The sequence below is a fragment of the Sorex fumeus genome, unplaced genomic scaffold (assembly GCF_029834395.1).
Source record: "Sorex fumeus unplaced genomic scaffold, SorFum_2.1 ptg000058l, whole genome shotgun sequence".
NCBI classification, from domain to species: Eukaryota; Metazoa; Chordata; class Mammalia; order Eulipotyphla; family Soricidae; genus Sorex; species Sorex fumeus.
Genome location: NW_026606115.1, coordinates 22389627 through 22533805, shown reverse-complemented (window position 1 = coordinate 22533805; position 144179 = coordinate 22389627).

Here is a 144179-nt window from a genome sequence, read left to right as displayed (position 1 = left end):
GTTGTAATGACCCGCTCTTCATTTCTGATTCAGTTTATTAGGGTTTTCTTCTCCCTTTCTTTGTTAGTTTTGCTAGAGACTTCTCGATATTCTTTATTTTCTCGAAGAACCAGCTCTTGGTTTCATTAATCTTTCAAATTATTTTTTGGGTTTCCATCTGGTTAATCTCTGCTCTGAGTTTTATTATTTCCTTCTTCCTGTTTGGGTTGGGCTCCTTTTGTTGGTCCTTCTCCAAGCTCTTGAGCTGTGAGATTAGGTTACTTATGTGGGCTCACTCCTCCTTCCTGAGGAATGCTTGTAGAGCTATAAACTTTCCTCTTAACACAGCTTTTGCTGTGTCCCATAAGGTTTGGTAACTCATGTCCTCATATTCATTCATTTCTAGGAATCTTTTGATTTCCTCTTTGATTTGCTTTCTAAGCCACTAGTTGCTCAATACCGCACTGTTTAATTTCCAGCTGTTTTATTTAGTATTCTGTTACTGTGTGTGATTTACTTCTAATTTCAGCACATTATGGTCTGAGAATATTGTTGCTACAATCTCTATCTTCTTAATTTTATGGAGTTATGTTTCGTGGTTCAGCATGTGGTCTATCTTGAACAATGTTCCATGCATGCTTGAGAAGAATGTGTATTTAGCTTTTTGAGGATGAAGTGTCCGGTATATATCTACTAAGTCCGTTTCTTCCATTTATTTCCTCAGATGAAGTATGTTCTGGCTAAGCTTGAGTCTGGTTGATCTATGAAGAGGAGATAAAGCGGTGTTAAAGTCTCCCACTAGTATTCTGTGGCTATCAATGTTTATTGCCAAGTCTATGAGTAGTTTTTTTAAGTACTATGCTGGTCCCTCATTAGGTGCATATACATTTTGTATTGTAAGTTCTTCCTGTTGTACAGAACCCTTGATCAATAAGAAATGGTCTTCACTGTCTCTTGTGACTTTCTTCACTCTGAAATCAATGTGGTCTGATATTAGGATGGCTACCACAGCTTTTTTATGGGAGCTGTTTGCCTGTAGGATTGTTTTCAAGCCTTTGACTCTGAGCCTGTGTTTGCTTTGACTACTGAGGTGTATTTCTTTCAGGCATCAGAATGTTGGGTTCAATATTCTAATCCATCCTTCCACCCTGTGTCTTTCAATTGGTGCGTTTAGCCCATTGAAGTTTAAAGAGATTATTGTTATGGTTTTTCCCCCATTTTTCTGTTGAAATTTGGTGTGTTTGAGGGGTCTGTTTTGTCTCAAAGTAGCCCATTTAGTTGTACTTGTAACCATGGTTTTGAGTCTATGAAGTTCCTGAGCTTTTGTTTGTCTGTGAAACTGTGTGTTGTTCCTTCTGTTTTGAATGTGAGTCTCGCTGGGTAAAGTATTTTTTGTGAGGCGTTTATTTCATTGAGTTTTTTTTCACTATATCCCACCGCTGTTTTCGGGCCATGAGGGTTTTATCAGAAAAATCATCTGTGAATCTTAAGGATCCTTCCTCCTTTGTAGGAAATTTCTTTCTTTGATCTTGCTGCTTTCAGAATTTTGTCTCTATCGAATGTTTTGGTCATTTTGATCAGGATGTGTCTTGGGGTATTTTTATTCAGATTTCTTCTGTCTGGTACCCTTTGTGCCTCCTGAATGTGGTCACATGTTTTCTTCAGTTCTGTAAACGTCATAGCAATGATGTATTTGTCAGTTTCTTTTTCATCAGGGCTTTCTTCCTGTCCCTCTGGGACTCCAATAATTTTTATGTTACCCCTCTTGGCTTCATCATAATCTTCTCTTGCCATCTGTTACAGATTTGTGAATCTCTTCTCCATTTTCTGCTGTTTTCTGGAGAGTCTCTGGACTTCATCTTCGAGCTCACTGATTCTGTTCTCAGCAGTTGTTACTCTTCTGCTGAGGCCTTCCACTGAGTTTTTCAATTCGCCTACCAGTTTTTTCAGGTCTGATATTTCTCTTTTTTTGTTTTCCTCATTTCTACCTTCAAATCCTCTTGCCTTTTATTGGCATTGCTTTCCCTTGTTTCTTTTAGCTCCCTAAGCATCCTCAGTAGCTCCCCTCTGAATTCCTTGTAAGAGAGGTTGTCAAGCACTTCATTACGGTTGGTGTCTTCTGGGCTAGACTCTTCACTAAGAAAGCGTGGTGGGCTTTTGCGTTGCTTTACCGTTGTGACCAGTGTGGTTTAGACCTTCACACTCACTGCTACTATTGTGTTTGATATGTAGAGTAAATTTAAATGGGCTTAATGAATTATTGGCAAATGTGTTTCTGCTGATGAAGCTAAGCTAGTGAAAGTTCCATCTTAGAGGGTAACTTATGGTTCCTATGGGATATGTAGTGGGAGAATACTTTGCGGCCGCATTAGAAATCGCAGCTCCGGGAAGGGGCCCTTGCTCCAGGTGGGTACGTGTTTGAATGAGGAGAGAGTACCAGGAGCGCTTCAGGTTTGTTTCTGCTTGGTGTGCCTCAAATCCTGTCCCCCGCAGACCAAGAGTGAAAACCGGCTGTTCTTAGGGGGGATCGACTTAGCTTCTCAGGCCCTGGAAGTGCCCTTGCACCAGGCGAGTACCTGTTTGAATGAGACAGCAAAAACCTTGAAAGGGAGTTAACAGCACCCTGATTTCACCTTTCACTACTCTAATTCTGAACCATATGACCAAGAAATTTACTCTTCCTACTTCACACTGAAGACAGCAATAGTCTTTTAGAAATCTAATACCTAGGGTATCCCTTGCTGCCTCTAGTGGCTGAATCACTACAGCATCCTCACAGGAGTGAAGTACAAAATTCACCCCAGAAAACCACATACAAAATGGGGAAACTGTATAAAAACTCACTGAACCCAAGGGTTAAAGAATATTCTAGCAGCACCAGCTAGATCTATAACCTCTCAGATAAATGCCTTAGGGACACTATGATGTGTTTTTTAATGAGCTAAGAAACAAATGTACACGTACAAGAAAGCATAAGGGCAGATGTAAGAAAACTGTAATCAGAAGTGACAGAACTGAAGAGTAGGTGAAATATAAGGTCTAACCGACAAAGTGACAATAGCTGAGGAAAAATTTCAGTGAGCCCCATAATGGAATGCAGTTAACCTCTACAAATCAACTGTAAATTGAAGACAGACTGAAAAAATGAACAGCAAACTAGAGAAGTAGGACTGAATGAAAAAAAAAGGATAATATAAGAACCATTGTTATCATTGAGGAACAGAAAGGAAAAACCGGTGAAGAACCACTAATCAAAGAAATGTTCCAATAGATGATTTCTTTGCATATAAATGTCTTCCCTTTCTTAGAGCTGTATAGCAGCCCAATGTGTATATATACCACAACTTCTTTTCTTTTCTTTTCTTTTCTTTTCTTTTCTTTTCTTTCTTTTCTAGAAATATTTATTTGTTATTTTCATTGAATCACTGTAAGATACAGTTACAAAGATTCCACGATCGGGTTTCAGTCATAGAATGTTCCAATACCCATCTCTTCACCAGTGTACATTTTGGACCATGAATATCCCCCATATCCCTCCTGTCCCCTCCTACACAGCCTGCCACTATAGCAGGTAACTCTATCTACCCTTTTTGAAATTATGATTTGCAATACAGATACTGATGTACCATAATGTTTGGTCCTTTATCCATGTTCAGCACACATCTCCCATTCAGAGCTATTTCTTTCAACCATCATTGTCATAATGATCCCTTCTCTATCCCAACTGTCCTCTTTTCCAGCCCTTAAGGCAGTCATCCAAACATGGGTCATTCTTCATGGCCACTATTTCTACTGTCCTTGGGTGTTAGTCTCCTACTACGGTTTTTTTTAATATATATCCCAGAAATAAATGCAGTCATTCTATGTCTGTACCCCTCCTTCTGACTTATTTCAGTCAGCATGATACTCTCCATATCCATCCATTTATAAATAAATTTCATTATTTCTTTTTTCCTAACCGCTATATAGTATTCCATTGTGTAGATGCATCATAGTTTCTTTAACCAGTAATCTTTTCTCAGGCACTCAGTTTATTTCCAGTTTCTGTCTATTGTGAACAGTGCTGCATGAACACACAAGTTCATATGTCATTTCTACTGTGTGTTTTTGCTCATTGGGGAATATTTCCAGAAGTGGTATTGCTGGGTCATATAGAAGCTCAATTTCTAGTTTTTTGAGGAATGCTCATATTATTTTCCAAAAAGACTGGACCAATGGACATCCCCACCAATGAGTGAGAGTCCCTTTCTCCCTACATCTGCCCAAGCTCTGGTTGTTCTTATTCATTATATTTTTTAAAAAATTAAATTTTATTTTCATAAAGCTGTCCACAATAATTGTTTACATTCACTATTTCTTTTTTTTTTATTAGTGAAACACCATGAGGTACAGTTGTAGATTCACAAATCCCTGTGCTTGGATCTCGGTCATACCACGATCAAACACCCATCCCTCCACCAGTGCCCATTTTCCACCACCAGGATAATATCCCTCCCCGCCATCCTCCCATTCCCCCATCCCCCCCTGCCACTGTGGCAGGGCATTCCCCCCTGTTCTCTCTCTCCTCCTGGGCGCTGTGATCAGCCAAAGAGGCATTGAGTTACAGTCACTATTTCAACACTAATCCCACCACCATTACACCTTCCCACCACCATTATTTTGAATTTTCCCACAACCATCCAAGCCTGCCCTATAGGCAGATGCTAAATAATTTTTGGTGTCCAGAGGCATCTCTGTGGTATGCTGCTCTCTCCCAAGATTAATTTGTGAGTCTCTGAATCATGGCCATTAATGCGCTTATAGGATCCCCAGAGGCAATAGGTTAGTCTCACTGCCAGGAAACTGGAAGGGTGGGGAGATGGGGGAGGTTGCCCATCCCCAACTCTGTGAAGCCTGAGTTTTCAGCCATTGGTACTGCATACCTGGGTTTTTAAGTGAATTAATTCTCATGTATGTGGAGTTGGGATGAGCTTGTGAAGGTCAGACATGAGCGTGGTGGCAATTGGGTTCTGGAAGTTTGCTGCTACTGAGATTCATCTGGGCGGGTGGAAGGACACACTTGTCCCACTCAGAGGTGCTCTGGTAAAATCAGCCTGATGTGGTGTGGGGAGACATCTTTGAGGCGTGATTCTTTTCTGAGATTCATTAGTGAGTCTCTGATTTTGATATCTTTAGAGATTTATTTATGGGTCTCTGAAGAAAGGCTGATAAATGAGCTTGTATAGCTGAGCCAGAGGTGGTTTGTGAGTGTGACTTCCACATACCTAACTTTTCGCTGTTTAATTTCTCAGGAAACTTTGTACCAAGTGTTGGGGTCCAGCCAGAGGCATAGTGACAATTTTGGGGGTATCAGGAAGCCTGAAGTCACCATCAGGCTGAGGATGCACTCACCCTACATGTAAGATTGACATGCTGGGTGGCACAGTTCCCCTGTTTTTACTATTTTTGATGTTTGTGAGTCTCTGTGGTGTAAGGTGATATCTCATCATTGTTTGATTTGCATCTCCCAGATAAAGTGCCTTTAGGCCTTCTTCTTCTTCTCCTCCCCCTACTCCTCCTCCTCCCCCTCCCTGCCCCCCGCCCTCTCCCTCTCCCCCATTGTGTTTCTTCTTCTTCTTCTTCTTCTTCTTCTTCTTCTTCTTCTTCTTCTTCTTCTTCTTCTTCTTCTTCTTCTTCTTCTTCTTCTTCTTTTCTTCTTCTTCTTCCTCCTCCTCCTGCAAAATAAAATAACTTATTCTTGAACAAGGTCTACCTGTCATGCTTTTTTTAAATTTAAATCACCCAGATATATGGTTACAAAGTTTTCATGATTGAGTTTCAATCATAAAATGATCTTCTTTCAGGAAGTTTCTGCTCATTTCTACTCCCCATTTTTTCATGCAGTTGCATATTTTTTCCTTATAAAATTCTATCAGTGTCTTATATATCTTGGATGTTAAGCCCTTATATAATGAGTATTGGATAAATATTTTTCCCATTCTCTGGGCTGTCTCTGTATCCTGGTCTCCATTTCTTTTGAGGTGCAGAAGCTTCTTAGTTAAATTTAGTCCAATTTGTTTATCTTTGCTTCCAGTTGCTTGGTCAGTAGTGATTCATCTTTAAAGAAGCCTTTAGCATCAATATCACAAAGGTTTCTGCATACAATTTCCTTCATGTGACTTATGGATTTAGGTCTGATATTGAGGTATTTTATCCATTTTAATCTGACTTTTGTGCCTGGGTTTAGAGAGAGGTTTGAATTTATGTTTTAGGTGTAGCTGTCCAGTTCTCCCAGCACCACTTGTTGAAGAGGCTTTCCTTGATCTACTTCATAATTCTTGTTCCTTTGTCAAAGATTAAGTGATTATATATTTGAGATTCGGTGTACTTATATTTAATCTACTCCATTGGTATGCAGGTCTGTCTCTATTCCAATACCATGCTATTTTAATTACCACTGCTTTGTAGTACAGTTTGAAGTTGGGAAAGGTAATGCCTCCCATCTTTTTTTCCTAAATACTGCTTTAGCTATTTGTGGGAGTATACCACAAATTCTTGATTCATTTATGTGTGATTGGGCATTTGATTGTCTCTAAATTTTGGCTCCTTTACTAAGTGTGGCAATTAACATAGGAGAGTACAGAATCTGAGTCAATAAATAAATACATAAATAAATAAGTGATAGTACAGGGTCGTACGGTGATTTGCCTTGCATGTGTCCAATACCAGTTTGATCCCCAGTGCCTCAAATGATCCCTTTAGCTTTCCAGGAATTATTTCAGAGTGAATTACAAGAGTATGCCCTGAGCACAGCTGGATGTGACCAAAAAATAAAAAATAATAAATGAATAGACAAAAGATCTTCCCAGAATTGAAGGATACATGTACCCATATCTAAGAGTCCTGAAATTTCCCAACTTCCAAAGTAAAAAAATCCAAGACATACTGTAATCAAAATGAAGAAAGCTGAAGACAGAGACAGATATTGAAAGCAGCAAAACCAAAGAAGCAACTCATATATGAAGGAAATCACTGCAGATTTATCAAATGAGATTCTCAAGGCTAGATAATAATGGGAGAATATAGCCCAAAAAACCGCTGAATGTAATGAATACCTCACCAAGAGTATTTTAATCATCTTGATTTTCATTACAATTCGAAGGAATAATATAAATTTCACATAACAAGCAGCATCATTAGAACATCATATTCTTAAAACAAGTTTTACAAAAAGCAGTCAAAAAGTGTCTCTAAAAAGCAAGACAAATCCCCAATCATGAATAACTCCTACAAAATAGAGACAATAAATTAAAAAAAATAATAAAAAACAAAATAGAGACAATAAATTCTTTAAAATCAATAGCCTCATCCAACGGCAATGGATGTAACTCACCATTAAAAGAAACACAAAGTGAAAGATGGATCAGAGGCTCAAGGTCATAGACTGGAAATAGTTTTAAGACAAACAATGCCCTTAAAAAGTATGGGATGACCATAAATGTATCAGTCAATATAGACTTTAAATTAAAAAATAAATCATAAAGGACACGGATAATCATTTCTTACTTATTATGGGATAATTACATAAACAACTCACAGCCCTAAATATATATATATATATATATATATATATATATATATATATATATATGCTTAGGTTTATTTGACATTCACCAAATAAACGGGCTGGAACAATAGAACAGCGGGTAGGGCGTTTGCCTTGCAAGCGGCCAACATGGTCAACCTGAGTTCAATTCCTTCGCTCCGCTCAGAGAGCCCTACAAGCTACTGAGAGTATCTTGCTTACACAGTAAAAGACTGGCAAGCTACCCGTGATGTATTTGATATGCCAAACACAGTAACAATTGTCACAATGGAGATGTTACTGGACTCGCTCGAGCAAACCAATAAACAATAGGAGGACAGTGACAGTGACCAAATAAGCATATATTTGGTATATAATTTTAAGTCGTTCAGGGTCTTGATGAAGAAATCTGACCATCTTGTAGGTGGGTGGCCACTCGATCTTTTGACATTCGTGGAATCCAGTCGGTAACGGCTCTAGTTACCAACGGCTCCAGTGGTCATCTCCAAATCTCAATACATGCCCAGCCCATCTGATTTTTGAAATCTTTGCAAACAAGACAAAGTCCCTGATTCTTGACCATCGATGGAGGTTGGAACCTCAGATTCTTTCTCTCATTTGAGTGAAGCGTGATACTCCAAGCATAGCTCTTTCGATTCCTCTTTGGGAGACCCGAATAGCATTCTCATCCTATTTCCATAAGGCCCAGGTCTCTGAGGCATATGTTAATGCAGGAAGAACAGTGGAATCGAAGAGATGTGCCCAGAGCCGGAGGTTCTTCGTCAAGACCCTGAAGGATCGGCTTAAGGCTCTTCATGTTCCTAGAACGAGCAGATGCCATTGTGCTACACTAGCACACGACAGGGACGAATGGAGACCTTTCTGGCACCTGCTTGAGCAAATTGATGAGTAACGGGATGTCAATTGATCAAATGATATTGTCACAGGCTGGCAAAACCTGGTAAGCTCCCTGTGGCATATTCGATATGCCCATAACAGTAACAAGTCTCACAATGGAGACGTTACTGGTGCCCGCTTGAGCAAATAGATGAACAATGGGAGGACAGTTCTACAGTGCTGTTTTTAAATACCAGAGTATTTAAAACAGCTACTAACAAATATAAAATAAGATATTGTCAGTAGTACAATAATTGTTGGATTCTTTAACATTCTTTTTTTTACCAATGGTTATATCATATATGAACAAACTCAATATAGAAAAAATGACACTGAAGAAAGGAATATAAGACATGAACTCAGAAGAAATGTATAGGACACTTCAAACACTGAAAGTGAAGTATAAATTCGTCTCCAGTGCACCTGGAAAATTCTCCAAGACAGAACATATTCTAGTGCATAAAACGTATCTAAAAAAAATCAAGAAGATAGAAATTATATAAACTATCCTCTGAGACCATACAGTTTTGAAAATGGAGATGAATTGAACTGGGGAAAATAAAAAACTTGATAGCACAGTGGGTAGGGAGTTTGCCTTGCATGTGGCCGACCCGGGTTCAATTCCTCTGTCCCTCTTGGAGAGCCCGGCAAGCTACTGAGAGTATTCCACTCACATGGCAAAACCTGGTAAGCTCCCTGTGGCATATTCAATATGCCCAAAACAGTAACAAGTCTCACAATGGAGACGTTACTGGTGCCCGCTCGAGCAAATAGATGAACAATGGGAGGACAGTGACAGTGACAATAATGTCGCATGGCCGCGAATGCAGCCGCCCACTTCCGGGAGCTGGGTTTTATAGTCTTTGAGTCTTGGCCATTGATGGGATTACACAGCGCCAGAGGGCCAGTTGGTGGGTGTGACCCCTGCCTACTGGAAGATGGAAGATCTGGGTGGAGGATGCTCAGCCCTGATCCAAGCAGGCTTGGAGATCTCAGCCCCGGGACTCGCATGCCTTTGTTCCTCTGCCTGTACCTTCGTGCGTGTGGAGAGTGGTCTCAGCATGGTGGTGGCTGTTTCTGGGGGTCTTCAGCTGCCGGAGTCCTGGTTGAGGCGGGAAGGGAAACTCAACCTGCTCCCCTCCAAGGGGCCCCGGTGAGGACAGCCAGGTGTGGGGGCAGGAGACTCTGTGCTGTTCTCTTCTGGGAGCTGGGTTTTTTAGTCTTTGAGTCTTGGCCGTTGATGGGATTCCACGGAGCCAGGGGGCCAGTTGGTGGGTGTGACCCCTGCCTACTGGAATATGGAGGATCTGGATGGAGGATGCTCAGCCCCGATCCGAGCAGGCTTGGAGATCTCAGCCCCAGAACCCGTATGCCTTTGTTTCTATGTAATACTCTGTTGAGTTTTACTCACCTCAATTCAACACATGATAGATAAGAAATAAAACAATATATGAGAAGTAAGATATGGTGGGTTTACTTCTTGTAAGTGGTGGTGAAGGCAGGCCCATGCACTCTGGGTGCAGGCAGGACATGGGGGTGGCGTTCAGTGGAGCGGGGACAACCTCCCCAAGCTCTTCCAGGATGACAAACGACAGGCAGACTCCCTGGCATCTTCCCATCTCTCCCTTTACAGCACAGTCATAGTTGTTCTTACAGTCGTAGCCCCAGTCATCAGAGTTCCATCATCCTAGTCTCCTGGAGGACCTCAAAGTCTCCAAAGTCTCAATTTTCCTCCTTCTCTTCTATTCATTGTTGTGTTCTCTTTCTTCTTCCTTTGTGCTCTGCTTCTATGTGTGCCACTGTGCTCTTTTCTGTCTGTCTCTCCAGTCTCTGACTCTCTTCTCTGTAGTCTCTCCTCAGGTATCAGTCTCTCCAGTCTCGGTAGTCTGTCCTTATCTAACTTCCTGTCCTCTACTTCTAACCTTGGAATTGTGCTTTTTTTTAAGTCCTCTGTCTGTCCTTGCCTTTGTCCTCTCTCTCACTCTGTCTCCTGCTTTCTAGTCGACTGCCACTGTCTTCTTCATTCTATGGTCTCTTCATCTTCTGACCTCTTCTAACCCTGTGACCGTGGTGACCGTAATCTCGTAATCTTCTGGCTTCTCCCAACCTTCTAATTACAGTAAATTTGCATATGACAAAACAAATACTCGAAGGCTATGGAAGAACAAATATTTGAAGGCAACAGAATCAGATAACTGGGATTTAATAGGAAGTTTATCACTGTAGAGAATATAGGCAGGATAGGATGGGGATAGTAAGGCAGTGAGATGTGGTGGAGGGAAACTGACATTCTGGTGGAGGGTGTGTTGTTGAAATTTTTTGCATGAAACCTTGCCACTACTAATACTATAATTAACAATGCCTAAAATAAATTAAAACAAACACAAAATAACCCCAAACAAAAAAAAGTATTTGCACTCATATGTTCACTGCAGCAGTGCTCACAATAGCTAAGGTTTGGAAATATCACAAGTACCCAAGACAGATAAGTTGATAAAGAAATCATGTTATATATACATAATAATGCAATAATATTCATCTGTAAGAAAAAAGGAAATCCTGCATTATGCTGAAATTTGGCCTGGAGCGATAGCACAGCCGTCGGGCGTTTGCCTTGCATGCAGCCAACATGGCTGACCCGAGTTCGATTTCTCCGCCCCTCTCGGAGAGCCTGGCAAGTTACTGAGAGTATCTTGCCCACACAGCAGAGCCTGGCAAGCTACCCGTGATGTATTCGATATGCCAAACACAGTAACAACAAAGTCTCCAATGGACACGTTACTGGGCCCGCTGGAGCAAATCAATGAATAACGGGAGGACAGTGACATTGACATGCTGAAATTTAGATGGAACTGGAAGGTGGCATGCTTAGTAAAGAGAGTCAAAGTTAGAAGTACAAATACCAAGTGTTCTTTCTCATTTTTGGATTATAAAGAACCATAATAGGTGAGTGAACAATGACCAATTATAACTGACTCTGAGAGTCTGCTAGCAGAGCTGAGTTTTCTAGGTCGTGGTGGTGGATGGTATAGAGGGATAAAGGGTGATCTAGAGAGATAGTGGATGTGGAATTTTGACATGGTGATGGAGATGGATAGCAACATATACCTGAGACATTAACATTGATGTTTTGTAGAAACAAATAAGTACATGGCTGTTTAGGTAGTATCCTGCAGCAGCTTGTTTAATGACCTCCATAACATGTATTTAGGTTCTCTAGGGTTAGTAGGAAGATGATATGAGAGCGTAGTTAATTGGTGTCTCTATTTCTAGTTTGTCTTATTTCTTCTTGACTCTAAAGTGAAATTATTTCAATTCCATTTTTTTTTTGTTTGGGGGGCACACTCCTGGCTCAAGCAACACTCCTGACAGGCCTTAGGAGATCATATGTGGTGTAAGTAATTGAACCTGGGTCAGTTGCATGCAAGGCAATCACCCTACCCACTGTACTATTGCTTCAGTGAAGGTGAACCTATTTTAAATTTCAGTTGAGGACTGCAGTTCAAATGACCGCACTCATTCCTCACGTTCCAAGGCAGGTGAGGAGCTGAAAGTATGAAGAAGAGGAAGGGCAATGTGTTTGTTGAGAACAGGCAGAGAAGGATTATAATGTGGTCCATCAAGGAACACATCTCCTGAGTTTCCTTCTTATATTCCCCTGTTTCCCCAGCTCCCATCTCGTTCCTCAGAGCCCCTACCCTCCCACTTTGACTTTACCTTGACCTTCTTTCTTTGTCACAGGGGAACTTTAAACAGCAGTTCATAAGGAGAGGGCAAATTAAGCTGCAATTCAAGCAATCAGTCTTCCTTGACATACCCCCCACCACACCCCACACACCTATCTTTGAATATTTAGAAGAAAAGGATAAAATAATAAAGCTTTGAGCTTTAAATATTTTTATGTAATTTGGCTGCTAAAGGAAAAAGAAAGTCATTATTTTTAGTTTGTCATATTTGTCTCACCAGGGTAAAGCAAACCATCTTTCTTAAACGGGTCCAGAGATTAAGCCCAGCACAGCTGTCAAAGAAGCTTAGGGAAAACTAAGATAATAGTATTTATGTGCTGATCTATCTCTCTGGATGCTCTTCCCCCATCTCTCAAGACTGCAAGTCAATTGTCACTTATTTAGACAAGCATTCCCAGTAGTGGCCCTACCCTGTGAGGATTACAGTCTCCTACTACTTGTTTTCAAAGAACTTTGTAGTTCTTTTGTATCATCTGCAACAGTTCTGATTTTTTCCTTACTGGTACTAGTTTTTGAAAGTTTTACATTAAAGCTTAAAAAGACGGGGATTTTCCATATGACCTTGGGGATCCTCAGTGTTAGTGTAAAATCTGGTATACATTAGGTGCTCCGCAATGGTTTACTGAATATCTTGATGAGTCATCAAACAATATAGAGCATATGGAAGTAGAGTGTGTTATACACTTTCCTGTGAAGAGAAGCAATGTAACATTTGAGTGCCATTTTGCAGTCAGACTACTTGGGTTAACAATGGTGAAATCACTCAAGTTCTCTATCTCAGCTTCTTTATGTGTGAAATTTTGACCTTTATCATAGTGCTATTGTAAAGATTAAGTGAGTTGATTTCACATAAACATATGGTTGACATAAATCTTATACTAAGCATAAGCTATTATTTCATTAAAGCCCTTGCTTCCGACTCTAAGAAGTTGTGTACAGTTTCTCTTTTTTTTTTAAAGGACATGACTTTTGACACTAGTGGCAGAGATATTTCACTGAATTTTGGTTTATTATTAGATATATTCCTTACTTACTCCACTTTATTTCATCAATTATTTGATTTGATGTTGCCAATCATTTAATGAAGGTGTGTTTTGAAAATCCTGCCTTGTGAATAATTCTGGAGGACAACTTAACACGAGGACAAAGAATATATCCAGCAGCTACATAAGATGCAAAGTGGCAAAATGAAATAAGCATCTTGTGCATTTAACATTAATATGACAGGAAAATAGGAGGGATGTAGGATAACACTGTTTTATCCTTCCTCAGGTAGCTTAGGTTTATCAGGTCACACCCATCCCAGTGCTCCTGAGTCACTCCCATTCCTCTGTTTTTCTATAAAATCTTCTCCCCAGCCAGTTAAAGACCTTTTCTCCCTAATCAGATTCTGTTAGCTTGTAAGATCAGATCCTTCTAAAGACACCGAACTTGTATTCTAAGTTATGTTTTTTGAATAGTTTACCTTAAAGCAATGTTCTTTCGGTATGGACACAGGAAGACAGTTAATATTATGCTTTGTAACTTGGGAGTTGATTGACTTCAAATATTTTTTACTCCTGGGCATCTGCTTTCTTGACTCAGTTGCCCTTAGTTCCTAGCACCCCAAAAGCAGGGTCCCAATGAGGGACTGAATGGACCCAGGGCAAGCTGTGAGCTACACTGGCATCGAAATGGGCCAGGCCAAAGCGCCATGATACTCAACTATAAGTTGAGGGCATGATCATGGACAAATGCTGTCATGATCCAAAAGTAAGTAACGACGAGACTAGGACCCTGCTGGAGCTAGGAAGAATAACCTGGCCTGAGGACTGCGGAATGTATAGTGAGATTTCCTCAGGAAGTTCCAACCTGTATGTTTATATCTCTTACTGTGCTCATACAGAATGACATTGCTAGAAATATTAGAAGTAGATTTACTACAACTATTTAAGTAGATTACTAGCTGAGGAAAAAAAAACACACCCTCATTGGGATCCCACCCTTGAGCAGATCTCCTAGTAATCTGGAGTATTCTATTCAGATGAGAGTTTATCCTTGAGTTAATCTCCTGGAGGAGTGGTCTTACCTCTCTGTTGATTTGTTGATGTTCAACCCACCTTTGTGTCACCACCCTAAATGATTGTTATATATATTAAGATTGTAAGATTGGAGGTCTTCGGGCTGCTGGAGCTCTGGTCGGGGCAGGGAGGGAAATTCAACCCGCCCCCCTCTGAGGGGCCCTGGTGAGGAAGCCAGGTGCGGGGGCAGGAAACTCTGCACTGTTCTCTTCTGGGAGCTGGGTTTTATAGTCTCTGGTTCTTGGCCTTTGATGGAATTCCACGGCCCCAGGGGGCCATTGGTGGGTGTGACCCCTGCCCACTGGAAGATGGAGGATCTGGGTGGAGGATGCTCAGCCCCAATCCGAGCAGGCTTGGAGATATCAGCCCCGAGATCTCCGGCAGCCCAAGACCTCCAGAACCAGCCACAACCATGCTGAGACCACTCTCTGCACTCATGAAGGTACCAGCAGAGGAACAAAAGCAAGCTGGTCTCGGGGCTGAGATCTCCAAGCCTGCTTGGATCGGGGCTGAGCATCCTCCAACCAGATCCTCCATCTTCCAGTAGGCAGGGGTCACACCCACCAACTGGCCCCCTAGTGCCGTGGAATCCCATCAACGACCAAGACCCAGAGACTATAAAATCCAACTCCCAGAAGCGCGTGGCCTCATTTGCGGCTGCGCAACATCTTATTATCTCATTCTTACTTTGGACAAACTGGCAGGCTACTGAATGTAACCTGCTCACCTGGCAGAGTCTGGCAAACTCCCCGTGGCATACCCAATATGCCAAATACCAGTAACAATGATGTGTCTCATTCTCCTAATCCTGAAAGAGCCTTGAATATGGCACTTTTTAAAATCTCAGGGCTAGGACAAAGGAGATGTTATTGGGGCCTGCTTGAGGCAATTGATGAACAACAGGATGATCGTGATCGTGATCATGATCATAAGATTGGAAGGAGCTTGGGCTCCAGAGATCCAGAGTCAGAACCAGAAGGAGAAAGGGTTCCAGATTTGGGCCCAGGAGAGAAGGAGGCAGAAGAGAGACAGGAGTGAAGAGGATTGGAATAAACTACAATTGATATCAACCAGCCTGGCCCTCGTTTCTTCCTTCATCTGCCCTTGGCCAAGAGCCGTCCTGATCCAGGCCACACATAGCGGCTCAAGAGCACTGAACGTGGGCAGTGAGATAGAGCCATCCAGATAGCCCACGAACACACAACCTTCAGCGTGCTAAGATTTTACAGCTGGCATGCCTGGGTGGTGCATTTAACATTAATATGACAGGAAAATAGGAGGACCATCAGCTATTATTTACTCTTCAGTTCACCTGTGAGATATTTTGGCTGTTACAAGACTGCCTCACAGTCAGGTAAGACTTATAGTCAAGTATGTTTACTATTGAATTAGTCAATCAAAAGGAGCTGAATAAAACCATGGGTCTGCCATTTTTTTGGCATGGAGATTTTATGCTTATGATTACTAAGCTTTGAAACAAAGTAATGATAAGAAGTACTATGGCTTGTATTTGTTTTTAGTTTGGAGCCACACTTGGATATCCTTGGAGTTTATTCCTGTTTCTGTGCTCAGGAATCACTCCTGGTGGGACTCCAGGGACTATCTATAGTTTCAGGAATCAAACCTGTGTGGATATACTCGAGGCAAGTATCTTACCTGCTTTACTGTCTGACCCCTGGTATACCTTCTAATCCCTCCACCATTGGCTACTGTGGTGACATTCCATCCATGAATTCTACAAATTTTTTAAACTGATGATGAAAAGACTCATTTTTTTTATGCTCATGTGGGATCCAGAGATATTAAGGTAAAGATTTCGTTTCTGCTTCCAGTGATTGGGGAAGTTTTGTTTTATATTTGAGGAGAATCCTGCTGTTTTAAGCTCAGGTTCTGGAATGTGACAACCTGGGTTTGAATGTCATCAGGATCTGAGACACTGGACAAACTTCCTAACCTCTTTCTTCCTGTTCTTGTTTTTATTTTTTTAACTTTATTAATTTTTATTAAACAAAATATTTTAATTGAATCACCATGAGATAGTTACAAAGATTCCGTGATTGTGTTCCAGTTATAAAATGATTGGACACACATCCCTGTACCAATGCACATTTCCACCACTAATGGCCCCAGTTTCACTCCCACCACTCCCACCTCATTCCAATCCCTGCCTCTGTGGCATACACTTTCCTTCTTACTCTTTCACTACTTTGGGGCATTATGATTTGCAATACAGATACTGAGAGGCCATCATGTATGGTCTTTAGTCTACTTTCATCACATATCTCCCATCCCCAGAGATCCCTCCAACCATCATTGACTTGGTGATCCCTTCTTTATCCGAACTGCCTTTTGCCCCAGCTCTTAAAGCAGGCTTCCAAACCATGGAGCAATTCTTCTTTCCCTTGTCTCTATACTGTCCTTGGGTGTTAGTCTCTTATTATATTATTTTATTCCACAAATGAATGCAGTCTTTCTGTCTGTCCCTCCCTTCCTGACTCATTTCACTTAGCGTGATACTCTCCATGCCCACCCACTTACAAACAAATTCCATGACTTCATCTATCCTAACAGCTGCATGTATTCCATTATGTAGATGTACCAAAGTTCCTTTGACCAGTTGTCTGTTCTCAGGCACTCGGCTTATTTCCAGATTCTAGCTATTGTGAACAGTGCTGCAATGAACATACAGATGCAGGTGTCATTCCTACTATGCCTTTTTGCACCCTTGGGATATATTCCCAGAAGCGGTATTGTTGGGTCATAGGGAAGCTCAATTTCTAGTGTTTTGAGAAATGCCCATATTTTTTGTCCAAAAAGGCTGGAATAGTTGGCATTCTGCCAACAATGAAAGAGAGTCCCTTTCTCCCCACATAGAGACAGTGCTGGATGTTCTTGTTCTTTATGATATGTGTGAGTCTCTTTGTTGTGAGATGATATCTTCTTGTTGTTTTGATTTGCATCTCCCTGATGATTAGCGATGTAGAGCATTTTTTCATTTGTCTTTTGGCCATTTTCATTTTTAAGTCGTTTCTGTTCATTTTTTCTCCCCATTTTTTGATGGGCTTGGAGGTTTTTCCTTCTTATAATTCTACCAGTGTCTTGTATGGTGTTCCTGTTTATAAAGGCAGAATCTTCCCAGTCTTTGTTTGTGGTCCACTCCCAGGAGTGTTAAGGGATCACTCCTGGCAGAACTGGGCAAACTATATGCGTTGCTGGTAATCAATACATGGTGCTGTAAACTCCATGCAAGGTAAGCTCCCTGCTGCAGCACTATCACTCCAGCCCTAGACTCTTCTCTTCAAGGCACTTGTGAAAATTAATAAAGCATTAGTGCGCTGCATCATTGTAGAGTAATTGAAAAACTGGTGCTCTGAAAGATTAAGCCAGTTGTCCCGGATCACACAACCGCTAAGTAGTATAGCCTCATCTCTTTCTCACTGTACAGGGAAGAAGGAAAGAGTGAATTGAGAAAGTGAACAGTTCTCAATACCTAGAGTGGTGATGTTCCTTCGTGTCTAACAACTTGTAGTATACTTTAACAAAACTAAAACAAATTCCCTAGTTCATCAGTGGAGTTATGATGAAAGGCAAGGATTTGGGTCAGATGACTGATTCCAAATCCCAATTTTGTCACTAAGTAGTGTGTGAGCTGGGGTTTGGTTATCATAAGGAAACTCATGATCCTGTTTTGGATAATCAGTTTGGTACTAATTTCTCCCCTCACTTAAGATAAACAAATGAGATCATGTAGGCAATGGTAATATGTAAATTCTAAAGTCCTAGAGGAGTGTGTAGTGAGGTCACATATGGTTCTTTTATTTTTTTCCTACCGCTTTCCTCTCTCCATGATGATCTGAAATTGCTGGCATCTGCTCCACAGAGGAAGCATGCTTGGAATAGCCTGAGTATTTACAGAGGATATTGGCAGAATATGAGTTGTGAAACGTAATGGTCTGCTCCAGATCATCCTATTGAGTCCCTCAATCTCATGAACACTAAATTTACTCTCACTGACTTTTTAATAGGCTTTTCAGTGCTTATGAGTTCATGTGGTGCCAGGATCAAACTCAGGGCCTTGCATATGTGAGGTAAAGGTAAAGCCTTTATTACTTAAGCTATCTCCCAAACCTACTCTCCCCCTTTTTACTTATGATGTGTCCCTTAGGTTTATGTTTTGAACACTTGGGAATAAGCCATACAATGGGTTCTTTTTATTCTTATTCAGAATAACCCTGCAAGGTTCATAGCCACTCCCATTGTCAAGTATGCATGCAGCAGGAGAGTAACTTTCTCAGAATGAATAGACTTTTCTAAACCAATAAAGGAAGTTCACGATCAGGATCATGTTCATCCTGTTGTTCGTCAATTGTCTTGAGCAGGCACCAGTAACGTCTCCTTCTACCTAGCCCTGAGATTTTAAAAGAGTCATTTCAATGCTCTTTCAGTATTAGGAGGATGAGACCCATAATTGTTATTGGCATTTGGCATATTAAGTACGACACGGGAAGTTTGCCAGACTCTGCCGTGCGGGCAGGATACTTTTTGTAGCCTGCCAGGTTCTCCAAAGGAAAGATAATAAGATGTCGCACGACTGCAAATGTGGCCGCGCGCTTCGGGGAGCTGGATTTTATAGTCTCTGCGTCTTGGCTGTTGATGGGATCAACCTGGACTTGGCGGCAGCTGGTGGATGTGATGCCTACCTACGCGAAGATGGGGAGTCTGGGTGGAGAAGGCCCAGTCCCAATCCGAGTAGGCTTGGAGACCTCAGTCCCAGGACTCGCATGCCTGGGTTCCTCTGCCAGTTCTTTCATGCATGAGGCTCGTCTGGACGTGTGGAGAGTGGTCCCAGCATGGCCGTGGCTGGCTTCAGAAGTCCTCAGCTGGTGGGGCTCTGCTCGGGGTGGGGAGGGGGAGAGAAACTCAACCCTCCCCCTTCCAAGGGACCCCGGTGAGGACAGCCAGGCGCGGGAGCAGGAGACTCTGCACTGTTCTCCTCCGGGAGCTGTGTTGTATAGTTTCTGCGTCTTGGCCATTGATGGGACCAACCTGGCGCTGGCGGCAGCTGATGGGTGTAAAGTCTACCTACTGGAAAGTGGAGGGTCTGGTTGGAGAAGGCCCAGTTCCAATCGGAGTAGGCTTGGAGACTTCAGTCCCAGGACTCGCATGCCTGGGTTCCTCTGCCAGTTCTTTCATGCATGAGGCCCGTCCGGACGTGTGGAGAGTGGTCCCAGCATGGTCTTGGCTGGCTCCGGAGGTCCTCAGCTGCTGGGGCTCTGCTCAGGGTGGGGAGGGGGGAGAGATACTCAACCCTCCCCCCTCCAAGGGGCCACGGTGAGGACAGCCAGGCGTTGGGGCAGGAGACTCTAAGGAAGTTAGAAGTTATAAATAATGGTGCTGCTCTTTTCAAGCATGAGAAGATTGTTTTATGTGGGTAGAGTGCCTCCAGTAAGTTAGTGAGTAGTGGAAAAAATAGTTGGAGTCTACCCTCCAAAAGTTTGTACTCATATTGAGCTCAAATATGACCTAAGGACAACTAAACAAGTCAATCTGAGATGTTTTAACCTACATGCTTTAAAGGTTCCTTCTGTCACTCATTGTGGAATCTTAGGCAGTTTACTTCATTTCTCTTCTTTAGTGTCTGCATCTATCAAGGAGGGACCATGAGTATGTTGCTAGAGGACTGCTGTAAGGATTGAATGATTTAGTAAATGTACATTTTTTCTCATGCCTGTAAAGTAAATGCTAACAATCAGTTAATGTTAACTATAATTACTATGAATGCACTCAGTGCTAGTCACAGTGAGAAAGAAACCAGCCCTTGTACGTCTTATACTCTAAGGGCTTAAACTTAAAATGAGAGACTATAGAAACAGAAACCACTCAAACTTATGAGGAAGATCAGAAAATTTGAAATTAGTTCAATGATACTTGCTCACTTGTGGTTTCACTGAATTCTCCTTCCTTTCTATTCCCTCCAATCAAAATTGGTGTCTTTATCAGGGACCAGGGCATCCTTTTAACTGCAAAGATGCCAATTTTACTTTTGTTTTCCCATTCCTGAGGAGAGGAAGAATAGAAAAGGAGAAAGAATAAACACCAGCTGGGATGAGAATATGGAGAAAAGACAGGTTTCCTTTTTTTGATCCTTAAAAAAATGTAGGATAGTGTTCTTACTGTGGTGGGGAGAAAATATATGTTCTTGGTGTGGAGAAGCTGTTTAGAAGAATCGTGCAGGCTCTTTTACTGAGGCATGGCTTCTAATTAACTTATGTCAGGCAATAATATAGCCCCAGACAGTTATTTACTTGCACCAAAAACTGCAGACTCCAGAGGCATGTGTCAAAACAATTAATAACACCACCAGAAATAAATAATCTCCCTCTAACACCGCTAGCTGTAGGGACGCCTGCTTCTTGGGAGAACTTATTGTGTAATGTGCTTGCACCTAGAACAATTGAACGAGTTCATTCTGAGAAGATTTGAACTAATCTGCAGACACACTCCAGAGTTTATTGAAGATTCGTGAAAAATGTCTTTTCATAGCACTTACTATCAATTTCCCATCCAGGTGTGACACTCTGTAAAGCTAAATATTTGCTTCTAAGTGTTCTATGCACAACTGTGCATTCTTGAATAATTAAAACTTTTTTGTGGAGAAGGGTTTTGTTCCATACTCTTCAGTTCTTGAGTGTTACTTCCAAACTCTGTCTTTGGGACTTGCTCCTGGTAATGCTGTAGGTACAATGCGGTGCTGAGGATCAAAACTGGTGTTAGTTGTATGCAAGGCAAATACTTTAACCTCTGCACTATTTCTCTGGCCCCTAACATAATTTTATTCTTCCTTTACTAAGCTAAAATATTCTCTTTGGAGATGAGGTATCTTATAATACTATGTAATCTGAATTACAACTGAAATCAAGGAATATTAATTTAGCTTTCAGGGAATTCTTTGCCATTATAATTTTGGAGAATTAGGAAGGTATTTTACAATAAACAATATAGATAATTTGAACTTGACCTCTCCAGATCACATGATTCTCTTGCAATCATAAGAAATTAGGCAAAAATCTGAATACTGGATTTTAATCTTCTAGAGAATTTTTTTATTTTTGCTATTTGAGTCATATCCAGCGATGCACAGGGGTTACTCTTGGCTCATGCACTCAAGAATTACTTCTGGAGGTGCACAGGGTACCAAATGAGATGCTGGGAATCAAACCCAGGTCGGCTGCGTGCAAGGCAAATACCCTACCCGCTGTGCCATTGCTCCAGCTCCTCTTCTAGAGAATTCTTTAATCTTCATTTCTTCCCCCAAAGATACTCGGAAGACTGGATGTTGTGGAGTCGGGACTATAACTGTCAGACTGTATGGAGTCAATGTTTGCTTGTGAATTTGTTTCTGTAATATGTTAAATAACTCTGTGTGTGTGTTTGGGCCACATCTACAAGTGCTCAGAAGATTACTTCTGACAGTGCTCAGAGGGAACCTATGAGGTATTGGGAATGGAATCTGTGTGACTGTGTGAAGAAACAAGTCTTAAACCCTATACAGTCTATCCTGCTCCTGCTAAAGAACTTTTGGAATTTGAAGAGCAAAAAAATATTGTGTTTGAGATCCCATGGCCAAATTCAATATCCTTATAGAATTTAAACAAGAAGTCACAGTTATCTAGATTAAAAACTCTATATTGAGTAGTCCCCAGAAAGTTCCTATTATCTGCAGAGTGATACTCACCAAGAAAGGTAATATGTATTCATTTCGTGTTTTGCCTTTCATTGCAGATGAAAGCAGCAACAGGATTACAACCTTGAAACTACTGGACATTTAATTGAACTTTACCTGGTGTTGTAACATTTTGTTTCTCAGGAAAATTCAGTTGCTATTAACAGAGAGGTAGTTATCGTGGTTAAATATACTCTCATTCCAGAAGAGTACTGGGGGAGCTTTTTAATATTTATGTGACAATAATTGATCTCATACCACTGTCAAGTACCGCTAAAGACTTATCAGCTTGCTGTTTCAGCACCATATGTTGTATCCAAGATGCACTCCATGTGTCCTTCCTGTGCCTTGGGGAGAGAACATTTGCAGTGGATCAGAATAGAAAATGGTATAAGCTTCAAAAGTTCCTTGCTTTTAGATTTCTCCTCAATGACTGGATATGCAAGTTATGACTCCAAAGCAGTAATATAATCTCCCCAAACCCTTATTAAACGAATTTCTTTAATTATTCCCCTCCCCAAGTATGGACAAAGGAAGGTGTAACCCAATTAAAAGTGTATCCTCATAAATTTACCTCGTATTGTATATAACTTATTTTAAATAGGCCATTCTGTGAATTCTGAAAACTCGCCCACAATTAAAATGCTAACATCTATACCATTTGGTTTTTCTTAATGAGCCATGTGCTGATTTTGCTTGTCTTACTTCAGCAATAATAAAGTTTAGCACATACATACCATAAATCTTCCAAGAACCTAAGGAGTGAGCTTAAAAATTACTTGAGCTGAATTTTCACTAGGAATTTGTAAGTATGAGTGAGTTCTCAGGGAAATGATAATTTAACTGCTTGAAGTTGTGAGGCAAACTGCCTCTGAGAATCTTTGTGGATGTCGCGGAGATTAAAGCATTAATGAAGCATCCCATAGCCATAAACACAAGAAGACTGCAGCTCTTCCTTTTCATTGAACTGGGACTGTCACTACTCTTGGATTCTTGTGTTGTGTCTGAAGAGTCATAATTCCTGTGAACAAGGTCAAATAAAACAAGCATGTTAAGTTACTATAATACTTTTTCAATATTGAGTAAATAATCATTGTGGGTGATAAGGAACCAACATTCCCCATACATACATTATTTATGGAATGAAATATCACTTGATAACTTGACATCCTGTTACTCATTGATTTGCTCAAGCGGGCACTAGTAACATCTCCATTAATCCCTGTCATGTGCTAGTGTAGCCGAATGGCGTCTGCTCGCTCCAGGAACACGAAGAGCCACAAACCGATCATTCAGGGTCTTGACGAAGAAATCTGACCATCTCGTAGGTGGGCGATCACATGATCTTTTGACGTTCCGTGGAATCCAGTCGGTAATGGCTCTAGTCCAGTGGTCATCTCCAAATCGCATTACGTGTCCAGCCCATCTAATCTTTGATGGCTTGGCAAATGAGACAGTGTCCCTGATTCTTGACCATCAACAGAGATCAGAACTCCGGATTCTTTCTCTCACTTGAGTGAAGCGTGATACTCCAAGCATAGCTCTTTCGATTTCTCTTTGGGACATTCGAATAATGTTCTCATCCTGTTTTCGTAGGGCCCAGGTCTCTGAGGCGTATGTTAATGCAGGAAGAACAGTGGAATCGAACAGATGTGCTTGGAGTGAAATATATAATATACTCAACTCTATGTATAAAAATATCTAAATATAGCAAATGCTTTTAAAAATTGGATATGCTAACCACATTAGATGTATTGTTTAAAAATCCATGTGCTATATTTTACTGGATGTATAATGTACTTTTCTGTTTGTTCATTTTTTTTGTTTGTGTTGGGAGGAAGGTGGAGAGGAGGTGGTTTTCTAAGCTATGTAAAGGAATGTGCACAGTATGAACATTTAACCATTTTTCAGAACTAAAAATGAGTTCCTGATGTAAAATTTTCATGTATACTCTTCAAAGAATTACAACAATAAGTTTAATTTGATTGTGAAGGGCCTGCAGTCAGTGGTAACTGCATAATTCTTCTTTTATAGCACTATCACTATCACTATCACTCCGTTGTTCATTGATTCGCTCGAGTGGGCCCAGAAACGTCTCCATTCAACCCTGTCACATGCTACTGTAGCCCAATGACATATTGGGGGCTTCTTTAGGGTCAGGGGAATGAGGATCATTCATTATTATTGTTTTTGACATATTGAGTATGCCACCGTTAGCTTGTCAGGCTCTGCCATGCGAGCAGGATAATCTCAGTAGCTTGCTGGGTGATCCAAGAGGGATGGAGGCTTTTGCGGCAGCCTTTAATCACCTTTACAGGTGTTCCTATACAGGCATATAGGCAGGTATGATATTCTCAGTAGCCTGCCGGGTTCTCTGAGAGTGAGAACTAGAGAATAAGAGGTTGTGTACCCGGAGCTTGTTTTTAGAGTCTCAGGATCCTGGCCGTTCATGGGGTTACACGGCAGTTTTTGGGTGTAACTGTCTAGCTACTGGAAGGTTGGGGAGCTGGGTGAAGGAGGCCCAGTCCCGAACCGAGCAGGCTTGGAGATCTCAGACCCCGGTCCCGCATACCTGGGTTCCTCTGCTGGTTCCTCATCCAAGCGTGTGGAAAGTGGTCTCAGCATGGCTTTGCCTGAGTCCCGGAGGTCATCAGCTGTCAGGGCTCTGCTCATATCGGAGAGAGAAACTCAAACTGCCTTCTTTCAAGGGGCCCCGGTGAGGACAGCCAGGCATGGGGGCAGGAGACTCTGCCTTGTTCTCTTCTGGGAGCTTGGTTTTAGAGTCTCTGGATCCTGGCCATTGATGGGGTTACACTGCAGTTGGTGGGTGTTACTGTCTAGCTACTGGAAGGTGGAGGAGCTGGGTGGAGGAGGCCCAGTCCTGAACCGAGCAGTCTTGTAGATCTCAGCCCCGGTCCCGCACACACCTGGGTTCCTCTGCCGGTTCCTTGTCCAAGAGTTTGGAGAGTGGTCTCAACATGGCTTTGGCCGGGTATAAGGACTTTTATAAGAACTTTAAAAAATTAATTTAATTTTTATTAAAGTATTGTGATTTGGAAAGGTATTTGTAGTTAAATTTCAGGCATACAATGTAACTTCTTAGACAACTTTCCAAGCACTATACCATTAGCACTATCCTCCCATTCTTCATCGATTTGCTCGTGTGGGCACCAGTAACATCTCACAACAAATTGTGAGACTTGTTGTTACTGTGTTTGGCATATCGAATACGTCACAGGTGCTTGCCAGACTTTGCTGTGAGGGCAAGATACTCTCAGTAGCTTCTCAGATTCTCTGAGAGGGGCAGAGGAATCGAACCTGGGTCGGCCGCATGCAAGGCAAACGCCCTACCCGCTGTGCTATTGCAAGCCCAAATTAAAAAAAAAAAACACTCCCCTACCCTCACCCCTCAAAAAATACCTTTCCAACTATCCCAGTTTCCATGTCTGGATTAGCTTTGTGAATCGATGGCCACAAGACCGTGAGCCAAGCACTGACAGGGCTTGACCCAGGGGCCACTGGCAGGGGACACAGAGACATAGTCCACAGGTTCCCAAGCCCAGAGCCCGATGGCCAGATTCAGAGAAGCCTGTCTGCCTCTCCGGACGCATGTCCACATCCACGCTGGCCTCACGGGCCCACACCCAGAGGCCAATAATTCCATCAAGGCAACTCAAGTCAGCACAATTCATCTCAACCTATGTTTGGTTATCACTCACTCCACTGTCTAAGCACATACACGATGATATGAGCAATTTTAACAGATTCCCACTAATATCACTGGAAACCCAAAGAGACCAACCCAGGGCCATGAGTTCCAGAGCAGGTTGCTGCTTCCTGGGAACTAAAGTGAAGCTCTGGAAGCTAACAGCAGGTTGGATGACAGCTTCGGAGGGAAAGGTCTGATTCTCAAAAGGCATCAAAAGGAAAGTTTTAAATAAAGCTATAATTTGCTTCATAGACGAGAAATACGAGAAAATTCTAAATAGATTTGGTTATCTTATTGCCAACAGATCTAAAATTCAGAAGAGATCTAAATTTCATTGACAGATACTTCACAAATATGTATAGTTGAAAAATATATAAATTAGGTGTAATAATTCTTTTTATCTTTTTTGGCTTTGGCGGGGTCTCACACCCAGCAATGCTCAGGAGTTACTCCTGGCTCTGCACTCAGGAATTACTCCTGGCAGTGCTCAGGGGAACATATCCAAATTGTTGGAAAATCCAGTCTACAGGTTTAGTTTCATAGTCTTAAGTAAATTATGTTGTAGAACTCAGCTGAATTTTTTTGTTTTCTTGATTTTATTATGGATATGTTTTCTTATAATTTAAGAAAACAAAATTTAAATCTACCATTAATTATTATATTTCATTTTTGTCTAAGAATTTTACTTTCTATTATCTGATCTGGTCCTTATAATACTTCTGGGATTGGAGCATATCATTGTCTGTACAGATAAGGAAATTTAGTGATGCTTGGCTGGTACTTGGGCTTTGATATTTTTCTATTTCAAATTAGCACATTTATAACTTGAGTCTGGAGCAACTTATTTTATTTTAATTAAATTTTTTTGTTCTTTTTGAGCCATACCTGGCAGTACTCTGGGATTACTCCTAGTTCTTTGTTCAGAGATCACTCCTGTAGAGACTCTGGAAACCATATATGGTGTTGTGGATCAAATTCAGGTCAGCTTCATGCAAGTGCACTACAGCTGTACTGTCTCTCCAACCCTGCTGCTTACTTTAATATATTCTGCCAATTTACTACTCATTTTCTTTCTTTTTTTAAAAAGTTTTTCATGAAGTTACAAAATTATTTATGATTGGATTTTATGTATACAACGTTTCAACTTCCGTTCCCTTCACCAGTGTCCACTTCCCTCCACCAGTGGTCCCAACCCCCATTTGCTTCCCAACCACCATTCTGCTTGTACCAGAGGCACTTTATTATATATATTATATATAATGCATATATTGTATATATATACATATATAACGACCCCCCCAGGGTTTACAGGACTGTTTCTCATAGGGTTTCATGTGTAACACTTTACCACCATTCAGCACCTTCTCCTTGTTGATTACTTTCCTCTACCACAGACATACAGACATTGCCCCTTCCCTGCCCTCTCCACCAGCCCCCCTAAAGTAACATGTTTCCTACTGAATTCATGTGTTCTTTGCTTCCATTGTCTGTCTTTGGGTATCATTATTCTTTTTATGTTTGTTTACATTTTGTGTATAAGAGAGATCATTCTGTATCAATCCCTCACTCTCTGACTAACTTCACTCAGCATGCTAGTCCCCAGGTTCCTCCATGTAGTAGCAAATTTCATGACATTATCTTCTCTTGTGGTCAAATAAGAGACTTGGGTCAAATAACGCCCTAACTGACCCAAATTGAGTCAAATAATAAGAGAACTAGGTCAAATAAGAGAACTGGGTGAAATAACAGCCTACCCACTCCATAGCACAGTGGGTAGGTTGTTTCTTGCATGCGGTCGACCAAATTTTGATTTCTACCTCCCTCTCGGCAAGCTACCGAGAGTATCCCGCCCGCAAGATCCCCATGGCATATTCGGTATGCCAAAAATGGTAACAACAAGCCTCACAATGGAGACGTTACTGGTGAGTGCTCGAGCAAATCATTGAACAATGGGAGGACAGTGCTACAGCGCTATAGATAAATATTATTACATTGTGTGTATGTAACTCAGTTTCTTTTTCCAGTTATCTAGCCTTGGGATCTTGGGTTGTTTCCAGATTTTGGCTAATATGGGTAGTGCTACAAGGAATATAGGGATGCAAATGTTTTTTTTCCGTTTTGTTTTTGAGTCCTTTGGGTATATTCCAAAGAAGTGAAGTCACTAGGTCAAGTGGAAGCTCAATTCCTAGACTTTTTAGGAATGCTCATACTGTTTTCCAGAAATGCTGAACCAGTCGACTTTCCCACCAATTATGAATGAGTTCTATTTTCCCTGCATCAATGCCAGAACAATTGTTCTTTTTGACATGTGTCAATAGTCTCTGTGGTATGAGATGATATCTCATCATTGTTTTGATATGTTTCTTCTTGATGCTTAATGGGGCAGTCTAGTTTTATATGCCTTTTGACTTGTCACTCATTTTCAACCCACCGCTGCTGCTTTCTATCTTCTACCTGGTCAGTAAGGCTTACTAATTTTCTGAATAACTTTGTGTAGAAATTTCTCTGACTAGGTTCCCTTTGTCTAGAAAGATGCAAACCCATTACAATTTATAATCGCAGGTAGGGCGTTTGCCTTGCACGTGGCTGACCTGACCAACTGGAATTCGATTCCTCCTCCCCTCTCAGATAGCCCAGCAAGCTACCGAGAGTATCCTTCCCACATGGCAAAAGCCTGGCAAGCTACCCGTGATGTATTCGATATGCCAAACACAGTAACAAGTCTCACAATGTTACTGGGCCCACTCGAGCAAATCTATGAACAACGGGAGGACAGTGCTACAGTGCTACAATTTCATTCTTAAAATGTCCTGGATTTAAACAAAGTCAGGATCCAGGGTTAATAACTCTAAATAAGAGAGTAGGGTACGAGTTTCTTTCAAGAGTTCATAATGTGGAAATGCGGATATAAATGTGACCACCTAAACCAGAAATCATATAATGTCTATATGGGGCCACATATTTTGGAACTCTTGTAGGCCATAGAATTTTCATTGCAATTACTTACATATGGGAGCAGCATAAGACAGTCACCATTGCTTATAGTAAGTGAATGGGCATTGGTAGATTCTAAGATAACTATTTCTCTACATTTAAATTTGAACTTCATAAATTCTTGTGTGTTATGAAATATTCTTATTTTCTTTACTTCAGTCATCAAAAATCTGTTCTCAGTTTATGGATTGTACAAGTTCAGTCCATTATGAGAAACAGACTCGTTTCTGATGTTCCAATCACTCTCAACAGAACAAACATCTCTGAATGAAGAAATTATGTGTACCTAGATCAAGAAGTTAACATGATGAATGACCTGGTACCTGAGTTGCACAGGAGGAAGAGAGTGGCTTGGAATGCCTTCAAAAGCATTGAAGAAATAGCTAAGATGACGAAGAACCTCCAGTTCTGGGCACAATTTCTTTGACTCCACCATTCCTCCTCCATTAACATACACCTCAGAGACCTGGGCCCTATGAAAACAGGATGAGAACACTATTCGCTTCTCCCAAAGAGGAATCGAAAGAGCTATGCTTGGAGTATCATGCTTCACTCAAGTGAGAGAAAGAATTCGGAGTTCCGACCTCTGTCAACGATTGAGAATCAGGGACGCTGTCTCGTTTGCCAAGGTATCAAAAATCAGATGGACTGGACACATAATGCGATTTGGAGATGACTTCTTGACTAGAGTCATTACTGACTGGATTCCACAGGATGTCAAAAGATCTTGTGGCCTCCCACCTATGAGATAGTCAGACTTCTTTGTCAAGACCCTGAACGATCGGTTTGAGACTCTTCATGTTCCTGGAGCGAGCAGACGCCATTGGGCTACACTAGCACGCGACAGGGATGAATGGAGACGTTACTGGCGCCCACTTGAGCAAATCTATGAGTAACGTGATGTGAAGTGATCAAATGAGCAAGTGAGTAAGTATTGTACTTGAATACGGGATTAATTAATCTCAATTTTTTGTTTGTTTTTTTTTTTGAGGTCACATCTGACAATGTTCAGAGAGTTTACTCCTGACTCTGTACTCAGGAATTACTCCTGCTGATGCTCAAGGAGCTAGAAGCCAAACCTGAGCTGGGAATATGCCAGACATGCATCTTTAATGCTATACTAACTCCTGGCCTACATCTAATTTTTTCCGACATAAACTACATTTAAGTAATAATTATATTCCTGCTTTGAGAACTAAACAGATAAATGAACTGCTAACACTATTGGAAACTACCATCTGAACTACAGGTTTATAATAATTCTTATTTAAACAGGTAAATAGAAATATTACCAGCTGCATTATTATGGGCTAGAGCGATAGCACAGTGGGTAGGGCGCTTGCCTTGCACGCGGCCATCCCAGGTTTGATTCCTCCGCCCCTCTCGGAGAGCCCAGGAAGCTACCAAGAGTATTCCGGCTGTATAGCAGAGCCCGGCCAGCTCCTCGTGGCATATTCGATATGCCAAAAACAGTAACAAGTCTCACAATGGAGACGTTACTGGTGCCCGCTCGAGCAAATCAATGAGCAATGGGCGGACAGTGCAGTGCTACAGTGCTACGAATTCGGAGGCAAGTGGATTTGACATAGGGATATACTTTTCTAACCATGTCCTTCACCAGCACTTTTCTTTTTAAGTATTTTTAATTGAATCATCATGAAGTACACAGTTACTAAGTTGTTCATAACTGATAAACTAGCACTTTTCAGCTCTGTATATCAGTGGAACTTGGGGGAGCTTTTAAAATTATACCAATGCTGGGATCCGTCTTCTGAGGTTCTAACTCAATAGGTCTAGTGTTATGCTTAGCCATTGGTAATTTTTAAAAACTCACATGTGATTTTACCTTGTAACCATGTTTGATATCTATAGGTCTAAACTTGTGTTTCTAACTCTGGGTTTAACCAGATCATTTGTAAATCATGGAATAATGGACTCTTTTTCTTTTTTCTTTTCCTTTTTTTTTTTTTTGGTGTTTGGGCCACACCAGACCCAGGGATTACTCCTGGGTCTGTACTTAGGGATTATTCCTAGTGATCCCTGGATGACAATATGGGATGCTGGGGATTGAAACAGAGTCAGCTGCATGCTATGCAAATGATCTGCCCGCTATACTATTACTCCAGCTTCTGGAACTATGGACTCTTAAGGGTCACAACATGCTCCATGGGAGAAAGCTGACATTTAAAATAGTTTTCTGCATAAGTTTTAAATGGTGCTTAACTTACACTCTAAGTATAAAAAGCAAAGATTGTATGAATTGTTTAAAACAAAACTAATGAAACAAATTTTATTTCCAATTAATATATGCCTATGACTTCTAGAATCTAGCCATCTGATAACTGTGGTTGCCTCTGTAAAGGGGGCTAAAATGGCAGAATCGATTGTAGGACCAAGAGGTTTTTTATTTTGGGCCAGTTTTGTTTAATACTAAGCTCTGTACTATCTATTTGATGTTAGACAAATTATTCTGTATTTCTCTGTCGCATTTTTCTCACTGGAGCAGTAGCAATATCGATTTCACAGTGTATATTTGTAATTTACAGAAATTAAACACAGGTGAAGAATTTAGAGCTAATTCTGGCATTGAGTAAATGTTAAATACATATTATACATAATCATTAAAATGAATTGGAAATAGAAAGTATAATATTGGTAGTGAGCAATTTGTTTTACCTTCATATAATTTAAATGAATAACTAGAGTTTATGAACATATTGTTTATGACCCATCAGGTGTTCTCACCATCTGAGAAAGAATCTCTGACTCCCTGTAGATGTATCTATCACTTAAAAATATCCGTCTGGAAATTTCAATATTCATCCTAACTGGGCATAATTCTCTGTCTATATGAGTGAAATGATGTTTTCATTCATTTTCAAATAAAAATTATGCTTCTCTCACAGATATAGTGCAGATTTAGTTTCCAAAGAAATAGGAATAACAGAATGGGAGTTTATATTATTAAAATACTCCAAGACTAACACTGTCTTGCTGCATAGAAACAGCTTTAGAAAAAGATAAATTTATCAATTATAAAGGAATACTGAAACATAGCACCTTTTAATAATATCATAGGTAGACTTAAATTACAGAATCCTGAGAGATAGTATAGATGGTAGGATACATGCCTTGCACATGACCGATCTGGGTTTGATCCCTGGCACCCAATATGGTTCCTTGAGACCTGCCATAAGTGATTCCTGAATGTGAAATGATTCATGAGTGCAGGGCCAGAAGTAAGCCTGGAACACTCCTTGGTAAGTCCCCCAAACTAAACAAAAGTATGAATTTCCAGCACTAAAAATATTACTCTTCAGTACCACCCTCGAGAACATCATGCGAGGACTGGAATGGAAAGGAATAGGAGTGAAGATAGATGGTCGGCAACTACACCACATCTGCTTTGTTGATGACATTGTTTTAATAACACCAAACATCAACCAAGCGGCACAAATGCTGGCCGACTTTGACCATGAGTGTGGAAAGGTAGGACTGCAGCTGAATCTTACGAAGACAGTGTTTATGAGAAACAGCCTCGTTCCTGATGCCCCATTCGCTTTCAACGGAACCACCATCTCCGAATGCAACAGCTATGTGTACCTAGGTCGAGAAGTCAACATGACAAATGACCTGGCACCCGAGCTGCGCCGGAGGAAGAGAGCGGCTTGGAACGTCTTCAAGAACGTCGAAGAAATAGCTAAGAGAATGAGAACCTCCAGCTCCAGGCACATCTCTTTGATTCCACTGTTCTTCCTGCATTAACATATGCCTCAGAGACCTGGGCCATATGCAAACAGGATGAGAACGCTATCCAGGTCTCCCAAAGAAGAATTGAAAGAGCTATGCTTGGAATATCACGTTTCACTAAAATGAGAGAAAGAATCCGGAGTTCTGACATCTGTCGACGATCAAGAATCAGGGAAGCTGTCTCGTTTGCCAATGTGTCAAAAATCAGATGGGCTGGTCACGTAATGAGATTTAAAGGCAACCGTTGGACTAGAGCTGTTACTGACTGGATTCCACGGGATGGCAAAGACCGCGTGGCTGCCCACCTACCAGATGGTCAGACTTCTTCATCAAGATCATGAACGATCAGTTTGAGTCTCTTCATGTTCCCAGAGCGAACAGATGCCATTGGGCTACACTAGCACGCGACAGGGACAAATGGAGACGTTACTGGCGCCCGCTCGAGCAAATCGGGAAGTTAAGTGATTAAGTGAAAAATATTACCATATGTCAGAAATGATTTAAAAGAATGAGAAATGAATAAGACTATCTTTGACTCCCTTTTCATAAGCAGAATATTTGCCTTCTAAATTTGACCCATTTCAATGAAGATTAATGAATTTATATTTTTTAGAATGGTGGCAGAAACTAGAAATTTGTTTGGTGCTGGTGATAACTTGATTTGAAAGGGAATAAAGTTGGTTTGAAATGACATACCAATATATAATTTTAATAGCCTATGTGAAAATGTCTTAAATTGAGAGTACAGAATTGTTGGTCTGTCCAATTAAGGAAATAGGTTTATCAGAGAATTCATAGCAGATAAATGATGTCTTGTGTTTTAGTGATAAAGTATTACAGTATTGGAAAACCTGGCTTTTGGTCCCTTCTGTCACTGACTCTGGATTCATTAGCTAACCTCTTGGGGACTCATTTTCTCTGCTATAGATTGATAAGACTTTTTGAGTTTAAAGGTCTCTTTAGTCTTAATATCCCAATAATTGTTAATGCCATTGTCCAGAGTCATGGAGTTATGTCTGGTGTCTTACTTTGAAGCAACCATTTATGCTAGTGCTGAGGAAAGAAAGCACTTTGACGTTCTCTCAAGAGTTTCCAAAGCCAAATTGATTTTGAGATGTCAGTTTTTATTAAAATGTCATCCCTAGATTGACTTTTTATAAAAATAAAACAAAGTCCCTTTGATACATCTCTGGATTATTCATTGATGATAAGCCTTGGTAATGTTTTCTGATAAGAAAGCACATTGGACCTTTTTATGGGCTTTAATAACTTCAACAGAGCAGCTCGATCAGTTTCTACAGAAGATAAACATGAAGGTTAAAAAAAGGAAGTCTCTATTTTCCCTTTCAGCTGGTGAGAGTGGCTTCACTTTAGTTGTCATGAACCTACATTCTAAACATTGCTGTAACTCCTGGAACTCCATTTTAGACTTGGAGACCACATAGGTTAAGAACCCCTCTCCCTGAACAAACTGGATAAGGATGGGGGGAATGCTTAGCTGTCCTGATTTGGCTATGCTGACTCTAGTCTAAGGAAACTGAGGAAGTTCAGCATCCCCTGGGGCCCTGCTTTTTACTCAGGATTGCCATTTTGTTCTGATATGCTCCACGGCCACACATTTCTTTTTTTTTTCCTTTTTTTTCCCTTTATTTTATTTTATTATTTTAAAGTTGTAGATTTACAATTTTTTGTGCTTTGGTTTCAATTATACAATGATCAGATACCCATCCCTCCACCAGTGCCCATTTTCCACCACCATGGATAATATCCCTCCCACCCCCATCCCCCCATCCCCCCTGTCTCTGTGGCAGGGCAATCCCCTGTGTTCTCTCTCTCCTTTTGGGTGTTGTGGTCTGCAAAAGAGGCATTGAGGGGCACACATTTCTTTACCTCTCTATTACTTACCATAAACACACAAAGACATCCTAACTGTAGGACATAATCACATAAAAATATAAAAGAAACAACTCCAGACCGCAAAAGTCACAATGGTAAAGCAAGACAACTCCACAAGGCTGTGAGTGAGGATGCTAGCCTGGAAACACAAACAGTAATAAGAGCTACATAAACTCACTGATAAGAAATTTTGAGAGCTATTGTTCAGGAGTATAAGAAGCTCAAAGAAACAAGGGAACAGTATACCAATAAAGTAATGTTAGAGCATAAATGAAAATACTACAAATAGAAAAAAATCTGAAAAGCTTAGTAGGTGAAATGAAAGATTCACCGGAAGACCTCAGCTCCAGAGTAACAGCTGCTGAGGATAGATTCAGTGAGCTCCAAGATGAGGTGAAGAAATTCTCCAGTATTCAACAGAAGGGCTGGAGCGATAGCACAGTGGGTAGGGCGTTCGCCTTACAAGCGGCCAACATGGCCTACCCGAGTTCGATTCCTCCGCCCCTCTCGGAGAGCCCGGCAAGCTACCGAGAGTATTCGATATGCCAGACACAGTAACAACAAAGTCTCCAATGGAGACGTTACTGGGCCCGCTCGAGCAAATCGACGATCAACGGGAGGGCCTTTACCTTTACCTATTCAACAGAAGATAGAAATTAAACATAGAATGGAAAAAAGATCTTTGGGATGGATTCAAGAGAAACAATATAAGAATCATCATGGTTCATAGGAGCAGGAAGACAACCTTGATGAAGAAGCAGCAGTCAAAAACATTATTGCTGAGAAGTACCCAGAGCTGAAGAATGCATGCATCCAGATCCAGAGGCCAGAGGACTACCAGATAAAAAAGATAAATGAAATACTCCAAGATAAATCCTATTCAGAATGAGGAAAACCATAGATAGAGATACAATACTGAAAGCAGCGAAATCAAACAAAGAAATTATATACAAAGAAGCGTCCTTAAGATTTATAGCAGACTTATCAAACAAAATATCTCCAGGCTCGAAGACAGTGGTAGTAGTGGAAAAAAAACAATGAAATGTGTCACCAAGAAAACTTTACCCAGCTAGACTCAATTTAAGATTTGAAGGAACAATACACAATTTCACAGATAAACAACAATTTAGGAACTTCATGGAATGAAAAGTATCATTGCAAGAAGAATTAAATGGACTGCTTTAAGACAAGACAAACCCCACAAACATGTTAAAATCCTGCAGAAAGAGGTACAAAAATCTATGATAATAATCTGTCTTAATATCGATGGGCTAAATATACCAAATAAGTGTCAAAGAGTAGCAGAATGGATTAGGAAATTGAATCCAACACTCTGCTGCCTGCAAGAAACACATTTGAATAATCACAGCAAACAGACTCAGTGTCATAGGTTGAAAGACAATTCTTAAAACCCCTCAAAAGGACAATTATTAAACCACCTTCAAAAAGGCCTTGGTGGCCATGTTTATATCAGATGACATAGTCTTGGGGCTAAAAAGATTATAAGAGACAATGAAGGTCATTTCTTAATGATCAAGAAATATGTGCACCAGGAAGAACTCAGACTCCTAAACGTATATGCACCTGATGAGGGAACAGCAAAATACTTAAAACAACTGTTAATAGACTCAAGGAAAGACATTGATAGCAATACATAGTAGTTAGAAATTTCAACACTGCTCTGTTACCTCTTGATTGATCAACTAGACCAAAACTCAGCAAGAAAATATTTTATTTGAGAGAAGAAATGAAAGAGAGGGGCCTAGTAAATATAGATAGATAGATAGATGATAGATGATAGATAGATGATAGATAGATAGATAGATAGATAGATAGATAGATAGACAGATAGACATATAGACTTTCATCACTTAAAAGCTGAATCCATATTCTTCTCCAATGTGCATGGGACATTCTTCATGAGAGACCATATGCTGGACACAAAAATACTTCCACAAAGTCAAGAGCATAGAAATCATGAAACTATCTTCTCAGACATTGAGGAACTAAAAGTAGAAGTTAATCACAAACAGAACTAAAGAAACAACTCAATCACTCAAAAATTGAATAGCTGGTTGATGAGCAACCAGTGGGTCAGAGAGAATGTTAAAGAGGAAACTAGGGGCTGGAGTAATAGCACAGTGGGTAGGGCGTTTGCCTTGCACGTGGCTGACCTGGGTTTGATTCCCAGCATCCCATATGGTCCCTCGAGCACTGCCAGGAGTACTTTCTGAGTGCAGAGCCAGGAGTAACCCCTGAGCATCACTGGGTTTGACCCAAAAAGCAAAGAAAAACAAGAGGAAACTAAAAGATTCATGGAAACAAATGAGAATGAGGACACTACCTACCAGAAAGTGTGAGATACAGCGAAAACTTTAAAGAGTGAAATTCATTGTTATGCAAGCAACCATCAAGAAGGAAGAAAGGGCCCACACAATTAACTTGACTACACAACTTAAGAAACTGGAAAATGACTAACAAAAGGGGAACAGAGTAAGCAGGAGGAAGGAAATAATAGGAAGACAGGAAGTTAATCAACTAGAATCCCCAAGAAGCAATCTGAAAGATTAATGAAATCAAGAGGTGGTTCTTCAAAAAAAATAAACAAGATGAATAAATCACTAGCAATCTTCAAAAAGAAAGAGATAAAAAACTAATAAAGTGAAATAGAAACGAAAGAGAGGATGTCACAACAAATACCACAAAAATTCAAAGGACCATCAGGAATTACATTAAGAGTCTTTAAGCATCAAATAAGAGAACCTGGAAGAAATGCACAAATTTCTGGACTCCAATAAATTCCCCAAGACTGAACCAAGTATGATTTGGAATACTTTAGCAGACCTGTCATTACTGACAACATTGAAATGGTAATCAAAAGTCTTCTCCAAAACAAAACACCAGGCCTGGATGGATTCACTAGTCAATTCTTTCAAATCTTTAAAGAGGACCTACTGCCAATCCTTTTCAGGCTCTTCCAGGAAATTGAAGAAACAAAATATGTAACTTAAAAGGTCTTAAATATACAGACAGCCCCCACCAGCCTAAGTGAGAATGCAAGATGTTCATCTTATTTTAGCAACACAAGGGGATCTGAAATTAAAAAGACATCTCTGGGAAACAAATGGGAATCCTCTGATACATTCCTTTGATAAGAAAATAAAAGATTCAGAGATTTAATTCCTTTGATAAGACAACTCAATTTCCCTATAATAGCTCAACTCAAGGAGTTGGTGTTTAATTTAACCCTTAAGAGTAAACTTTTCTAGGTTTCTGTCTTTGGGTATGAGCATATTTATTCAATCTTTTCAAGATTTAAGTATTAAATTTGAGTATTGAAGAAACTGAAAATAACGGCCAACACAGAGACCTGCTGTTATTGCTTCTACGTCAAGATGACAAATGTGTTTGCCCTAATTATATACATTACCGATGGAATTCTCAAAGGAAACTCATCTTGGCAGGTAAGGGTAAGGGACTTGGTTTTGTCACAACCATCCTATGTTTGATCCTTGGATTCACATATTGTCTTCCCAGCATTTTCAAAAGTGATATCTGAGCACAGACCCAGGACTAAGCACAGCTGATTATGGACTCAAAAATAAAAATAAATAGATTATTAAAGAAATAAAATTGATTTGGTATTTAATTTGTATACTGGGCAATATTATCTGAAAGAAGTCATAGAGTCATTAACTAAGCAGAATTTCTCCCCATAGGTGTGATAGTGATTCTCTTTAATCATAATGAGAAGAGTTGTCTATGGCACTGTACTAATATTTGTTGGCATTCTCTGTTAAGACCCTGTGGTTTTTATTCAGCATATGTCTAATTAAACAAATGCCAGATATTTGCTTGCCTTGACTAAGTAAAATATTTTATACCTTAAAACTTTCAAGTAATTCTGTGAATTGTGAAAGGAAGGCTAATGAGTAAGTTAGCAAAATAGTAATAATTAATTTAGAGAGGAATAAAAGAAATAAATATGACTTTATTTTATTTAGTGTATCTGTATCCTTATTTTATTTTGCTCTTTGTTCTGTTTTAGTATGGGTAGATAATAATATCTCTATTTTACAAACTAGAACAGTAATAAGTGATTTTCCCAAGGGAAGTAAATTATTGACAGGTAAAACACTAATCCTAGCTTTAGTTTTCAGACTCTAGTGCTTAATAGAGTGATTATAGCTATGATCTTATAAAATCTTTATGTCAAAATTCACAATGACATACTATGGCTTGGAAGAGGGTAGTGGGAATTGTCTCCCATGGTGTAAATAATAAGAGGGTACATTGTAGAGATTTCAAAGAATTCAACTCCAAGTCAGTTTGTTTTTTTATTATCATGATGCTTTGGCAACTCTAAACTATATCAATAATTAAATAATTTTCCATTCTAGAATAAACCACTTCCACCACTCCCTTCTGGGAGGCAAGACTCCTTAGGCTGCCCATTCAGTGTCAGAGATCATATTTAAGACCAGAAAGGAAAATAGGAATCCAGTCAGCAGTCTTTAGGCTGGAAAACCATTCATAAGGACACTGAATTAAATTAGCAAATGCTTATTAAACAATTTTTCCTTGCTCAGCACTGGTCTTAAAAACTTGAGGAAAATGGTTGTCAGGAATGATCTCCGCTCTAAGGAATTCAGTTACTTTTAGAGACAAGGACTGTGTTGAAGAAAATGCTGATTACCTGACACAATTACCAACTAAGATTGTGAGATTGTGAATTATACAGTGCTTAAGAGCTGATGTATTTGTTCAGAATTTAGGTCATGAATTGGGTTTAAATCCTTTCACTACCATTCTAGCTCTATGAGATTGGACAGTTGATTCACTATGTCTGTGTATTGTTTTTCTCACTTGAAAAAGTGATAGTGATTTACTGAGTATTGACGATTATTATAAAAATACTTAACAGAATCTAGTTATTATTAATTTATCAAACATTTAATGAGCATACAGTTTATTAAATCAAACATTTAGTGATCATACAGTTTTACTAAGTACTGAGCTAAAGGGAAGTAAATGGCTTTTAATAAATGAATGTTACACATTGTCAACAATAATTGTAAAACAGTATAGTTTAATATCTTAGATCATAGGCTCTTATACCAGATCACCTAAAATCAAATTAAATCTTTGTCATTTTCCATTGGTGTTCTTAAGAAGGTTCATTTATCTCTTTGTGTTTCATTTGACTTGTGTGTACAATAGTGGTAGTAATAGTACTTGTCTATTTGAATTGTGAGTAATAAGTGAAATAAAAATGAATTCATAGGCTATTTTAACAGCATAAACAAAAGACAAGTCAAATGAATTAAAGACCTTAATATCATGCTTAAATCAATAGATTATATTCAGGAAAATATACTTAGAATACTTCATTACATTGAAGTTAGTATTTTAAATGATTGAATACTATTGGCCAAACAAGCAGAAATGAAGATAAAGAAGTGAAACCACATCTAGCTAAAAGAAACCTGTATGTGTAGAGGAGTGTTGTTGAAAGGGGAGGGCATTTGAGATTTTGGAGGAGGGAGGTAGGTACAAGGGTGATGTCCATGTTGTTGGAAATAGGTACAGGAGAAACAATAACAAATTTGTAAATTATATTGCTTCAATCAACAAAAAATTTAAAACAGGGGGTATGGTGCTGCCAGAAGGTCAATCTGTACCTGTGAGGCAAGTGCATCAGCAGCCTGATGACACAGTCAGACTTTCAGATGCCCCAAAATTGCTGCTGCGCCTTTGCCCAGACCCCAAAAACTTGGGGCAAAGTTTACCAAGAAAGTAAATGGCCAAAAGTCAGGTATGTGGGAGACACACCCACAAACCACCTCCAGCTCAGCTATATAATTGGAGGCATGGCCTCTCTGGTTCCTGATTGAACTGCTTAACGGCCATAATCCCAGAGACTCAGAAACGAATCTTGGAACCCAAAGGCTATTGGTAGAAATGCGTCCTGTTCCTGCAGTAGGTTACTGGTGCTGGGCCACTCCAGGTGGGAATAGGTTTCGTGCCTTGGCCTGGTACTCCTGGCGGCCTGATGACGGCCATCCTCCAGAGGCCACTGGACAGTCAGGTTTGGGCCTGCAGTGACGAGACACACGGGGCCTCACCACATGGGGGTGGAGCCGACTCTTTCTCCCCATCCCAACGAGACCCCAAGTCGCCGCCTACAAAAGGCCTCTCTGGCTCCTGATCAAGCTGATTAATGGCCATGATCCCAGAGACTCAGAAACAAATCTCAAAACCCAGCACCTTTTGGCAGAAATGCATCTGGACCACATACATTGTGGCCACCGCCTCAGAGCTTATTGGAAAGCCAGGTATGAGCCAGCAGTGACGGGGCAACTTCCATCTCATGGGAAGGGGGACAGTACCGGCTCGTCTTTCATGCCCTACCAAGGTCACGAGTTGCCCCACACAAGCGGATCTCTGGCACGGCCATGGCTTCAGAGGCAAAAGGACTTAGTCCAGAGCCCAGCAGCTTGTGGCAGAAAAGTTAATGGACCATCCGTTAAACTACATTGCCATGACTCCCTGGGAGGGAAAGGGTGTTGCTCCCTTCCACCTTTTTCCCCCCTGGCAGTAAGGTGGCTGCTGCCTCAGAGCTTATAGGAAAGCCGGGCATGAGCCGGCAGTGACGGGGCAACTGCAGTCTCGTGGGAAGGGGGGTGGTACTGGTTCATCCTTCATGCCCTACCGAGGTCACGAGTCTCCCCACATGAGCGGCTCTCCAGCACAGCCATAACACCAGACATGCAGAAACCAATATCGTAATTATCTGGCTCTTTGCAGAAATCCCAAATCGTGGCTGTGTGACATTATATGATTCTCATAACCAGTTATAGAAAACAAAGTATTTCACAATGCCTTTTCAGCAATTCTGATTGTTTGGGGCTAAATTCTAAACAATAATGGTGCATCTTTTGTAGAAATAATGAATGTAATCAATGTAGAGAAGACTTAAGTAGAAATCAACTGCCTCACAGGCATTGGGAGGAGAGGGAGGGGGGGTATATTGGAGTTCTTGGTGGTGAAAAATGAGTACTGGTGAAGGGAAAGGTGTTTGATCATTGTATGACCGAGACTTAAACCTGAAAGCTTAGTAACTTTTCCCACAGTGATTTAATAAATAAATGTAAGAAGAAAAATAAATAAATAAACAAAATTATGAAAAAAACGTAAGGTGGAGTTCATGCCCAATTCAATCAGCTAATCAGTGACTGAATAAATAGTAGTACTTCTACATTAAAAAAATTCAAAACAAAAAATCCTTAAGAAGCACCTGAATGGTAAAGGAAGCAATTATTAGAATAAAAAGACACCCAGAGACTGGGACGAATATTTGCTACCACTTATCTAATAAAGGTTTTATATCTAAGATATATAAAGCACTGGTAGAACTTTACAAGAAATAATCATACCAGGGCCTGAGAGATAAATAGTACAGTGTGTGTGGTGCTTGACATTCACATGTCTGATCAGAGTTTAATCCTAAGCATCCCATATGGTCCCTGGAGTGCTTCAGAGACAGAAGTCAGCCCTGAGCACAATCTTGTAAGTCCCCCACTTTCCCCTCAAAGAAATAAATAACCCAGTAAAAATTGGGTGAAGAGATGAATGAACACTTCCTCAAAGAAGACATCTAGGTGGCCAAAGGTACATGAAAAATGCTCTGCAACAGTTATGAGGGAGATGAAAATCAAAGAGTTAGATATCATCTCACACCTGTGATATGCTATGATTCTGAAATGTAGCACAAAGATCAAAAACAACCAGTTGATAGAAAGAAAAGATATAGATATAAAGAAAAGGGAACTCTAATTCACTGCTGACTGTTTCTGAGTTTTTCAAAAATAATATGGACATTCTCAAAAAATTAGAATTGAGCTTCTATATGACCAAGAAATATCAGTTGTGGGCATCTAACTCAAGGAACCCACAACTATATTCGGAAAGGATATTTGCACTCCTATGTTCATTGCAGCATTGTTCAAAGTAGCCAAAATATGGAAATCACATAGGTATCTAAGAACAGGTGGCTGAATAAAGAAACTATGTCTATATACACAATGAAATACTACCAGCCTTAAGAGAAGATGAAATCATGAACTTTGTTGCTATATGGATGGATCTGTAGAGTATCATTCTGAGTGAAGTGATTCAGACATAGATGGTCAGACATAGAATTATCTCTCTGATATGCAGGATATAAAGAAACATATATGGTAATAATGAAAACCCAAAGGTAACAGAAACTGAGAAATGGTAGAAAAATCACCAAAAGAGAGGGTATGGGAGAGCAAACTGGGACGATAATGGAAGGAAGCAGACTCTGTGGTGGAGATGTGGTGCTGGAATGTTTTATGCATGAAGCTCTACATTAATAGCTTTGTAAAATGTGGTGTCTAAAATAAAATTTATTTTATTTCACAGACACGGACACGGTCCTCCTGTTGTTCATCGATTTGCTCCAGCGGGCCCAGTAACGTCTCCATCATGAGATTTGTTGTTACTGGGTTTGGCATATCGAATATGTCACGGGGAGCTTGCCAGGCTCTGCTGTGCAGGCGAGATACTCTCGGTAGCTTGCCAGGCTCTCCGAGAGGGGCGGAGGAATCAAACTCGGGTCGGCCATGTTGGCCGCTTGTAAGGCAAACGTCCTACCACTGTGCTATCACTCAGAAAGTAGTGAGTGGTTGCAAGGTCAACCTAAAGTCAACCTGCAGCAAACTATAAACTGAACTCCTGGATTTTATTTCAATAAAATAATATTTTATTCACTTATTTTTTTGTTTTTTGGGGAGCCACATTCGGGTCCAAACAGGAGTTACTCCTGTTTTTAAGTTCAGGAATCACTCCTAGTGGGCTTGGGGGACCATATAGGATGCCAGGGATAGAACCCAGGTCAACAGCATGCAAGAAAAGTGCCCTACATGCTGTACTCAGGTCCCAAAATAAAATTTAAAAATATATGCTAAGTACCTAGAATAAAATACACAATTAGTCTAAGGGCTTACATTGTTATAATGATTTGTTCTTTCACCAGCACTAGTATAAATATCTATTTTATAGTTTGTATAGTTTCCTAAATTTGTTATGTAAATGGTAAAGTTTCTTAAATATTTTTGTAAATGTTTGAACCTTGAGGTGATATTTACTTCACACTACCTACACTTTACTTACAACTAAACCTTGATTAGTCAATATAGAGAATTATGCACAGCTTTATTTTCTAGTTAATTAACCAAGGGTTGATTATAATACTTTATTGATTTCAATCCTTGTGGATGGAAATCTTTCTAAAATCTCAGTAGCCACTGTTAAGCTTTAGTAAATATAGTGACTTTCTCCAAGTTACTATAGATGCAGAAGGTCCTGCAATGGCAAGGTAATTAATCTCATTTTAAGTAGTCTGACTGCATTGAACATAGTGATCATGGTATCAGTAGATATCTTTCTATTCTCCTGTTTATACTTTGTCAAGGACTGATCCTCCCAGGATGGGAGAAGCATGCTGAAAGTAGACTATAGACCAAACATGATTGTCACCCATTTCCTCTTTTGAAAACCACAACACCCAATAAGAGAGAGAGAACAAAAGGGAATGCCCTGCCACAGAGGCAGGGTGGGATGGGGGGGATGGGGGTGGGAGGGATACTGGGACCCATGGTGGTGGAAAATGGGCACTGGTGGAGGGATGGGTATTTGATCATTGTATAATTGAAACACAAGCACAAAAATTTGTAAGTCTACAACTGTACCTCATGATGTCTCACTAATAAAAATTAAAATAAAGGAGAAGGGTGAGAAAAAAATAGTGCGAGTCCAAGTTGATAGCTTTGAAAGTTTTCTTATTGCTAAGGAGGAGAAACTCAGATGAAGATTGTTCTTCTAAAGGTAAGGACTGAATATCCCTTTCTTCAACTACTAGTACTGGTCGGTGGAGGCATAAAATGACTTTTTGGCAAAGGGTGAGAGTCTTTGGGGTCAGCTACAGTAATAGCATAAACAAGATCCTGCACAGGCAAAATGTATCTCATTAATGGTTCAGAATAAACATTTCTTTCTTTCTTCTTTCCTTTCTTTCAGGATTAAAGTATATTAGTTTTATTGATAGATTTAAAAAATTAAATATTAAAGATGTATAGTTTATTTTGAAAATGCAAGTATGAAAGTTTATAATTATAAACATGGTTATAATTATAGATGATAACTGGCACTGGTATTGTCTATAATTATCTTACCTATCTGTTTTCAACTATTGACTGAAATATTTATGTAACTGTCCCCTAACTGAAACATCTCAATTTTATTTTGAACTGTTTCTTTCTTTTCTTAATTTAAAAAAATTAACTGAATCCTTGTGAGAGATCTTATTTTACTTGAAATCATCAGTATTTAGTGGTTTATATTTTATCTCATCCTGGTTTTGTAATTTATGAAATATTTTGTTGTCTATTTACCATAGAAAAGATCAATAACACCACTGTGATAGTTCATTGTTAGTGTCAAGTGATAATCACTTTACACAGGGAATGTGCTCATCATGTATCTTGGTTAGTTCAGTGTACTTTTCTTAGTTATTAAATATTAAATAAAGGACAGTGTATTTTTCTTAGGTATTAAATATTAAATAAAGTCCAAGGCGTACTTGGACTCTTCATGGAGGGAAGAGGATTGTTCCAAGGCACTCAACATGCTTCGGGCTACCTGAAGTTCTCCTTTGGGTAGGGATGTTATAGTTAATCTTTAACTCAAATATTCTTAGTCCCAGTCACAGACTAAAGTTGCATGGAAGAGAGGTCACTTAGGAAGCTAACTATCCATGTGGAGGGCTTTGTGGAGTTTCAAATTGGGATATAAGGATTGACATTTTTCTTACTTAGGGTAAAATGAGTTAAGCCTATCTTGGAAATCCTTACATTATAGTTTATTTCACTATGGATGAAAGCCTTATCAAAGAGGAAATTCTATTTGTTTTGTGGCGCCACCCATTCTGTTTTGTTCTGGAGGGTAGGGAATGGAGCAACCATGCCTTTGACTATTCCATGTAATGTCTAAGAATTGAAACAGTGTCTACATGTAGTTCTGTTTCTAATATTTGCAGGATAAAAAGTTAGCAATGATAGACCTAGTTTGCAAGCTTCACAGCTCTGTCACTTCAATGTTTTTCTCTGGCTCCCTACTATTACTACTACTGGTTCACTTTCTGAACCATCTGTGTTCTCATACACAAGCATGTGTAGCTACCAGTCTGTACTCCCAAGCTGAATGCAACATTTTCCCATTCCAAACATCTTCCCCTGAGTCATTCAACAGCCTAGACATATGACCACATGTAGCAGTTTCTGCCCTTAGCAAGATGCACTGGGAAAGAGGACTGCACAAACCTCTAGAACTAGTTTCATGTTGTATGGGTAGATAAATTAATGTTCTATTTATGTAGATATTAGTCAATAAGTATGACGTCTAGACTACAAATAGGCATGCCTCTTGGCTCCATGAACTTCTTATTTTATGTACATAGATACCTCTGGAGGAGAGACAAAATGAATTCTTTTACAGGACGGGTCTGGAACGATGGACCTAAGGCCTTTCTAAACTCAGTACTCTTAGTCCAATATGTTTATATATATAATGGAATCAGCTTACTCAATGGCTGAATAAATAGCAGTCCTCCTACATTATAAAAAAATTGGGGGACTGGAGCGATAGCATAGTGGGTAGGGCATTTGCCTTGCACGTGACCAACTCGGGTTCAGTTTTCAGCATCCCATATGGTACCCTGAGCACCGCCAGGAGTGATTCCTGAGAGCAAAGCCAGGGGTAACCCCTGTGCATCGCTGGGTGTGACCCAAAAAGCTAAAAAAATAAAATAAAATTTTAAAATTTCACAGCAGCACTTTGAGTGCCTTGTTGTTGTCATTCCCATTTCACAATTTAGTACACTGAGGTGAAAGACATTATGCTCATTAAGCTGTAAGTGGAAAAGTAAGTATATAAGCCAGAGATCTGTTTGAATCCAAACCATGATCTGATTTCAACCCTAACCTCCTGGTAGTTTTCTCCTTCATTTAAGCCATAGCATTAACAATGAACTCTTCCCCACTTAATATTTAGAGGCCATCTGCATTTGGTGAATTATTTTTGTGTGTATAATCCTCTGTGTTGCTCTAGGAGCATACAGAGTAAAAAGAGTTGTCAATAAAATGAAAACCAGGTAGGGTGCTTGCCTTGCATGCGATCACCTAGAGTTTGATCTTTGACACCCCATGTAGTCTCTTACTTGCCACCAGGAGTTATCTGAACAAAGAGCCAGTAGTATACACTGAGCAACTCTAGAGTGGCCCCAAAACAAAAAATAAAAAAGAATATGAGAAACAGATCTGAAAGATTTAATAAGACTCAGGATTCTGAAAGAGAAATCCTTGAACAAACTTATAAAGGACAAGAGAGATATCATTTAGCAGACCATTTGGTGTGGGGTTTGGTATGATGTCTAGAAAATTACAGATTCTCAGTGCATATTTGTTGAAGAAACTTGTTAGGTAAGACATTTCTTCTCAATGACAGAGAAATGGATTTAAGCTAATCTTTAGTCTCTGTAGCTAGAAAAGGATGCCTTCTGCCACTGGCCAGGGTCCACCTAAACGGAAAGGAAGGGTACTATTGAGAAAGGGCTGTATAGGTTCAGGAATTGGGTTTCAATCTCAATTCTGTCACTCTCTAGCTCTTTGACCTTGAAAATTTACTTCAAATCCTAAGTTCCAATTTTGACTTATGTCAAGTGGAAACCATAAACATATTCATTCACCTCCTGGGTTTGTTAAGAGAATCAAAGGGCCAGAGAGATGCTACAGAGATTAAGACACTCAACTTCCAGTCGACCCTAGTTCGATGGTCCTGGGAGCAGTCAGAAATTATTATTGAACACAAAACCAGAATTAATTCCTGAACACATCCAGGTGTGGCTGAATCCCTCCCTAAAGGAAAAGGAAAATAATTAGATGAAGGTAGGTAGCACTGAGCTTGACATAAGGCAGGTTCTCAAAAACTGTGACTATTATGATTTAAAATATAGTGTAGAAACTTTATGCATCCAAACAATCTTGAAAAACCATTTTCTTATATCCCTTTCCAAAACTGTAGATGCATTTAGAATACATAGGATATAGTTCACCTTTCAGAAAATAGATAAATGCATAATGCCTGACTTAATTTTTTAAATTTATTTTTATTAAAACACTGTGATTTACAAAGCTGTTCATTGTACACTTATTTCAACTCTACAATGTTCCTTCACTAATCACACCACCGGTGTGCCCTTTCTTCCACCAAAATCCCCAGGATCCCTTCCATACCCCAACCTACACCCTCAGCAGGCATATAACAAATTTACTTCATATTGTTTGATGCGCCAAAACCTAAGAGAACGGCAAATGAAATTATCAAAAAGTCAATAAAAATCAATTTGTGATGACTGACTGTTATGTGATTTAAGCTACATAAATAGATTCAAATTGTTTAATCACTGTCACTGTCCTTCCGTTGTTCATCGATTTGCTCGAGTGGGCCCAGTAATGTCTCCATTGTGAGACTTTGTTGTTACTGTGTTTGGCATATCGAATATGTCACGGGTAGCTTGCCAGGCTTTGCAGTGCGGGAGAGATACTCTGGGTAGCTTGCCGGGCTCTACGAGGGGGGTGAGGAATAGAACTCAGGTCGGCCATGTTGGCCAGTTGCAAGGCAAATGCTATACTGCTGTGCTATCGCTCCAGCCCAAATTGTTTAATACAATGTGCAAATTTACATTTAAATAAATAAATTTTTGAAGGAAATGTCTATCTTTTAAATGTATCTTTTAAATGTCTATCTTTTAAATGTAATCAGAAACTTTGCTTTCTGATTATTTATTTTTTGGTACTTTACAAAGGTATATTTGTAAATATATTTATAATTTTTTATTTAAAGAACTATGATTTACAAATCTACTGATAATTGGGTTAAATGCATACAATATTTTAACACCAATCCCACCACTAGTGTCAACTTTCCTCCACCAGTGTTCCCATGCTCCCTTCTGACACTTCCCTGATTTAATTTTGATGAAAAACTTTACACTTTTAAAGTTCTAAGTTTTATTTGCCATAAAAATTACAAGAGAAACAGAAAAATGTTAAATTGAAATTGAAATGTCAGCTAGGTACGGGATAAATTCTCATTGTTATCCTAAATTTAAGGATTTGTTTTTGTATTTGTTTTATTTATTTACTCATTTTTGCAGAGCTGGATATCAAACCCAGGATTTTACACATGTGAGGCAACAGTTCTATCAGTGAGTTACATTCATAGACACGCTCTTTTTTCATATATAAAAAACTCACTTTGGAAAATGACAGGTTCTTATGCAGTTTAACCTGAACACTTTATTTCATATATTAAATCAACAAGATTTGAAAGTAGATCTTGGATTATTGATTACATCTCAGTAAAATATGGAGGGTCTATATCTACTCTCTAAGCTACTTTGAGGGAAGCAACAAACTAAATCACTTATTGAAGTCTTAAATGTACATTACTGACAAGCACTAAACCACTGATCTGACATAATTTCTGTCATTAATACTGTCAGTGAACTATAATACCTTCTGAATTTACATCGTAGTGAATGATTTTCATTCTTTGCTACAGGGCACAACACTTAATCAGTAGATTCACATTCAGAATTCACATCCACTGACAATGCTGACATTCATTGATTGACATAGAATTTGACAATGTCAGGAAAAGTCGTATATGACATACTCACAAAATGCTTAATTTTTATAACAAGTTATTTAATTCTCACAAGAGGAAACTGAATCAATGAAAGGCAATACTTACTTGAATTCACGCAAGAAATAGCTGAGATTCAAACCAGGCATCTGGCTGTAAAATTTAGGTTCTTAACCTACTACACTAAGTAACTTGCCAAAAAATAGGTTAAAAAGAATTTTCCTAAATACCGTATTAATTAGATTTACTTATAGTCTCCCATCCAGTGGGTAGGATATTTAGGGTATTTGCCTTGCACGCAACTGACCCAGGTCTGATTCTTCCGTCCCTCTTGGAGAGCCCAGCAAGCTACCAAGAGTATCCTGCCTGCACAGCAGAGCAGGGCAAGCTCCCCGTGGATATTTGATATCCCAAAAACAGTAGCAACAAGTCTCACAATGGAGACATTACTGGAGCCCACTCGAGCAAATCGATGAATAACGGAATGATAGTGCTACCTATATCTCAGATACTAGTATAACCTGGGCTTTCCAGAAATGTGAACTGAAAAATTACTATCTTTGCTCAGAAACCTAGCCAATAGACTTAAGAGTCCTACAGTTTGGTGGTTACTAGCAGAGTATGAAAGCCCAATAGTTTGGAAGCTAGAATCTGAGGGAAAGACTAAATAGCATCCTCTTCTTTGTCCAGATTCTGAAACTACTGAATTATAAAATGGATGGAGTATAAAACACTGTCTTTGTTCCTAAAACAATCTAACTTGTAGGAGAGCTATACCTGAAGGCCAAAAGATTGCTAGCTGAATTTCAGAGTTAGATTGATATAATCATTCCAACTGCAAGGAGCACTGAACTATCTGAGATGTATCTTTCAAAGGCTATACCTTCAGTAGTGAACTTGTAGCCTGGACCAAAAAGTGCTCTCGAATGGCACGCAGGTTGGTTTTTGGAGTAAAGGAGTCAAGTCAAACTGGTTTTGTTTATTCACCCTTTTTAACCATCCAGGTAAGATCATTTCTGACAGGCAAAAGAATATAAAGGAAGTAAAGAAAGATAAAAAACATTTAGGGAAATGCTCTTCTGGAACATAGGGATGGGGAGGAATGGTCTACAGTAACACTGGGCAAAAATCCATGGTACAATGTTTTGAGATTTTTACTGAGCGTTCTTTTCTGCTATGAACAAACATGATGGGTGGGTGTGTAGGTTTTGGATATATCTTTCTCTGTTGTGTTTCTATTAGGGAGTCATTTTGTAACCACTAAAATCACCAAAGTCAGAAGTATCAAGGACATCTAGAAGGCAGTGCTATCACCAACAGTTATCATCCCCCACCTAGGACCATGGGAAAAACTGAAATAGAATTCCAATTAATCGGCCCTGCTCCAGGCCATGACAATGCTCCGGGTTGCCACCCTCAAACACCTCCTCTGGCTTCTGACCAACCATGAACCCAGAGGCACACATACCAATCTCGGAACCCAGGGGCTTCTGGCAGTAATCCCTCTAGGTTTATTACTAAAATATCAGAAATCCAAATTAGTGTGGCCACTATTGTGGCCACGCGACATCATATGCTCTTCATAATCACAGCGGTAGGGCGTTCGCCTTACAAGCGGCCAACATGACCGACCCGAGTTCGATTCCTCCGCCCCTCTCAGAGAGCCTGGCAAGCTACCAAGAGTATTCGATATGCCAAACACAGTAACAACAAAGTCTCCAATGGAGATGTTACTTCATAATCAGCAATAGAAAACTAAATTTTCTAATGATGTCATTGTGGCAGGTCTGAATGATGGGGAAAATTCCAAATAAGAATGTTGGGTCTTTTGTTGTAATAATGAATTTGATCAACGTAGAGAGAGAGAGAGAGTAAAGTGGAAATCTGCCACACAGGCGGGAGGTGGGTGGGAGAGGAGTATACTGGAGTTCTTGGTGGTGGAAAATGTGCACTGGTAAAGGGACGGGTGTTTGTTCATTGTATGACTGAACGAGACTTGAACTGAAAGGCTTTGTGACTGTTCTCATGGTGATTCAATAAATAAATAAATAAATAAATAAATAAATCCAATTACTGAAGTCTATGAGGCAACTAAAGAGCACCCAGTGTTGGGGATCAGCTTAGTATTCAAGGTCTCCTTCTTGCATCCCCAGAAAAATATTTTTTCTGTTCAATCTGGAAACAGGGTCTGTAGAAATAGTATTGTGTTTAAGTCTTCTGGTAGAACTTTATAAGAAAAAAAAACTAACCCTATCAGAAAATGGGGAGAAGAAATGAACAGAATCTTCTTCAAAGAAGTAATACAAATGAAGAAATGCAAAAGAATTGAACAAATGACCAAAAGGTACATGAAAAAATGTTGTACATTATTAATCATCACATAGATGCAAATCAAAACAAGAATGAGATATTATCTTATACCACAGAGACTGCTACACATCAAAAAGAACAACCAGTGTTGGTGGCAAATGTGGGAAGAAAGGGAGTCTCATTCATTGTTGGTGGGAATACCAACTGGTCAAGGCCTTTTGCTGTTTTTTATTGAATCACTGTGAGATGCAGTTACATAGTTTTCGTGTTTGAGTTGCAGTCATACAATTATTGAACACCCATCCCTCCACAAGTTCACATTTTACACCATCAGTGTCTCTCCCTGCCTCTATGGCAGACAATTTTCCCCATACTCTCTCTCTTTCTCTATTTTTAGACATTATGGTTTGCAATACAGATAGTGAGAAGCTATCATATTTGGTCCTTTATCTACTTTCAGCACACATCTCCCACAACGAACAATTCCCCCAAACATCATTGACTTAGTGATTCCTTTTCTATTCCAGCTGCTTTCTCCTGTACCTATGAGACCGGCTTCCAACTATGGAGCAATCTTCCTGGCCCTTGTGTCTACTGTCCTTGGGTGTCAGTCTCATATTATGTTATTTTATATTCCACAAATGAGTGAAGTCATTCTGTCTGTCCCTCTTTTTCTTTCTTTCTTTTTTTGCTTTTTGGGTCACACCTGGCAATGCACAGGGGTTACTCCTGGCTCTGCGCTCAGGAATTACACCTGGAGGTGCTCAGGGGACCATATGGGATGCTGGGAATCGAACCCGTGTTGGCCAGGTGCAACGCAAGTGCCCTACCTGCTGTGCTATTGCTCCCGCCCCTGTCCGTCTTTTTCTGATTCATTTCACATAACATAATACTCTTTATGACCATTCACTTATGAGCAAATCTCATCACTTAATCTTTCCTAACAGCTGCATAGTATTCCATTGTGTAGATGTATCAAAGTTTCTTTAACCAGTAATCTGTTCTTGGGCACCAGGCTTGTTTCGAGATTCTGGCTATTGTGAACAGTGCTGCAATAGACATACAGATGAAGATGTCATTTCTACTGTGTTTTTTTACACTCTCAGGATATATTCCCAGAAGTGGTATTGCTGGGTCATATAGAAGCTCAATTTCTAGGTTTTTATGGAATACATCCTTCAAAATACTAGAAATTGATCTTCCATATGACCCAGAAATACTACATCAGAGAATATACCCAGAGTCACAAAAACACAGCAGAAATGCTATCTGCAATTCTCTGTTCATTGCAGCACTGTTCACAATAGCCAGAATCTGTAGAAAATCTGAGTTCCTGTGAATAGATGACTGGTTTTAAAAATGTGGTACCTCTAAACAATGCAGACACAAGGTAAAATGAAGTCATGAAACTTGTTTATAAATTGATGAATGTGGAAACTATCATGCTGACTGAAATGAGTCAGAAGAGAGACAGACATAAAATGATTGCTATCTTTTGTCGGACACAGAAAACATAGTATGAGACTAATACCCAAGAAACCCTGAAACATGGGCCAAGAGGATTGGTCCATGATTTAGAAGTCAACCTTAAGTCCTGGGAGTGAAGGCAGTAGAAATAGAGAAAAAATCACTATGATAATGATAGTTGGAAATGATCACTCTGGATAACTGCATGCTGAATTTAGGTAACGGAACAAACATTGTAACTACTTAGTATCTGTATTGAAAACAATATTGCCCAAAAGGAGGAGGATAAAGAGAGGGAGGAGAGATAGGGGAGTGAAAAGAAAAGTTCTTGCTATAGGGGCAGGTTGGGGTGGCAGGTGGTGGGAGGAAAATTGGGGTCATTGGTTGTGGAAAATGTACACCAGTAGAGGGATGGGTATCAGAACATCATCACTTGTATCACTTGTATCACTTGTCATCCCGTTGCTCATCGATTTGCTCAAGTGGGTGCTAGTAACATCTCTACTCATCCCTGTCACATGCTAGTGTAGCACAATGGCATCTGCTCACTCCAGGAACATGAAGAGCATCAAACCATTCATTCAGTGTCCTGACGAATAAGTCCGACCATCTCATAGGTGGGTGGCCAGGCATTCTTTTCACGTCCGGTGGAATCCAGTTGGTAAGGCTCTTGAAGGCATTCTATGCTGCTCTCTTCCTCCTGCACAGTTCTGCTGCCAAGTCGTTCGTCATGTTGAGTTCTCAACCCAGGTACAAAAAACTGCTGCTTTTGGAGATGTTCATTCTTTTAAGAGAAAATGGAACATCAGGAACCCGTTCATTTCTCATGAACATTGTCTTGGTGAGATTCAGCAGCAGTCCAACCTTACATTCAAAGTTGGCCAGAATTCATTCCACTTCGCTAATGTTTGATGTTATTAGAGAGATATCATAAGTGAAGCAGAGGTGGTGTAGTTGCTGACTGTTTGTCTTCACTCCCATTCCTTCCCATTCCAGTGTTTTCGCATGATGTTCTTGAGGGCACTGAAGAGATTTGGTGAAATGGTATTGCCTTGCCGAACCCTTCTGTTAACGTTGATGATTACTTCCTTGCAGAATGGTGAGATGAGATCCTGGTGGTGAATCTGTAATACATCTCATGGAGGATCCTGATGTACTGAGTTTGAATGCCCTGTTTGACTAGGGCTTCTATGTCCGCGTCAGTCTCAACAAAATCAAAGGCTTTCTATAAATTGATGAACATTATACAGAGCGACATCTGGAACTCTGGTGAAACCTCAATGATCTTGGTCACCATGTGGATATGGTTTATCATGCCAAATCCTTTTCAGAACCTGGCTTGATCACATGGTTGTCCTTCATATAGTGTTCAGCCAATCCTATTCAGGATGACTCAAGTGAACAACTTGTAGATGATGGACAGCAGGTAGATAGGGCGTTAGTTGCTGATGTTGTGGATGTCTCCCTTCTTGTACAATAGTACAGTCTTGCTGGTTGTCAACTGTGATGGAACCTTGCATTCAGACAGGTAGAATGTGAAGAGCCAAGCCAGTGTATTGAAGAGTACTGGAGGCAGATTCTTCAGGTGTTCGGGTCTGACCTTGTCTGGATCAGGTGCTGTACGCTTCTTTACTGATGAAATGTCATGTTGGATTTCTGAAGGAAGAATGCTGGGAATGACATATCTATCCTGCAGAATTTGGTATGTGGACAGGTGGACATGACTATCAAACAGATCCGAGTAGAAGTCATGGATAACCTTCTCCATTGCCCTTCTGGAAGATATGATAGATCAATTAGGATGTTGGAAGGCTGTCATCTTGGTCTTGTAGTTGGCGAAGGACAGGCAAGCGTTGCAAATACTTTACCCGGCTTCTGCCTCATCAACCAAAACTGCTGCTCTTCTCTCTTTGAGGTCTTCCTTTATCGCTTCTCTGCACAGCTTTGTGAGCTCGGAAGTTAACTTGTGATTGCCTGAGGCTCGTGCCAAACCACATTGGCGAATGAGCTCAAGAGTTTCCATAGACAGGCATCTTTTTGTGGCTTTCCCACTCTTGGCTTTCCTTACACAGTCATGTAGGTGCTGAACCAGTTGATTGTATTCGTCATCAATGTTGTCAATGACAGCATCTTCCCATATAACTGCAATAGTGCCAAACATCTCCCAGTAGGTGATCGTTCTGGGAGTTCTCTTCTTGAACTATGCAGCCCTTTATCCCCACTCCGTGAAGTAGAATATCACATGAAGGAGATGGTGGTCTTATCCTGCTTGTAATTTTAGGACAACATTGACATCGGTCAGGCAAAACCAACAATTGAATTTGCTGTGGTCAATTTTGTTGTGGACCTGTCCACCAGGAGACTCCCATGTCCAAAGTTTAGGTTCGGCCTTCTGGAACTGCAAATTACCATGGATGCTTTTGGTCGAAGTGATGAACTCAGACAGTCTCTCACACTATTTGTTCCATTCTAGGACATGGGTCCTGATGTAGAGTTTTTCGGGTGCCCATCTTGGTCCTATCTTGGCATTAAAATCACCGGCAGTGACCTTGTAGAAGGTGTAGTCTTCAAAGAACGTCTCCAGCTCCATGTAGAATTTTTAAATTTCTTCTTTGTTGTAGTTGGATATTGGTGCATAGATGATGAAGATAGAAATTGCTGGCAATTAGCCACATCTATTCAAACGTAAGTGCACCTGCCTGCGTCTCTGGGCAGCACCTGTTTGTTCACTCTTCGCCAATTGGCACCCTTGCCACTCCCCACCATGATGAAGCAGTAAATCATCAAGGGTGTTGACTGAAAACCAATCATGAACAGCTTTGTAACTATGTATCTCACAGTTATTCAACAATTAAGGAAAGGCATTTATGTGCCTTGCATATGGCTGACCCTAATTTTATTTCTGACACTATGTGATCTTCTGAGCATCAATGAGTAAACCCTATAGGCCAAAATACCTCCCGGTGTGGTCCTGGAGGTTCTAGAGCACTGCTATTATTACAGATAATCCCTGGTAATTTAGGATCCAAGCGGCACTGCATCTTTAAACCCTAGCATGGAACTGCAAGTTTGTTGGCCTTGCCTCCTGAGCACTGCTTGCGAAGCTCTCCCCTCTAAAAACATTAGAAACCAAATGAGAATGAATATATGTGTGATCCAAACATGAGACACAGTAAAAAGAAACACTTGGAGTGAAGTTCATAGAATTTATTTTTAATTCAAGAAACAGGAAACAATTTAATACATTTTATGTCTTATCTTAAGAAATTGGAAAAGAAATCCAAAGTCCATAGGAGGAAGAAAACAATCAAAACTATTGTGATATGAACAATATGGAAATAAAGATCAATGAAATAAAGAGCTAGTTCTTTGAAAGAACATACATAATGGACAAGAACTCTATCTAGCTATTACTCCATAACTTAGAGGCCAGCCGGGTATTCTAGGGGAAAGGACAATTCAGATAGAAAGGGCAACACCAAGTGGAGGGTGTTTGGAGGATCCTCCCAGGAGGGGAGATGCAGGTTGAAAGTAGACTGGACTGAACGTGTTCACCACTCAATGCCTCTTTTGCTGATCACAACACCCAAAAGGAGAGAGAGAACAAGGGGGAATGCCCTGCCACAGTGGCAGGGGTGGATGGGGGGATGGGGGGAGGGATATTATCCTGGTGGTGGAAAATGGACACTGGTGGAGGGATGGGTATTTGATCGTGGTATGACCGAGATCCAAGCACAAAAATTTGTAAATCTACAACTGTACCTCATGGTGTTTCACTAATAAAAAAAAAAAAGAACTCTATCTAGCTGAACTTCAGAACAGGTTTCTGAAAAATAAAAGAGAAAACCTTATAGTAACAGAAATGAAAAAGCAGAAATAACATAGGAATAATAAAATTTTAACAATAGAAGAACCTAGAATAAATAGATATAATTTTACAATTACACAACTTTTCAAGGCTCATTCAGAAGACATAGAACATCCAAAGAGTTCAGTTATAAACATGAGTATTGAAACAGTAATCAAAAGTTTCCCTGGAAACATTATCCCAGGACCAGATGGCTTTACTTTACTAGAGAATTATATAACATTTTTAAAGATAAAATAGTCTTCTCAAGACTAATAACAAATGAAGAAATATGAATATAAAAATTTTTCTATGAGGGTAGCATTATTTGAAAACAAAAAAATAGAAAGAAACATTATAAAAACAAAACTAAAGGCTAGAATCCCTTATTAATATGCAAGCATATTCAAAAAGTCTTATTGAATACAATTCAATTTTTTTAAATGAATAATATATTAAAAAAAGTGGAATTTATTAAGGGATGCAAGGAAGGTTTCGCCTGCATAATGTAATATCCTAAAGCTAGAAAAATTAATATCAATAGATCCAGAGAAAACTGTTGACATGATTCAGTATCCATTTATTATAAAAATACATGAATATGGGAACAAAAATTATATACCTCAGTGGAGTAAAGACCATATACAAGAAACCTACAGCTAGCATCATACTAAATGATGAAAGTGGAAAGGTTTTTCTCTAAGATGAGACACAAGATATGGATAGCAACTCTTATGATACTAGTCAACATCATATCATCATATCATCATATTTGAAGTCCTAGTTGTAGCACTCAGACAATAAAAAGAAATAACTATCCAATAGTCAAGTGGTAGGCTATAAATTCAATACTAAAAATAAGACCTATAAGACACACAACAATGAACCAAAAGATAAGGAAAAAGTCCCATCTCTAACTGCATCCAAAAGAAATCAAGTATGTAAACATCAGCTGAACAAAAGTGGTGGGAGACTTAAACATAGAAAACTACAAGTCAGTGTTAAAATAGATAGAAAGCATAAATTAATTGAAAAAAAGTTCCATGTTCATGAATTGCAGAGTTAATGTTAATGTTAAAATGACTATCCTACTCAAATACTATCAGTGCTATTCAAATACTGTAGCACTGTCCTTTTGTTGTTCATAGATTTGCTCGAGCAGGCCCAGTAACATCTCCATTGTGAGACTTATTGTTACTGTGTTTGGAATATTGAATACGTCACGGGTAGAGTCAGTACGATCCATATCAAAATCCCAATGACATTATTCAATGACCTAGAATAAACATTATTAAAATTTGCGCAAAACCATAGTATCTCCAAATAAAGCAATCCTTTGGGAAAAGAATATAGGAGGCATCAGATTCACTAACTTTGTAAAACTACGGAGTGATAGCACAGCGGTAGGGCATTTGCCTTGTACGCAGCCAAATGGCCGACCTGAGTTCGATTCCTCCGCCCCTCTCGGAGAGCCCGGCAAGCTACCTAGAGTATCTCGCCTGCACGGCAGAGCCTGGCAAGCTCCCCGTGACGGATTCGATATGCCAAACACAGTAACAACAAAGTCTCCAATGGAGACGTTACTGGGCCCACTCGAGCAAATCGATGATCAACGGGAGGGCCTTTACTTTTACTTTTACTGTACTGTAAAACTACTGCAGTCAAAACTGTGTTGTATTGTAATAAATTAAAACACTCAGACCAATAGAATAGAATAAACTGTCTAGAAATAAACTTTAAGATAAATGTAGAGTTAATTTACAGTCGATTTGCTCGAGCGGGCCCAGTAACGTCTCCATTGCAGACTTTGTTGTTGTGTTTGGCATATCGAATGCTCTCGGTAGCTTGCCGTGCTCTCTCGAGAGGGGCGGAGGAATCGAACTCGGGTCGGCCATGTTGGCCGCTTGTAAGGCAAACGCCCTACCCGCTGTGAAGAAGAGATACAGCAGTGAGTCCCGGAAGACACCACAGCACTGGAGATCTCTCCAGGCCCCATACAGGGCCAATTTCACCTGGGCACCCCAGATGGAGCAGGTGTGCTCTCCCCGCCTACTTCAGATGGAATTCTGGTGACCAAGAGCTTCCACAAGCAAGGCCCAGGGATGCAGGTTCCAGGATTAAATCTCGGGGCTGTGTGGTAACAGAGAAACCGGGCTGTCCTCCCTGGCTCCCCACCTACTCAGAGGCCTGGCTGTCACGCCCACAATCTGCCTCCAGGCAACATCTCAGGGCACCAACAGCCCTGATCCAGAGATTCCCAATTGAATTCCAAAATGGATTAGTGTCCTACAGAGCTGTCTCTGGAACCCACCCATTTACAATCTAGAATTCCAGAAGTGCGTCCACTTTTGGGGCCTCATGAGCTATCATGATATTTAAACTGAGCAATGGGAAATAAATTATCTAGCATCTGCCCCTGGGAGGTAGGCTTGAATGGTAGTGGGAAAATTCTAGCAAAATATGATGCCCAAAAGTAGAGAGAGAGTATTAGGGAAATTGTCTGCCATAGAGGCAGGGGGAGGATTGGAATGGGGATGGGGGGATACTGGGGACATTGGTGGTAGAAAATATGCACTGGTGGAGGAATGGGTGTTCAATCATTATATGGCTGTATCTCAAACATGAAACCTTTGTAACTCCATCTTATGTTGATTCAGTAAAAAAAAATACAGCAAAGAAGCCAAGGGTATAAAATAGAGAAAAGGAAGTATCTTCAACATACAGTGTTGGAAAAATTGAGTGGAGCCATATGTGAAAACATAAAACAAGAATGCTCTCTTACATGATACTCAATAGATCATGCAAAATGGATTGAAGATTTGAATGTGAGACTTGAAACCATAAAAAATTGTAGAAAATAGCCTAAATATTCCATAATATTGGCTTCTATTATGTGCTTCAGGAATTCAACTCTTTGACAAGGAAAATATTTAAAAATTTACATATCAAATTACACCAAACTAAAAAACTACTGCACTGTGAAAGAAATTGTCACTAAAGTTAAAAGGAACCCTGATGAATGCAATTAAATATTGTTATACCATGTATTAGACAAATAAGTAATATCCAAGATTGTGTAAAGAACTCAGATCATTTAACAATCCAAAACAAAAAATCCAATTATATGGTCATAATAGTTAGACAGACTTTTCTCCAGATATGAAATGCAAAGTGATATCTAAAAGACATATGAGAATGTTCTTAGCATCACTGATTATCACGAAAATGAAAATAGAAACAATGAGGTATCATTTCATATCAATGAGAATGGACATATCACAAAGCCAAGAAAAAATAATTCTTGGTGATAATGTGAAGACTAAGGAACTCTCATTCACTGTTGATAGTAAGGTAAAATGATTCAACCTTTATGGAAAAAATTTATGGAGATTCTTCAAAATATTAAAAATAAATATAACATGTGGCACCACAGTTACTGTCCTTGGTACCAATCTAAAGAATAAAACACACTATTTGAAAGCTTATATTTACACCTATGTTCACAATAGCATTGTTTACAATAAGCTACATTTAGGAACAACTCATAAGCCCAATAATGAATGATGGATGAAAAGTGATGTGAAGTACACGTATAATGGAATGTTACTTAAGTATAAAAAAGGATGAATTTTTGCCTTTTTCTGCAATTGAATGCAACTGGAGTGGGTCATACTAAGCTGAATATGTCAGAAGGAGAAAGACAAATGTTATATCATCTAAGTTGTATGTGGTATCTAGTGCAGGAAGGCAATTGAATAATGGTCAACAAAAACATTCACTTTTACACTGATGACATAATTTGTATTACTAAGAGCACAAAGAGAGTTGGCTAAAAAGTCCAGTGGACTCTGACAGAATATTGGCAATGTGACTAGTCCTCCTAGCCCCTGTATTCCCTAGCTGTGGATATTAGTCTTCTAATATATATTTTAGAAGTTTTATATAAATAAAATATGAATGAGTGCAGCAATTCTATATCTGTACCTCTCCCTCTGGCTAATTTCACTCAGCATGATAATCTACATGTCTAGCCATTTATAGGCAAATTTCATGACTTAGTTTTTCCTAGAAGCTGCACGGTATTCCATTGTGTAGATGTGTCATAGTTTCATTATCCATTCATCTGTTCTCAGGCACTCAGGATATTTCCAGATTCTGGCTATCGTTAATAGTGCTGCAAGGGACATAGGAGTGAAGATGGTGTTTCTGATGTGTGTTTTTGGGTCCCCAGGGTATATTCCCAGAAGTGGTATTGCTGGGTTAAATGGGAGCTCGATTTCTAGTTTTGTGGGGGATATTTATATTGTTTTCAAAAATACTGGACCAATTAGCATTCTCACCAGCAGTTAAGGAGAGTCCCCTTCCCCCACATCCACACCAACACAGGTTGCTTTCTTTCTTTTGGATGTGTGTCAGTATCTTTGTTCTGAGATGATATCTCATTGTTGTTTTGATTTTCATCTCCCTATTGATTAGTGATGAAGAGTGTTTTTCCATGTACCTTTTGGCCATTCAAATTTCTTCTTTGAGAAAGTTTCTGTTTATTTCATTGCCCCATTTTCAATGGGCTTGGATTGTTTTTTCTTGTAGAGTTCAACCGTGCCTTGTATATCTTTGATACTAACCCCTTCTCATAAAGTTATGAGGTGAATAATCTTTCCAATTCCACAGGCTGTCATTGAATATTGTTAACTTTTTTTGAGGTTCATAATCTTCTTAGTTTAATGTAGTCCCATTTGTTTATTTGCTTCCACTTGCTTGATCAGTGGCATTTCATCTTGGAAAATACCCTTAGTTTCAATATTGTGGAGTGTTTTCTCTACATTTTCTACCATGTCCTTATAATCTGGTCTGATGGTGAGGTCCTTAATCCAGTTTGATCTGCCTTTTGGGGCATGGTTTTAGATAGAGGTCTGAGCCCAATGTAGCCATCCAGTTCTGCCTACACCACTTGTTAAAGAGGCTTTCCTTGCTCCACTTCATATTTCTCACTCCCTTATCAAAGATTAAATGATTATATATTTGAGGGAGTGTGTCAGAATAATCAACACGATTCCATTGGTCTGCAGGTATGTCTTTATTCCAGTACCATTCCATTTTAATGACTACCACTTTGTAGTACAGTTTGAAGTTTGGGAAGGTAATGTGTCCTATCTTTTTTCCAAGAATTGCATTAGTATTAGTCCGGGTTTATTGTTCCATATGAATTTCAGGAGTATTTGATCAATTTCTTTGGTTGGAATAAACATCAAGTACGTGAGGGGTGGAGGGTAGGTAAAAGAGAGATGGGACCAGTAATCCTGCTGCTCATAGATTTGCTCAAGCGGGTGCCAGTAATGTCTCCATCCGTCCCTGTTGCATGCTAGTGTAGCACAATGGCTTTTGCTCGCTCCAGGAACACGAAGGGCATCAAACCATTCATTCAGGGTCTTGACGAAGAAGTCCGACCATCTTGTAGGTGGGCGGCCAGGCATTCTTTTCTCGTCCCGTGGAATCCAGTTGGTAATGGCTCTAGTTCAGTGGTCGTCTCCAAATCACATTACGTGTCCGGTCCATCTGATTTTTGATGCCTTGGCAAATGAGGCAGCGTCCCTGATCCTCCATCGTCAACAGAGGTCGGAAGTCCGGACCCTTCTCTCACTTGAGTGAAGCATGATACTTCAAGCATAGCTCTTTCAATTCCTTTTTGGGAGACCCAAATAGCGTTCTCATCCTTTTTCATGGGGCCCAGGTCTCTGAGGCATACGTTAGTGCAGGAAGAATGGTGGAGTTGAAAAGAGGTTCTGGCAGCTGGAGGTTCTTCATCCTCTTAACAATTTCTTTTATGCTATTGAAGGCGTTCCACTCTGCTCTCTTCCTCCTGCGCAGTTCTGGTGCCAAGTCGTTCGTCATGTTGAGTTTTTGACCCAACTTGAGTTGAGAATTCAACTCAACAGTATATAATAATACCTGGAAATAATTACACTTGGACAAGAACTGAGTTTTAAAAGTAGGTAAAGTTATATTCCTAATAGCCTTTCAGTATCTGTTTTGCAAACTACAGTGCTGAGAGAGAGAGAGAGAGAGAAAGAGAGAGAGGAAAAGTAGAGGCAGGCTAGGAGATGAGGGGGTTGGGATGGTGTTGATGGTAGGGAAACTGGGGACAGTGCTGGTGGGAAATGTACAGGTGTGAAGTGATGGATGTTGGTCCACTTTATGTCTGAAACCTAATCAGGAACAGCTTTGTAAGGGTCTATCTCACAGTTATTCAATTAAAAATAAATTTAAAATAAATACGCAAATAAAAACTGTCATAAAAATAAAAAATAATATTGACAATTTTGCGGTGGACATGGTGTGATAATGTTATTTCAATAAAAAGCAAATTAAATAGAAAGAGAAATGTCTTTTCTGTGTACCTGTAGAGTATGCAGTGTGAATGAGTTAAGAACTATTTTAAACATTTCCAGTTGATGCATCTACTTTCTACACCTACCCAAATACCCTGTCATATTTTTAAGTAGGCAAAGTTTATTTCCTTATCCTTACAGCATCTAATATATTCAGGCTACCATCTGCTTGTTCAAATATGCAACTTTTCTGCTTTTCTGGGACTGCCTTTTCCAGGATGCAGTCTGTCTCTATTACTACTGGATGATTGTGGATGTTGTCCTAGTTGCTACTAAACAGCCTACAATGTATGGGCCATGCCTCCAACACCAAAGGAGTTTTTTTTGGCTTAATATGTCAATATTTCCACCTGTAAGTAACTGCTTTATGTCTTCATTTCTCAAATTGCTATCATAGGACAATTTGTCCTGTTTTGCATCCTAATTATAGTGTATAACCTAGTTGAAAATTATAACTTCTTAGAGTACTAATTTTACTATAAGACTTGGGAACAACTGTTGAAGCTTCAAAACAAAGAGTGAATACAAAACTTTTGAATATGCAACTTTAAGTGTTTTTCTAAAAATATATATTTTGTCAGTATTTTCATGAGAATTAAAATATTATTGTAGACCATTTATAATATGTTTTTCATTGAGGTAAAATAAAGAACATAAAATTTACCATTTGGCTATTTTAATTAAACAGTCCAACAGCATTAACTGCATTCACATTTTGAATATTTAACCATCATCAATGTCCTTCTCCAGAACTCTTCATCTTTCCTAGTGTCTCTAATCATTAAATACTAACTATTCCTAAGTCTTTACTTGATCCTAGCCCCAGGAAACAACCATTCTACATTATAAATTCGCTTATTTGAGGTATAATAGAAAATTAATTATACAATGCATGTCCTTTGTGCCTCGTATCACTCACTTAGCATAACGCTCTCGAGGCTCATCCACATTGCAACGTGTGTTGGTGTTTCTCCCCTTTTAAAGACTGAATAATATACCACTCTGTGAATATTAAAAATATTAATTTTTAAATTTACCCATCAATATGTTAGTGGGTATTTGATTTGCTTCAACCTTTTTCTGTCATTAATAAAGCTGATATGACCCAGGGTGTAGAAATATCTATTTGAGTCTCTGTTGTCAATTACTGGATTTACACAGAAGTGGAATACTTATATTATACATAAATTTAAATTTTATATATAATATGCACAATAAAGTTTTGCCTAATTATTTTAGAATCTACAATACTATTTTTCCACAGTGGAAGCACCACCTTATACTCCCACCAACAATGTGCAAGGACTCCCACATGCATGTCAACAATTTTTATTGTATATCTTTAACATTTATCTAAATGGTTATGAGTAATCACTTTTTCATAGTTTTGACTTAAATGTCCCTAAAGATTTCTTGACGTTATGGATATTTTCATATGACTATTGCCCATTTTATATATATTCATATATAGCTATGTATATGTAATATAGATATGTTTAAATACAGAAATACCCTTGTGTTACTACTGCCTACAGTTTTCAGTATGTAATATGTTGCACATATTTATAGGCTGTGCAGGTCTCAAACAGTCTAATTTGGAAAGATATACATGCACATCTACAAACACTCTGAATTGAAGAGATATATATGCACATCTTTTACATTAGTTGTAGCATTATTTACAGTAACAAAGACCTAAAACATTGGAGGCCCTGAAACATGAGCAGATAAAGAGTTGGTATATATACACAATGGAATACTGCTTAGCACTGTAGCACTGTCCTCCCGTTGTTCATCAATTTGCTCGAGCAGGCCCAGAAACGTCTCCATTGTGAGACTTGTTGTACTGTGTTTGGCATATCGAATACATCACGGGTAGCTTGTCAGGCTTTGCCAGGCAGGCGAGATACTCTTGATAGCTTACCGGGCTCTCCGAGGGGCGGAGGAATCAAACTTGGGTCGGCCAGGTCGGCCTCATGCAAGGCAAACGCCCTACGTGCTGTGCTATCGCTCCAGCCCGCAGAGTACTGCTTAGCTGTAAGAAAAGATGAAATATTTTGTTTTCTTTGTAACTTCGATGAAACTGAGTGTGTAACGCTAAGCTAAATAAGTCAGAATGAGAAAAACTTAATTATCTAAAAGCTAAATAAACAATGTCCAAGGAAATAAAACCTTAGACTCTGACTACATAATTTGCAAAGGTACCCTTTTTTTGTAGAAATGTCTACTCAAGTCTTTTGCTAATTTTTAATCTGGGTTGTTTGACTTTTGGTTGTTGTTGAGTCTATAAAGATATAACCAGCCTTTGAAATACAATCATTCTCGGTCTGCTGTTCATTCTATGTGTGTTACAAGAGCTCAGAAACATACTGGATCTCTCATTTCTGTTATTATCTAAGGTAAGTGAAATCCTATGGAGGACTACGGAGACATTAGGACCTTGCTCTCAGTCTTAGATCATCTGATGATGAAATTCAAACTAATTATTTAAGATTAATAATCGTACTAATAAATGACCTTTCAATTTATAAATAAATTTTAAAGTATGGTTCCTGGAAAAGACTGCCTTAATTTAAAGAAATGAGTTTCAGTTGGTGGAATTTTTGGTACCAAGAGAAATTGAACTTTGTATAGGGAAACTTTGTTTTTACTCTCCACACCATTTAGGCAGCTTTTCACATAATTTATTTTATTTTCACACATTGTATGCCTTTTTTATTTGCCACTATTTGCTTCTATATGTAATAGAAGCAAAGCTAATTATATTTGCATTTATGTTGGAGAGTGGTTGGTTTTTTCAAAATAAGCTTGAGGGTATGTTTTAAACTTAATTTCTGGCTTAATTTTCCTTAATAACAGGATAAAAACTACGCAATGTGATGTTATGCTGCAATTTGTTTTATGTGTTTGAAATCACACATAGAAGCTGAAGAGGTTTGGACTGTAAAATTGTGTTTCCACAGCTCAGAGACCTATTCTCACCAAAAAAATGTTGAATTCTGTGCATAGAAATAAGAATTGCTATAATTTTTAAGGGATGGATATATGACTCATTCACACAAATGATGCTTATTTTTCTTGAGAGAATTAATCATAATTAAAATTTCTTCACTGGTTACTATGCCTCACGTATTGTATGGCTTATTTATTGATTTTTAAGTCCCCCATTCTAATATTTATCTCATATCATATGGCTTGGAATTCTACTTCTAGAGTGTTCACAAGGATCACTCTAGTGTGTCTTCTCCCAAAGCAGATTATAACAGTATGCATACTTCTAGCTAGGTTAAAAGGATGCTAATGAGGTGTGCTAATATTTTTGTGTTCTCGGTGTATATCATACATGCTACATTTAAACACTGATAAATGGCTGGGGTGATTTATAAGATATCATAAAGTGACTTCAGTGCTGTGCAATCACCACATAATGGGCATGGATAAACCTAAAAGATATAGAGTCATTACTCAAACCAGGGACTTGGCTTTCTCTGCGTACATGCCCCTGGCATCCTCTAGGACTCTGGGACGCTCACAAACCCTGAACCTTCTCCTGTCCATCCCCAACGCTGTGCCCTGTCTTCTTCCTCCCCCAGGTTGTAACCCCCCAACACACACCAGGTACCCGCAAGGGGCATGGCCTCTTCCAAAGTGGGCGTGAGCTCTATAGAAGTGGGCGTGGCCTAATTTGGGCCACAGGTAGTTTACACATATACAGAAATCTCGTGTAACATTACAGTCTCCATACCGACACAACAACATGAAGAAACAACGCAAATCCCCACCACGAGGGGAGGACGATGAAAAGAGTCCAGAAGCCTCAGTAGGTGCTACTCACCTACGGGACCTCTCTGAGTAAGAATTCAGATATGAAGCCATGAAGATGTTCAATGAACTCAATGAAACAGTCAGAAAGATGTCCAGTAAATTAAAGGAGGACATGAGAGAAACAATCGACAAAATACAGGAAGAAATAAGAGCAGAAATTGGAAAGCTACACACAGAAATGTCACGAATTAAAGATTCCGTAGATGAAATAAAAAACTCAGTCTTTGTCCTCAAGAGTAGAATGGCCACAGATGAAGACAGAATCAGTGAACTGGAAGATCAGCAGCACGAAGCCTACAGGCAACAACAAACAATGGTAAGAGACCTGAAAATAGCTCTAGAACGAATCAGAGTCCTAGGAGATGATTCCAAGAGGAACAACATTAGAATCATTGGAGTATCAGAAGGTCAGGGAAACAGTCCAAATGAAAAAGCCACGGTTAAATAAATCATTGCTGAAAAGTTCCCAGAGCTGGACAATGCAGCCATTCAGATTCAAGGAGCCCGAAGGGTGCTAACTAAAAGAGACCCTAACAAAAACACTCCAAGACATATCATAGTTAGAATCATGGATGCTGAGGATAGAGACAGAATACTGCAATTGGCAAAGTGAAAGAAGGAAATCACATACAAAAGAGCACCCCTTAGATTCACAGCAGACCTATCAGAGGAACCCTCCGAGCCTGAAAGCAATGGTGGGATATAGTGAAAAAACTCACTGAGATTAATGCTTCACCAAAAATACTCTATCCAGCTAAACTCTCACTCAAACTCAAATGAATGGTACACTACTTTGTGGATAAACAGCAGCTCAGGAACATCATAGACTCAAAACCAAATCTATAAGAAGGGATAAAGGAGCGACTATAAGACAAGACAAACCCTACAAGCATAACAAACCCTTACAGAAAGGTGACACAAAACCCCATAACAATAATCTCTCTCAACGTCAACGGTCTAAATTCACCAAGTAAGAGACACAGAGTGGCAAAATGGATGCAGAGACAGAATCCAACATTCTGCTGCCTACAAGAAACTCATCTCAACAGTCAGAGCAAACACAGACTCAAAGTTAAAGGATGGAAAACAATCTTGCAAGCAAACAGCTCCCTCAAAAAAGCTGGGGTGGCCATACTAGCATCCAACAACATAAATTTCAGGTTGAAAAAGATTAGAAGGGACAGCGAATGCCACTATCAAGGGATACATACAACAGGAAGAAATCACACTTTTAAATGTTTAAGCACCTAATCAGGGAACAGCTAAATATTTATAACAGCTGCTAACAGATATTAAGGAGAACATTGCTAGCAACATAATAGTAGCCAGAGACTTCATCATTGCCTTATCACCTCTGGATAGATCAACAAGAACAAAACTCAGCAAGGAAACATTGGCTTTGAATGAAGAAATAGAAGAGAAGGGTCTTATAGACCTATACAGGGCTTTACACCCCAAAAAGAAAGAATACACATTCTTCTCCTATACGCACGGAACATTTTCCAAAGTAGACCATGTGCTAGGCCACAAAACTTACCTCAACAGAATCAGGAAGATAGAAATAGTATCAACAATCTTTTCAGACCACAATGCACTGAGAATATAAGTGAATCACACACACACACGGAGAACCAAATAAAACACCTGGAAACTAAACAACTCACTGCTGAACAACGAGTGGGTCAGGAAGGAAGTCAAGGACGAAATCAAAAGGTACCTGGAAACAAATGAGAATGAAGACAACGAGCTACCAGAACTTATGGAATGCAGCAAAAGCTGTATTAAGGGGAAAATGTATAGCCCTACAAGCATCTCTCAGCACGGAAGAAAGGATGCACATAAACAACCTGACTTCACAGCTCAAGATCTTAGAAAAGGATAAACAGAAGGAGCCCAAATTGGGCAGAAGGAAAGAGATCATAAAACTTAGAGCAGAAATCAACGACATGGAAACCAAAGAAATAATCCGAAAGATTAATGAAACCAAGATCTGGTTCTTCGAGAAAATAAACAAGATAGATAAACCACTAGCAAGACTGACAAAGAAAGAGAGAGAGAGCCCTAATAAACTAAATCAAAATGAGAAGGGGATATCACAACAGAAACCAAAGATATTCAAAAGATGATCAGAGAATACTTTGAAAGTCTATATGCCATGAAACAGGAGAACCTAGAAGAAATGGATAAATTCCCGGATTCCTATAATCTTCCAAGGTTGAATCAAGAAGATGTAGAGTACCTGAATATTCCTATTAACATCACGGAAATTGAAACTGTAATCAAAAGTCTTCCCCAAAACAAAAGCCCAGGTTCAGATTGATTCACTAGTGAATTTTTCCAAACATTTAAAGAGGACCTATTGCTAGTTCTTTTCAAGCTTTTCCAGGAAATTGAAGAAACAGAAACTCTCCCAAATAGTTTATATGAAGCCCATATCTCTCTAAAACCAAAAGGAAACAAAGAAACCACAAGAAAAGAAAACTACAGGCCATAACCATGGTGAACATGGATGTGAAGATTCTCAACAAAATACTAGCAAATAGATTCAACAACTCATCAAAAAGATCATACACCATGACCAAGTGGGATTCATCCCAGGAATGCAAGGATGGTTTAACATTCTCAGAAATCAATCAACATAATCCATCATAGCAACAAAAGTAAAGATAAAAACCATAAAATCCAATCAATAGATGCAGAGAAAACATTTGACAAGATCCAGCACCCATTTATGATGAAAACTCTCGCCGAAATGGGTATAGAAAGGACTTCGATATAGTTAAAGCCATCTAGCACAAGCCTACAGCAATCATCATCCTCAATGGGAAAAAACTGAGAGCCTTCCCTCTAAGATCAGGGACAAGACAAGTTGCCCACTCTCTCCACTGCTGTTCAATATAGTACTGGAGGTACTTGCAATAGCGGTTAGGAAAGAAAAAGATATTAAGGGCATTCAGGCAGGAAAGGAAGAAACAAAGAACTCACTATTCGCTGATGTTATGATACTATTCTTAGAGAACCCTAAAATCTCTACCAAGAAACTCCTAGAAACAATGAACTTGAATAGTAAAGTTGCAGGCTATAAAATCAATGCCCCCAAATCCATGGCTTTCCTATATGCAAATAATGACAGAGAACAAAGTGACATGAAAAAACTATCCCATTCACAGTTGTGCCCCAGAAAATCAAGTACCTAGGAATCAGTTTAACTAAGGAAGTAAAAGACCTGTATAAAGAAAATTATAAAACGCTACTTCAGGAAATAAAATAGGACATGAGAAAATGGAAAGATATCCCCTGCTCATGGATTGGGAGAATTAACATTGTCAAAATGGCAATATTCCCCAAAGCATTGTACAAATTCAATGTGATCCCTATTAAAATACTCATGACATTCATCAAATAAATGGAGCAAACACTCCTGAAATTCATACAGAAGAATAAGCCCCTACGAATCGTAAAGAAATTCTTGGGAAAAAGAAAATGGGAGGAATCAACCTCCCTAACTTCAACCTCTACTACAAAGCAGTAATAATTAAAACAGCATGGTACTGGAACAAAGGCAGAACTTCAGACCAGTGGAACAGGATTGAATATACTGACATCTCCCCCCGAATATATTATCATCTAATCTTTGATAAAGGAGCAAGAAAAATGAAGTGGAGCACAGAAAGCCTCTTTAACAAATTGTGCTGGCAAAATTGGATGGCGACATGCAAAATAACTAAGTTCATATCTCTACCTAACACCATGGACAAAAGTAAGATCAAAATGGGTTAAAGACCTCAGTATCTGACAGGAATCTATAAGGTACAATGAAGACAAGGTTTGCAAAACCCTCCATGACATTGAAGTTAATGGTATCTTCAAAGATTTCACACCACTGGTCAGCAAGAGAACGCAAAAATAGATAAGTGCGACTATCTTAAACTAAGAAGCTTCTGCACCCCAAAAGAAACAGTGTTCAAAATACAAAGACAGTCTACAGAATGGGAAAGGATATTCGCCCTGTACACATCCGACAAGGGGTTGATATCAAGGATATACAAAGTAATGGTTGAACTCCACAAGAAGAAAACATTCAACCCCATCAAAAAATGGGTCGACAAAATGAACAGAAACTTTCTCAAAGAAGAAATCCAAATGGTTAAAAGGCACATGAGAAAATGCTCTACATCATAAATCATCAGGAAGATACAGATCAAAACTACAATAAGATATCATCTCACACCACAGAAACTGGCCCAAATCCAAAAGAACAAAAGCAACCTGTGTTGGTGTGAATGTGGTGAGAAAGGGACCCTCCTTCACTGCTGGTGGGAATGCTGACTGGTTCGACCCTTTTGGATACCAGTATGGATGATTCTCCAAAAATTAGAAATTGAGCTCCCATTTGACCCAGCAATACCACTCCTGGGAATATATCCCAAAGAGGTAAAAAAGTACAGTTGAAATGACATATGTACTTCTATGTTCATTGCTGCATTGTTCAGAACAGCCAAAATCTGGAAAAACTTGAGTGTCTTTGAACAGATGACTGGTAAAGAAATTTTGGTACAGCTACACAGTGGACTACTATGCAGCTGTTAGAAAAGATGAAGTCATGAAATTTACGTACATGTGGTACTACATGTAAAGTATCATGCTAAGTGATATTAGTCAGAAAGAGAGGGACAGACATAGAAAGATTGCATTCATTTGGGGATATAAAGTAACAAAGTAGGAGACTAACATCCAGGAATATCGAAGATAAGTACCAGGAGTTCACTCCATGGCTTGGAGTCCCGCTACAAATGCTAGGGGAAAAGGCAGCTTAGATAGAGAATGGAGCACCAAGTAAAGGGTGTTGGGAGAATCCTCCCACGGTGGGAGATGCATGCTGAAAGTAGACCATCGACCGAACATGATTGCCACTCAATGCTTCTTTTGCAAATCACAGCACCCAAAAGGAGAGAGAGAGAAGAAAATGGAATGCCCTGCCACAGAGTTGTGATGGGATAGTGGCCATGGGAGGGTGTGAAGGATACTGGGATCATTGTTGGTGGATAATGGGCACTGATGAGGGATGGGTATTCGATCATTGTATAACTGAATCCCAAGCACAAAAACTTGTAAGTCCACAACTGTACCTAATGGTGTTTCACTAATAAAAATTTAAAAAATAAGATAAAATAAAGCCATATGGATTTACAAGAACTAAGAAAACCTAAAAGATATAGCCAACGACAGACACAAGCAATATGGTATGTAGCCTATTGCACTTAGGCAGTATGCATATGTACTGAATACTGTAGGCAGTTGAAATATGTATCTCGTTATAGGTTTCAATGTATTTAGGTATACTCCAATGACTGTGCACTGGCCAGACCCGAAAGACGTGACACAGGAACATTTTAAGGTTGTGCAGGCCCCAAGCTGGCGGTGGCTTTGAACTGTAGATGAGATCTGCAAGGCTCTGATATTCAGAAATTTTAAGTTAGAGGACTGGAGGGCATGGTTTCTCAAGAGGCATACCAGTTAATCTCTCACACCATTTCCTATAAGAACTGCAAATTAACCTCTTATTCGCATCTCACTTGTATAGGTTGACCACCCCAATCACATTAGTACAATATTCCATTAGCCCCTTCTCCAATCAACATTCACCCAAAATCACAAAAGCAAAGGTGAACACATAAATCCAAACTGCAAAGATCATAGTGATAAAGCAACATAGAATACCACCAGATTTAGAGAATAAAGACACTAGCCCAGACGATCCAACCAGCAATAATGAGCTATGTAAACTCTCCGACAAAGGTAGAATGGAACTATTAAGAATGCATAAGGAGTTCATAAAAACAGTGGAATGCACCACCACTAAAATTCAAGAGGATGTAAGAGCAGAAGTGAGGGAAATAGAAACAAAAATGCAAACAGAAAAGACTGATCTGAAAAACCTGGTAGGTGAAATGAAAAACTGACTGGAAGTCCTCAGTAGCAGAGAACAGCTGCAGAGGACAGAATCAGTGAGATCCAAGATGAGGTGCAAATAATCTCCAGACTGCAGAAGATGAAATCTGCCTCAAAAAAACCATTGGATGAAAAAAGAACATTTGGATGAATTCTAGAAGAGCAACAAAAGAATCACTGGATCACTGGGACACTAGAGGTGCAGGAAGAAATCCTGATGAAGAAGTAACCATCAAAGTCATTACTGCTGAAAAGTTTCCAGAGCTAAAGAGTGCATATGCCCAGATCCAGGAGACCCTAAGGATATCAACTAAAATAAATAAAAATAAAAATACTCCAAGACTCATCCTAATCAGAATGACAAAAGCCATACGGAGAAAAAGAATACTGAAAGCAGCAAGATCAAAGAAGAAAATTGCTTACAAAGGAACACCCTTAAGATATACAGCAGACATCCAGATGAACCCTCTGGGACTGAAGACAGTGGTGAAATATAGTGAAAACACTCAATGAAATGAATGCCTCACTAATAATAATTACCCAGCTAGACTCTCATATATATTTGAAGGAAGAATACAGAGCTACAAAGACAAACAACTCAGGAACGTCTTAGAAGCAAGACCAGTGCTACAAGAAGAACTAAACAGATTACCTTAAGAAAAGCCAGCCCCTCAAACACACAAAACTCTCACAGAAACGTGGCACAAAACCCAATAACAACAATCTCTCTCAATGTCAATGGGAAAAATGCACCACTTAAGAGACACAGAGTGGGAGGTTGGGTTAGAATATTGGCCCTAACACTCTGATGCCTGCAAGAAACACATCTGAACAGTCAGAGCAAACAAAAATTCAAAGTCAAATGCTGGAAAACAATTCTACAAGCAAAAAACCTCCTCAAAAGAGCCAGGGTAGCCATACTAGTATGAGACCACATAGACTTCAAAAGAAGGTTGTAAAAGATGAAAGGTAATTTCTTAATGATCAAGGGATTGGTACTCTGTAAGAACTCACATTCATAAATGTATAAGCACCTAATAAGGGACCAGAAAAATACTTAAAATTATTTCTAACAAACTTGATGAAAAACACTGATAGCATCAGAATAGTAGTTGGAGATTTCAGCACCACTTTTTCACCTCTCATAGGCCTCCTCTTCCTCTTCCTCCTCCTCCTCATCCTCCTCCTCTTTTTCCTCCTCCTCCTCCTCCTCCTCCTCCTCCTCCTCCTCCTCTGTATGTAGCTTTAGCTCAGTGCAAAGAAGAGCACCAGGCTCACCTGACCAACCAGTACATGCAGAGAATGGCGAGTGTGCAAGCCGTGCCCAACCCCGTTATCAACCCCTACTAGCCAGCACCTCCTTCAGGGTACTTCATGGGAGCTAGCCTACAGAATCAGAACCGTGCTGCGTAATATCCTTCTAGCCAAATCGCTCAACTAAGACCAAGTCTTCGCTGGACTGCTCAGGGTGCCAGACCTCATCCATTCCAAAATATGCCCGGTGCTATCCGCCCAGCCGCTCCTAGACAGCCATTTAGTACGATGAGACCAGCTTCTTCCCAGGTTCCACGAGTCATGTCCACCCAAGGTGTTGCTAACACATCAACACAAACAATGGGTCCACGTCCTACAGCTGCAGCCCTTGCTGCAACTCCTGCTGTCCGCAGTATAAGTACGCCACAGGCGTGCGCAATCCTCTGCAGCATCTGAACACACAGCCACAGGTGACCATGCAGCAGCCTGCTGTTCATGTACAAGGTCTGGAGCCTTTGACTGCTTCCATGTTGGCATCTGCCCCTCCTCAGAAGCAAAAACAAGTGTTGGGTGAACGGCTCTTTCCTCTTATTCAGGCCATGCACCCTACTCTTGCTGGTTAAATCACTGGCATGTTGTTGGAGATTGATAATTCAGAACTTCTTCATATGCTTGAGTTTCCGGAGTCTCTTCGTTCTAAAGTTGGTGAAGCTGTAGCTGTACTACAAGCCCACCAAGCTAAAGAGGCTGCCCAGAAAGCTGTAAACAGTGCCACCAGTGTTCCAACTGTTTAAAATTGATCAGGGACCACGAAAAGAAACTCGTGCTTCACCAAAGAAAAATATCTAAACATCAAAAAACTTCTCTGTATCGTTCCAACTTTAGTATATGTGCTGCCGATATTATGGAAAAAAATTGCAAAATATAAAATAAATAAAAAAAGGAAAGGAAACTTTGAACCTTATGTACCAAGCAAATGCCAGGTCTAGCAAACCGCTAGACCTAGATTACTTCTGATTTAAAAACAACAACAACAAAATCATAAAATATAAAAACAAATCAATGTTTTATAGATCCTGGGAAAAAGAATTTTCAGCAACGTACAAAAATTTAAAGCATTCCTTTCTTTAATTTTGTAATTCTTTACTGTGGAATAGCTCAGAATGTCAAATAGTTCTGTTTTAAATAACAAAATTGATTACTGAGCAAGGAAAAGTAATTTGGATTATAAAATTCTTGCTTTAATATAAATTACTTAAACAGTGTAAAAAAAGGTAAAAGGTAAAGGCCCTCCCGTTGATCGTCTATTTGCTCAAGCGGGCCCAGTAACATCTCCATTGGAGACTTTTGTTGTTACTGTGTCTGGCATATCGAATACTCTCGGTAGCTTGCCGGGCTCTCTGAGAGGGATGGAGGAATTGAACTCGGGTCGACAAAACAAAAAAAAATTCCTGGATTCCTATAACTTCCCAAGGCTGAATAAAGATAACTTGGAGTTCCTGAACAGACCTATCTTCATTGACCAAATTGAAAGAGTAATCAGAAATATTCCCAAAAGCAAAGGTCCAGGCCCAGGTGGATTCACTGGTGAATTTTTTTAAACCTTTAAAGAGGACTTATTCCAATCCTTTTCAAGCTTTTCCAGGAAATTAAGAAACAGAAAGACTCCAAAAAATTTCTATGCGGCAAATATCACCCTGATACCTAAAGCATACAGACACAATACCAAAAAGAAAATTACACACTCATTATCCCCAATGAACACAATTTAAAATAATCTCAACAAACTATTAGCAAATAGAGTCCAATAACTCATCAAAAACATCATACAGCATGACCAAGAAGGATTTATCTCTGGGATACAGGTACGGTTTAACATTCACAAGTCAATCAACAAATATCATGATCAAGATAACACAATTATTAATAAAATAAAAGATTAAAACCATATGACCATATCAATAGATTCAGAGAAAGCATTTGACAATATCCAGTATCCATTCATGACAAAATCTCTCAAGAAAATGGGAGGTGAAGAAACTTTCATCAATGTAGTCAAAGCCATCTATCACAATCCCACATCAAGCAATGGAGACAAATTAAAGACTTTCCCCCTAATATCAGGAACAAGAAAAGGTTTCCCACTCTTGCCACTACATTTCATATAGGAATACTTTTCATAGCTGTTAAGCAAGAAAATACATCAAGGGCATCTAGATAAGAGTGGAAGAAGTCAAGCTTTCACTATTTGCATACGACATGATGACATGATAATATACTTTTCTAAGTATAGATTCCCAAAGAATCTACAAAAAAGCTTCTAGAAACAATAGATTTGTATAGTAAGTTGGCAAGTTACAAACTCAATAGCCAAAATCTATGGCTTTTCTATATACAAATAAGGAAAGAGAAGACAGATATAGTAGTATAACTGTCCTTTTCACAATTGTGCCTCAGAAAATCAAGTACCTTAGAATTGGTTTAAACAAAGAGGTGAAGGACCTATACAAATAAAACTACAAAACACTACTTCAAAAAATAAAAGAGAACACAAGAAAATGGAAACATATCTCCTTCTCATGGATTGGGAGTATTAACATTATCAAAATGGCAATACTCCCAGAGCATTACTACAGACTCAATGCAGTTCCAATAAGGATACTCATGACATTTTCCAAAGAAATAGACAAAAATCTCCTGAAATTTATATGGAACAAAAAACCCCATGAATAGCTAAATCAATCCTTGGGAAAAAGAAGATGGAAGGCTTTATCTTCTCCAACTCCAAACTGTACTACAAAGTGGTAGCAATTCAAACCACAAGGTATTGGAATAAAGACAGACATGCAGATCAATCAAAGAGAGTTGAATATTCTGACATCATCTCTTAAATGTATGATTACCTAATATTTGATAAAGGAGCAAAAAATAAAATGGAACAAGGAAAGCCTTTTTAACAAGTGGTGCTGGGAAAACTGTGCAGCTACATGCAAAAAATAGAACTAAAACCTCTATCTAATGTCAGGCACAAAAGTCTGATCAAAATGGATTAAAGACATAATATCACTATTACAGACTCAATATCACGATATCAGACCAGAATCCATAAAGTACATGGAGGAAGTATGGCCAGAACCCTTGTTGACATTGAATCTAAAGGCACCATCAAAGATAAAACACTACTGGCCAAGCAGGCAGAAGCCAATATCAACATATCTGGACAAAGATTAGTTATAGATAGCACTGTAGCACTGTCTTCCTGTTGTTCATTGATTTGCTCGAGCTGGCACCAGTATTGTCTACATTTTGAGACTTGTTGTTACTGTGTTTGCCATATTGAATACACCACAGGGAGCTTGCCAAGCTCTGCCTTTCAGGAGGGATACTCTCAGTAGCTTGCTAGTCTCTACAAGAGGGACAGAGGAATCAAACCCGGGTCGGCCGCATGCAAGGCAAATGCCCTACCTGCTATGCTATTACTCTCGCCCAAGTAATAAAGTATTATGGCTTAAACAAGAGAGAAGAGAACTAATGCAGAATGTAAGGCACTTGCCCTGCATGGGGCTGTAGCTCGCCCAACACTTGTATCACATACGGTCATCTGGGCACAGCCAGGGGTCATTCCTGAGCACAGAACCAGAAATAGGCCCTGAGCACCTCTGGGTGTGACCCCAAAGCCCAATCCTTCCCTCATGAAGGCCAAGGAGGATGGTTCCAGCCAGCATTGTGCTCTGAAGTCCCAAAGGTCAGGGTTCATAGACCACACGTGTCTACATCTGTGGCCCTCAGAAGCTTGTGCCCAGGGTTCAGGCAAAAGGACAGGCAAGCAGACGATAATTAGGTATGCTAAAGTGTAGATAAGGTATAGATAAAATGCAATCTAAATGATACAATTTCTTATATCTGTATTGGGCAGGGCAAAGAGATAGCACAGCAGGTAGGGCGTTTGCCTTGCACGCAGCCAACATGGCCGACCCGAGTTCGATTCCTCCGCCCCTCTCAGAGAGCCCAGCAAGCTACCGAGAGTATCTCACCCGCACGGCAAAGCCTGGCAAGCTCCCCGTGACGTATTCAATATGCCAAACACAGTAACAAGAAGTCTCACAATGGAGACGTTACTGGGCCCGCTGGAGAAAATCGATGAACAATGGGAAGACAGTGACAGTGACAGTATAGGGCAAGTACAAATGGGGTTTTCAGATCTGTGAAGGCCTAGAACGTTACAGTAAATCTATAAGTGAAAACTGTAAACACAGTACACAGCTGAAATAAATTTTTAGAAAAGTTACCTTTAATAATAATTTAATTTTTACTTACTATAAAGTTTATACTTTGTAAACTTTAATTTTAAAATGTTTTTGACTCGCACTAAGTACACGTAGATCAAAACACAATCGCATTTTATACAGAATTTTTAATTTAGTCTTATTATAAAACTATTTTATATTTTTGAGATTTTATTTTAAAACATTTTTGTTGAAAAGTATAATGTGAGGGGTTCTAGTGAAAATCTAAAACATAGGGACTTGTACATGGAAGACCAAGGCTTGATCTCTGGCATTCCAAATGGCCTCCTTAGCCCTGCAAGGACTGATACCTAAGCTTTGAGTTAGGAGTATGTCCTGAGCACCTCTGGGCGAGACAAAAAAAAACCATAAACATACACATTAGGTTATGACTATAAATAGTTTTGATCACCAATATATCTGTCTTCTCTACTTCTCTTCTCTTCTTCTTCTCTACTTCTCTTCTCTATCTGGCCTCAAGAGAAGGTCTTCTGGGCAGTAAGTTGAATAGAGTTGCCATATTTTATGATAATCATTCTAATTTGTGTAACGTGTTCTAAGTAGGAGATTTATTCTGGGGGGAGGTTGGACCACACCCACCTGTGGTCAGGGCTTAATCCAGCTCTACACTGAACAATCACCCCGGATGTACTCAGGGGACCAATGTGTTGCTGGTAATGGGTCACCAATGTGCAATGCAAACACCATATATGCCGTACTACTGCTTCAACCACAGGAAACTCATTTAAAAAATAATTTTTAATTTAATGAAACAAATGTGATTTACAGAGTTAATGATAGTTGAAGCATATTTCACCACCATTGTCAACTTCCCTCCACCAGTGTTCCCATACTCAAAACCCCTTACACTTTCCACATTGATAGGCATATTACAAAGTTCAGTGGTTGCAGCATAGATATTTTTAGAAAACATTTTCAGTATTATTGATTCTGTGCTTTGGGTATGTAACTATACCACTCTCCCACTTTTCCACTGTAACTGAAGTCTGACCCTTTTTTTTTCTCATTACTTCCTTTTCTTATGTTTTATCCCCTTGACTTTTTTCCTTCTCTGTCCTTCTTATCCCTAAACTCTGGAGCCAAAGGTAATCTAAGAATTCCTCCTTTATGGAGGACCCGCTTGTGATGGGAGATGCGTGTTGAAAGTAGACTATCGATTGAAAATGAGGCCCACTCTATACCTCTATTGCAAAACATAACACCCAAAAGGTGAGAGGTGATAGAGAACAAAAAGGAATGCACTGCCACAGAGCCTGGGGGTGGGGGGTGGAGATGGGATGAGAGGGTTGGGAGGGATACTGGGATCATTGGTGGTGGAGAATGGGCACTGGTGGAGGGATGGGTATTCGAGCATTGTATGACTGAAACACAAGCACGAAAGTTTGTAAGTCTGTAACTGTGTAGCACAGCGGTAGGGCGTTTGCCTTGCATGCAGCCAACATGGCCGACCCGAGTTCGATTCCTCCGCCCCTCTTGGAAAGCCCAGCAAGCTACCGAGAGTATCTCGCCCACACGGCAGAGCCTGGCAAGCTCCCCGTGACGTATTTGATATGCCAGACACAGTAACAACAAAGTCTCCAATGGAGACGTTACTGGACCCGCTCGAGCAAATCGAAGAACAACGGGACGGCCTTTTATTCACTAATAAAAAATAAAAAAATTAAAAATAAAGTAGTGCCAGAACAACTTAAAGATGTATCCTGAAAGTAGACTATAGACTGAACATGATTGCCACTCAATGCCTCTTTTGCAAACCACAGCACCCACAAGGAGAAAGAGAATAAAAGGGAATGCCCTGCCGCAGAGGCAGGGTGGGATTGGGGGGATGAGGGGGTGGAAGGGATACTGGGATCAGTGGTGGTGGAGAATGGGCACTGGTGGAGGGATAGGTATTTGATCATTATATATTTGAAACCCAAGCACAAAAATTTGTAAGTCTACAACTGTATCCCATGATGTCTCACTAATAAACATTTAAAAAAAAAGAAAATCAGATGGGCTGGACACGTAATGCGATTTGGAGATGACCGCTGGTCTAGAGCCATTACCGACTGGATTCCACAGGTCGTCAAAAGATCATGTAGCTGCCCACCTACAAGATGGTCAGGCTTCTTCGTCAAGACCCCGAATGATCGATTTAAAGCTCTTCGTGTTCCTAGAACGAGCATATGCCATTTGGCTACGCTAGCACCTAACAGGAATGAATGGAGACGTTACTGGCGCCTGCTAGAGCAAATCGATGAGTAACGGGATATCAAGTGATCAAGATGAACAAGCAGTGTAACGGACAGCTGATAAACTACAGGAAGAAATAAGAGCTGAAATAAGAAAGCTACACAGTTGTGTAACTAATAAAGAATTCATTAGGGCACCCACCACTCAGTGAGCGCCTTCAATAGTAGAATGACAACAGCCGAAGACAAAATTAGTGAGCTTGAAGATGAGTTGCAGAAAGCATACAGGAAACAATATATAATGGAAAAAGATCTCAAAATAGCTCAAGGGTGAATAAGAGACCTAGGGGATGAATTCAAGAGGAACAACGTAAAAATCATTGGAGTACCAGAAGGACAGAAAGGCAACCCCAATTAAACAGAACCAGTTTAAGATGTAATTACTGAGAAGTTCCCACAGACGGGGAATTCAGACATCCAGATCAAGAATCCCAAAGGGTACCAGCTAAAAGATACTCTCTTAAAAAGACTCCAAGACATATCATAATCTGAAAGACGAATACCACAGATAGAGACACAATACTGCAAGCAGCCAGGTCAAAGAAGGAAATCACACCCAAAGGAAAATCCCTTGTATTTACAGCAGATTTTTCAGAGGAAACTGAGCCTGAAAACAGTGGGCAATATAGTGAAAAAACTCAATGGAATGAACACCTCACTGAGAACACTGTATCTGGCTAGACATACACTCAGACTCAAAGTAACGGTACACTAGTTCATGGATAAATAACAGCTCAGGAACGTCATCGACTCAAAACAAACCTTAAAAGAAGGACTGACAGGGCCACTGTAGGATAAGACAGACCCCACAAGAACAACAAACCTTTACAGAAAGATGGCACAAAATCTCATGACAATAATCTCTCTCAATGTTAATGGCCTAAATGCAACAATTAAGAGACACAGAGTGGTAAAATGGATTCAAAACCTGAGTCCAACATTCTGCTGCCTACAAGAAACACATCTGAACAGTCAGAGAAAACACAGACTCAAATCCAAAAGATGGAAAACAACCCTTCAAGAAAACAACTCCCTCAAAAAAAAAAAAAACCAGGGTGGCTATACTAGTATATGACAACATAGATTGCAGACTGTAAAATATTAGAAGGAACAGCAAAAGCCATTTTTAATAATCTATGGATATGTACATCTGGACAAAATTGCACACCTAAACTTATACGCACCCAATATGGGGCCAGAAAAATACTTAAAACAACTACTAGTAGACTTCAAAGAAGACATTGATAGCAACACAATAGTAGTCGGAGACATCAAGACACTGCCTTATTATCTCTTAATAGATCAACAAGACTAAAACTCAACAAAAAATTTACTTGCTCTAAAGGAAAAAATGGAAGAGAGAGGGCATATAGATATATACATGGTTGTTCATCTCCCCAAACCCAAATACGCATTATTTTCCAGTGCACACAGAACATTTTCTGAGATAGATCACGTACTGGGCTACAAAACATAACTCAGCAGAATCAAGAAGACAGACATTGTATCAACTATCTTTTCAGACCACATGAATTGAAGATAAAAGTTAATTATACACAGGAATGGAGAATCAAATCAAATACCTGCAAATTCAACAGCTCAATGTTGAACAACCAGTGGGTTAGAGAGAAAATCAAGGAAGAAATCTAAAGATTCCTGGAAACAAATGAGAATGAAGACACAAACTATCAGAATGTGGGGGACAGAGCTAAAGCAGTGTTAAGGGGAAAATTATAGATCTGAAGCATTTATTTGGTTGGGAGAAAGGGCCTACATAAATAACATCACAGCTTAAGATCTTAGAAAATGATCAACAAAAAGCTCCCAAACCAGGCAGGAGGAAAGATGTAATAACGCTGGCTCCAGATGAAGCCCTGGTGACCACAAGCTTACACAAGCAATTCCAGGTATGCGGGTTCCAGGAACAAGACTCCAGGAGTCGAGCTGGCCCTCCCAGGCTCCCCACCCGCTCTTGATCTTGGCTGTCAAGCCAACAATCTACCTCCCGGAGATATCTCAGCACACCAGTGACCCTGGTCCAGGGTTTGCCAATTGAATCCCAAAATGGATTATCACCCTACAGAGATGTCTCTGGACCCCAACCATTTGCAATCTTAGAATTTCAGAAGCCACGTGACCTCTCATCATATTCGAAGTGAGCAATAGAAAATAAATTGTCTAGTGTCTGCCCCTGACAGGAAGGCTTGAATGGTGGTGAGAAAATTCAAGCAAACTATAATGTCCAAAAATAAAGAGAGTGCATTAAGGAAATTGTCTGTCATAGAGACAGGGTGGGGATTGAGATTGGGTGGGAGGATACTGGGGATATTGGGGGTGGAAAAAAATGCACTGGTGGAGGGATGAGTGTTTGATCATTGCACGGCCGAAGCTCAAAAATGAAAGCTTTGTAACTGTATATCACAGTGATTCAATAGAAAACTGTCACTGTCACTGTCACCCCATTGTTCATCGATTTGCTCGAGCCGGCCCAGTAACGTCTCCATTGGAGACTTTGTTGTTAAAGAAGTAATAAAACTTAAAGCAGAAATCAACAAGCTAGAATCGTAAAAAACAATCCAAAAGATCAATTAAACCAAGAGCTGGTTCTTTGAAAATATAATCAAGATCGATAAACCACTAGCAAGACACAGAGAAAGAGAGATAGAAACCTAATAAACACAATCTGAAATGAAAAGGTGGACATCAAAACAGAAACCATAGAAATTCAAAAGATCATGAGAGTTTACTTTCAAAGTCTGTATGCCCCGAAACAAAAGAACCTAGAAGAAATGGATGAAATCCTGGATTCCTATAAATTCTCAACTTTGAGACAAGATTTGGAATACCTGAATAGACCTATCACTATCAAAGAAATTGAAACAGTGATCAAAAAGTATTCCCCAAGACAAAATCCCAGGTCCACATGGATTCACTAAAGAATTCTTCTAAACATTAAAAGAGGGTAGCGATTAGGCAAGAAAAAGATATTAAGGGCATTCAGGTAGGAAAGGAAGAAATCAAGCTCTCACTATTCACAGATGATATGATTCTATACTCAGAGAACCCTAAAACATCTACCAAGAAACTCCTAGAAACGATAGACTTGTATAGCAAAGATGCAGGCTATGAAATCAATACCCAAAAGTCCATGGATTTCCTATACGCAAATAGTGAGAGAGAAGAAAATGACATGAAGAAAACAATGCCATTCACAATAGAACACCAGAAAATCAACTACCTAGAAATTAGCTTAACTAAGGAAGTAAAGGACCTATACAAAGAAAATTACAAAATGCTGCTTCAGAAAATGAATTGGGGCGTGAGGAAATGGAAAAATATCCCCTGTTCATGGATCTGGAGAATTAACATCGTCAAAATGGCAATACATCCCAAAGCACTGTACAAATTTAATGTGATCCCTATTACGATACTCATGACATTCTTCAAAGAAATAGAGCAAACACTCCTGAAATTTATATGGAACAATAAGCCCCCACGAATAGCTAAAGCAATTCTTGGGAAAAAGAAAATGAGAGGAATCAACCTCCCTAACTTCAAACTCTACTACAAAGCAGTAATAATTAAAACAACATGGTACTGGAACAAAGGCAGAGCTGCAGACCTATAGAACAGGTTGAATATACTGACATCCCCCTCAAACATATAATCATCTAATCTTTGATAAAGGAGCAAGAAATGCGAAGCGGAGTAAGGAAAGCCTTTTCTAAAATGGTGCTGGCAAAACTGGACGGCTACATGCAAAAAAGTGGGCTCAGATCTCTGCCTAACTCCATGTACAAAAGTAAGATCAAAATGGATCAAAGACCTCAACACCAGACTGGGATCCATAAGGCACATTGAAGAAAAAGTTGGCAAAACCCTCCATGACATTGAAGCTAATGGTATCTTCAAAGATGTCACACCACTGGCCAAACAAGTGAAAACAGAAATAGACAAATGGGTCTATCTTAAACAAAGAAGCTTCTGCACTTCAAAAGAAACAGTGACCAAAATACAAAGACAGTGTACAGAATGGAAAGGATATTCTCTGAATACTCATCTGACAAGGGGTTGATATCGAGGGTATACAAAGTACTAGTCGAACTCCACAAGAAGAAAACATCCAACCCCATCAAAAAGGGATGGTACTTGATCATTGTATAACTGAAACGCAAGCACAAATATTTGTAAGTCTATAACTGTACCTCATGGTCTTTCACTAATAAAAAAAATGAAAAAAAATGGGGTGACAAAATAAACAGAAATTTTCTCAAAGAAGAAATCCGAACGGCTAAAAGGCACATTAGAAAATGCTCTACATCATTAATCATCAGGGAGATGCAGATCAAAACAACAATGAGAATTCATTTCACACCACAGAGACTGGCCCACATCCAAAAGACCAAAAGCAACCTGTGTTGGTGCGGATGTGGTGAGAAAGGGACCCTCCTTCACTGCTGGTGGGAATGCCGTCTGGTTCAACCCTTTTGGAAACCAGTATGGACGATTCTCTAAAAATTAGAAATTGAGCTCCCATTTGACTCAGCAATACCACTCTTGGGAATATACCCCAGAGAGACAAAAAAGTATGGTCGAAGTGACATCTGCACTTGTTTGTTCATTGCAGCACTGTTTACAATAGCTTGAATATGGAAAAAATCTGAGTACCTGAGAACAGATGACTGGTTAAAGAAATTTTGGTACATCTACACAATGGAGTACTATGTAGCTGTTAGAAAAAAAGAAGTCATGAAATTTATGTACAAGTGGTACTACATGGAAAATATCATGCTAAACGAAATGAGTCAGAAAAGGAGGTATTTACATAGAAAGATTGCATTTATCTGGGTAACATAATGTAACAAAATAAGAGATTAACACCCAAGAACAGCTATGATAAATACCAGGAGGTTCGCTCCATGGCTTCGAGTCTAGCTGCACACTCTAGGGGTAAAGGCAGCTCAGATAGAGAAGGGAGCAGCAAATAAAGGGTCCTGGGAAGGTCCGCCCATGACGGGAGATGCATGCTGAAAGTAGACTATAGACCGAACATGATTGTCACCCAATGCCTCTCCTGCAAAGCACAGCACCCAAAAGGAGAGAAAGAACAAAAGGGAGTGCCCTGCCACAGAGACAGGGTGGGGTTTGGGATGGGGGGGTGGGAGCGATACTGGGATAGGTGGGGGTGGAGAATGGGCACTGGTGGTGTTATGGGTACTTGATCATTGGATAACTGAAACCCAAGCACAAAAACTTGCAAGTCTACAACTGTACCTCATGATGTTTCACTAATAAAAATAAAGAATACTATTGCCATTCCTTTTCAAACCCTTCCAGAACATTGAAGAATCCTCCAAGTAGTTTCTGTGAGGCACATTTCACCCTAATATCAAAAGCATACAGAGACACCACAGAAATAGAAAACTACAGACCGATATCCCTAATGAAAACAGATGCAAAGATGCTCAACAAAATATTCGCAAATAAAATCCACCGACTCATCAAAAAGATCATACACCATTCTCAGGTCAATCAACATATTACATCATATCAAGAAAAGAAAAGATAAAACCATATGATTATATCAGTAGACTCAGAGAAAGTATTTGAAAAGATCCAGCACCTGTTTAGAATGAAAACTCTCAGCAAAATGGGAATTGAAGGAAATTTTCTCAATATAGTCAAAGCCAACTACCACAAGCCCACAGAAAGCATTATTCTCAATGGGGAAAAACTAAAAGCTTTTCCTTCAAGATCAGGGACAAGACAGGGATGTCCACTCTCGCCACTTCTATTCAATATAGTACTGGAAGTACCTTGCCATAACAGTTAGGCAAGAAAAAGATATTAAGGCCTCCCACGAGTGACTCTCCAGCTTCAAAATGGGCATGACTCCAGAGGCACACAAACCAATCTTGGGACCCAGAGGGTTTTGGCAGAAATCCCTCCAGACTTAATTACTAAAATATCAGAAATCCAAAATTGTATGATTTTCATAATTAGCAATAGAAAACAAATTATCTAACGATGCCTTTTCAGCAGGTCTGATTGTTGGGGGGGAATTCCAAATAATAATGGTGCACCTTTTGTCGAAATAATGAATGTAGCCAAAGTAGAGAGAGAGTTAAGTGGAAATCATCTGCCTAACAGGCAGGGGGAGGGGTGGGATGGGGCGTATACTTGGCTTATTGGTGGTGGAAAATGTGCACTGGTGAAGGGATGGATGTTTGATCATTGTATGACTGAAACTTAAAAATGAAAGCTTTGTAACTTTTCTCACAGTGATTCAATAAATAAATTAATTTATTAAGCATGGGAAAAAGAAAAATATATTAAGGGCATCCAGATAAGAAAGGAAGAAATCAAGCTCTTACTATTTTCAGATGACATGATACTATGTTAGAAAACCCTACAGCCTCTACCTAGAAGTTCCTAGAAACAATAGACTTGTATACTAAAGTTGCAGGCTATAAAATCAATACCCCAAAGTCCATGGCTTTTCTATAAGCAAATAATTGTCACTGTCTTCTCGTTCATCGATTTGCTTGAGCAGGTACCAGTAACATCTCAGAACAAATTGTGAGACTTGTTGTTATTGTGTTTGGCATATTGAATACATCACGGGTAGCTTGCCAGGCCTTGCCGTGCAGGCAAGACATTTTAGGTAGCTTGCCGGGCTCTCTGAGGGGAACAGTAGACTCGAACCCGGGTCGGCCACATGTAAGGCAAACACCCTACCCAGTGTGCTATCACTCCAGCCCAAGCAAATAATTAGAAAGAAGAAAATGATATGAAATTTTAAAAATCACGTCCAGTCATGCCTCAGAAAATCAAGTACCTTGGCATCAACTTACCTAAGGAGGTAAAGGACCTGTACCAAGAAAAGTACAAAACGCTACTTCAAGAAATAAGAGGACATGAGGAAATGGAAACACATCCCCTGCTCATGGATTGGGAGAATTAACATTGTTAAAATGGCAATACTTCCCAAAGCATTGTACAGACTCAATGCGATCCTTAAAAGGATACCCATGACATTTTTCAAAGAAATTGATCCAATAGTCCTGCAATTCTTATGGAGAAACAATCACCAGGAATAGCTAAAGCAATTCTTCTTGGGCAAAAAAGAAACCTCAAACTATACTACAAACTATACTACAGAACATTGATCATTAAAACACCATGGTGTTGGAATAAAGACAGATCTGCAGATCAATGGAATATGTTTGAAGATCCTTTCATATATTTAAGATATATATGTAATACTTATATATGTATCCTTTCATATATTTAAGATTTATATGTAATATGTAATACATAATATGTAATATGGATTATAATTATATATGTAATATATATGTAACCTTTCAATATATGATCATCTAATATTTGATAACAGAGCAAGAAATATGAAGTTGAGCAAGGAAAACCTCTTTAACAAGTGGTGCTGGCAAAACTGGACAGGTAATTGAAAAAAATGGGCAAGACCTCTACCTAACACCATGCACAAGAGTCAGAACAAAATGGATTAAACACCTCAACATCAGACCAAAATCCATAGGGTACATTGAAAAAAAGATTGGCAAAACCCTCCACAAAATTAAAGCTAAAGGTGTCTTCAAAGCTGAAATGCCACACTGATCAAGCAAGTGGAAGCAAAGATAAGCAATGGGACTATCTTAAACTAAGAAACTTCTGCATCTCAAATGAAACAGTGACCAGGATACAAAGACAATTTATGAAATGGTAAAGGATATTCACCTAATGCTTTTTTGATAAGGGGTTACTATCAAAGATATACACGGCACTGATTGAACTCTATATGAAAAAAATACAATCCCATCAAAAAATGGGCATATTAATTGTACAAGTGTACAGAAACTTTCTCAAAGAAGAAATCAGAATGGCCAAAAGGCACATGAAAAAAATCCTGTTCTCATCTCTAATCGTCAGGTAGATGCAGATCAAAACAACAATGAGGCATCATTGCATATCACAAAACCTTGCCCACATCCTAAAGAACAAAAGTAACCTATGTTGGTGTGTATATGGGAAGAGAGGAACTCTCCTTCACTGTTGGTGGGAATTCTGACTGGTCCAGCCTTTCTGGAAAACAATATGGATGTTTCTCAAAAATCTAGAAATTGAGCTCCCTTTTGTTCCAGCAATACCACTTCCGGTAATATACCCTGGAGCCAAAAAAAATAACAGCAGAAACACAATCTGCACTTCTATGTTCATTGCAGTACTATGCACCATAGCAAGAATCTGGAGTCAACCTAAGTGCCCAAGAACAGACAAATGGTAAAGAAACTATGGCACATCCACACAATTTAGTACTATTCAACTATTCAGGAAAAGAGTCATAAAAATTGACTATAAATGGATAGGCATACAGACTATCATGCTGAGTGAAATTAGGCAGAAGTAGAGGAGCAGATGCAGTATGATGGTATTCATTTGTGGTATATAAAATATATATAGTAGAAGACTAATATCCATATCCAGGGAAAACAGGTGTTAGGAGGACTGGATGGGTGGTTAGAACTAACCACAAGTGCGTGTGGGTGGGGTTGAGGATAGGTAAGATAAATAGGAGATCACTATGACACTAATAGCTGGGGATGATCACACTGGACAAGATCTGCAGGTTAAAAGTAGGTAAAGGGATATTCTTGATAACCATCCAGTATCAATATGAAAAACTACAATGCCCAAAAGTAGAGAGAGGGACAGAAAGAGAGAGAAACATAGAGAGAGACAGGGGAGAGAGAGTTAAGAAGAAAAGCACCTACCATAGAGGCAGCACAATGTGCAGGGTGTGGGTGATGGGAGGGAACCTGGGGGCACATTCTGGGAAATGTACACTGGTGGAGGGATGGGTGTTGGGATACTGTATGATTGAAATCCAATCATGAACAATTTTGTAGGGGTCTATCTCACAGTGATTCAATTAAAAAGTTTTTAAAAATAAGAAAACTCTTGAGAAATGTATATATTCGGTCACACCTGGTGATGCTCAGGGATTACTCCTGGCTCAGCACTCATGAATTACTCATGGCATTGCTCTGGAACCATATAGAATGCCGAGGATCAAACCTGGGTTCTCCAAATGTAAGGCAATCACACTATGTGTTCTTACACACAGGCCCCATTGAAAAGTAAGTTGTTCTCAAAATAGTATTTCTCCATTTTGGCATAAGATATTGGGAGGATATCTTGGAAGAGGAGGTGCCAATTCACGACTTCCTGTTGCAAATATTTTTTATATATTTGAAGACCATTGGATTCTTATTGTGACAATAGCTAAGATTTTAATATTTACCTTGCAAAATTTCCCTCAGCAAGGTTGGTTGTTATCCTATACTCAAAAGCCTTGGAATCTACCTGTACTTGGCCTACTTATGAATGAAAATGCTTTGAAACATCTGTTTCTAGAATGGGGAAGTTTAATCTATATTGAAAATTTTCTCTGACAAGTATTTTTCTTCATAATTAGCTTTTCTATTTTAAAATTTTTAGCTCAATTCTCAGACTCAGTACTAACTTTCAAATTGTGCAATGAATAATTATTATTAAGTGATTTAAACCACCCATGGTCTACATTATTCAACATCATTATGAGATCTGGATTTTTCTTTCAACATTACAAAGGAACATTTAGTGTTAGTCATGAGTGTCATGTACTCAAAAGGGATATATTTCTTTAATTTTCCCCTCCCTCCTCTTTAAATTGTTTTAATTTCAGTCACTTTTATTTACAATTGTATAATACTGTGAATGATAGGGTTTCATGATTACAACATTCCAACACCATGCCCTCTATCAGTGTCTGTTTCCCAACACCACTGTCCCAGGGCATCATTTACTATCACACATTTCGTTGCCATAGTAAATTAAGTTCTTTAGACCAGTTCTCACAAATTTGTTCCTTATAGCCTTTTAGTTATTTGTCTACTATGCTTGTTTATATACCAGTTACAAAAGAGATTATTCTGTAAATCTCTCTCTTTTTCCAACCACCATCATTCGGCATGACACCCAAATAGGGAAAAATTGCATGATTTCACGTTTTCTTATAGTTGACTGTTTATTCCATAGTGTACATATGCCATAGTTTCCTTATCCAATCATCTGTTCTTAGACACTTTTGTTGTTTCCAAGTTTGGCCTGTTGTGTATATTGTTACAACAAACAGGGGAGCACTAATGTCTTACTGATTAGAATGGTTGGACCTTTGGTATAGATGCCCAAAAGTGTAACTGCTGGGTCATGTGGTAACTCATTTTTTAAGTTTTCTTAGAAAAAATTCGTATTGTCTTCCTGAAAGGTTAAAATAGTCAAAATTAAGGATTATATTTCTGTTCTTCATCTATGTGACTCACACAACGTGTTCGTGATACCCTTTCTGGCATACAATATTCCAACACCACATGCACCACTGGAGTATCTGCTTCCCTCCACCAATGTTCAAAGGTCTTTTGCTATCCTCCTCTATACCTCACCCTCTTGGTAAACTTAGTTTTGTAGTTTTATTTCCAGGTCAGTTGGTAAATGTGACCTTTTACTATAAACATTAATATTATTTATTTTATGTTTAGATACCCTGTTGAACAGAACAACATGATATTAAGTCATCCACAGGGAGAAAATATGCTATTAGTAGATGCAGTAAATATTAGATGTCTGGACCTAATGATAGTGCAAAGTTCTGCAATTTATTGTAGCTATGGCATCAGTAGATAATAAAAAAATTGAAGCTTATCCTCTGCATTGTCTGTTGTTGCTTTATGGCTTTTGACTATAAATACAAGGTAGGATAGTGCAATATGGAATTCAGAGAGACGAGATGAATCAGCATTCTCTCTGCTGCCAAATGTTTCAAGAACCCTAACAAGTCTGGAAATTCTTCACACCTAGACTGCCAGGTTGTTATAAAGGGATATAACAAGGGAGGTGTATATAACATATTTTATTTAAGTTTGTTAAATTTGTTTGAACATGTAATATTTATACATTTGTCCCATTTTCACACATGTTAGGGACAGACTTGCTTCAGGCTTTGTATACATAGTTGTAGTCAGTGGATCTGAAAATGCTGTCGGTGAGGTAGGGTGGTGATTAATGATAGGGGAAGGAAGATGAGAAAAAGATTCATATAAAGCTGGGACTAAAACATCAATTCTCCTCAGATACAGCTGGATAGTGCTAGTACTATTAATTGTCCAATACATGAATTTTGGAACCAGCTTATGATATCTTAACCTGGTTCTATAACTTTAAAATCGTGGGAAAATCACTTAGCCTATATGTTTTTCAGTTTTTTAATCTAAAAGTAGGAACTTAATAATTTATCCTTTATGGTACAAGTGCTTAACAAAATATATGGGGACCGACCTTTAGAAACTTAGACAATACTTGGTACTCAATGTAAACCCAGACGAGAAGAGTGAAACTGCAGCCCTTTGGTGAGTTCTTCTGGGTGGCTCAGACCCATTAATAGCCACCTCTGATCACACCATTCCATGATCCAGATTCATAAATATCAACTGAGTGCGGGAGTCTCAGACTGGCAGTGAATAGGAAGTATGCTTAGGCCCAGACATGCATGTTATCATCGAGAAACATGCCCCGTTCTGCCCAACCAAGTTGGAACCCCAGTCAGAGCAGATGTCTCTAAGGAGCAGTTTGAATCACACACACTGGAATGAGAGGCTCTGGAATAGAACTGACCATTATCCCACCCCTCAGAAAACTGAGCACCAGAAATAATGAAAGAACTCAGCCATGTCAACAGAGAGTGATAAAAGTCTAGGAGATGTTCGATTGTCTTTCATGTCTTTCAGATTTGAATGAAGGACTTTAGAACAGCGATCCTATATATGACTACTGATCTGAAAATAAAATTTGAATAGAGGAACAAAATACTTGAAGATAACCCAATAGGGAAAATCAATAAATAGTTAAAATAGAATTAAAAGTGCTAAAAAATACAGTAGGAAGAATCCACAGAAGAATGGATGTAACTGAAAATAAAATAAGTGAACTCAAACATACAGTACACCATTCCACTAATGAAAAAGTTGCAATAGAAATGAAAATGATAAAAAAAATATAAGAGAATATCATAGGCACTCTTGACAATATTCTGATAAAAACAGAATTAAAGGATATTTGAAAGGAAAGGAAATAGAAAAGAGGAAAATAAAACCTGGTTGAAGAAATAATAAGTGAAAACTCATCCAATCTGGAGAGGAAAATGAAAACATTGATCCAAGAAGTGCAAAGAGTGACAACCAATGTTATCCTAATCATATGAACACTATGACACAGAAAGACAGAGACATACTCCTTAAATCAAAAACCTCACATTAGAGGGATGAAAACTAAGATTCATAGCATATTTTGCAGTGAAACTATAGAAACAAGAATACAATGAAGTCTACAAAGTATTTAATTAAAAATCTTCAACCCAGAATTCTCTACCCAGCAAAATTATCATTTAGAGTTAGAGGAGGGATAAAAACATACTTAAACATATGTTTGAGTGTGCGTCTTGTAAATATCATCTTTAGAATCTAAATTAGCTCTGTCAAAAATATTTAGTGGTATCATAAAAAAAGAAAAGATCTTGAATCCTAAGTGCAGAGCCAAGAGTAAGCCATGAGCACCACGGGTTTAGCTCTCAAACTAAACATAAGCAAAGATAAACAACACAAGCAAACTTCTCATAGATATATTGAAACAGGTTCCTTCCAGTCAATAGTTTATCTAAATATTGTGGACTGAACTCCACCATAAAATGCCACAAAGTGCTTGGATTGATCAGGAAACAGAATTCAGCCTTCTGTTGCTTATAAGATGCACACTTAAACTCTCATGATATTCAATGAGATTTCCTCCCCGCCCCGACCAGGGCTCCGGCAGCCGAAGACCTCCAGGACCAGCCACCACCATGCTGAGACCACTCTCCTCACACATGAAGGTACTGGCAGAGGGACAAAGCCACGCGGGTTCCGGGGCCGAGATCTCCAAACCTACTCAGATTGGAGTCGAGCATCGTCCACCCAGATCCTCCAAATTCCAGTAGGCGGAGGTCACACCCACCACCTGGCACCCTGGCGCCGTGTAATCCCATCAATGGCCAAGACTCAGAGACTATAAAATCCAGCTCCCGACATCTTATCAGGACATCTTTTTATGACATCTTATTATCTCATTCCTACTTTGGACAAACTTGCAGGCTATAGAATGTAGCCTGCCCACAGGGCAGAGTCTGGCAAACTCGCCGTGGTGTACCAAATATGCCAAATACCAGTAACAATGATGGGTCTCTTTCTCCTAAAGAGCCTTGAATATAATCTCAGGGCTAGGATGAAAGAGACGTTACTGGGGTCTGCTCGAGGCAATCGATGAATAACAGGATGATGAAATGAAAAAAATGAAATGATATTCACAGATTCAGATTGAAAGGCCCAGAAAATAATTCTGAATTATACATGCATTCTGGAAAAAAAGGGATGGCCATACATATTTCAGTCTTAAACAGCTTTCAAGGCAAAGAAAATAATAAGGTATAGGCAGAGGCTTTACATACTGGTTAAGAGATTGATAGATCAATAAGATCAATAAGTCTTAATGTTCATCAGTATAAAAATTTTGTAAAGCAACTGACAATAGATATAGAAAATACATATAGATGGCAACACAGTAGTTGTGTTGTGGGAGATTTACTACTCCACTCTCTGAATTGGACAGATCAAAAATGTATCAAAGAGCAAAAGGGCCATAAAAGATAAATAGTGAGAACTGGAACCAATAGACATGTATATGATCCTCCATGCCCCCAAAGGCTGAACACACACTATTTTGCAGTGCACACAGTACATTTTTAAGGGTAGATCACATGTTTAGACACAAGCCAAATATTCACAAAGTAATATAAAATAAAAATCATATAAAGCATATTTTCAGAATGTAGTGCCACTAAGGTAGAAATTAATCATACAAAGAAAGGTGGGGATATAGTACAGAACATACGGTATATGCCTTTCATGAAACCAAACTAGATTTGATCTCCTGCACCTCATAATATCCCCTGGACCCATCATGAGTGGTTGCTCAGTGCAATGCCAGGAGTAAGCCTTAATCACAGCCGAGTATGGCTACTATAAATACATATCCCTGAATTGGTTCAGAGATCAAAGAGGAGAAATTACAACAGACACCCTGTCACTGTATCACTGTCATCCTGTTGTTCGTCGATTTACTTGAGTGGACACCAGTAATGTCTCTATTCGTACCAGTCCTGAGATTTTTTATTTTATTTTATTTTTTTATATTAAAATTTTTAATAGTGAGACATCATGAGGTACAGTTGCAGACTTACACATTTTTGTGCTTGGGTTTCAATTATACAATGACCAACTACCCATCCCTCCACCAGTGCTCATTTCCCACCACCACGGATCCCAGTATCCCTCCCACCACCCATCCCACCCTGCCTCTGTGGCAGGGCATTTTCATTTGTTCTCTCTCTCTCTTATTGGGTGTTGTGGTTTTCAAAAGAAGCAATGCGTGACAATCATGTTTAGTCTATAGTCTACTTTCTGCATGCTTCTCCCATCCTGGGAGGATCCTCCCAACATCTTTATTTGGTGTTCCCTTCTCTGAGCTCCCTTTTCCCCTAGTATGTGTGGTTGGCCTCCAAGCCATGGAGTAAAATTCCTGGTACTAATCTCGGCCATTCTTGAGTGTTAGTCTCCTATTTTGTTACTTTGTGTTCCCCAGATGAATGCAATCTTTCTGTGTCTATCCCTTTCTTTCTGAGTCATTTCGCTTAACATGATACTTTCCATGTAGTACCACTTGTATGTAAATTTCGTGACTTCATCTTTTCTAACAGCTACATTGTACTCCATTGTGTAAATGTACCAAAGTTTCTTTAACCAGTCATCTGTTCTCAGGCACTCAGGTATTTTTCAGATTCTGGCTATTGTAAAGAGTGCTGCAATGAACAAACAATTGCAGATGTCACTTTGACTATACTGTTTTGCCTCTCTGGGATATATTCCCAGGAGTGGTATTGCTGGATCAAATGGGAGCTCGCTCAATTTCTAATTATTTGAGAATCGTCCATACTGTTTTCCAAAACCAGCCTTGAGATTTTAACAGCCTCTCCTTACTCATCTTTCACAACAGACATCCTAAAAACACAAAATATCATGGCAGGATCTTGTGAACAACTCTATCACACTAAGTTGGAGAATCTAAAATGAATGGATGAATTCTTAAAATCATAGTACTTTCAAAGACTGAATCATAAGTAATAAAAACCTGAATAGGCAAACATTGTAAGGGAACTGATATAATAATTTTAAATCTCCCTAAGAACAGAAGTCCTGGCCCACACAGATTTACTGGAGAGCTCCATTAAAACTTCAAAGACCTACTCTTCAAACCCTTCCAAGCAATCAAAGAAACAAAGACCCTTCCTAATAGCTTCTATGAAACCACAAATAATCTAATAGCAAAAAGCAGACTGATATCACCAAAAAAGAAAATTATACACCTATATATCTAATGGACATTGAAAGAAGATCCTTCACAAAATTTCAGTGAACTGAACTCAACAATATATCAAAAGGATCATACATTATGATCAAATGGAATTAATTTCAAGAATTTAATGATGATTCAATATATGAAAGTAGATTAATGTAATAGACCACATAGAAAAGGAAAAAAAACAAGCCTTACAGTCGTATCAATGAGTGCAAAGAAATCTTTTTGACAAGATTCAATAGCATTTTGTGATAAAAAAAAAGCACTCAACAAAATAGGGATCTACCTCAAGATAGTAATGGCCATCTACAACAAATCAACTTTCAATGTCATATCAACGAAACACTGAAAGCCTTTCCTTTGTTTTTTTAAATTTTTTTATAAAGTTGTTCACAATAATTTATTACAATCAGTATTCCAACGCCAATCCCACTACGATTACACCTTCTACCACCATTATTTTGAATTTTCCAACCATCACCCTAGCCTGCCCCAAAGGCATATACTAATTTATTTTTCATTGCTTGTTATGAATAGTCCACTAAAAATCACCCAAAAAGGTTTCCTTAGAGGAAAGTGTGTGAAATTGTTATATCTCACCTTGATTAAATGTGGTGTGCTACTCTTGCTGTATCAGTGGATTGAAGTATGAGATGTCATGCAATGTCATTCACGGCATCATGCTCCAAGAATTTTAAAGTTTTAAATAGAATGCTAGAGCTGGAGTTAAATTTTAAATTACATGGTGACTTTTGGGTTTAGAGGCATCTCCACAGCGTGTTGCCATTTTCCGAGATTTATTTGCGAGTCTCTGGATCATGGCTGTTAATGAGCTTATATGGCACCCAGAGGTAGTTTGTGGGCATGACTCCCAAGTACACAGAAGCACAGGGATATGGCAGGAGGGCACCCACTTCCGACTACATGTGAGACTGGAGGTTTCAGTCACAAAACCCTAGTGCCTGGATTTTTCAGCAGATTCATTCTCATGTGTGAGGGACTCATCTGGAGCCTGTGAAGATAGGCTGTGCACATGGTGGTAATTGGGTTCTCGGATTTGCAGCTGCTTAGGTTTTGTTGGGGCACGTGGAAGAACTCACCTGATCGCCTCCAAGGTACTCCCGATAAAGTCAACCTGGTGTGGGGTTAGGAGGTATCTCTATAGCATACTGCTGTCTTCTGAGATTTATTTGTGAGTCCGAAAGCCTCCCTTTGATATTAAGCAAAAACTAAGAATGTCTTTTTTGTTCAATTTCATTCAATATAGTTTCAAATTTCCTTATCCTAAAACCTCTACCAAGAAACTCCTAGAAATGATAGACTTGTATAGTAAAGTTGCAGGCTATAAAATCAATACCCAAAAGTCCATGGCTTTCCTATAAGCAAATAGTGAGAGAGAAGAAAGTGACATGAAGAAAACAATCACAATTGTGCCCCAGAAAATCAAGTACCTAGGAATCAGCTTAACTAAGGAAGTAAAGGACTTGGACAAAGAAAACGACAAAGAACTACTTCAGGAAATAAAATAGGACACGAGGAAAAGGAAAAATAACCCCTGCTCATGGATCGGGAGAATTAACATTGTCAAATGGCAATACTTTCCAAAGCACTATACAAATTCAATGCGATCCCTATTACAATACCCATGACATTCATCAAAGAAATGGAGCAAACACTCCTGAAATTTATGCTCGATTTGCTCGAGCGGGCCCAGTAACGTCTCCATTGGAGACTTTGTTGTTACTGTGTCTGGCATATCGAATACTCTCGGTAGCTTGCCAGGCTCTCTGAGAGGGGCGGAGGAATCGAACTCGGGTCGGCCATGTTGGCCGCTTGTAAGGCGAACGCCCTACCCGCTGTGCTATCGCTCCGCAGCAACCTGAAATTTATATGGAACAATAAGCCCCCATGAATAGCTAAAGCAATTCTTGGGAAAAAGAAAATAGGAGGAATCAACCTCCCTAACTTCAAACACTACTACAAAGCAGTAATAATTAAAACAGCATGGTACTGGAACAAAGGCATAGCTGTAGAACAATGGAACAGGGTTTAATATACTGACATATCTCCCCGAGCATATGATCACCTAATCTTCAATAAGGGTGCAAGAAAAGTGAAGTGGAGCAGGAAAAGCCTCTTTAACAAATTGTGCTGGCAAAACTGGATGGCTGCATGCAAAAAAAGTGGACTCAGATATCTGCCTAACATCATGTACAAAAGTAAGATCCAAATAAAATAAAGACCTCGACATCAGACCGGAATCCATAAGGTTCACTGAAGACAAAATTGGCAAAACCCTCCATGGTATTGAAACTAATGGTATCTTCAAATATGTCACGCCACTGGCCAAGCAAGTGAAAAAAGAGATAGACAAATGGGACCATCTTAAACTAAGACCCTTCTGCACCTCCAAAGAAGCAGTGACCAAAATACAAAGATAGTCTACAGAATGGGAAAGGATATATGCCAAATACACATCTGACAAGGGGTTGATATCAAGGATATACAAAGTACTAGTTGAACTCCACAAGAAGAAAACATCCAACCCCATTCAAAAATCGGGCGACTAAATGAAGAGAAACTTTCTTAAAGAAGAAATCCAAATGGCTAAAAGGCACATGAGAAAATGCTCTACATCATTAATCATCAGGGAGATGAAGATCAAAGCAACAATGAGATATCATTTCACACCACAGAGACTGGCCCACATCCAAAAGAAAAAAAGCAACAGGTGCTGGCGCGAATGTGGCGAAAAAGGGACCCTCCTTCACTGCTGGTGGGAATGTTGACTGGTTCAACCATTTTGGAAACCAGTATGGATGATTCTTCAAAAATTAGAAATTGAGCTCCCATTTGACCCAGCAATACCACTCCTGGGAATATATCCCAGAGAGGCAAAAATGTATAGTCAAAGTGACATCTGCAATTGTTTTTTCATTGCAGCACTCTTTACAATAGCCAGAATCTGGAAAAAACCTGAGTGCCCGAGAACAGTTGACTGGTTAAAGAAACTCTGGTACATTTACACAATGGAGTGTTATGTAGCTGTTAGAAAGGATGAAGTCATAAAATTTACAAACAAGTGGTACTACATGGAAAGTATCATGTTAAGCGAAATGAGTCAGAAAGAGAGGGATAGACATAGAAAGATTGCAATTCATCTGGGGAATTTAAAGTACCAAAATAGGAGACTAATGCCCAAGAGTGGCTGAGATTAGTATTAGGAGTTTTGCTCCATGGCTTGGAGGCCAACCGCACATTCTAGGGGAAAAGGGAGCTCAGATAGAGAAGGGAGTACCAAATAAAGGTGTTGGGAGTATCCTCCCACGATGGGAGAAGCATGCTGAAAGTAGACTATAGACCAATTGTAAAAAGTAGACTATTATAAATTGTAAAAGTAGACTATTGCCTCTCAATGCCTCTTTTCCAAACTAAAACACCCCAAAACAGAAAGAGAACAAAGAGGAATTCCCTTCCACAGAAGCAGGGTGGGATGGGGGGGGGGGGGGCTAGGGGTGAGAGGGATACATACCAAATTCCATAGGATGGATATGTTTTTCCCAATGTTCTCCCTTCCGAAATCCGACACGCCATTTCGTAGGTAAAGAAACAAACAGCACCCGGCCCAGACAAGGTCAGACCTGAACACCTGAAGAACCTGCCGTCAGTACTCATCAATACACTGGCTCGGCCCTTCACTCGCTACCTGTCTGAATGCAAGGTTCCGTCCCAATGGAAAACCAGCAGGACCGTACTACTGTTCAAGAAGGGAGACATCCATGACATTGGCAACTATCGCCCGATCTGCCTATTGTCTGTCGTTGTATAATTGAAACCCAAGCACTAAAATTTGTAAGTCTACAACTGTTACCTCATGGTGTTTCACTAATAAAAATTTTAAAAAAGAAATAGTAATGAATTTAAAGAGAAGGAAATACAAAGAAACCGCAATGAAAATATTTTCTAAAAACATCAAACTGCTAGAAATTAACTTAACAAAGGATGTTAAATATTATGCAGTGAATACTATAGGTTACTATTGAAATAAATAGAAGAGTACTTCAGAAGTGTGTAATACAAATGGAAAAAAATTCAGTGTTCATGGATTTTCAAAGTGACCATTCTACTCAAAGTACTATAAAGAGTCAATGTAATCTTCATAAAAATTACAATAGCTTTCTTCAAAAATTTACAATGAGTAATACATTTTATATGAAAATACCATTTCCCATTAATAACTAAAACCATTCTGAAACAAAATTTTAGAAAATCTCATTTTTTGACCTTAAATTATACTATAAAGCTAGTAGCAAAAACTTGCTAGTACTGAAATAAAGATACACTCTCAGACTACTTAGACAGAATTGAGGTCCCCTTGACAAACCCTCAGTTTTATAAACTGTTCATAGAGGGCAAATTATCTGGGTACATGGAGTGAAACAACGGAAAAATCTCTTCAACAATGGTATATAAAATGCCACATGTAAAACAATAATCCGTAAACACATATTATGCCATTCACAAAATTTAATTTAAAGTTGATTAAAGGCCTTGAGATTAGACCAGAATTCATAGAATATGCTGAATAAAATATAGGCAAAACACTTTAAAATATGGACCACAGGGGTATCTTTAATGAACTGAAGTAACTCCATAGTAGAAAAACAAAAACAAATATAAACAGATTATATCAAATGTAAAAAATTTTGCATGTTGAAAGAAACTCAAGCTAAACTAAAAAAAACCTTCTCAAAGGCAGAAAAAATGTGAAAAAGCATCAGAAAAAGGTCTCATATCCAGGTTTTAAGGTCGAATATCCAGATTTTATGAAGCACCCACAAAGACCAACAACAAAAGACCTAATAAACCCCATCCAAAATGGGCAGAGATGATAGACAAACATTTCCCCAAAGAAGACATATGAATGCCTAGTAATCCTATGAAAATATTTTAATAATTATTTATGGTTAATCACTTAATCACTTAACTTCCCGTTAGTTGTTGATTTGCTCGAGCGGGCACCAGTAACGTCTCCATTTGTCCCTGTCACGTGCTAGTGTAGCCCAATGGCATCTGTTCGCTCCGGGAACATGAAGGGCCTCAAACCGATCGTTCATGATCTTGACGAAGAAGTCTGAGCATCTGGAAAGTGGGCGGCCACGCAGTCTTTTGACATTGCGTGGAATCCAGTTGGTAACAGCTCTAGTTCAGCAGTCGTCTTTAAATCTCATTACGGAACCAGCCCATCTGATTTTTGACACCTTGGCAAATGAGACAGTGTCCCTGATTCTTGATCGTCGACGGATGTCAGAACTCTGGATTCTTTCTCTCATTTGAGTGAAACGTGATATTCCAAGCATAGCTCTTTCTGTTCTTCTTTGGGAGACCTGAATAGCGTTCTCATCTTGTTTGCGTAGGGCAAAGGTCTCTGAGGCATATGTTAATGCAGGAAGAACAGTAGAATCAAAGAGATGTGCCCAGAGCCGGAGGTTCTTCGTCCTCTTAGCTATTTCTTCGACGTTCTTGAAGGCGTTCCAAGCTGCTCTCTTCCTCCTGCGCAGCTCGGGTGCCAGGTCATTTGTCATGTTGACCTCTCGACCTAGGTACACATAGCTGTTGCATTTGGAGATGGTCGTTCCATTGAGAGCGAAGGGGGCGTCAGGAACAAGGCTGTTTCTCATAAACATTGTCTTCGTAAGATTCAGCTGTAGTCCTACCTTTCCAAACTCACGGTCAAAGTCGGCCAGCATTTGTGCCGCTTGGCTGATGTTTGGTGTTATTAAAACAATGTCATCAGCAAAGCGGAGGTGGTATAGTTTCCGACCATCTATCTTCACTCCCATTCCTTCCCATTCCAGTCATCGCATGATGTTCTCGAGGGTGGCACTGAAGAGTTTCAGTGAAATGTTATCACACTGCCGCACCCCTCTCTTGACATCAACAATCACTTCTTTGTAGAATGGTGAGATCCTGGTAGTGAATCTGCAATACAGCTCACAGAGGATCCTGATGTATTGGGCTTGAATGCCCTGATTGGCTAGGGCTTCAATGACTGCTTCCGTCTCAACAGAATCAAAGGCCTTCTTTAAATCAATGAATGTTAAACAGAGCGGCATCTTGAACTCCCGAGAAACCTCAATGAGCTTGGTTATCGTGTGGATATGGTCGATGGTGCTGAATCCTTTGCGGAACCCTGCTTGCTCGCATGGTTGTCCTTCATCTAGTGTTCTGCCAATCCTAGTTAGGATGACTCGAGTGAACAACTTGTAGATGACAGACAATAGGCAGATTGGGCGATAGTTGCCAATGTCATGGATGTCTCCCTTCTTGAACAGTAGTTCAGTCCTGCTCGTTTTCCACTGGGATGGAATCTTGCATTCAGACACGTAGCGAGTGAAGAGCCGAGCCAGTGTATTGATGAGTACTGACAGCAGGTTCTTCAGGTGTTCAGGTCTGACCTTGTTTGGGCCGGGTGCTGTTTGTTTCTTTACCGATGAAATGGCGTGTCGGATTTCGGAAGGGAGAACGTTGGGAACGACATATCCACCCTGTGGAATTTGGTATGTCGGCAAGTGGACATGGGTAACGAAGAGATTTGAGTAGAAGTCATGGATAATCTTCTCCATTGCCGTTCTGGAGGATATGATGGATCCATTAGGACGTCGGAGGGCAGTCACCTTGGTCTTATAGTTGGCGAAGGACAGGCGGGCGTTACGAATTTTCCCGGCTTCATTCTTTTATGGTTAAGGAAAGAAAAATAAAACAGCAATTAAGAATACAACAACGAGATATATTTCAAAATAGTGAGAATAGAATATATTTGAAAGATGGGAAAGAATTCGTGCTTGTGGACATGTGATGAGAAAAAGATTCCTCGTTCATCACTGGTGAGAAACCTTTGGATTCAGCCCCTATAAAAAGTAGATGGACATTTCTAAAATAAAAAGAAAAGAAAAGTAAAACAGACTCTGATTCTTGGTATCTACACCTCCCAAAAGAAAACCATTAATTCAAAATGATAAGTGTATTCCAGTGTTAATTTCAGCACTTAGGCACAAAATCCAGGATATGAAAAGAATGCAAATATCTAATAATAGAAAATGGATAATTTGAATATATATACACAATGATCTGCCTATTGTCTGTCATCTACAAGTTGTTCACTCGAGTTATCCTAAATAGGATTGGCAGAACACTAGATGAAGGACAACCATGCGAGCAAGCCGGGTTTCGCAAAGGATTCAGCACCATCGACCATATCCACACGATAACCAAGCTCATTGAGGTTTCTTGGGAGTTCAAGATGCCGCTCTGTTTAACGTTCATTGATTTAAAGAAGGCCTTTGATTCTGTTGAGACGGAAGCAGTCATTGAAGCTCTAGCCAATCAGGGCATGCAAGCCCAATACATCAGGATCCTCCGTGAGCTGTATTGCAGATTCACTACCAGGATCTCACCATTCTACAAAGAAGTGATCGTTGATGTCAAGAGAGGGGTGCGGCAGGGGGATACCATTTCACCGAAACTCTTCAGTGACACCCTCGAGAACATCATGTGACGGCTGGAATGGGAAGGAATGGGAGTGAAGATAGATGGTCGGAAACTACACCACCTCCGCTTTGCTGATGACATTGTTTTAATAACACCAAACATCAGCCAAGCAGCACAAATGCTGGCCGACTTTGACCGTGAGTGTGGAAAGGTAGGACTACAGCTGAATCTTACGAAGACAATGTTTATGAGAAACAGCCTTGTTCCTGACGCCCCCTTCGCTCTCAATGGAACGACCATCTCTGAATGCAACAGCTATGTGTACCTAGGTCGAGAGGTCAACATGACAAATATCCTGGCACCCGAGCTGCGCAGGAGGAAGAGAGCAGCTTGGAATGCCATCAAGAACGTCGAAGAAATAGCTAAGAGGACGAAGAACCTCCGGCTCTGGGCACATCTCTTTGATTCCACTGTTCTTCCTGCATTAACATATGCCTCAGAGACCTGGGCCCTACACTAACAAGATGAGAACGCTATTCAGGTCTCCCAAAGAAGAATAGAAAGAGTTATGCTTGGAATATCACGTTTCACTCAAATGAGAGAGAGAATCCGGAGTTCTGACATCCGTCGACGATCAAGAATCAGGGACGCTGTCTCATATGCCAAGGTGTCGAAAATCAGATGGGCTGGTCACGTAATGAGTTTTAAAGACGACTGCTGGACTAGAGCTGTTACCGACTGGATTCCACGGGATGTCAAAAGACCGCGTGGCCGCCCACCTTCCAGATGCTCAGACTTCTTCGTCAAGATCATGAATGATCGTTTTGAGGCCCTTCATGTTCCCGGAGCGAACAGATGCCATTGGGCTACACTAGCACGCGACAGGGACAAATGGAGACGATACTGGCGCCCCGCTCGAGCAAATCGACGACTAACGGGAAGTTAAGTGATTAAGTGGTACACAATGAATACTACAGGGTTATAAAATAATGATAAAACCATGTGGCAACATGGATAGAACTGAAAGATATAATGTAATGCTAATATGTCGAGGGAGAATAAATACTGGATGATCCCACTTAATTGATAAACAGACAAAAAAGGGAATAGACAATATGGAATAATGACAAATCCTTGAACATGAATTATAAAACTTAGAAACTGAGGGGAAGGGAGAAAGAATATTATATTGGAGGTGATGTAGGGACACTGATGGAGGTTCTTGGATACATTGGTGGTGGGAGAATGTAATAATTTGGTGTACATTTATTCCATAAATTTTAACAGTATTCTAGCAACCTAAAATACAATTACAAAAGATAAATACTGCTAATTTTAAAATAAAACAAAACAAACAAAAAGGATGTCTGATATATGGTATGTGCCATTTGTTAGCTTTCAAGACTATTTTCAGGGACCTAAGGTACACTGAATTCAACCAATTCCTGTTTGAACTTTCAGCACTACAAATGGTTCCCTGAGCTGTAGCGATAGCATGGCAGGGAGGGTGTTTGCCTTGCATGCGTCCAACCCAGGTTCGAATCCTCTGCCCCTCTCGGAGAGCCCAGAAAGCTACCGAGAGTATTCTGCCCACACAGCAAAGCCTGGCAAGCTACCCGTGACATATTCAATATGACAAACACAGTAACAAATCTCACAATGGAGATGTTACTAGTGCCCACTCGAGCAAATCGATGAACAACAGGACAACAGTGCTACAGTGCTACGTATAGTCCCCTAAGCACCTTAGGGATCACTCCTGAGCACAAAGCCAGGAATAGCCCTTGAGCACTACAAGGTGTGACCCTAAAACAAAATACAATTAAAAAGTAAATAGATTAAATATAAATTAGTAAATGAATAAATAAAATTATATTTTTCATTTTAGACTAGCTTATAGTACGTATATATCAAAAGAGAATTTGCAGCAAGGGCATTTATATTCATCTGGAAAATTTTGCAATTCCCAGGACAATGTGAGTACCCTAAAATATTATCAGAGTGGAATGAGGTATTTCTGAAATGGACTTCTATATCATGCCCTAATGGAGCTGGGTACACCACTTACATTTGATGTCACATAAACAGAAGACCAAGATAAGATAAATGTTTGCAGTGAGAGTCCTGACTGTACATTGTATCTACTTGAAAATTTGGGTACTTAGTAGCCCTATTGTACACTGTCTCTGTACAGTGTATCTTTTTGAAAATTAATGTTTGGGTAGTTAATTGCCCTGTTAAAGACCAAAGACTACAGAATTTAAAAGCAGTGGTTCCTTATTTCTAATTTTTCCTTATTGACATGGTTGTTTTTCAAATTAGTGCATCAGGGGATGTGGTAGTAGCCACATTCAAACAATGTAGATACAACAAATGTGCCACTTAAACAACAAAATGATTTCACTTTTCAGTGCCCTTAAGCAGTGGTGACTTCAGTTAAATCAAACTTGGTTTGAATGGTTCATCCAAGGTTTTAGGATAATAATTGATTTGTCCTTTCTCCCTTGCCACAAGGAGCTTAGGTTTATCATGTTACACCCATCACAGTGCTCCCGAGTCACTCCCATTCCTTTGTTTGTCTGTAACCACTTCTTTATTCTCTCTTCCACAACCAGTTGATTAGCTTTTCCCCCTAATTAGAATCTGCTAATTTGTAAGGTCAGATATTTCTAGAACACTTAACTTGTAAGTTAATGTTGCCTTTCTCTTCTCCTTATGTCTTTTGAATAGGTTACTTTAATGCAGTGTCCTTTTTGTGTAGATACAGGAAGACAGTTAATATGTTAGGGCATGGATTGAGATCTCCCTCTAACAACAAAGAGACTCCAAAGACTGCAAACAGCAAGCAGGGTTTATTGTAAGACTGGCTAGACAGGGTCCCACTGCCTACACAGACACACAGGTCCAGCAGGTTGGGAAAAGACCCCGAGCTTCTCCAAAGGAGATCATATATTGGCCTTCACTGACCCATGCAGAGCCCGTGCATTTTATAGCCAATAGATTTGTAATAACAGATACTTTCCTAACCAATCCAATTAAGGGTACATCACTTCTTAGCCTATAGTTTAAAAATCAGCATTTGTGTCAGTGCTTAGGAATGTCCTGGTTTTTAGAGCAGTCCTGGGTCTTGTGACATGGGTCTTGTGAGAGACATCTGGTTATCTGGTCTGATCCCCCCTTCTTCTCCTGACTTGCAACTCGGGGCACCTGTATCTGAATTCCCTGCTCAGGGGCAGAAAGTTATTTTCCTGTTAAGCTAAGCTAAATTAATTCTAGTGGTCTATATTGGGCCTGTCCCTCACAAATATTATGCTTTGTAATTTAGGATTTAATTGGCTTTGAATATTATTCATTCCTGGGCATCTGCTTACTTAACATAAGCCTCAGTTGCCCTCACTTCCTAGCATCCCCAAAAGCAGGGTCCTGATGAGGGACTGGATGGAACCAGGGCAAGCAGTAAGCCATGTGTCACCCTGGCATCGAGATGGTCTGGGCCAAAGTGCTACAATTCTTAACTATAAGTTAAGAGTTTGATCATAGACAAATGCTGTCATGATTCAAAAGTAACGATGAGACTAGGATCCTGCTAGGGATAGGAAAGATTATCTGGCCTGAGCTCTGTAGTCTGAGATCGAGATGGCCCAAGGAGAGCAATTCTATAAGCTTAAAGTATTTCTTACTGTATCCATACAAAATGATTTATATTATGTATGCTTATATGTTTGTTGGACAAGGAGAGGAGAAACTCACCCAAGGGATTCCGTTCTAGAGTAGGTCGATCTGCTAAATGAGAATCTGTCCTAGAAATAGCTTTCCCGAGAGAGAAATAACTCTACCCCTATTTATTGTGACCACACCTATAATTGTTACCCCAACCTGTTGGGGCAGGACTGAACTGTCAGGGTGAGCCCACGTAGACTGCACTGCACAATGGGTAGGAACGTAGGGACCCATGAAAATGACCGAGATTTCTCGTGTGTCCTGACTAGTTTGGGTGGGCTGAACATTTTTCCCCTTCAAACTGCCTTCAGTAAATAATTTCAGTATATTATAAGAGGTAGTTTTCCTTTTCTCACAGAAACCTGGCTGGTCTCTGACATGCAGATCTCAGGTGCTAGACAGGCCTGATCCTTGGGATGTAGATTCCAGGCTCTAGCCAGACTACTCTTTTGGATGCAAATCCAAGTGCTTGTAGCCCAAGAAAGATTTCAGTTTTGGTTTTGTATCTTCTTTCTGGAGGCCAAAATTATTGGCCTGCAGATGTAAAGAAACAATCCTATGTTTTGCTGACTCAATGTTCTTTCTGTAACTTTTTTTTGATGTCAGCACTGCTTTGCTCCCTTTAGAGGTACCATGATCAATAAAAGGAGATTTCTCAGGGCTCTCTACATGGAATATAGGCTTGAGAGAACCTGGGGGTGATAGGTCTGAGAAAACCTGGGCCTTCCATGACATAAATTTCTTTTATGGGATATAATGAGACTGTAAGAGTGGGCTGAGGGAGGCAGAGGAGAGACAGGAGTGAATGGAGAGAGGATTGGAATAAACTGCAACTAAGACCAACCAGCCTGGCCCTCATTTCCTTCCTTCACCTGCCCATCACCATTGACCTCCCTGTGTAAGGTCCCTTGGGACCCTGAGAAAATATTCCAGAGCTAAACTCTGCTAATTAGTAACTCTTTCTTACCTGTCCCCTCCCTTGTAAAGCCTTGAGATGTATATTCTGTCTCCATTTGTTGACCATTCCTTATTGAAATGTAAATTCTGAAACCATTTGTTGGCCCTTCCTTATCTGTTACCTCTGTTAGGAACTTTTCCCTTATCCACCTCCACTGGAATGGAGGAGCCATGAGCTGAGAATCAAAGGGAGCCAGGTAAACATAGAAGATAACCATATGTCTGAGTTACCAGATACCCACTAGCCACAATGCCTTTGTACGTAAATGCTGATCTTTGAATCTATAGGCTAAGGAGTGATGTACTTTTAAATGGATTGGTTAAGAAAGTATATATTGTTACAAATCTATTGGCTATGAAATGCGCGGGCTTTGCTGTAACGGACAGTGATGACCTATATAAGATCCCCTTTGAAGGAGTTCGGGGTCTTGCCTGACAGCTTGACCCTGGCTAGCCAGCTCAATAAACTACCTCCTTGCTGATTGCATTCTTGCGTGATCCTTGCTTACGGTCGGAGATCCAGAGTCGTACCCTAACAGCTGGAGTGGGAGAAACGACCTGAGACTACCAAACACAGGCAGCAGGAGAGATAGGGTCTGCTGTCTTTTTGTGTTTACACACAAAGTACATTCCATATCTGTGTTTTCACAAGCCTTCCTTAGACAACTACTTCAGTAAAGCAGTGCTAGAAAGTATTTATAGATGCCTTTAAGCACCCCCTGATAATTTATAGAAATATTATGTTAAAAGGTTTAATTTCAGAGCTACTGTGGTTTTGGTGAATAATGTTAACATAATCTCCATTTGTATTTACTTGATGACAAGGTCTAAGGTACTTAGATATTTCACTGTACTTTAAGCAATGAAAATAAATGGTTTCAGATGTGATAGTATTAATATAGAAGTGAGACTGGAACTTTGCAGACACAGCAGTTAAGAAAAGATTATGTGGCTGGAGCAATATTACAGCGGGTAGGGCATTTGCCTTGCGCGCGGCCAACCCGGGTTCGATTCCCAGCATCCCATATGGTCCCCTGAGCACATCCAGGAGTAATTCCTGAGTACAGAGTCAGGAGTAACCCCTGAGCATTGCCAGGTGTGACTCAAAAAGAAAAAATAAAAAGGTTATGGTACTTTTCTGGCACTAAATGATGATGTACTAAACTAAGGAAGTGAAAGAAGACATGAAATGAGGGGGGTATATTTTAAAAATAATTCAGAGATAGACTTAATATTATACTATGTTTACTTTTATATGGAAGATAAAGGAAAGGAGAGGTCAAAGTTGAGTCTGTTAGAAAATCGAAAGTTTTGCTAGAGAAATCAACCACACAATTCTTAAGTCAACAAAGAGAGTATTAAGAAATGTGAAAATTAGGGGGACCAACGGATATTTGGTGCTTTGTGTTCAGTGTTTAATTCATTTCTGGCCAATATTTTTCTTAATATTTTCCTCTAAGGTTGTTGGATCTCAAGGAAGTACTACATTTTGTGTCTGCTTCTTGCAAACCAATTTACTTGAAACCTTTCTTTTGAAACCAATTTTCTCTGACTAAAACTTCTCAGTCCTGTGTTCCATTCTTAAAGGCTATCTTTGGTGAAAACAGTTACTTTCCCTGTTCATACTGATGGAATCATATCTAATTTCCTCAGGAATATGGATATTTTAAGGTTGGTCTTTACAACAGTCATTCAACCCATTGAATTGGTGGAACAAGTTTCCAATTATATAGCTTATTGGGAAATGGCTTATATAGAGGATATTCAGCTCACTTAAAAGGAAGAGCAATTCTGAAATCATAATGTATTTGTCAGAAGTCATACTTAAGATGAATTATCATTTTCTATTTCTTAATACTTGACCATTTCTGCATCATTATCCCTAGTTTTCTTGTCCTGGACAAAACTCTTGCTAACCAGATTCCAAATCCATCAAATCTCAAGCACCAGCTGTGTAGGTGATTGATAATTTTTTTTTGCTTTTTTTGTAATTCAGGCATTGTTTGCTTGATTGTATCTCTTTTCCATGTTTCCTGTGATGAATTTACCAAAGCTTTCCTCAAGCCAGGACCTCTCTATCTTCCTGCCAGATAGCTTCTCTTTTTAGAGGATGATGATCATCTGAAAAAACAAACGGGATCAGATGAAATAAATAGAATTAACATGTGTTTACCCTTGTGAATGGTCCTTGTTTTGGGTGACAAGTGGTATCTATATGTAGGTATTCTGTAAAATTTGGGGTCGGACTCTTAGCTTTGAATTCTATCAAGACCGAAGAAATAATTCAGATTTGGAAAAGTGTTGATCACATAAGCAAGAAAACATTACAGCAGAAAATATTTTATTCTTCAGAGGAGGCAAAACATTTGCCTTTATGAATGTAACATTTGAAACTTTACACATAATAATAACATTTTTAAGTACTAAACACTGTTTTGCTTATTTTTTTCTCACAACTTGTAAGAAAGATTCTAATTTTATCCCTATTTTATAGATACAGTAATGATGGATTATAGTTGTAAATTAATTTGTGTGAGGTCACATAGCTATGATGGCATTGAGCCGGAATGCTACTCAGGCCAAACTTGTCTTTGAATACATCAGTAAACCTTTTACTAATGGCCAAGAATTGTTCATATATAACATTTATTGTTAAATGTAAGTAAATATATATACAATTTAAGACTTGAATGTCTATGATCTAGATACTATAATGATGCCAATTTTATAGATAAGAAAACATAAAAGATGAAATTTATCTATTAAATGAATATTAAATAACATAGATAAGGAAGCATACAAGCTTTGCAATTTGTCTATTTAATAAATATTTTAACAAAGAGAAAAATTTCATACCAATGATATGATATAAGCTATGAATATGAGAAGTGGATCATTGGGAGCCCAAGGTATAAATAATAACTAACAGGCATTGTGGCAGTAGATGAGTTTGATATGTCCATAAGTAATATTTTGTTTAGCTTCTTAATCATTGATGCTACTGTTACAGCCAAACTAGCTGAGAAGTTCCCAGTGGGTCTTGAGTGGATTCTAGAATTTTTGTATGTTAGAGTAGCATACAAGGGGCTGGAGAGATAGTCGAGTAGGTAGGGAGCTTGCCATGCATGAGTTCAACCCGGGTATGGTCTCTTGAGCTGCACTAGGAGTGATTTTTCTGAATGCAGAGCCAGGAGTAATTCACTGAGCACTGTCAGCTGTGCCTCTCCCGCACAACTCCCCCCCCCAGCAAAAAGTAGCATACAAACCTCCCAATGCTTATGCTATTAAAGGTTTTTTTATTTTTATTGTATAATTTAAGCAGTTAGCACTAGATCCCTCCCTGGTGCCTAGTCCTCTATCCTTCACTCATTCAAGACATCAACCATCCTGTCTCTTTACTGATCTTTCCAGATAGCCATGTCATTTGTCCTGTCCCTTGCTGTTCTCCCCTTTCCAATGAAAAGCACCCCCTGTCCTGTCATCTTTCTGACCTTTCCAGTAAACAGCAACCCTTGCCCTGTCCCTTAGCTTTACTTTTCTCTCCAGTGGACAGACTTTTTGTCCTATCCCCAAACTGACTTTTACAGCAGAGACATCTATTTCCTGCCCCTTGCTTTTCTGAGAGACCCTTTGTCCTTTCCTGTCCTCCTGGTCTGAGGTCAGCTGCTCTGTAGTCTGTTGCTGGACTCCTTGGCCAGCTTCCTACAGCTTGTAGTCCCATAGATCTTTATCCCTTTTACTTTCTTACCATTTTCCTGGATCCAGAGATAAAGGTTCTCTGCCCTGTGTTTCTCCTTTTAAGTGCTCTTACTCCTAACCCTTAGTCATTTCCATTATCCTCTAGATCCTTCATGTTGGGGAGATTTAAAGTGACCAAATTTCCAACTCAGACATAGAATTATTTCACTCATTTGTGGGATATAAAAAAATAGAATGAGAATAATATTCAAGGGCCAGAGGACAGTTACATTGTTGAAGCTTGCCACAAGAAGAGGGGATGTTTGGATAGAGAAAGGACCACTATGAAATGGCAGTTGGAACTGACCAACCTGGACAAGAAGTGAGTGCTAAAAGTAAGTAAAGGAATGTACATGATAACCTGTCAGTGCCTGTATGGCAAACCATTGTGCTCAGAGGAGAGAGAGAGAAAGAGAGAGACAGAGAAAGAGGCAGAAAGACACAGACAATGACTGAGATAGAGACAGAGAGACAGAAACAATGACAGAGACAGAGGCAGAGAGAGGAGAGTGCCTGCCACAGAGCATAAAGGCATGATGTGGGGGTAGGGGTTGGGGGGAGAGAAACTGGGTACATTGATGGTGAAAAATGTACACTGGTGAACAGATGGGTATTGGAACATCCTGTGACTGAAACCCAATCATGAACAACTTTGTAACTGTGTATCTCACAGTGATTCAATAAAAATATATAAAAATATAAGTGACCTGTTTTCACTAAATTATATGGTTCCCCTTCCCTCCTCCTTTATTCACCACCCTAAAATATTACTTAACCAGTTTAATTTTTTATTATTGAATTACTGCGAAATACACAGTTACAAAGTAATTCTTACTTGGGTTTCAATCATGCAATTTTAGAATACCTGTCCCTTTACCAGTGTACATTTCCCACTACCAATTTCCTCAGTTTCCTCGCTCTAACACCCCATCAGCCTGCCTCTGTGGCAGACACTTTTCTTCTTAATCTCTCACCCTTCTGGGCATTATGTATAGCATTACAGATACTAAAGTTATAATGTATATCCCTACTTATAGTGTTATAATGTATATTACCTACTTACAGCACTCATTTCCTATCCAGAGTGATCAGTTATCAGTGTCATAGTGGTCCATTCTTTATCCTAACTGCTTTCTACCACTACCACTTGTGGCAAGCTTCCAACTGTGTGACAGTCCTCCCAGTCTACTTTCTACTATCCTTGAATATAAGTCTCATCCCCCAAATTAGTGTAATCATTCTATGTATGCCCCTCTCGTTATGACTCTTTTCACTCAGCATGAAACTTTCCATGTCCACCCATTTATAAGCAAATTTTATTATTTCATTTTTTCCCGGTGACTTTGTAGTGTTCCATTGTGTAGATGTATCATAGTTTCTTTTTCCAGTCATCTGTTCTCAGGCACTATGGTTGCTTCCAGATTCTGGCTATTGTGAATACTGCTGCAATGAACATAGAAGTGCAGATGGCATTTCTGCTGTGTGTAGAGATGGAGCTTCCATACGATCCAACAATACCACTTCTAGGAATATGACCAGCTTTATTTTTAGGTATATTTTAGTAATCCATAGCACCTTCTGAAGAAGTTGACTCATTTGGATGACTCACTAAAATCTACCATTTGGTCTCCTGTATAAGGTTTAATATAAGAGTCTGCCTGCCCATAATATTGAAACAAAATATCAACTTAGACAATTCCACCAAATCTTAATCTTAGCTCTCTCTCATCTCATATTCATCTCACATTTGACTGTCTTTCTAATTTTGCTTTAGTTCTGATGAACTTGTTGCCATTATTCTAGTACTACATTTTTATTGCCTATTTATCTAAAAGGCCCTCCCGTTGATCATCGATTTGCTCTAGCGGGCCCAGTAACGTCCATTGGAGACTTTGTTGTTACTGTGTCTGGCATATCGAATACTCTCGGTAGCTTGCCTGGCTCTCCGAGAGGGGCGGAGGGGTGGAGGAATCGAACTCGGGTCGGCCATGTTGGCTGCGTGCAAGGCAGACGCCCTACCCGCTGTGCTATCGCTCCAGCCCATTTATCTAAATGCTTTCGAAAATATTTGGCCCACAGTAGGAAAATTTTAAAAATGTTGATTGAGGTTGAAGTAAAGTCAGTAGGGAATATGCCTTGCATGTGGCTAACTCTGGTTCAGTCTCCATCATCACATATGGTTCCCTGAGCCCTGAGCATAGAACCCAGAATGAACCCTGAGCACAGATGTGGATAGCCCAAAATACAAACAAAAATGTTGGTTGATGAGAGGTCCCTGGTGTAAATGTAGGAAATGGAATATTAGGTAGAAGTGGAAAATTTTTCTCTAGCTGGGAGGAATGCTAGCTCCTTTATTAATAACAAGAGTAAAGAAGGATACAATCACCCAAAATAGCAAATAATTTAACAGGTATTGACGGTGCCACACACTGAACTAAAGAACTTGCATAGATAACTCATTAATGTTTTGATATAACTATTTATTTTATCCCAATTTTATAGAAAGCAAAGAAAATGTAAATGGCCTCATTGTTCAAATTCATGTAACCAGGAAGTTGTAGAACTGGCTCTGAGCTGTAGAAGGAGATACACTGATGCAAGTGGGATTTTAGGATTGTAATTAAGAGAATACTCTATGATTAATCACTTCAAGTTTTCTTTTGTAATTTTCTTAAGAAAGAGTATTTGAAAAGAATGCAGAAAATTTGAGGTAGTTTGTGCAGAGTAGAAAATGGAAATGGCCAAACACATATTAGGATACTAGCATTGCAAATGGTTGTGAGACTATGTACTAGTTTGGTAGTCATGAATGCTCACTCATATATGATTCTTATTAATCACTCTGATGCCTGCAGATTGAAATTAAACTAAAGAATTCATCCAGGATTAAAGTTATGCCAGGTGAGTAAAATTAACTTGCAGAGAGGCAAGAGATCTTAGCTTGTTGACAATTTTTTTTAAAAAGAAGGGTTTCAGAGCTGGAAATATAGCACAGCGGGTAGAGCACTTGCCTTGCATGCGGCCGACCTGGGTTCAATTCCCAGCATCCCATATGGTCCCCTGAGCACTGTCACAGGTAATTCCTGAGTGGAGAGCCAGGAGTAACCCTTGTGCATCGCTGGGTGTGACTGCAAAAAAACAAAAATAAATTAATTAATAAATAAAAATTCACTGTCACTGTCACTGTCCTCCCGTTATTCATCGATTTGCTTGAGCAGGCCCATTAACGTCTCCATTGGTGACTTTGATGTTACTGTGTTTGGCATATCGAATACATCACAGGTAGCTTGCCAGGCTCTGCTGCGCGGGCGAGACACTCTCGGTAGCTTGCCGGGCTCTCTGAGAGGGGCGGAGGAATCAAACTCGGGTCGGCCATGTTGGCTGTGTGCAAGGCAAATGCCCTATTGCTGTGCTATTACTCCAGCCCAAATAAAAAAATTATTTAATTAAAAAGAAGAGTTTCCAGGGATCACTTGATCACTTGGCATCCTGTTACTCATCGATTTGCTCGAGCGGGCGCCAGTAACGTCTCCATCCATCCCTGTCGCGTGCGAGTGTAGCCCAATGGCATCTGCTCATTCTAGGAACACGAATAGCCTCAAACTGATCATACAGGGTCTTGACGAAGAAGTGTGACCATCTCGTAGATGGGCAGTCACGTGGTCTTTTGACGTCCCCTGAAATCCAGTCGGTAACGGCTCTAGTCCACCAGTCATCTTCAAATCTCATTCCGTGTCCAGCCCATCTGATTTTAGATGCCTTGGCAAATGAGACAGTGTCCCTGATTCTTGACCTTCGATGAAGGTCGGAACTCTGAATTCTTTCTCTCATTTGAGTGAAGCGTGATACTCCAAGGATAGCTCTTTCGATTCCTCTTTGGAAGACTCGAATAGCATTCTCATCCTGTTTTCGTAGGGCCCAGGTCTCTGAGGCATATGATAATGCAGGAGGAACAGTGGAATAGAAGAGATGTGCCCAGAGCCAGAGGTTTTTTGTCCTCTTAGCTATTTCTTCAACATTTTTAAAGGCGTTCCAAGCCACTCTCTTCCTCCTGCGCAACTCAGGTGCCAGGTCATTTGTCATGTTAACTTCTCGACTTAGGTACACATAACTGTTGCATTCGGAGTTGTTCGTCCCATTGAGAGTGAATGGAACATCAGGAATGTTGGGGCCCTAGCCAAACAGGGCATTCAAAGTCAATACATCAGGATGTCCATGTGCTGTATTCCGGATTCAGTACCAGGATCTCACCATTCTACAGGGAGGTGATCATTGACGTCAAGAAAGGGATTTGGCAGGGTGATACCATTTCACTGAAACTCTTCGGTGCCACGCTCAAGAACGTCATGCAACGATTGGAATGGGAAGGAATGGGAGTGAAGATAGACGGTCGGCAACTACACCACCTTTGATTCGCTGATGACATCATTCTTATAACACCAAACATCAGCCAAGCGGCACAAATGCTGGCCAACTTCGACCGTGAGTGTGGAAAGGTCAGACTACAGCTGAATCTAACAAAGACAATGTTTATGAGAAATGGTCTTTTTCCTGATGTTCCTGATGGATTTTCAGGGAGATATATTTAAACTAGGTAAATTGTGGTTAAGAAAAATCACATGGGCTTTTTGTAGAAAAAAAAATACTGTATCAAAAACAGTATAGAGAGTTCTCAGTAAACTTATAATTTAACTGTCATATGACCCAACAATTCCACTTTGGTGCATCTTTCCCCAGTACATAAATACACTCTTTCAAAAGGACATATGCACACAATTATTCCTTGATATACTCAGTACAATAGTTAAAATATGGAATCAACTGAGGTGTCCAACAACAGGTAAATGGATTATGAAATATGGTACATATATACAAAGAAATATTATGCAGCTGCAAAGAATGACAAAATCATGCAATTTTCTGCCACCTGGTTGAAACTGGAAGATATCACGTTGAATTAAGTATATCAGAAGAAGGAAAACACAAGATGATCTCACTTGTAAGGATTACAGGGTGAGGAAACATATCATAACAAAGGCAGGATGCCTAGATCACCCTTGACTCCTGTGTTTAGAGAAGAGAAGGGTACCGAAGGGAATAAATCAAGAGGAGAAGATAATTGAAATTAATAAGTGAACAGGCATCAAGGTTTCAGTTATACTGGGAATATGGGTGAGTGGTATAGCCATATATCGAAAACACAGAATCAAAAACAGTTAAAGTATGAGATCTAAGCTGAAACTAAGCTGAAACCACCAGAAATTTGTAATGGTCTTGTCAATTTAACAGGCAGAGGTATGGGGCAGTGTTGGGGATGGGGAGGTAATACAGGAACACTGATGTAGGGTAGTTAACATTGGTGATGAATCATTGGTGTTGAAATATTATATGCCTAGAATCCAACTATCAATAACTTTGTAAGTTATAGTTCTTTGATTAAATTTAAAACTAAAAATGAAAAATCACATGGGTTGGAATAAATTAAGAAATAAATGGTCTGGAAAAATTAATAAAGTCAAAGTATTGTAGTGGTTGAAGTGGTCAAAGGACATCAATATGTAAAATGGAAAGAAGAGTTAAAAACAGAATAGGATGCTAAAGTTAATGATATGAAACATAAAGTAGATACAGGAATCAGGAAGAAATGTAGGGTAGGTCAATGGCAACTCAGAAGTTAAGAAACTAAAAAGACAAGGTTAGGAAAACCACAAATATGCATATTGATAATTAATGAATGGAAAGAACTTAGAGAAATAGGTGAAGGTCTGACAAATTAGTTTTTGGCAACTATAGAAGGTAGGGAAGAGATATTGAAATAGGAAGATGATATAAAACTATTTAGAATGTTTCTAAGGATAAAGAGACTAGAATAAAGATGGAAGCAAGAAAGAGCAAACACTCTGGCCCTGAGGTATAAGAAAATAATCAGCTATCACTTAATAGAGCTGCAGGAGAAGTAGTGTCCACATTTCATGATACATTTAGTTCCTTTATACCTAAGTATACAGCCCTTTGTTATACTCTCATTAATCTCATATATTGACATGTGTGTTAAATAAGTCTAATCAAAATAATCATTTATAATTGTGTTCAGAAAAATTCTAATTTAGATTATAGACTCTCATCCAGTTTTTACAGAAGGTCTTCTCAGATACTGTTCAATAGGTTTCCTTTTTGGACTCTAGTTAGAAGAAGGTTAAAGGAAGAAAGTTTTGGAAACTAATTCCTTGTAACAGACCTGAATTTCCTGTAGCATTTTTTTTTCCAATCTGGAGATGTCAGAGACCTATAGTGAAAGCCCCATGAATGGCTCCAAGCAGAAGTGGGCCTGCTGTGTGTTTTACATAAGACAGTACCTGGAGGGGTTCTGTCAGTGGATATCTTCAGTGCAAGTGCTTCCCTTGAATTGCTGAAGACTTAAATGCAACAGTGCTTGGCTTGGCAATGGGAAATGAAATCCTCTTATCTGTAGAAAGACCATCATTATTAATTTACAGGTTGTGATGGATGAGAAAGTGGGGGATTGGCGTGGGGGGGTTGACAACAAGGAGTCAGTTTACATGTATTCCAGTTAATCTTCTTCCCATTGAAAATGCACTGGGTCCGATATTATAGGTAAATATCACTTCCTTCAATTCAGTTCAATCCAATCCTTCTTTAGGGATTTTATTTAATTAGTTCTGGAGATTTTGGTGAGTATAGTGGCAATCTTATGTTGGAAATCAAAGGAAGAGCCAGGGTGCTAAACACTGGCCTAGCAGGGAGCCAGAGAACTGGCTCTGTATTTTCAGAACATTTTTTCTCTACAGGTTTTGAGGTTGAATTTAGAAGCAGGACATTTTGACTCAGTCATTTTGAAACAGATGTCAAGATAGGACTGTCAAACTATGAAAGCCTTACTTCTTTTAAAAATATCAATAAGTTCACATGACATCCTTAGTATACCCTTAAATCACTCTAACTCATAGTTTATGTTGTGAGACTTCGTATAATTTACGATTTAGCAGTAAGGCACAATGGTTAAATAAGATTAATCTAGACTACTTTTGGGTATTAAATCTGCATATGAAATAGGTCATTTCAGGAAAGACACGTGGCCAATCTGAGTTTCAATTTTCTCTTTTGTAACATGAACATAATAATAGTCCTATGGATGAAACTGTTTTTATAAATGCTTAGTCAATATCACATATTATTGGAGTGACTTTATTCTACAGTTTTAAATTTTTATTAGGATATATGAATTTTATTCTTAGAAAAGATAAAAGTTATGCAAAGTCTTGTTATGATTTCACTTTCCTCTAGTTTTATTAAAATACTATGGAAAGTGATGTCATATATGTATATTTTAGAAAATATTTTCAGGGACTGTTCATTCTGGAACTTAAAAATAAAGGGACATGTAGTTTAAAAGTTTTTATTACATATATGGTCATAGAAAATATAAATTAAAAAGCCTCTAAATATCAAATGTGCCCATATTTTCTCTTACAAAAGTACCAAGTTTTATCATTAAGCATTTTATCATTAAAATTTAATTATCATAGGACTGTAGGTTTAAAAGTTGAGCAACTGCAAGATGTATCATGTATCATGACCTCCATCCCAATACCTAATACTCTCTCATCTTCAGTTTATCTGTGACTGTTTTTTGCAAAATGAACTGGAGATAGAACAGATAAGTAGAAAATTATTCAGTCAGTACAGATATTTTTCTTCTTTATCCTTTTTGTTCTAGAAGCCTATTTAAGACTTTCACCCTTCATGCTTCCCAAATGGTGTTCCCTTTATTTTATCCTCCCTATTGATAGATTTGAGAACTCTGGCGCAGTCAGAGGGACAGGGACTAATAAAATGAAGAAAACAGGAGAAATTTATTGGATTGTGCTCCCTGAGGAAAGTCTATGAATCTCTGATGAGGCAGGGGTAGATCCGTGCCTTGGGAGAGACTAAGGGGCTTTTAAATTGTCTTGGGGAGAAGGGAACAAAGACCAGTGGAATTGATGTGCTTGGTCTGGCTTGTTATCTGTAGAGGATGGATGTGAGGAAGCATGAAATGCAGCCTGGTGGCTTCCTGTCTCCATGTGGGCCATAAATCCTGTATTTCACTCTTGGGGCAGTGTGATCTTTGATTCTGAGAATATCACTATTTCACCCACTGGCCAACACTTGGTTCTGAGCAAACCTTATGCCTTTAAATGCCTTCTAGTCCACTTTGTCCTCTTTCTTCCTTCCATTTCTCCTATAACTGGTTAATAAACGAAATCAATGAATTCTATGTTAGAAATTGATAGTTGTAAATTTTACATATTATTATTATTTTAAATTTTGGTTTTTGTGCCATATCCAGTGATGCTCAGGGGTTATTCTTGGGTTTTAAATCAGGAATTCCTCCTGGTGGTGCTCACAGGACCATATTGGCTGCTAAGAATTGACTTTGGGATGACTGCATGCATGTCAAATGCCCTACCCACTCTACTACAACTCTGTCCCCTATGCATTATATTTAGTAAGATGATCACATTATATAAATTTAGGAATGCAAGAAATAGAGAAAGTGCTATAACACTCATCACCTAATCTCAGAACATATGGAATGCCCACCTGGAAATTGGATGGACATTTTGAGCAGTACCCAGAGGATGAACAGGGATTACTTGAATGAAGAAAAATAAAAGTGAGAACATTTTAGGGAGAGAGCCTATTTAAATACCCTGTGATGATAAAAGCATGACACTTAGGAAGAAATCAAAGGTGACCAGTATGAATGGAACATATAGATATGAGATTCCCAAACCTATTTTGCTTAATCATTTGGCCTCACTCAGAAGTCTACCTTGTTTAAGCAAACAGAAAGTGCCCCTATTTCACCAAGGGGTACTTTAAATACCCCAAACTCCTGATCATTTCAGTGTCCCTCAAGTGGAGTGGTGTCATTCACTTTGGGAAACATTGGTGTAGCTGATGCTGAGGAACGAAATACAGGGACCAGACAATTTGGGTGTTGACAATCATTATAATGATTTTTAATTCATTCTGAAATATTAGAGAATTAATAGAAAGTTTTTAGTAAAATTAGATTTGTGTTTTGAAAGGGGTAACACATATTTCTTGTGTTCAGTCATAGCTAGTCCTCATTTATATGATCCTAATTCTATTTTCTTTTCATAGGGATATGTATCTTCTCTCTAAAAAGAGAATTGGTGGACTAATTAGGGATAATCTATAAGATGACTTCTTTTATTCTAGAAATAGATGTCTTGAAATGCCTTGCTTTTATTTTAGAACCATGCCACCTCTTTATTTTAAACTACTAATCTTGAAAGGGGTAACATACCAAGTTTCTGGAATCAAATGATAAGAGGTCTCAAACCAAGCCTTCATTCTATTTACTGGATTACAGCTTCTGAGTCGATCATTAAAATGCCTCCCAAGTATTAGACTGAACATGTTGCCATTCGATTGCCACTGAATTCAATGCTGAAAAGACTCTATCAATACTACTGCTTTTATCTTTGGGGCAAAATAATGCATCAAAATGGGTAATTAAATGATTTAGTGTTCTTTAGAGTAGTTACATTTCATGGAGGCAGTCTAAATGGAATTAATTGTGGGCTAATTAAAGTGCTCCCTGCTTTTCTCTCAAGTTCTCCCTTGGGCATTGGATGCAATAAGTTGTGCAAGTTACAGAATAATGTAAATCATGGCTCAGGTTAAAGAAAAAATGGATTGCTTTTCTAATACTTATTGAACACTTAAAAGAGATGTTTAAATCTCTACAAGTTTTAGATAATTAAAATTATAAATCTGTGTTCTTTTAATAAGAACATTAGTAGGGACCAAGGATATAAATAGTACCATGCTAAGGTGATTCATCTTGTGGCTTTGGCTTTATTACTATAATGAGGGACTGTCCTCATGTAAGGTAAAACAAAAGTTTGTCATTGCCTTCTTTTCATCTCTCATATTTCCAGACACCCTGAGCAGTCCTATGGCCAGTTCATCCTAATATAGGAACCATCCAATGCCAATTCTTACTCTGACGTCAAAGATTTATCTATGCTGCTATTTCCCCCCTAAAAGTTTTGCTTGATATATTTGTTTGGTTAATAGAGCTGCATAGAGCTGCAACTCTCAGTTCCTTGACACAGCAGTTGATTTTTCAAGGATATATAATTTAAAATTGGTGCTTTTGATTGGCTGGCAGCCCTTCTCTAGGGATTCATGGTACTTTCATCCAGTGTCTCTGTCATTATGGATATGTCTGTCCCAAGTTGCCATTTTTTACTGAGTCAAGTAGACAGGAGAGTAAAGGGCAGAACAAATAATATGTGAGGTTTCTGTGAGTTAGGACTGAAAATGTAGCTTGTATTCAGAGTCCAAACACACCCCTAACTTTGAAGAGGCTGTGAAGTAATACTCTATGTGGTTAGAATAGAGTGAAATTGGGTTTGATGGTCTAATGGTCAGTCTGTCATTCTGCCAACATATATATATATATATATATATATACATATACATATGTATATATAGTTTTCAGGAAGGACTTAGTGACTTACCTTTCCTTTGGTATTTTCATTTCAAATGGAAAAATGCATAGTTGGGAAAGAGGTTGCTGTACTAAAATGAGACTTACTTTTATTTTGTAATCTTTCAGTTGCATGTCAAATGTCATCTTTAAAATTCTCAAAATCCTTGAAAATGACATAAAACATAATTAAATACCAAATGGAGTGCTCCCTTCCTGTGTCTGTCTCTCTTGCTGTCTCCTCTCTCTCTTTCTCTCTTCCTCTATCTCGTTCTCTCTTAGAAGTTTCTTTAAAGCCAAGAATCACCTAACATATGCTAGCATTTCACATTCACTGAGATAACAAAATAGCAAAAGTGTATCTTAATGATATCTCATTTTTATATGTGTTTGTAACAAGGACATTTAAAAAATATGAATTGACAATTTATCCAGACAGTTTTAGGTAAGAATCTATATTTTATTGGGCCAATAATGGTAAATAACAAATATCCCTGTTTATTTGTTTCATCAATTTGTTAGTAAAATTTTAATTAAGTTTTATTTGTGTCTCTTTAAATTTATTTTGGGGTTTTGGACCAAACCCGAAAATGGTCAGGACTTACTCCTGGCTCTGTGCTCAGGGATCGTATTTGTTTCTGGGGATTGAACCCAGGTCAACTACACGCAAAGCAAGTTCCCTAACTGCTGTACTATCATTGCAGTCTCAAGATCTGTTTTTCAAGCAGTCAGTTTATTTCATTTAAATGGCATTTTATTCCACTCTCAAGAAGCTGTCTCTTTTGAGATGACATTTACACTATTCTTGTTGGGGGCTAAGAACAGTTCTTGTCCCAAACCACATTCATAACATACTGATACAGTGCTGACAAATGCTCAGTCACTTTAGGATTAAGAAGTTCTTTAAAAAATTTAAGACACATTTAAGGAGAAAATTCTGTAATACTTCCATTGTTATTTTTTATTTAATCACTTGAGATACTGTTACAAAGCTTTTATGATCGAGCTTCATCATACATTGTTCAAACACACAGACCTCCACCATAATACGTTTCTTACCACCAATATCCCCCGTATCCCTCCTGCCACTCCCCCAGCCTGCCTCTATGGCATGAACTTTCTTATTTCTCTCTCTCTTTCTTTCTCTCTCTCTCTCCATTTGAGAATTATGGTTTGGAGTACAGATACTGAGAGGACATCACGTTTGGTTAATTGCCACTTTCAGCACACATCCAGAGCGATACTTCTAACCATTATTGTCATAATGGTCCCTTCTATATCTCAGCTGTCCTCTCCCCCAACACTTAAGGCAGGTTTCCAACCATGAACCATTTGTCCTGACCCTTGTTCAACTGTCTTTGGGTGTTAGTCTCATACTATGCTTTATTTCTTTTTTTTATATCCCATGAATGAGGGGAGTCATTCTATGTCTCTTCTTCTGACTTATTTCACTTAGCGTGATACTCTCCATTTCCATCCACGTATATCCATGAAGCAAATTTCATGAAGTTATTTTTTTCTAAGAAATGTATAGTATTCCATTGTATGGATGTACCATAGTGTCTTTAACCAGTCATTCATCCCTAGACACTCAGGCTGTTATCAGAGTTTGGCTATTGTGAACAGTTCTGAAATGGACATACACATGCAGGTGGCATTTCTGAGGTTTTTGAACCCTGGGAATATATTCCCAGAAGTGGTATTTCTGGGTCATATGGAAGCTCAATTTTCAATTTTACTGAGAAATGTCCATATTGTTTTCCAAAAAGGCTAGACCAGTCAGCATTCACACCAACAATGAATGAGAGTACCTTTCTCCCCACATCCACTCGTACACTGGTTGTTCTTATTCTTTTTTGATGTGCTAGTCTCTGTGGTGTAAGGTGATATCTTATCAATGTTTCGATTTGAATTTACCTGATGATTAGTGATGTAGAGCATTTTTTCATGTGTCTTTTAGTCATTTGTATTTCTTCTTTGAGAAAGTTTCTGTTCATTTCTTCTCTCCTTTTTTTGATGGGATTGGAGGTTTTTTTCTTATAAAGTTCTACCAGTGCTCATATATCTTGGATATTAACCCCTTATCTGATGGGAATAGTGTAAATAATTTTTCCCACTCCGTGGGCTATCTCTGTATCTTGGTCACGATTTTTTGAGGTGCAGAATCTTCAAAGCTTAATGTAGTCCCATTTATTTATCATTGCATCCACTTGCTTGGTCAGTGGTGTTTCATCTTTAAAGATGCCTTTAGTCCTCATTCAACCAGGTACCTGCCCAGTGCTAGGACCCCTTCCCGGGCCTGCACGGCTAACTAGATCCCCTGAGAATGGCCGGTTTCACCCTTGGTCTGCGGGGGGCGGGAATTGAGGCACACAGCACGGAAACATAGCTGAACCACTCTGGGCACTCTCTACTCCTTCAACCAGGTACCTGCCTGGTGCCAGGGCTCCTTTCCAGGCCTACGCAGCTAACTAGATCCCCGGAGAACGGCCGTTTTTCACCCTTGGTCTGCGAGGGACGGGAATTGAGGCACACCACCTGTAAATAAAGCTGAACCGCTCCAGGCACTCTCTCCTCATTCAACTAGGTATCCGCCTGGTGACAGGGACCCTTCCTGGAGCCGCGGCCACTAATGCAGCCACGAATTATTCTCCCACTACACATCCCATAGGAACTACAAGTTACCCTCTTACATAGAACTTTCACTAGGTTAGCTTAAAAGGTAAAGGTAAAGGCCCTCCCATTGATCGTCGATTTGCTCGAGCGGGCCCAGTAACATCTCCATTGGAGACTTTGTTGTTACTGTGTCTGGCATATCGAATACTCTCGGTAGCTTGCCGGGCTCTCCGAGAGGGGCGGAGGAATCGAACTCGGGTCGGCCATGTTGGCCGCTTGTAAGGCGAACGCCCTACCCGCTGTGCTATCGCTCCAGCCCAGAAAAACATTAGACAATAATTCATTAAACCCATCTCAATTCATTCTACATCTCAAGCGGAATAGTATCAGTGAGCATGAAGGTCTAAACCACACTGGACACAATGGTAAACCAATGCAAAAGCCCGCCAAGCTTTTTTATTGAAGAGGCTAGCCCAGAAGACACCAACCATAATGAAGTGCTAGACAGCCTCTCTAACAAGGATTTTAGAAGGGAGCTACTGAGGATGCTTAGGGAGCTAAAAGAAACAATGGAAAGCAATCCCAATAAAAGACAAGAGGATTTGAAGGTAGAAATCATAAAAATGCAAATGGAAATGTCAGATCTGAAAAACCTGGTAGGCAAATTGAAAAACTTAGTGGAAAGCCTCAGCAGCAGAGTAACAGCTGCTGAGAACGGAATCAGTGAGCTCGAAGCTGAAGTCCAGAGACTTTCCAGAAAAGAGCAGAAAATGAAAAAAAAGACACAAAAATTCGGGAAAAGATGACAAGAGAAGATCATGATGAAGTCGAGAGGGATAACATAAGAATTATTGGAGTCTCAGAAGGACAGGAAGAAACCCTGATGGAGAAGAAACTGTCAAAGACATCATTGCTACGACATTTCTAGAGCTGAAGAAACATATGACCACATTCAGGAGGCCCAAAGGGTACCAGCCAGAAGAAATCTGAATAAAAATTCCCGAAGACACATCCTGATCAAAATGACCAAAAACTTAGATAGAGACAAAATACTGAAAGCATCAAGATAAAAGAAAGAAATTTCCTACAAAGAGCGTTCTTAAGATTCATAGCTGATTTATCTGATGAAATCCTCATGGCCCGAAAACAGGGGTGGGATATAGTGGAAAAGCTCAATAAAGTAAATGCCACACCAGACATATTTTACCCAGCAAGATTCTCATTCATAAGAGAAGGAACAAGACACAGTTTCACAGACAAACATCAGCTCAGGAACTTCATAGACTCAAAACCATGGTTACAAGAACAACTAAATGGACTACTTTAAGACAAGGCAGGCCCCTCAAATACACCAAATTTAAACAGAAAAATGGGCCCAAACCACATAACAATAATCTCTCTCAATGTCGATGGGCTAAACTCACCAACTAAAAGACACAGAATGGCAGGATGGATTAGAAAATTGAACCCAACATTCTGCTGCCTGGAACAGACACATCTCAATAGTTAAAGCAAACACAGGCTCAGAATCAAAGGCTGGAAAACAGTCCTACAGGCAAACAACTCCCATAAAAAAGCTGGGGTAGCCATCCTAGTATAAGCCCACAGTGATTTCAGACTGAAGAAGATCACAAGAGACAGTGAAAGCCATTTCTTATTGATCAAGGGATCTATACAACAGGAAGAACTTACAATACAAAATGTATATGCACCTAATGAGGGACCAGCATAGTACTTAAAAAAACTACTCATAGACTTGGCGAAGGACATTGATAGCAACACAATACTAGTGGGAGACTTCAACACCGCTTTATCACCTCTTCATAGAACAACCAGACTCAAGCTTAGCAAGTATATACTTCATCTGAGGGAAAAAATGGAAGAAATGGACTTAATAGATATATACAGGACAATTCATCCTCAAAAAGCTGAATACACATTCTTCTCAAACATGCATGGAACATTCTCCAAGATAGACCACATGCTGAGCCACAAAACATACATCTATAAAATTAAGAAGATAGAGATTGTATCAACAATCTTCTCAGACCATAATGCGCTGAAATTAGAAGTAAATCACACATACAAACAGAAAACTATTTCAAACACCTGGAAATTAAACAGTTCACTACTGGACAACGAGGGGCTTAGAAAAAAAATCAAAGAGGAAATCAAAAGATTCCTGGAAATGAATGAAAATGAGGACACGAGTTACCAAAACTTATGGGACACAGCAAAATCTGTGTTAAGAGGAAAGCTTATAGCTCTACAAGCATTCCTCAGGAAGGAGGAGTGAACCCACATAAGTAACCTGACCTCAAGCTTAAGAGCTTGGAGAAGGACGAACAAAAGGAGACCAACCCAAACAGGAGGAAAGAAATAATAAATCTCAGAGCAGATATTAATGAGATGGAAACTCAAAAAACAATCCGAAAGATCAATGAAACCAAGACTGGTTCTTCGAGAGAAAACCCTAATAAACTGAATAAGATATGAATAGCGGGTCATTACAACAGAAACTACAGAAATTCAAAGGATCCTCAGAGTACTTTGAAAAGCTTTATGCAACGGAACATGAAAACCTCGAGGAAACGGATAAATTCCTAGATTCTTACAGACTGACAAGGCTGAACAAGAAGACCTGGAATACCTGAACAGACCTATCACCATCAAGGAAATGGAAATGGCAATAAAAATTCTCCCCAAGCACAAAAGTCCTAGCCCAGATTGATTCACTAGTGAATTCTTCCAAATCGTTAAAAGGGGACATACTACCAATCCTCTTTAAGCTTTTCCATGAAATTGAAATATCAAAAACACTTCCAAACAGTTTCTACAAAGCAAATATCACCCTGATACCAAAAGCAGACAGAGATACCACAAAGAAAGAGAATTACAGGCCAATATCCCTGGTGAACACAGACGCAAAGATCCTCAACAAACTATTAGCAAATAGAATCCAACGACTCATCAAAAAGATCATACAAGATGACGAAGTAGGATTCATCTCAGGGAAGCAAGGATGGTTTAACATTCGAAAACCGATCAACATAATCCATCATATCAACAAAAAAAGATAAAAAGCATATGATCATATTAATAGATGCAGAGAAAGCATCTGACAAGATCCAGCACCCATGTATGATGAAAACCCTTGCTAAAATAGGTATAGAGGGGGCTTTCTTCAATATAGTTAAAGTCATCTACCACAAGCCTACAGCAAGCATTATCCTCAATGGTACAAAAATGAGAGCCTTCCCTCTAAGATCAGGGACGAGACAAGGATGCCCACTCTCTCCACTGCTGTTCAATATAGTACTGGAAGTACTTGCAATAGCGGTTAGGCAAGATAAAGATATTAAGGGTATCCAGGTAGGAAAGGAAGAAATCAAGCTCTCACGATTTGCAGATGATATGATACTATTCTTAGAGAACCCTATAACCTCTACCAAGAAACTCCTAGAAACAATAGACTTGTATAGTAAAGTTGCAGGCTATAAAATCAAGTCCATGGCTTTTTTATACGCACACAGTGAGAGAGAAGAAAATGACATGAAAAAAAGAATCCCGTTCACAATTGTACCCCAGAAAAAAGTACCTAGGAATCATATTAACTAAGAAAGTAAAGGACCTGTACAAATAAAACTACAGAACGCTACTTCAGGAAATAAGAGGACACGAGAAAATAGAAAGATATCCCCTGCTTATAGATTGGGAGAATTAACATTGTCAAAATGGCAATACTTCCCAAAGCACTGTACAAATTCAATGCTATCCCTATAACGATATCCATGACATTCTTCAAAGAAATTGAGCAAACACTCCTGAAATTCATACAGAAGAATAAGCCCCTACGAATCGCTAAAGAAATTCTTGGGAAAAAGAAAATGGGAGGAATCAATCACCCTAACTTCAATCTCTACTACAAAGCAGTAATAATTAAAACAGCATGGTACTGGACCAAAGGTAGAGCTGCAGACCAATGGTACAGGGTTGAATATTCTGACATCTCCCCTCAAACATATAATTATCTAATCTTTGATAAAGGAGCAAGAAATGTGAAGTGGAGTAAGGAAAGCCTCTTTAACAAATTGTGTTGGCAAAACTGGACAGCTACATGCAAAAAATTGAGCTCAGATCTCTATCTAACACCATGTACAAAAGTAAAATCAAAATGGATTAAAGAGTTCAACATCAGACCAGAATCCATAAGGTGCATTGACGACAAAGTGGGAAAAACCCTCCATGACATTGAAGCTAATAGTATCTTCAAAGATGTCACGCCACTGGCCAAGCAAGTGAAAACACAGATAGACAAATGGGATTATCTTAAACTAAGAAGCTTCTACACCTCAAAAGAAACAATGACCAAAATACAAAGACAGTCCACAGAATGGGAAAGGATATTCACCCAATATCCATGCGACAAGGGGTTGATATCAAGGATATATAAAATATTGGTTGAACTCCACAAGAAGAAAACATCCAACCCCATCAAATAACGGGGTGACAAAATGAACAGAATCTTTCTCAAAGAAGAAATCCGAATGGCAGAAAAGCACAAGAGATAATGCTCTACATTATTAATCATCAGGGAGATGCAGATCAAAACCACAATTAGATATCATCTCACACCACAGAGACTGGCCCACATTCAAAAGAACAAAAGCAACCTGTGCTGGCGATAATGTGGCGAGAAAGGGACCTCCTTCACTGCTGGTGGGAATGCTGACTGGTTCAGCCCTTTTGGAAAACAGTATGGATGATTCTTCAAAAATTAGAAATTGAGCTCTCATTTGATCCAGCAATACCACTCCTGGGAATATATCCCAGAGAAACAAAAACGTATAGTCGAAGTGACATCTGCACTTGTTTGTTCATTGCAGCACTTTTTTTTCAAAATCAAGAAATTTTTTTATTATTATTTTTAGTGAAACTGCATGAGGTAAAGTTGTAGATTTACAATTTTTTGTGCTTGGGTTTCGATTATACAATGATCAAATAACTATCCCTCCATCAGTGCCCATTTTCCACCACCATGGATAATATCCCTCCCACCCCCATCCCTCCTATCTCACCCTGCCTCTGTGGCAGGGCAATCCCCTGTGTTCTCTCTCTCCTTTTGAGTGTTGTGGTCTGCAAAAGAGGCTTTGAGTGGCAAACATGTTCAGTCCATAGTCTACTTTCAACATGCATCTCCCCTCCTGGGAGGATCCTCCAAACACCCTTTATTTGGTGCTCCCTTCTCTATCTGAGCTGCCCTTTCGCCTAGAATGCCCGGCTGGCCTCTAAGCTATGGAGTAATCCTCCTGGTGTTGATCTCAGTTATTCTTGGGTATTAATCTCATATTTTGTTTCTTTATTTTCCCCAGATGAATGCAATCTTTCTATGTCTATCCCTCTCTCTCTGACTCATTTCGTTAGCATGATACTTTCCATGTTGTACCACTTGTATATAAATTTCGTGACTTCATCTTTTCTAACAGCTACATAGTACTCCATTGTGTAGATGTACCAAAGTTTCTTTAACCAGTCAACTGTTCTTGGGCATTCAGGTTTCTTCCAGTTTCTGGCTATTGTAAAGAGTGCTGCAATGAACAAACAAGTGCAGATATCACTTCGACTATACATTTTTGCCTCTCTGGGATATATTTCCAGGAGTGGTATTGCTGGGTCAAATGAGAGCTCAATTTCTAATTTTTTGAGAATCGTCCATACTGTTTTCCAGAAAGGCTGAACCAGTCGACATTCCCACCAACAGTGAAAGAGTGTCCCTTTCTCACCACATCTCCTCCAGCATCGGTTGCTTTTGTTCTTTTGGATGTGGGCCAGTCTCTGAGGTGTGAGATGGTATCTCATTGTGGTTTTGATCTGCATCTCCCTGATAATTAATGATGTAGAGCATTTTCTCATGTGCTTTTTTGCCATTTGGATTTCTTCTTTGAGAAAGTTTCTGTTCATTTCATTGCCCCATTTTTTGATAGAGTTGGATGTTTTCTTCTTGTGGAGTTCAACCAGTATTTTGTATATCCTTGATATCAACCTCTTGTCAGATGTGTGTTTGGCGAATATAATTTCCCATTCTGTAGACTGTCTTTGTATTTTGGTCACTGTTTCTTTGGAGGTGCAGAAGCTTCTTAGTTTAAGATAGTCCCATTTATCTATCTCTGTTTTCACTCGCTCAGCCAGTGGCATGGCATCTTTGAAGATACCATTAGCTTCAATGTCATGGAGGGTTTTGCCAACTTTGTCTTCAATGTACCTTATGGTTTCTGGTCTGATGTTGAGGTCTTTAATCCATTTTATCTTACTTTTTTACATGGTGTTAGGCAGAGTTCTGAGCCCACTTTTTTGCATGAAGCCGTACAGTGATGCCAGCACAATTTGTTAAAGAGACTTTCCTTACTCCACTTCACATTACTTGCACCTTTATCAAAGATTAGATGATGATATGATTGAGAGGAGATGTCAGTGTATTCAACCCTGTTCCATTGGTCTGCAGTTCTGCCTTTGTTCCACCACTATGGTGTTTTAATTATTATGCAGCACTCTTTACAATATCCAGAATCTGTAAAAACTGAGTGCCCGAGAACAGAGGACTAGTTAAAGAAACACTGGTACATCTACACAATGGAGTACTATGTAGGTATTAGGAAAGATGAATCATGAAATTTACATACAAGTAGTACTACAAGGAAAGTATCATGCTAAGCGAAATGAGTCAGAGATGGATAGACTTAGGAAGATTGCATTCATCTGGGGAACATAAAATAACAAAATAGGAGAATAACACCCAAGAAGAGCCGAGATAAGTACCAGGAGGTTTACTCCATGGCTTGGAGGCCAGCCACACATGCGAGGGGAAAAGGCAGTTCAGATAGAGAAGGGAGCACCAAATAAAGGGTGTTGGGAGGGTCCTCCCACGATGAGAGAAGCATGCTGAAAGTAGACTATAGACCAAACATGATTGCTACCCAATGTCTCTTTTGCAAACCGCAGCACCCAAAATGAGAGAGAGAACAAAAGGGAATGCCCGGCTACAGAGGCAGGGTGGGATGGGGGGATGGGCGTTTGGAGGGATACTTGGATCCGTGGTGGTGGAAAATGGGCACTGATGGAGGGGTGGGTACTTGATCATTGTATAATTTAAACCCAAGCACAAAAATTTGTAAGTGTACCAGTGTACATCATGGTGTTTCACTAATAAAAAATTTTTATAAAGATGCCTTTAGCTTTAATGTCATGGAGCATTCTGCCTACATTTTCTTTCATATATCTTATCAGTTGAGGTCTGATATTGAGTTCTACAATCCATTTTGATCTGACTTTTGTGTCTGGTGTTAGACAGAGGTCTGAGTTCATTTTTTTCAAGTAGCTGTCCCGTTTTTCCAACCCACTCATTGAAGCAGCTTTCCTTGCTCCAATTCACATTTCTCCTTCCTTTGTCAAAGATTAAATGGTCATATATTTGAGGGTCAGTGTCAGTATATTCAACTTTATTCCATTGGTCTGCATGTCTGTCTTTATTCCAATACCATCCTATTTTATTTAGTAATGCTTTGTAATATGTAGGATAACATTGCCACAGGGAGCTTAGGTTTATCAGGTTACACCCATCACAGAGCTCCTGAGTCACTCCCATTCCGTTTATCTTTAAACTCTTCTCTGTGCTCTCCTCCACAGCTAGTTAGTCACCTTTCCTCCCTAATCAGTTTCTGCTAGCTTGTAAGATCAGATCCTTCTAAGGACACTGAACTTGTATTTTAAATTATATCTTTTGCATAGTTTACCTTAAAGCAATGTTCTTTCTGTATGGACACAGGAAGACAGTTAATATTATGCTCTGTAACTTGGTAGTTGATTGACTCCAAATAATATTTACTCCTGGACATCTGCTTTCTTGACTCAATTGCACTTAGATCCTAGAACCCCAAAAGCAGGGTCCCAACAAGGGACTGAATGGACCCAGGACAAGCTGTGAGCTACCCTGGCATCAAAATGGGCCAGGCCAAAGTGCCACGATACTCAACTATAAGTTGAACAAATGCTGTCATGATCCAAAAGTAAGTAAAGATGAGACTAGACCCTGCTGGGGCTAGGAAGACTAATCTGGCCTGAGGACTGTAGTGAGATGTCCCCAGGAAGAACCAAACTGTAAGTTTATATCTCTTACTGTGCTCATACAGAATGACTGTATCACTGCCATCCTGTTGTTCATCGATTGCCTCTAGCAGGCTCCAGTAAAGTCTCCTTCGTCCTAACCCTGAGATTTTTAAAAGTGCCACATTAGAGGCTCTTTCAGGGTCAGGAGAATGAGACCCATCACTGTTACTGGCTTTTGGCATATTGCATAAGTCACGGGGAGTTTTCCAGACTCTGCCGAGTTGGCAGGATACTTTTGGTAGCCTTCCAGGTTCTCTAGAGTAAGAACTAGATAATAAGATGTTGCACGGCAGTGGCTGTGGCTGGAACCGGAGGTCTTCAGCTGCTGGCGCTGCTCGGGGTGGGGAGGGAAACTCAACCCACCCTCCTCCAAGGGGCCCTGTGAGGACAGCCAGAATGACACTCCTAGAAATATTGGAAGTAGATTTACTACAAGTATTTAAGTAGATTACTAGCTGAGGAAAGTACATACTCTTGCTTGGATCCCACCCTTGAGTGGATCTCCTCGTAATCTGGAATAATCTCTTTAGATGAGATTTTATCCTTGAGTTAATCTCCTCGAGTAATGGTTTTACCTCTCTTTGCTGTTGTGTTAATGTTCAACCCACCTTTGTGTCACCACCCTATGTGATTGCTATATAAACTTAAGACTGTAAGCTCGGAAGGGGGCTAGAAGTCTCAGGCTGAGGAGGAGGCTGAGGCTCAGACTCAGGCTCAGGATCAGGCTCAAGCTCAGGCTTGGGCTCGGGCTCAGGCTTGGGCTCGGGCTCGAGCTTGGACTCAGGCTCCAGATGGCAGAGTCAGAGGTGAGAGGGGCTCAGGCATGAGAGAGAGAAGCAGAAGGGGAGTGAAGATTGGAATAAACTACAAATGATACCGACCAGCCTGGCCCTCGTTCCTTCCTTCTCCTGCCCATCGCCATCGACCTCCCCGGGGTGGGGGAAATGGCTCGACTACCAAACGTGGGCAGGGAGAGTGATAGAGTGCCACCGGACTTTTGAAAACACACAGTAATATAGTTTGATGTTGGGGAAGGGTGATGCCTCTCATCTTCTTTTACTCAAGGTTTGCTTTACTATTCATGGGAATTTATTGGTCCACATGAAATTCCAGTAATATTTTGTCTATTTCTTTGATAAATGCCATGGGTATCCTTATAGAGACCACATTGAATCTGTACAATGCTTTTGGGAGTATTGCCATTTTGACAATGTTAATCCTTCTGAACCCTGAGCCGGGGATATGTCTCCATTTCTTCATGTCCTCTTTAATTTCCTAAAGTAGTATTTCGTAGTTTTCTTTGTACATGTCCTTTATATCTTTAGTTAAGCTGATTTTGTGGTACTTGATTTTCTGAGGCAAAGTTGTCAATGGGACTGTTTTTCTAATATCTCTCTCATTCCGTTCATTATTTGTATATAGGAAAGCCATGGGCTTTTGGGTATTGATTTTGCAACTTTCCACTTTATTGTGCAATCTTATTGTTTCTAGGAGGTTTTTGTAGAGTTTTGAGGATATTCTAAGTATAGAATTATGTTATTTGCAAATAGTGTGAACTTAACTTCTGCCTTTCCTATCTGGATTCCCTTGATATCTTTTTCTTGCCTAACTGCTATGGCAAGTACTTCCAGTACTATATTTAATAGAATTAGTGAGAGGTGAGAGTGGGCAACATTGTCTTGTCCCTGACCTTAGAATGAAGGCTTTTAGTGTTCACTATTGAGAATAATGCTTGCTGTGGGCTTGGGATAGATGGCTTTGAAGATACTGAGAGACATTCCATCAACTCCCATTTTTTGAGAGTTTTGATCTTAAATAGATATTGGATCTTGTCAAATGCTTTTTATGCATCTATTTATTATGATCATATAGCTTTTATATTATCTTTTAATGATGTGGTGTTATGTTGATTGTGTTACTATGCTGATTGACTTGCATTCCATACTTGCATTCCCGGGATGAATCCTACTTGGTCATGGTATATGATTTTTTAATGAATATTTGGATTATATTTGCTAGTATTTTGTTGAGGATCTTTGCATCTGTGTTCACTAGCAAAAATATTTCTAGCGATGAGCTGTTGAAATTTTAAGAGCTACATTCACTGGAGTTGTAAAGTATGACTTTTTTTTAAATTTTATTGAATCACCATGTGATAGTTACAAGCTTTCATGTTTGGATTACAATCACACAGTGATCAAACATCCCTACCTCCACCTGTGCACATTTTCCACCACCAATATCCCCGCTATACTCCCCCTTTCCCACCCTCCGCCTTACCTCCATGGCAGACAATATTCCCCATACTCTCTACTTTTGAACATTATGGTTTGCAATACGGATACTGAGAAGTTATCATGTTTGGTCCATTATCTACTTTAAGCACACATCTCCCATCCTGAATGATTCCTCCAGCCATCATTTTCTTAGTGATTCCTTCTCTATTGCAGCTGCCTTTTCCCCTTTGCGCATGAGGCAGGCTTCCTGCCATGAAGCGTTTTTCCTGGCCCTTGTATCTACTGTCGCTAAGAATGATTTTTAAAGCTGTTACCCCATCTTTGGTAATTTAGGGTTTAAAACTTCCTGATAAGCACTTTCATAATCCGTCAGCTCTATTCTCTTATCAAGTCTTCCTCCCTTTTCCACATATTAATAGAGAAAGCTATGAAATATTCTGTGCTACATATGGTTTTAGATCTACTTTCCCTAATTATCAACTTAAATCTATTCTGGATATAGTGTTCAAATATTTTTTTCTTCTATGTTACCCTCATAAACTATCCTCTCTTCTTTATAATAAGTATCTGGAATTTGATTATTTTAGGAAAATGACACTCCCTTATCTCTCACCAGCAGTAAATACGTAATATCTAATTATTTTCAACAGATTATACAGGTCCTGCCTTCAGAATGCTTATGTTCATTAATGGATAGTAGTATGGATAAATATACATATTGAAAATGACTCGCTGGAGTTCTTAAAAGTGTAGACTTTCCAATGATAACAATTATAAGCTTTTAACAGTTATAATGTAGTCATTCTGTGGTCACAAAGATCAAATTAGTCTGTGTACAAATCAAGATCTGCCAAAGGTGTTATGTTATGCAAGATATATAATTATTTTCAGACTTAAATTCCCTCTTTTTTAAAGAATTATTAAAACAACATTGAGGAGTGATATACCACCTCACACCTGGAAAAATGGCCTACATAAAAAAAGAAAAGAAACAATAAGTATTTGTAGGATGTGGAATAAAGGAACCTTCAGACTCTTTTGCTCACCTACATTCATTGCAGCACTATTTAAGATAGCCAATTCCTGGCAGAGTCTCCTGCCCCCGCGCCTGGCTGTCCTCATCGAGGCCCCTTGGAGGGGGGCAGGTTGAGTTTTACTCCCCGCCCCGAGCAGAGCCCCAGCAGCCAAAGACCTCCAGAACCAGCCACAGCCATGCTTAAGACCACTCTCCACAAGCATGAAGGAACCGGCAGAAGACCACAGGCATGTGGGCCCCGGGGCTGAGATCTCCAAGTCTGCTTGGTCCAGGACTGGGCCTCCTCCTCTCAGATGCCCCATCTTCCAGTAGGTAGGCGTCACAACCACCAACTGCCCCCGGCGACAGGTAATCCTATCAATGGCCAAGACCCAGAGACTTAAAACCCAGCTCAAGGAAGCGTGCGGCCACATTTGTGGCTGTGCGACATCTTATTATCTAATTCTTACTCTGGAGAACCCGGCAGGCTACCGAAAGCAGCCTGCCCGCATGGCAGAGTCTGGCAAACTCCCCATGGCGTACTCAATATGCCAAAAACTAGTAACAATAATGGGTCTCATTCTCCAGACCCTGAAAGAGCCTTGAATATGGCACGTCCTAAAATCTCAAAGGCTAGGACGAAGGAGAGGTTACTGGTGCTTGCTCGAGGAAATCGATGAACAACAGGATGATCGTGATCGTGATCGTGATTGACAGATTAGTAGATAAAAATGATATTGGTGCCAAAAACTAAAACTCAAAGGAGTCAGAGACTCATGTTTTAAGTACAAAGAGTGAGAGAAAACAGAAACAGGGGACAAATATAAATGCTGTGAAATGGCAGAACATGTTTGGAGCAAGGGAGGAGGAATAAAAGAAATACCAGATAATCTCTCTGTTACATGGTACAAAAAAAAGCAAGGGAACAGACAACGTCTATTGTAAATAAATCCTTAGATTTTGAACACAGAACTGAAGTTCTCTCCCTACCAAATAATTGAAAAGGGAAGAGGTTTGATGACTATGATATGATAATTATTGCCATTTTGATTATCGGTAGAGTGTGATCACTTAATCACTTCACTTAATCACTTAATCCCCGTTATTCATCGATTTATTCGAGCGGGTGCCAGTAACGTCTCCATTCATCCCGGTTGCGTGCTAGCATAGCCCAATGGTATCTGTTCGTTTTAGGAAAATGTAGAGCCTCAAACCGATCATTTAGGGTCTTGACGAAGAAGTCTGACCATCTTATAGGTGGGCGTCCACGTGATCTTTTGATGTCTCGTGGAATCCAATCAGTAATGGCTCTAGTCCAGCGGTTGTCTGTAAACCTCATTACGTGTCCAGCCCATCTGATTTTTGATGTCTTGGCAAATGAGACAGCGTCCCTGATTCTTGAGCGTTGACGAAGATCAGAACTCCGGATTCTATCTCTCATTTGAGTGAATCGTGATATTCCAAGCATAGTTCTTTCAATTCCTCTTTGAGAGACCCGAATAGTGTTCTCATCCTGTTTTCGTAGGGTTAAGGTCTCTGAGGCATATGTTAATGCAGGAAGAATAGTGGAATCAAAGAGATGTGCTCGTAGCTGGAGGTTCTTTGTCCTTTTAGTTATTTCTTCAATGCTCTTGAAGGCATTCCAAGCCGTTCTCTTCCTCCTGCGCAACTCAGGTGCCAGGTCATTCATCATGTTGATTTCTCGACCTAGGTACATATAACTGTTGCATTCGGAGATGGTGGTTCCTTTGAGAGCGAATGGAGCGTCAGGAACAAGGCTGTTTCTCATAAACATTGTCTTCGCAAGATTCAGCTGTAGTCCGACCTTTCCACATTCACGGTCAAAGTCGTTCAGCATTTTGTGCCGCTTGGTTGATGTTTGGTGTTATTAGAACGATGTCATCAGCAAAGCGGAGGTGGTGTAGTTGCCGACCATCTATCTTCACTCCCATGTTTTCCCATTCCAGCCGTCGCATGATGTTCTCGAGGGTGGCACTGAAGAGTTTTGGTGAAATGGTATCACCCTGCCGAACCCCTCTCTTGATATGGATGATTACTTCTTTGTAGAATGGTGAGATCTTGGTAGTGAATCTGCAATAGAGCTCATGAAGGATCCTGATGTATTGAGTTTGTACGCCCTGATTGTCTAGGGCTTCTATGACCGCTTCCGTCTCAACAGAATCAAAGGCCTTCTTTAAATCAATGAACGTTAGACAGAGTGGCATCTTGAACTCCCGAGATACCTCAATGAGCTTGGTTACTGTGTGGATATGGTCGATGGTACTGAATCCTTTTCGGAATCCAGCTTGTTCACATGGTTGTCCTTCATCTAGTGTTCTGCTAATACTATTCAGGATGACTCGAGTGAATAGTTTGTAGATGACAGACAATAGGCAGATTGGGCGATAGTTGCCAATGTCGTGGATGTCTCCTTTCTTGTATAGTAGTACAGTCTTGCTGGTTTTCCATTGGGATGGAACCTTGCATTCAGACAGGTAGCGTGTGAAGAGTCGAGCCAATGTATTGATGAGTACTGATGGTAAGTTCTTCAGGTGTTCAGGTCTGATCTTGTCTGGGCCAGGTGCTCTTTGTTTCTTTACCGACGAGATGGCATGTTGGATTTCGGAAGGGAGAACATTGGGAACGACATATCCATCATGTGGTATGTGGTATGTGGGCAAGTGGATGTGGCTATTAAAGAGATCTGAGTAGAAGTCATGAATAATCTTCTCCATTGCCCTTCTGGAAGATGTGATAGATCCATCATGATGTCGGAGGGCAGTCATCTTGGTTTTGTAGTTGGTGAAGGACAGGCGGGCATTACGAATGTTTTTCCCAGCTTCTGCTGCATCTACCAGTACTGCTGCTCTCCTGTTTTTGAGGTCATCCTTGATGGCTTCTCTGCACTGTTTTGCCAGTTCGGATGTTTGCTTGTGGTTGCCTGAGGCACGTGCCAAGCCACGTTGGCGAATAAGTTCAAGAGTGTTCGAAGAAAGACGGTTTTTTGTGGTTATCTCTCTCTTGGCATTCCTTGCACAATCATGGAGGTGCTGAATCATTCGATCGTATTCCTCATCAATGTTGTCAATGACGGCATCTTCCCATGTTGCCGCAACAGAGCCAAAGAGTTCCCAGTTGGTGGTTGTTCTGGGAGTCCTCTTCTTAAACCTTGCATTCTTTTCTCCTCGTTCTGTGAGGTAGAATTTTGCACGAAGAAGACGGTGGTCTGATCCCGTTTGGAATTTTGGGACAACAGCAACATCGGTCAGGCAAAACCGCCGATTGAATATGATGTGGTCTATTTCATTGTGGAACCGTCCATCGGGAGACTCCCATGTCCAACGTTTAGATTCAGCCTTTTGGAATTGTGAGTTACCATGGAAGGTTTTGGTTGACATGATGAACTCAGACAGTCTGTCACCCTGTTCGTTCCATTCCAGGCCATGGGTTCCAATGTGGAGTTCATCGACTGATCTTCTTGGTCCTATCTTGGCATTAAAATCACCGACAATGATCTTGTAGAAGGTGTGATCTTCTTTATAGAATTTCTCCAGCTCCATGTAGAATTTCTCAGTGTCTCTTTCACCATAACTGGATGTTGGTGCATAGACAACAAAGATAGAAACTGCCGGTAGTGAGCCACATTTATTCAAGTGTAATCGTCCGATTCGGGTTGTTAGGCATTCAAATAAATCAATGCTCGTGACTAAGTTTGTGTTGACAAGGATACCGACACCACCGACGCCTCTTTTATCACATGTTCCAAGGAACAGTTCTTCTCCAGTGTCGAAAACAGCATGATGGAATTGATGTCTTCTCGTTTCGGTCAGACTAATGATGTCGTACTTGATCTTTCGTGCTTCTACCATAAGGTCTTCAATGGATGCAGCAGATGCCAGGGTACGAGCATTAAAAGTACAGACAATCATTTTTGTTTTTCTGCGTTTTGGTAGCCTATGTCTGCCTTGGTGTTTTATCAGTCTCTCCTTCCATATCCTTCTCGACTCTGCATATTCAGGGTTAGGGAAATGAGATCCATTTATTACTGGATTTGGCATATCAATTTGGTCTATTTGGCATAGACCACGGATAGCTTGCCAGGCTCTGCCGTGTGGGTTGGATATCACAGTGTGATAAAGAATTTTATACTGTCTGTCCTCCCATTGTTCATTGATTTTACTCGAGCGGGCCCAGTAAGGTCTCCATTGTGAAATTTGTTACTGTGTTTGGCATATCTAATACATCACAGGTAGCTTGCCAGGCTTTGCCGAAAGAATTTTGTAAAGATATTCAATTGTAGGACTGAGTAATACAGCAGGTAAGGTGCTTGCCTTGTATGTGTTTGACCAGAGTTTGATCCCAGCAAAATATATGGTCCCCCAAATCTTCTTGGAGTGATACTTGAGAACAGAGTCAGAAGTAAGCTCTGAGTACAGCCTGGTGTGGCCTAAAAGTAAGAAATAAGTGAAATATAAAATATTTATAAAATATACACTGTTGTGTAAAATGTTCTTTCAACAATTTAGAGAGAAAGAGAGAAAATAAATGGTGCTAGTGCTGCTTTATGGAAGAAATATAGTAGATAAAATTAGGTAATAAAATGTAAAATCTAAGGGTTTGTTTACAAAATAAACACTTCGTATAAATGTATGCTGTTATTACTGCAAATGGCTTGTCCAAAAGTCCCTCATTTCACTGACCCATGTTAAAGAGAAAAACTCTTACCACCATTGCTACCATTTCTTTCTTTGGTTCATAAGATTTTTTGTGGATAAACGCATATTATCTCATAGAAATCATCATTCTGTGATTTTAAAATAAGAAGATATTAGCAGGGGTAATCTCTGAAATCTGACCAGAGATCTGTTGTCAAGTGTACTGATTGATTCCTCTTTCCCAGAGGCTGAAGTGAGTCCAGGCTTAGTGCCAGGATCTGAATTCAGAAAATGATTTGGAACTTACAAGCCTTTATGTTTAAAGTGGCAAGAAATAAGAGTCATATACTTATTTGGTGTCAAAAACGAAAACCAGGGCTCATGTTTTAAGTACAAAGAGTGAGAGGAAGCAGAAACAGGAGAGAAATGCAAATGCAATGAAATAGCAGAAAATGTTTGGAGCAAGGGAGCAGGAATAAAGACAAAGTATAGGAGCAGAGCCGAACACTGAAGTAGAGTCAGAGTCTCCATAGCTTATCCATGTGAACTTAAGTTCGCACACAGGGTGGTAATGTTCTTTTCTAAATATGCACGGTTTGCTGCATAACCCAATTTTGCTATATCTCTGTCCTTGCTAATACACCTGTTTCTTCCCCATTTTCCAAACAACGATTCTATTTTCAGAAAGGGGACAAGGGTATAATTGAAGGGCAGGTGTTTGCAAAATCAAAGCTTGTATTAACATTGTCTTCCAACTTCCTAGTTTCTGGTAGTCTATTACATTGGATCTACAATTTGCAAATTATTTTCACATTATGTATATATTCTCTTTTGAGGGGACTGAAATTCTTTGAGCTCATTAATCATAGAGGAAAAATTTTTCTTTCCCATTCCTTCTTTTCTTAACCATTTAGAATTTTACTAGTTGCTATCTTATTATTGTTGGGAAGAGGGGAAATATTATAGTATGAACAGTTTATATTCCTTCTAATTCCACCTTTCTCCTTGACTTTTCTGGTTACATAAAATTGTTATTCACAGTCTTTCCAGATTAAAAATGTCTTTTTTATTTAATAAATTTTATTTGACTGTTACACATTGTGTTAACCAATCCAAAATTAACTGGTAATGTATTCTGAGTTTTTGTTCTTCCATTATGTACTCAACCTGGTGTTACACACTGTGAGGGAAATGAAAGAAGGAAAAGATATTAGCCTACAGAAAGTCTACAATTTTCTGTCGATCACTTTGAGAGGAAAAGCACATGAAAATCATTGAATATCTTGAACATATAAGGGACAAGGTTTCAGTACTTCTGGATCATCGATGGCATATACTTATATGCTTCAGAAACAACAGAGGTCCCTGTTAAATTGCTAAACTTCAGAGAACCCACTTTTTCTAGTTTACCTTGCACCCAAGTATCTGCATTTTGTTGAGAATCCTAGGTTATTCTTCTATTGAAAATCCTTAAGCTAAACCTGCAAAACAGTAGGCTAAACTAATCAAGAAAAAAGGAGATACATAAGGCTGAAGTGATCTGGTAAGTTTGGTTGTAGCCTGGAAGTGTGGGCAGAATTTGGGAGAAATCTGATAGCATATATATCAGAGAATACTGGAAGTGAGAGATGAGAATAGAATATGTTGCAATCCTCACTAGTTACTTATAAAATCTATTCCTTTTTTGAGGAACATGGACTGTATTTCCTGACCATCTAACTGTGTTTTTGCCAACAGAATGTGAGTAGGCCTTGTGTGTCACTTATAGGCCAAATCTATATAATCCTCACATTGCTAAAAAGAAATGTAATTCCTCATAGTTTTTTGTCCCATCTACTGACTAGATGGTGGTGTCCCTGGTGACCTTGGAATCAATGCTGTTAAGTTTTTAGTGTTTCTAACAGCATGATTGCATGAATAACTGTGACTACTCTTCCCCCTTAAGGAGCAAACATTGTGGACTTTACTTGAGTAGGAAATAAAGAGAATTCAAAGAGAATTAAAGAGAATCTTACAACTTCTGGTAAAATGTAAGCATTGTAAGTACATAGAATTTATGGGAGTAATATTCATGGTCCTTTGAATTTTTTCACTTTCAACTTTACCCACAATTATGCATGAACACTAGTTGTATATGTTGTTCTACAGGTTATCTCATGAATCATAATATTTTTAAGACGTTTTGCACACATTTCTCTTGCCTTTAATGATCAGTGTTTCTAGCTTGACTTCCATCATGCCAAAATTCCTTTACAAGAAGGAATCTGAAAAATTCTTTTCACAGCAATAGGGTATTTCAATATCATTGGACCTCTTAAGACTTCTTGGATAAAGCAAAGGTAGTTGAGAGCACATTAGCATGCATTGGGAAGGACTTAATTCATCTCTCGCCCACATCCTGCCTTTCCCCTTCTCTACACCTGCCAAACAGCTCCTGGAAAGTAGGTTGGCTGGCTGCAATTAAACTAAAGCACCTCCTTAAGCACTTGGTAAAAAAGCAGCTTCAGAATAATGATGCTCCTGCTCCTACTCTATAGAAAGGAGCTGAAAAGATTATAGCAATTGATTTTGAAACTTGTGAAGGTCTTGCTATGTGAATTCCCATAATTAGTCAGTTGCTTAATTGTTCCTGGTAATGGGTGTCTTATATATATTTTCAAGTAATTTGTCTCTCTTACACCTATTAATTATTTTTAATAGAAATAGTGATTTTCTGTAGAGCACATATTATCTAGCCCCAAGAACTTCAAAGTTTATCTTTCACAGAATCTTCACACATTGCCCTCTTCCTTACATGGGTGG